This window comes from Apodemus sylvaticus, chromosome X (assembly GCF_947179515.1).
Source record: "Apodemus sylvaticus chromosome X, mApoSyl1.1, whole genome shotgun sequence".
NCBI lineage: Eukaryota > Metazoa > Chordata > Mammalia > Rodentia > Muridae > Apodemus > Apodemus sylvaticus.
The window spans coordinates 89,009,145-89,153,323 of record NC_067495.1 but is presented as its reverse complement, the minus strand read 5'-3'; positions in this window follow the sequence as shown (position 1 = coordinate 89,153,323).

Below are 144,179 nucleotides of genomic sequence, written 5' to 3'. Positions count from 1 at the left end.
CAAATATGGCTGCAGGGCTTCTCTCCTTCCAAACTCCCTGGGCAGGACACGGGCCCCAAGCCCAGCGGGCTGGCAGCCAAAACCTGCCTACATGCTCAGTTCCTGAGTGCAGGCAGACCCCAGAAATCTAAAGCTCAGGGTGGTACAGTACCTAGTGATCCTTTTCTGTCCAGGCAGGCAGCAAATATGGTTGTGGGGCTTCTCCCCTTCTGCAGCTCCCTGGGCAGGACATGGGCCCCAAGCCAGGCGGGCTGGTAGACAAACCTGCCTATTTGCTCAGTTCCTGACTGTGGGAAGACCCCTGGTGGTTTGCACCACTAGAAATCTAAAGCTCAGGGTGGTACAGTACCTAGTGATCTTTTTCTGTCCCTGGCAGGCAGCAAATATGGCTGCGGGGCTTCTCTCCTTCCAAGCTCAATCTATTTGGGAAATTTACACAAGGCACTGAGGCCACTTCTCCAAGGACTATACTCCCACCCTGGTGCTCTCCCCACCTCCCATACCTCCCACAAAGAAAAGTCACATACCAAGTTCAATTTGTGTTGCTCGTATACTCACCAGTATGGTTGAACTCCAAGTGACTACCAACTTTAAAATAACTAACTTTTCCCCATCACAGACCTCCACCCCATCCCACGAGAAGCCGTCAACTATGAAGAAGAGTAATTTAACATCTTGATCACAATTTTTAAGTATTCTTTTCAATTACTTTCTGTCTAGACTGTTTCTTTTTTACTGGGAGGGGCAGGGGGATATAGTTTTCATATAAGCTTTCAATGTCTCTCATTCTCAGATATGATTCCACAGTCATTTGGTATCACTGCAAAAGAAGCTTCCTTGCTTAGAAGAACCAGCATCTGCATGAATTTTGAATTTCCACATGGTTTTCAGTGGCATCAAGAATCATAAGCATCAACATGACTTCTGGCAGCAGCACAGAACATAGACTTTATCATGGTCTCTGTTGGCAGCGTAGACCTCAACATTGTTTCTGACACAGACAACAAACATCACCATGGCCCTAGGTCACAGCACAACCCAAGGACACCAACATGGACTCCAGTGGCAGCACAGATCACAGGCATCAACATAGTCTCAGATGGCAGCACTTACCGAGAACACCAGCATGATTCCGGGTCATAACATGGACCATGGACACTAACACATGGTGTCCAAAGGCAACATTGACTGTGGAGGTCTTTCCAGGAGGCTGAACCACCATTTTTGGCTACCTTTTTATTTCTCAGACCCAACGTGATCATGGGAGTGAATATCACATTTAGGGACAGAGCATGCATGAGTTCCAGGCTGTGGCACACTACCCTATTAGTACTTCTCAAGAATGACATGGCACTTTGTCCACCATATCTATGGTCTCTTGCATGTCACTGCTACCTCTGCATCTCTAGTTCCACAGCATCCTGTTGTTGACCAGAATTACAGTGTTCTTGTGGCAGGGCAGTGTTTCTGAGGGCAGGATCCTCAAGAGTTCTAGTCTACTGCACATCTTCAGCTCTCATCCTAAGTTGACTTGTCAGCACAGTAAATATCACTATCATGGTTGCATCCAGAAGCCAGCAGCCAGCACCAAGGCCCTTCTCTTTGCTCCTTAACCATAGTAAGCAATAAGAGATGCAACAAGCATGCTTCCATACTGCAGGCCAGGCTAAGCCTGCCAGCAGGCCAAGAACCAGCCATATTGAACAAAGACATGATGATTTGTCTCATGGAGCTGTTTCCAGACCTTTAACCAACCTGTACACTAGGGTTCACTAACTTTATTTATAGTTTTGTGATACCACTTTTTTAAAAGCATCTTTCTATAAGACCTATTCTTTTTAAGTGTTCTGGAAATACTGCAACCTACATTTACTTATTCCACAGGGACATGTCTACCCTCAAAACCTCTACGAGTCTTTCAGATGTCTTAGTCCCAAGAGTGTTGATTCCCACCACCATGTTGAATCAAGTGTAGAATGTTTTATAAGCCCTTACATCTAGTTGGAGAGCTATAGGAAGCAATGACTGCTGGAGAAGGGAAAGTCAGTTTTCATGAAGGATGAGTCCCCTGATAGGTTACCAAAGCCTAAGTAGTCAACCCTAAATCTATTTTCATACAGGTAACATTAATTGACTCACTAGGTTGGATACATGTATAAAATAATAACAATTATTGAAAAAAGAAAACAAAAATTAGAGGTGATAGACTTGAGGTGAGTTGGGTAAAGGGAGGTTAGAAAGGATACAAAATCAGTATAATCATGCCTGAAATCCTCAAAACATGGTTTATAAAAAATGTATTGCCTTAAGTCTATTGACACAGCTTTGTCTATCCTTATTGCAAATACTTTTCTCTACAGAGATAGACGGATAGTGCTTGTAAGTGAAATGTTGTATCTCGAAGCTAGGAACCTTACCATAAAATGTAGCTCAACAAATTTTTTTTAATTTATTGATATATTTATTTACATTTCAAATGATTTCCCCTTTTCTGGACCCCCACTCCCCGAAAGTCCCATCAGTCCCCTTCCCTCCCCCTGTTTTCCCACCCAACCCTTCCCACTTCCCTGTTCTGATTTTGTTCTATACTGCTTCACTGAGTCTTTCCAGAACAAGGGGCCACTCCTCCCATTCTTCATGTACCTCATTTGATGTGTGGACTATATTTTGGGTATTCCAGTTTTCTAGGTTAATATCCACTTATTAGTGAGTGCATACCATGATTCATCTTTTGAGTCTGGGTTACCTCACTTAGTATGATGTTCTCTAGCTCCATCAATTTTCCTAAGAATTTCATGAATTCATTGTTTCTAATGGCTGAATAGTACTCCATTGTGTATATATATACATACCACATTTTTTGCATCCACTCTTCTGTTGAGGAATACCTGGGTTCTTTCCAACTTCTGGCAATTATAAATAGGGCTGCTATGAACATAGTAAAACATGTATCCTTATTACATGCTGGGGAATCTTTTGGGTATATGCCCAGGAGTGGTATAGCAGGATCTTCTGGAAGTGAGGTGCCCAGTTTTCGGAGAAACCACCAGACTGATTTCCAGAGTGGTTGTACCAATTTGCAACTCCACCAGCAGTGGAGGAGTGTTCTTTCTCCACATCCTCGCCAACACCTGCTGTCTCCTGAATTTTTAATCTTAGCCATTCTGACTGGTATAAGATGAAATCTCAGGGTTGTTTTGATTTGCATTTCCCTAATGACTAATGAAGTTGAGCATTTTTTAAGATGTTTCTCCACCATCCAAAATTCTTCAGGTGAGAATTCTTTGTTTAACTCTGTACCCCATTTTTAATAGGGTTGTTTGGTTTCTGGAGTCTAACTTCTTGAGTTCTTTATATATATTGGATATTAGCCCTCTATCTGATGTAGGGTTGGTGAAGATCTTTTCCCAATTTGTTGGTTGCAGATTTGTCCTTTTGATGGTGTCCTTTGCCTTACAGAAACTTTGTAATTTTATGAGGTCCCATTTGTCAATTCTTGATCTTAGAACATATGCTATTGGTGTTCTGTTCAGAAACTTTCTCCCTGTACCGATGTCCTCAAGGGTCTTCCCCAGTTTCTTTTGTATTAGCTTCAGAGTATCTGGCTTTATGTGGAGGTCCTTGATCCATTTGGATTTGAGCTTAGTACAAGGAGACAAGGATGGATCAATTTGCATTCTTCTGTAGCTCAACAAATTCTTATATCTCGCTCGGATTTGCATTGAGTAATGTCCAGGTAAGTATAAAAAAGAATCAGAATTAGGTCATATGTCACATAAAAATGAAATGTGTCTGGTTCCTCACAAGATTTCATTTTTCAAGAAAATCATACAAAAGTATAAATGTTGGCTGAACCAAAAAAGTAATATCTATTTCCATAGTATACTTCATATTTTACATGTATATTTTACTATTTCTTTACTCTCATGTGTCTAGGACCATACCACCCTAAATGGACCTAATCTTGTCTTTACTCCCACATAGAAGTATATATCATGAAATCATAATGTTATATATTTTCAAAACAATGGTGTCATGTCAGGCAGTATAGTGGCGTAACTTTCCTTCTAAAGATAGGATAAGAAGCAGAAGCTTCCAGAAGATTGGGAAACAGTTGAAGTGGTATGTCTTGTATAAGAAAAGATGAGAGAAAAATCCCTCAAAGCTTCAAGGCAGAATGAAGAGAAACAGAACCAAATTGAACCCTAAGCCATTTGATACAGTATTAGGAATATTTACATCTATTGTGTGTTATTAAAATTTACTTATTTTTTAGTTTATGTGTGGTGTGTTTGTGTGTGTGTGTGTGTGTGTGTGTGTGTATGAAGGAGACTATTAAGCGTTCTTTGGAAAATCAGTTGTGTTGGGTGGCGTTTTGCTAAAGCAGACACATAAAGGAATGTTTGGCTGAAGTAGACACAGGTAAAAGGCTAAGGCAGACTTATGAAAGAACATTTCTCTGAAGAAGACACAGGTAAAAGGCTGTTTTGCCAAAGAAAGCTAAAGCAAGCACTTGAAAGGACATGTGATGAAGGATTCTTCACCAAGGATATATATATATATATATATATATATATATATATATATATATTGGTCTACCTTACATTGCGTAGTGAGCTCCATTTGCTGGAACTCTATAGAGAGAAATTCACCAAAAATTTATAATGGCATGCCATAGCTTCCTCAGACTCTGGACAGTTGGCAGAGTGAGGTCAGCCGAGACAGACTCAAGTAGCTTTGCTGATGCATACTCACATGTTGAGTCAATATATATGGTGAAACAAGACCCATGGTAGACAAATGATGTTTGGAGAGAGTGTAAGACTTAAATGACTATGAGGGAGGCTTGTTTCTAGAGCTAGCTGTGCAAACACTTGTTAGTCTCACCACTTTGCTGATCTTTGCTTTGCTGAGAGAGGCATAGCCAAAAACTTCTGCTGGTGTCTCTGCTTGTCTGAATTCCTCCTGATGAGTCATGTCAATTTAACTGAGGCCAATTTAACTGTCTCTGTTAGGTCATACTACTGCTGTCTATTCTTGTTTGTTAACTCTACTGAACTAGACTGCTGTTGTATCCATGAAGTTTTTGCTAGTAGATTGAACTGCTGCTGCTGACTTGTTAACTGAACTGCTGATTTTGTGACAATGCAGATGGAAGTTGCTCCAAAGAACCTTTCTAAACAGGTCCACTTTCTCTGTATCCTTTCTTTTCCACTACCTCTGGTAGGTGGTGGTCTAGAAGAGTGGTTAAAGCATTTAATAAGCATCATTAAAAATAGGCTTTGAAAAATAAAAGTCACATAGGTGTGTGTATGTATGTACGGTTGGGAACTGCTAAATATGGTGTTCATGACCTCTAGAAGAAAAGCACGTATTTGTACCTGTTGAAACATCTCTCTTGGCCTTATATATAGTATCTTTAATCTTCATTGCAAAACAAGACAGTTTAAAATAGCTCCATTTTTTATATGAACAGGCTAAGTCTTAGTGGCAGTAAATGAACTGCTCATAAACACAGAATCAGTTAGAGTATAAGCTGACATGAAAATGTAGATGAGTATAGCCTGAAATCCTGCATTCCTTCCTTTCAGTTCTTCACTATTCCTGACTCATTCTGAGCTTATGATTTTATATAAACAGGCAAAGTATTAAACTTTGATCCTAAGATGTAGAAATGGATAGAATGTAACCTAAGCAAGAAGAGCTGAAATAGTCCCTTGACACATGAAATCTGACAACAGCAAAAGCTGTATTCAATGTTGGAAGTAGAACAGAGTAGCTCCTCTCATTTGACAAGCCTGGTGACAGCAGTAACCATATTAACATCACAGAAAATCCTTGATCTCGTCATTCCACTCTTTGATTTCAAGATAACTGTACCCTGGAAATTAAATATTTTTCTCATCATTGATGTTATGTATAATGTGGATAGAAAGCATTACATTAGCTTTGAAACTCTTTTCAATAATGTTTCTTGCTATAGAAGTTAATGTTTAAGGATATCTGTCTCATTGGAGAACAATCACAATCAACCACAGAAATATTGGACAGGCCTTTTGCAACCAGTCAACTCCATCATGAAGAAAATCATACATTATTTATAAATTAAATCTGGGAGTTATTCCAGAGAACATACCAAAAAGTAGACAGGGCTTCTCAAATGGTTTAAACTCCATGTAGGTTTTTTATTTGGTTCTTCTACTACAGTAACAGTTTCTTTGCAGGCAACCTCTGTAGTGTGCTAGCTGTTGTTCCATCTTTATCTTTTCTGAGTTTGAGGAGACTTGTTTCCTTATATCGTTTGTATAATAAAATGGGTCTCTGTGGTAGGTTTCCATTCTAGTAGGTGGCACTGGGCAGCTTTGTGTGGTGAGTAAGTTTGTCAGCAATTTCATTATCAGCATTTCTTTTTTTCCCTCTGAGCTATTTCACAACCATTCTAAATTGTTTCTGGCCCAAGCTTGGCATTGAAATTGCCGGCTTAGATAGAATTCTGTCTCAAAGAAAATCCCAGTGTCAGTCTAATGAGCTGAATTGTATATATATAGTACAGTCATTTTTAGGTAGCTCCAGTCTCTATTTTTAAACTCAGCTATAACAAAAGTCTCGAGATAATTATGATATACAGGCCATTGTTGATGAGAAGACTGTTCACACATTAATTTCTTAATTATCTTTCTCAATTAAGGCCAGGAATCATGGAATGGTTGTTTTCATTCTAAGGAGAAATTGATTCCTGTCAGCAATGCTGTCCCGGAGGTATTTTTCTTTTCCAGTTGTTATTTGGCATAATTCACTCAGGTGAATGTTTTCGAAAATGTTACAGTTTATCTTCAAACTTTTTGTTTGAACATCGACTCAGGCTGTCTTCCCATAGTTAACATAGGACAGAATCAATGCTTTGTAGGCTTCCTCTGCTGCTTTGTGTGATAAACACTGTCTAACAACTCTGCAAAAATCCATTTGGATGCTACTTCCCCAATTAGACCTGTTAAATGCTCTTTGAATGACTGAATTTGCCTTTAGTTTTACACCCAGATATATTATTCAACTAATGTTTCAAAACAGAGTGAACTACAGCATCATTAACATTCATTTCTAAAAAAAAAAAAGTGCTTTCTTTTCTTTTATCAAGCCTGACTATGAGCAAATTGCAATTGTTTTCTTGAGATTCAGCTTAACTTGATTACCCTCTGAGTACTCAGCAATTTGGGGAAATTTTGTTCATTCAGTCTGAACAGTTGCAGATGACTTGTGTGTATGTAAGTAAACTATGTTATTAGTTCACGAAGTGAGAATGCCTTTGAATTGTGCACATATTTGGAAGCTCCTGAGTGAACAAATGTTGTATTCATTCAATGAGTCTTTGTTATGCACTGAATACTCTGAGGTGGCTTCTCTAAGTCTGAAAAGTGACAAGACAGCCCATACACTCAAGAAGCTTGTTAATCACCATGGTAAGCAACGTATATAAAATCTTTTTAAAAATCACATTTATGTAGGATAAAGAGCAGAAAGAATGTTCAATCACTGAGAAAACCTCCACACTTTAATTTCTGCTGTGTTCCTAACACAGGCAATTCAAATGCACTGACTGTTTTAACATAATAATCTCAACCCTATGTTATGGTATGAACAGAAAAAGCCTGATAAATAGGCTTTCTGGAAGATGGCACATGATTTACTAGGGCAGATGAAACTGCTTCACATATTTGGCAATTGCCAATCCTTCTGTAGACTTGGTCCATAAATTCTTATAGCACTGTAATTTTTAAAGAGCCAGATTAAAATCAAGGCCATGTTTAAGCTATTAAACTATCGCCACTGTGACTTTACTGTTGTTAAAATCTCTATTTCCAAAATGATAATTATACTTAAAACTGAAGTGGTGACTGTTTCAAAACTGTACCTTTGTGGGTATTATACTCTATAGATACAAGTAACATACTTGAAAGAGAGAGAAGAAAAAGGTGAGATGGAAAAAGGGTGATGTGTTACAAAGCATAGCTGTAAGTCCTCACATCAATGATAATGACAAAACAGCTCCACTTCAAAGATTTTAGAATCCACATTCCTTCCCTATGGAAAAGTTAATGCTTTTAAATTAAGGTGATCTTTCTAGATGGCATCTTGTACCCTATCTAGAGTTGTCATTTTCTCCTATTGATGATACCCTATTAATTTACCAAGTACTTCATCATTTTTGAGGTAAAAATATTGTTATGCATAATAAGATGTTATGATAGTGCAGGAGATTGGGAAGGTGCTATAAAAATTTTATTAGTATCTTCAAAAATCTGATGCAGAGAAGTAACAAATCACAGTATAGAGAGTTTGAACTCAATATACTTTAAAGAAACCATTTAAATATGAAAAGAGAGTTAGACCATGCAACACTCTTCTTTGCAGCCATGTTAATATGTCCTAGTGTCTTTGTTTGTTCAGATTTCCTTGACACATAATATTCAGTATTATGTATAACTACCTCAGAGTACTTATAAGAGAATCTAGTAAACTACTCTTCAGTTGTTGATAATTTGCCAACATATTTGCCAAACTTTAATGGGAAGTTATTACTTATACTCTAAGTAACTATGAAACTTGTAGCATTGAAATCTAATAGATTAATTTTGAAAACACATTTAATCTTATACAATCCTTGCCAATATTATTATAATATTTATTTTACTGCACTAGATATCTGCTTTTTAAACTAAGGTATGACTGTTGCATAGAAAAGGGTATTTATAAAAAGAATAACTTTAAGTCAATAAGCAGCATATTTATAAGAAACATGGATAGAGTAATGATAAAAGAAAATCTGTATGATTTAGATAAAATGAGTAGTACCCTCAGAGAAATTTCAACCATACAAATAGGTTTTAAATTATGGTAGTTAAGTACCACCCCCAGCTTATTGGATATATCATTCATTTTGTTTGCTACAATCTGAGAAGAAACAAAAAAAATCTTATTTAAATGATAGAAAAAATAATTGTAATTAAAAAATGCTGAAAAAACACAATCCTCCACTGCTGTGATTAAAAATCTATTGTTAATATTCAGAATAAAACCCCCTCCTCTTTGGATAAGGACAACTCTTCCTGTTAATCATTGGTTACTATGACAAGATACTAAACATAAACAAGCCAATAGGAGGAAATATTGATATTGCTTCAAGATTTTTGTGTTTCGGGATATGGTTACTTGACTCTTTTAGTTCTGGGCTTGTGGGACTGCACTAGAACATCATGCAGTAGCTCTGGCTGAGGAGAGTTGCTCATCTAGTGGTAGATGGTAAGCAAACAATAATAACAAGAGTTAGGTCTGTGTGTGTGTGATTCTTCCTTCTAATCAAGCTGACCACCAAGATTACTCATCGTAAGCATAAAATAAAAGGTTTCTTATATTTCTTCCCTTGTCCATAGAGATCAACTACGGAGATTTAAAAAAGACAATAGAAACCAGAAGGAACTCTTGCAGTCTTGAGTATAGCAGGCATGGCTCTAGAAGGCCTTGTCCTTCTCTCCCATTCCCTCTGCCTTGATAAAAACTGGTTAGATTACATTCCTAAGGCTACCCACCCAGATCCATTCTCTTATTTGACTACTTACTTCTCCAGAGGCTGAGTACCAAGATCCAGCTATCAAAGTATTGATCAAAAGCCCAGTTTGGCTCACCTAATTAGCATTCCTAATTCAAATAATCCTCATCTTAGCACTAAAATTTCCCCTTTCCCTTTATAAGCTGCCATTTTCCTATGGGCCAAGTCTGTCTCTTCTCTATCTGGAGGCAGTTCTTTGTCCCTCATGGGGCTAAAAATACCCCTTCCCCTTCCCCTGTCCCTGCTCCTGCTCCCTTTGCCCCTTTCCCTTGTTCCATTTCACTCCTATCTCTTCCTCTCTCTCCTATATCTGACCCTTATCCCTTGTTCTCTGGCCTCTGTGACAAATATATCTCAGTGCTGAGAAACTGGTCTTGTGGTTTCCTGAGCCTACTTCAAGATTCCCTACACAAGAAACATCTTTAGGGTAAAACAAGAGTCTTGGAATAATTTTCCCCTTCATTGTGAAAAAATGGCAAAAGCCCTAAAAGACAAATTCAGCTTGCAGTTTTTAATTACCTCAATGCTAGGAGATAATCCTAGTTTTCAGTGACCAATCAAGCTTACCTTACTTTGCCATAAGCTTATCTTATCATTGCCACAGGTGCACATATGTATTTTTAAGATGTGGAAATATGAGTGCTATAAACTTGCTTATAGTAATTGAGCCAATTTCTACCTTTCTTCTTTCATATCGTATTGCTTTTTGAAAGTATTTTCTGGTAGTGCATTATAGGCCATCCTAACTCATTACACGGTAATTGAGCAATTTGAACCAAGTAAAACTCTTTAACTGACATTTTTTTCAAACACAAAAGCTTCATTCTTTCTTTTCTGAGGATCTAAATCATTTCCTTTTATATTGAGAAGTTGCTAGAAATTTGTATTTATGAATACTGATCTTAGAATGGACTGACCAAGTTAGTTTCTTCTTAATCTGAGTATTTTAGTTTTTAAAAACAAAAACAACTGTATTTGGAAAGAGTAACAACAGAGGAGTTAATTATGATTTAAATATTAAAGCTGTTGTATTTCTGCATGATATTTTTGTTTACTGCTTCATTGCATACCTATCCAGGGAGAAAATTCAAATGGGGCTCCAAATCGTTAATGTGGATGTGTTTCCAATTTTACAAACGTAAATGACTTCAGTGTTTAGGAAAAAGATTCAGTGAACACACATAACAAATGCAGAACTCTATGGATTGAAAAATGAATTTGTTGAAGATGAAAGTAGTCTATACCTTTTCCATAGTAAGTAGTTATAGCTCAAGAAGTTTGACTGTTCTCCAGATGCTTTATTTAATATTCTTGAGGCCATTCAAATTCACTCTTATAATTTGATAACATCATAAAAATAAAATCATAAAAAATATGAATTGTGATTCCAAACTATTGATGCAGTATTTCCATTTCTATGCGTTCAAAACCGTACTTCATATGCTGTAGGAAAATACAACTAGCAAATACAAAATGATCATGTAACAGGACTCTGAGAGTAGCATGAATTGTAAAAAGAACTTACAATAAAAAAATAAATTAATGGCAAAATGCTGGAATGTAAACAAAGGGGAATCTTATAATGCCCACTTAGTCTGGCCTAAAGTTTTCCAATTGTTCTCTAGGGATAGTTTGACAAATGGCAATGTAAAACTTCTTAGATAGGTTTCTTCTTTCTAATAGTTACAGTTGCCTAAGAAAATATAATAATTTAAACATAATTGCACAATGAAGATTACTCTTAATAAAGTGTTTTGATCCAAGTTCAGTTAAGTGTTGTAGATTCTGCCTCTGCTTTGATTTTTTAAAAAAATAAAATAAAATACTGGATTGTTATGTAATGTGATAAAGGAAAGAGGAAAATTGGAAATGTATGTGATTGTAAAACTCATGGTTTAGCCAACTATTTCATGAATATTTTTTTTTTTTTTGAGACAGGGTTTCTCTGTAGCCCTGGCTGTCCTGGAACTCACTCTGTAGACCAGGCTGGCCTTGAACTCAGAAATCCGCCTGCCTCTGCCTCTCAAGTGCTGGGATTAAAGGCATGCACCACCACCGCCTGGCTATTTCATGAATATTTATTGACTTCTTCTTCAATTATGTGTGAATGGGTTTCTGTTTTTATTAATTCTACAAAATACTTGACAAGAGTAACTTAAGGAAGTATGGGTTTATGTTAGCTCAAAATCCAAGGGTACAATTCATCATAGTGAGAAAAGTGTGTCAGGAAGCAGAGTGAGATAAAGACTGATGGCCCAGGCTCTTTCTCCTTTTTATTTAGCCTTGTAGGATGGACCATGGAATAGTGTGCTCATATTTAGGATGTATATTTTTCCATCTTTGGTTGTTGTTTGATTTTCTGGCTTTATTTGTTTTGTTAAGTCAGGCCTCTCTACAGAACCCTGTGTGTCCTTGAACTTGTCAGGCTGACCTTGACATCACAGAAATCCTCCTGCCTATGGCTGGAGAATACTAGTGTTAAAGGAGTCTGTTGCTACATCCTGATCTTCCCATTTTAATTAACTCAAGTCTAGAACAATGGTTCTCAAACTTCCTAATGCTTTCTACTGTTGTGGTGGAACGCCCAGCCATAAAATTAGTGTTATGGCAACTTCATAACTATAATTTCACTATTGATATGAATAACAATCTAAATATGTATGTTTCCAATAGTCTTAGGCAACCCTTATAAAAGGGTCATTTGACCCCCACAAAATGGTCACAACCAAAAGATTGAGAACCACTGCTCTAAAACTCTTCCATACACATGCTCAAATCCTACCAAGCTGACAATATTAACCATTGTATTATTAAAAATAAAAATAGAAATTCACAAAATGACATTTTAAAGCAATACCATAATCACAACTTTTTGAAATGGAATCTGTTTCAAATTTAAATGGTGGTGCCACAATTTTGTGTTCATTTATAAAATAACACTAAATTTTTATTATAATTATTTTAGTCTTGAAATTCTCAAATATGTATACAATGCATTTTAATGATATCTTTCCCCTGTGCTCTCCCTTCACATATTATGGACTCTGCTGCAAGCACATCTCCCTCTTAACTTCTTAATGTCTTTTCTTTCTTTTCTTTGCTTTTTTAGATATTGTAGCATTTAATTGGTATATCATTAAAACACAAAACACTTTGTAAATAAAATCCAACAATATATCCATATGAGTGTAGGATGTTGCACTAAAATCAAGATGGCACAAGTATCAAGAAACTAATACTAGCCACTCACTTATTGTACAAAGCTTGTGAACCCAGAGAAAGATTTACCAAAGAAGGATACTAAGTAACAGAAATTAGAAGGCAACTATAGCTAACTGGATTTAACATTTTTGATGAACTTTTGCTTTTGGATTTTGACTTCTTCAAATTGCTTTGGACATTTGCAATAAATTATGAAAAGCAGCTTGTAACATTGTTAAGCATTGAGATACTATGGTCTTCTGTGGCTATAAAATAGGAAATGCATTTCTTTTATTTTTATTTTTATATTCTTTGTTTACATTACAAATGCTTTCCAGTTTCCCAGTTCCCCCCTCTCCATAAGTCCCATAAGCTCTCTTCCCTCCACCCATTCCCCAATTACCCCCCACCCATTTCTCTGTCCTTGTATTCCCCTACAATGCTGGCTCAAGCCTTTCCAGGACCAGGGACCTCTCCATCCTTCTTCTTGGAAATCAGTTGATATGCTAATTGTGTCTTGAGTATTCGGAGCTTCTGAGCTAATTAATATCCACTTATCAGTGACTGCATTCTATGTGTATTTTTTGTGATTGGGGTACCTCACTTAGGATGATATTTTCCAGTTCCAACACTTTACCTAAAATTTTTATGAATTCATTGTTTTTAATTGCTGAGTAGTATTCTATTGTGAAAATATACCACATTTTCTATATCCATTCCTCCACTGAGGGACATCTGAGTTGTTTCCAGCTTCTGGCTATTATAAATAAGGTTGCTATGAACATAGTGGGGCATGTGTCCTTATTGCATGCCAGAGAATCCTCTGGGTGTATGTCCAGTAGTGGTATAACAGGGTCCTTTGGAAGTGTCATAACCAGTTTTCTGAGAAACTGCTAGACTGAATTCCAGAGAGGTTGTACCAGATTGCAATCACACCAGCAGTGGAAGAGTGTTCCTCTTTCTCCACATCCTTGCCAATACCTGCTGTCTCCTGAGTTTTTAATCTTAGCCATTCTGACTGTTGTGAGGTGAAATCTCAGGGTTGTTTTGATTTGCATTTCCCTGAATGATTAATGATGTTGAACATTTCTTAAGGTGCTTCTCAGCCATTTGAAATTCCTCAGGTGAAAATTCTTTGTTTAGCTCTGTACACCACTTTTAATAGGGTTATTTGGCTCTCTGGAATCTATCCTATTGAGTATTTGTATATATTGGATATTAGCCCTCTGTTGGAGGGTTGGTGAAGATCTTTTCCCAATTTGTTGGTTGCTGTTTTGTCCTTTTGACAATGTCCTTTGACTTACAGAATCTTTATAATTTTATGAGGTCACATTTGCCAATTCTTGGTCTTAGAGCATAAGCTATTGGTGTTCTGTTCAGGAACTTTTCCCCTGTGCCCATGTCCTCAAGGGTCTTCCCCAGTTTCTTTTCTATTAGTTTTAGTGTGTCTGATTTTATCTGGAGGTCCTTGATCCACTTGGAGTTGAGCTTAGTACAAAGAGATAAGAATGGATCAATTTGTGTTCTTCAGCATTCTGACCTCTAGTTCAACCAGCACCATTTGTTGAACAGGCTCTTTTTTCCCACTGGATGGTTTTAGCTCCTTTGTCAAAGATCAAGTAACCATAGGTGTGTTGGTTAATTTCTAGGTCATCAGTCCTCTTCCATTGACCTACCTGCCCTTCACTGTACCAATACCATGCAGTTTTTAACACTATTGCTCTGTAATGCTGCTTGAGGTCCAGTGTACTGATTCCCCAAGTAGTTCTTTTACAGGATAGTTTTAGCTATCCTGGGTTTTTTGTTATTCAAGATCAATTTCAGAATTGTTCTTTCTAACTCTATAAACAACTGAGGATTTTTGAAGGGGATTGCATTGATATGTATATTGCTTTTGGCAAGGTGGCCATTTTTACTATATTAATCCTGCCAATCCATGAGCATGGAAGACTTTTCCAATTTCTGAGGTCTTCTTTAATTTCCTTCTTCAGAGACCTGAAGTTCTTGTCATACAGATCTTTCACTTGTTTGGTTAGAGTCACACCAAGATACTTTATATTGTTTGTGGCTATTGTGAAATGTGTCATTTCTTTAATTTCTTTCTCAGCCTGCTTATCCTTTGAGTATAGGAAGGCTACTGATTTCCTTGAGTTGATTTTATATCCAGCCACTTTGCTGAAGTAGTTTATCAGCTATAGGAGTTCTCTGGTGGAATTTTTGGGTCACTAAAGTATACTATCATATCATCTGCAAATAGTGATTATTTTACTTCTTCCTTTCAAATTTTATCCAATTGACCTCCATATGTTGTCTAATTGCTCTAGCTAGAACTTCAAGTACTATATTGAAAAGATATGGAGGGAGGGGTCAGCCTCGTCTAGTCCCTGATTTTATTGGAATTGCTTCAAGCTTCTCTCCATTTAGTTTGATGTTGGCTACCAGTTTGCTGTATATTGCTTTCACTATGTTTAGGTATGGGCCTTGAATTCCTGTTCTTTCTAAGACTTTTAGCATGAAAGTATGCTGAATTTTTGTCAAAAGCTTTTTCAACATCTAATGAAATGACCATGTGGTTTTTTTCTTTGAGTTTATGTAGTGGATTGCATTGATGGATTTCCATATACTGAACCATTCCTGTATCATTGGGATGAAGCCTACTTGATCATGGTGAATGATCGTTTTGATGTGTTCTTGGATTTGGTTGGAAAGAATTTTATTGAGTATTTCTGTATCGATATTCATTAGTGAAATTGGTCTGAAGTCCTCTTTCTTTTTTTATTTATTTTCTATATTCTTTGTTTACATTCTAAAAGCTTTCCCCTTTCCCAGGTCCCCCCCCCCTTATGTCCCATAAGTCCTCTTCTTTCCATCCATTCTCCTATCTTTCCCCCTCCCTTTTCTCTGTCCTGGTACTCCCCTACAAAGTTGGATCAAGCCTTTCCAGGATTAGGGCCCTCTTCTTCCTTCTTCATGGGAATCATTTGATATATTTGATATGCTAATTGTATCTTCAGTATTCAGAGCTTCAGAGCTAATTAATATCCACTTATCAATGATTGCATTCCATGTGTATTCTTTTGTGATTGCGTTACCTCGCTTAGGATTATATTTTCCATTTCCATCCATTTGCCTAATTTGGGTCCCTGGGGTCTAACTTCTTGAGATCTTTGTATATATTGGATATTAGCCCTCTATCGGATATAGGGTTGGTGAAGATCTTTTCCCAATTTGTTGGTTGCTGTTTTGTCCTTTTGATGGTGTCCTTTGCCTTACAGAAACTTTGTAATTTTATGAGATCCCATTTGTCAATTCTTGATCTTAGAGCATAAGCTATTGGTGTTCTGTTCAGGAACTTTTCCCCTCTGCCTATGTCCTCAAGGGTTTTCACCAGTTTCTTTTCTATTAGTTTCAGTATTTCTGGTTTTATGTGGAGGTCCTTGATCCACTTGGAGTTGAGCTTAGTACAAGGAGATAAGAATGGATCAATTCACATTCTCCTGCATGCTGACTTCCAATTGAACCAGCACCATTTCTTTTTTCCACTGGATGTTTTCAGCTCCTTTGTCGAAGATCAAATGACCATGGGTTTGTGGATTCATTTCTGGGTCTTCAATTATAATCCATTGGTCCACTTGCCTATCCCTGTGCCAATACCATGCAGTTTTTAACACTATTGCTTTGTAGTATTGCTTGAGGTCTGGGATACTAATTCCCCCAGAAGTTCTTTTACTGTTGAGAATCGTTTTAGCAATCCTGGTTTTTATTGTTATTCCAGATAAATTTGAGAATTGTTTTTTCTATCTCTGTGAAGAACTGAGTTGGGATATTGATGGGGATTGCATTGAATCTGTATATTGCTTTTGGCAAGATGGCCATTTTAACTATATTTTGGGAATTGCTTCAAGAACATCTAAACAGACCCATAACCCCTAAAGAAATAGAAGGGGTCATAGATAGCCTTCCAATCAAAAAAAAGCACAGAACCAGATGTTATGGGCCTGTTTAGATGATCTATTTGATCCTGATTTAATTTTGGTGTTTGGTATCTGTCTAGGAAATTGTCCATTTTCTCCAGATTCTCCAGTTGTGTTGAATATAGGCTTTTGTAGTAGGATCTGATGATTTTTTGAATTTCCTCAGTTTCTGTTGTTATATCTCCCATTTCATTTCTAATTTTGTTAATTTGGATACTGTCTCTGTGCCCTTTGGTTAGTCTGGCTAAAGGTTTTTGTATCTTGTTGATTTTCTCAGAGGAAGAACAAAAATATCAATCAACCAGATTCCCAGAGCTCCACGGGACTAGGACATCAACAAAAGTGTACATATGGCTCTAGTTACATTTGTAGCAGAGGATTTTTTGGTCAGGCATCAATGGGAGGAGAGGACCTTAGTCCTATGAAGGCTTGAATGAAGAAGACCTGGGAGGTGGGAGCAGGGTGGGTGGAAGAACACCTCATTGAAGCAGGGGTAGGGAGGATGGGATAGGGGCTTTCTGGGAGTGGGGACTAGAATAGGGGATAACATTTGAAATGTAAATTAAGAATATATCCAATAAAATTACATTAAAAACAAACCAACAACAAAAAAAAAGAAAATGGAAGAAATAATTAACTTAAGCATACTGACAAAAACAATAAAGAGTCAGGGAAGGTTTTATGAGTTTTACTACTTCTGACAAAGACCTAGTTGCTGTAAATGTGCTCTTCTAATTATTCTGTATTGTATACTTCTCCATCTCAGAAATGAGACCCCTGGTTTGTTTATGATGCCTATAATTCAGTGCAAGTATACTCAGTTATGATTCATTGGCAAAGGCTAGTATTTTTTTTTCATTTTTAGATAGCTTTTTGGGTTAAGGGTGGAAGCCACATCTGCTTCCCCATCTCCAAATCGGTACTACATCTGGCATGAACCTGTGCAGGCTATGAATGCTGCAACAGTCTTTGAGCACATTCCTATTGGGCAATATTAGGCTCAAATTTCCAATTGCAACAATGTATTCAGTCAAATATATATAACTTTCATACTCCTCTATTTGGATTTTTGCCACATTTCACTGTTTTCTTCAGTCTATTAATTGGTACATGCTTCTCTTTTGGATTCATATTCATTGTGGGAGGCAAAGACAACTTCACTGTTCCCAGAGGAAAAAGAATTTGATTAATGACATCACTCACATGGTTTATGTATAGCTACATGATGAGGAAGGTTACCTAATGTATGAAATAGAGTGTTGAGATTTATTTCGTACTTAAGAAAAGCTGAAAATGTAATGATGTTGAGTAAAGGGTTTACAAACTACTTCTCTGTCCCACTACCTGATTAGTAAAAGTCTTCTGCCTAACTGCTTATCCTCTACCATTCTTTACCTATAAATGTTTCTTAATCAGGTATAATGATGAGGAACTGATGTAACTGCCATTTGGAACTGCTGGCTTGCATTTTAAAATAGGTTAGGCAACTTCTATTTTATATTCCAACTTCCAAAGACGATTAAATTAATTATGAATAAATAAAATATTTCAGGGATTGTTATAATGTCATATAGATCTAGGATTTTGCACAAAATATTTGCAATCACTGTTACTGTTAGGCTTCTGCCAGGAGAATGGTTGGGGTTGGGACCATCTGATCAAAACCAATAACAGTTATTTCAATAAAAATTTCAAAAGCAGCTTAAAGTCACGGGAATAAGATGAAAGGTCTATATTTAAAAGTTTCCTGTCACCCACACACCTATGGCCACTTGATTCTCGACAAAGAGGCTGAAAACATCCAATGGAAAAAAGATAGCCTTTTCAACAAATGGTGCTGGTTCAACTGGAGGTCAGCATGCAGAAGAATGCAAATTGATCCATCCTTGTCTCCTCATACTAAGCTCAAATCCAAATGGATCAAGGACCTCCACATAAAGCCAGACACTCTGAAGCTAATAGAAAAGAAACTGGGGAAGACCTTTGAGGACATCGGTACAGGGGGAAAGTTCCTGAACAGAACACCAATAGCTTATGCTCTAAGATCAAGAATTGACAAATGGGACCTCATAAAATTACAAAGTTTCTGTAAAGCAAAGGACACCATCAAAAGGACAAATCGGCAACCAACAAATTGGGAAAAGATCTTCACCAACCCTACATCAGATAGAGGGCTAATATCCAATATATACAAAGAACTCAAGAAGTTAGACCCCAGAAAACCAAATAACCCTATTAAAAATGGGGTACAGAGTTAAACAAAGAATTCTCACCTGAAGAACTTCGGATGGCAGAGAAACATCTTTAAAAATGCCCAACTTCACTAGTCATCAGGGAAATGCAAATCAAAACAACCCTGAGATTTCACCTTACACCAGTCAGAATGGCTAAGATTAAAAACTCAGGAGACAGCAAATGTTGGCGAGGATGTGGAGAAAGAGGAACACTCCTCCACTGCTGGTGGGGTTGCAAATTAGTACAACCACTCTGGAAATCAATCTGGCAGTCCCTCAGAAAACTGGGCATGTCACTTCCGAAAGATCCTGCTATACCGCTCCTGGGCATATACCCAGAGGATTCCCCAGCATGTAATAAGGATACATGTCCCACTATGTTCATAGGAGCCCTATTTATAATAGCCAGAAGCTGGAAAGAACATAGGTATCCCTCAACAGAAGAATGGATGCAAAAAATGTGGTATATCTACACAATGGAGTACTATTCAGCCATTAGAAACAATGAATTCATGAAATTCTTAGGCAAATGGATGGAGTTGGAGAACATCATACTAAGTGAGGTAACCCAGTCTCAAAAGATCAATCATGGTATGCACTCACTAATAAGTGGATATTAGCTTGGAAAACTGGAATATGCAAAACATAATCCACACTTCAAATGAGGTACAAGAAGAACAGAGGAGTGGCCCCTAGTTCTGGAAAGACCCATTGTAGCAATATAAGACAAAACCAGAACAGGGAAGTGGGAAGGGATGGGTGGGAGAACAGAGGGAGGGAAGGGGGCTTATGTGACTTTCGGGGAGTGGGGAGCCAGAAAAGGGAAATCATTGGAAATGTAAATAAAAAGTATATCGAGTAAAATGTAAAAAAAAAAAAGAAAGAAAGAAAAAAAGAAAAAAAAGAAAAAAAATAAGAATCAACCCTATTTAAAACAATAAATATGACAAAATTTAATAAATAAATAAATAAATAAATAAATAAATAAATAAATAAATAAATAAATAAATAAATAAATGTTACCTATCTATATAACTAAACCAGGTGTACTTTAAATTAGAACTACTACTTTTGGGATGAAAAGCTCTCTCTCTATATATATATCTGTTAAATCCAATTGATCCAAAGCTTCAATTAGTTTCACTGTCTTCCTGTTTAGTTTCTGTTTCCTGATTGATTGTCATTGAGGACAGTGGGGTGTTGAAGTCACCCACAATTATTGTGTTAGGTGCAATGTGTGCTTTGAGCTTTAGCAAAGTTTCTTTTAGGAATGAGGGTGCCCTTGCATTTGGAGCATAGATGTTCAGAATTAAAGTTCTTCTTGGTGGATTTTTCCTTTGACCAGCAAGAAGTGTCCCTCAGTGTCTCTTTTGATAACTTTAGGTTGAAAGTCAATTTTATCTGATATTACAGTGGCTACTCCAGCTTGTTTCCTGAGACCATTTGCTTGTAAAATTTTCTTCCAGCCTTTTACTCTAAGGTTGTGTTTGTCTTTGACACTGAGGTGTGTTTCCTTTATGCAGCAAAATGTATGCAGCAAAATGTTTACATATCCAATCTGTTAATCTATGTCTTATTATTGGGGAATTGAGTCCATTGATGTTAAGAGATATTAGGGAATGGTAATTATTACTTCCTCTCATTTTTTTATGTTATTTTTTATATTTGATTGGTTATCGTCTTAGAGGTTTGATGAAAGAAGGTTACTATCTCACTTTTTCCAGGGTGAAGTTTACCACCTTGTATTGGTGTTTTCCTCCTATTATCCTTTGTAAGGCTGGGTTTGTGGATAGATATTGTGTAATTTTGGTTTTGTCATGGAATATCTTGGTTTCTCCATCTCTGGTGATTGAAAGTTTTGCTGGATATAGTAGTATTGGCTGGCATTTGTGTTCTCTTAGAGTATGCATGAGATCTGCCCAGGATCTTATGGCTTTCATAGTCTCTGGTGAGAAGTCTGGTGTGATTCTGATAAGTCTTCCTTTATATGTTACTTGGGCTTTTTCTCTTACTGCCTTTAAAATTCTTTCTTTGTTTAGTATATTTGGGGTTTTGATTATTATGTGATGGGAGGTATTTCTGTTCTGGTCCAGTCTCTTTGGAGTTCGATAGGCTTCTTGTATATTCATGGGCATCTCTCTTTTTAAGTTGGGAAAGTTTTCTTCCATAATTTTGTTGAAGACATTTGCTGGCCCTTTAATTTGTAAATCTTCACTCTCATCTATGCCTATAATCCTTACATTTGGCCTTCTCATTGTGTCCTGGATTTCTTGGATGTTTTGGGTTACAAGCTTTTTACATTTTGCATTATCTTTGACTGTTGAGTCCATGGTTTCTATGGTATCTTCAGCATCTGAGATTCTTTCTTCTATCTCTTGTATTCTGTTGTTGATATTTGCATCTATGGCCCCTGATTTCTTTCCAAGGTTTTCTATCTCCAAAGCTGTCTCCCTTTGCAATTTCTTAGTTGTTTCTACTTCTGTTTTTAGATCCTGGATGTTTTGATCAGTTCCTTCACTTGCTTGTATGTGTTTTTCTGTAATTCTTTAAGAGATTTTTGTGTTTCCTCTTTCATGATCTCTGCCTGTTGACCCAAGTTCTCCTGGATTTCTTTTAAGTGATTTTTGCATTTCCTACTTATTGGCTTCTATCTTTTGACTCATATTCTCCTGGATTTCTTCAAATATTTTTGTGTTTCCCTTGTAAGTGCTTCTAACTTTTGATCCATTTTCTTCTGTATTTCGTTAAGAGATTTATTTATGTCCTTCTTGTGATATTATAACATCATCATGACCAGTGATTTTAAATTCAAATCTTGTTTTTCTGGTGTGCTGGGGTATCCAGGACTTGCCTTTGTTGGAGAACTGGGTTTAGATGCTGCAATATATCTTGAGTTCTGTTGGTAAGGTTCCTACATTTGCCTTTTGCCATCTGGTTATCTCTGGAATTAGTTTGTCCTGTTGTCACTGGCTGGTGCTTGAACCTCCTATGAGCCTGTAAGGCTATTTCCACAACACTGGATGACTGGGTTTCCCCTGGCACAGATTGCTGATGTTCTGCCCTCCTCTTGGGTGCTGTTGGAGGCCTGCTGTGTCCTGCCCCAAGCAACATTTTACTTAGGTTGTCTCTGTGGACCGAACCTGGTGCTGTCTGTCTGCTCTGTCAGGCAGCGAAGATGGCAGTGGAGATCCTGTAGGGTCACCCCTGCCTGACTGGCACACAGACAAACCACTGCTCTGCCCAGGTCCTGGGAGTAGGCAGCAGCCAGTGGCTCGGTGGTCTGTGTCCCCAGAGGTCCTAGACTCTGGATATCTCAGTACCTGGGGTTGCCTGTCCCTTCAGCCTGGGGGCCAAGACTGCGGCTGCAGACTTCTCTGCTGGGCACAGGACCTGTGCCTGGCTGGCACAGAGATGAGCCACCACTCTGCCCAAGTCCTGGATGCAAGCAGCAGCCCACAGCTTGGTGGTCTGTGTCCCTAGAGGTCTTAGACTTGGGATATCTCCAGTATGTGGGGTTGCCTGTCCCGTACTACTGGGATCTAAGATGACAGCTGCCAACTTCTCCGGGCATAGGACCCACACCTGGCTGGCCCACAGACAAACTGCTGCTCTGCCCAGATCCTGGGCGTTGGCAGCAGCCCACACCTCGGAGGTCTGCATCCCCAGAGTTCTTAGATTTGGGATATCTCTATACCTGGGGTTGCCTGTCCTGTCCTACTGGGAACTCTGTCTTTTATTAAGGCTGTGATGTAACCTGTTTGCAGGTATGCATGGGAAGGGGATTCTGGGAAGGTATGTGGCTGCCCTGGCAACATATGTCACCTATGTGTGACATTCTTGAGTTTGCAGCCAATCTGCCAAACTGGTTCTGGAGAACAACAAACATCAGTAGGATAAAGAATTTGTCAGGGCAGAGGCAAGGTTGGTTAGCCAAGGAGATCACTTGAAGAGGGACTCATACCAACCCTGACACTTTTCTATTTTTTGTTTGTTTGTTTGTTTTGTAGTCTTTTTCTGACTAAGGCCAGGGATTGTTTTGATCACCTCTGGGTACTCAACATAGCAACAGCATTCCTCACCTAAGGCTATGCAGAATCCTTCCTGCTGGAAAAACAGCAAGTCTAGGCCTCTTCTGTTCTGTAAGACTACTTCAGCCAGAGAGGATAGGGATCCTGCAAGGCTTTGATGGACTTTTCCACCTCCTGTATATCTGCATTAATAACCATTTGTAGAGCCTTGTAATTTTTATCTTGGAGGCAAAATGCTGATACCATATAAAGTATCTTGGTGTGACTCTAACTAAACAAGTGACAGATCTGTATAATAGGAACTTCAAGTCTTTTAACAAAGAAATCCAAGAAGACCTCAGAAGATGGAAAATCTTCCATGCTTGCATATTTCCAGGATAAATATAGTAAAAATTGCCATCGTACCAAAATCAATCTACTGATTCAGTGCAATCCCCATCAAAATCCCTACTCAATCCTTCATAGAGTTAGAAACAGCAATTCTCAAATGCATCTGGAATAACAACAACAACAACAACAAAAAAACCAGGAGAGCTAAAACTATTCTCAACAGTAAAAGAACTGAGGGAATCAGTACCCCTGACCTTAAGCAGTACTACAGAGCAATAATGTTAAAAACTGCAGTGACAGGCAGGTAGATCAAAGGAATAGAATTGAAGACCCATAAAATGAAGCTACCCACCTATTGTCATTTGATCCTTGACAAAGGAGCTACAACCATCCAGTGGGAACAAAAGATAGCCTTTTCAACAAATGGTGCTGGATCAACTGGAGATCTTACAAATTTTCTAAAAAGTAAAGTTTATCATCAAGTTGTATAACATATACATGACCAATAACTACCAAGAAAGAAATAGACAATTTTTAAAAAAGGCAATAGTTGTCAGAGTTGATTAGAAATCATAGGAACCTACCTTGCTTTTCATAATTAAAGCCAAACCTAAAATGGTTCTAATTTTGGATCTTATATCACCCTGGACGACTATAAGAAGGGTTGTCAACAGAAAATGAGGTATGATAAGAGAATGTCAACTCTAAACCCTCAAAGTTGTTTATTAAGGATATGATACTACTGATTCTCAAACTGTTATTATCATTTTATACCTCTGTGATAATTTTGATTCAGCTGAAATTGGGAGACTTTCAAGCCACATGACTGGTGCTATTGCCTTGAGCCCTAACAAACTATTATACTAGGGGTAAAGATTCTTACATAGGGAGATAGACAATATTTTCCGCCATCATTTTTTAAAATATTTTTGCTTCTTGCTTCATAAAATTATTTATTAAAGTTAATAGTAATTGAGATAGTGCATTTAACATTTTGGTAGGGTTAGTTACCATTATGAGCTCATAGAATGGTAAGCATGTCTTCATCTCATCAGCATTCTTAACATCATCATCAAAGTCTTTGTGATAGAAAGACTCCCTGCTTAGACAGGGAGACAGCAGGAAGACCACTGGCTGAAAGCTCTCTTCCTGACTTTTTCACAGAGATTAGGAAGCTAACTTGGTAATATGGAACTTAAGAAGGATCAGTCTCATGGGATACTCAACCAGACAACGGACACTGATGCAGAGAAGACCTATGAGCCAGTAGTCATTGGATCTTGGCATTTACGAAATAGAGAACAACTCAAAAAAAGAAAGCATGAAGCACAAAAGAAGAAAATGTTACAGTGGCACCTTGAAGAGCAGAAGATTCCCAAGAGGCGGAGATCAAGGAATGTAAATCAAAAGGGTTTAAATAAACACCAAAGTTCAGAAACAAATGCTGAGCCTCTATTACAAGCAGAAAGGGAAACACAGGTGGCACCTGTCCATGGGGAAAGTTCTGCTAGATACCATGATGCAGCAGTAATGAACTGTTTTTCTGAAACAGACCAGTGTTTGACTGGACCTGAAGACTCTCTTATCAACACATGCCAACAATCACGAGGATCAGAGAAGTACAATTTTGAGAAACATGCAAAAGCATTTCATCTTGAAGACATCTTGATCACTCTGGAAGCCATACCTATAACTGAACCACATGGACCAGGTGAACCTGATTACATTTTACGTGAGATTTGCGAAGAAACCACTGTACCCACAGCTTCTTACAAAGTAACTGAAGTAACACCTAAGCCTGAAGTAAATTCACTTGAAACACATCAAGAAATATGTGGAGAAGAGAAATGCTCACCTGAAGCTTACCAGGAAATGTCTGGGATTGAAGTCCTTTATAATAAAAGACACCAGAATAGTGATGGACCTTCTGACTGCTTCCTAGAAGAAATTCAAGAAACTGATACATCTGAAGACCAGGACACTGGGACACACCAGCATGATAACAATTAGACTTTCAGGAAATGAGTGAGAAAGTCTAAATAGAACCAAAACTATCAGGAATTTCATTTCTTTCTCAAGGGTTTTGTCCCCCAAATAATATCTAGCGTTATGCTTTGTTTTTACAATATTCAATCATAAAATTATATTCCAACACATATGTTAATATTTTCATGTGTATTATTTTCTCAAGCTGTTATAGCAATCTCTACAATTTGCTTTGTATTGTAACTTAATTTTTTGCCATTTATGGAACATGTCAGAAAGAACTGTATTTAAGTTCCTAATGCAGACAATAATTTTAGTGGTTGTCCATGTATGTTTATATGCTATGCTGTACTTAATTATATATATATATATATATATATATATATATATATATATATGGCAGAAATGTCCAAGGTTTATTTTAAGAAGCTGCAAATAAGAGAAGAGAAAAGGTTTTGTAATTGATTTTTCCCTCTAAGAATTTACATTTATTTGATTAATTCTTCTTCTTCTTCTTCTTCTTCTTCTTCTTCTTCTTCTTCTTCTTCTTCTTCTTCTTCTTCTTCTTCTCTTATTCCTCCTCCTCCTCCTTCTCCTCCTTCTTCATCTTCTTCTTCTTCTCCTTTTTCAAAAGCAAAGTGCACTTTATCCTACAGATGTCCAACATGTTGGGATCTATCATTTACAAAGTTTAAGATATTCAGGCGAGCTCACAGGCCCAATGTAAAGCACATGTGGCCAATTCCAGGGTGGGGTAGGTTGGTTCTATATCTATGGATATTTCAGAACTATTGCTAGGGGGTGGGGGTGGGGTAGAACTGTTGCTGGGGTAGCCTGGAAACTGTTGCTGACCCAATGCCCTTGCCTTAGGCCAGGTGGCAGGGCAGTTTTTGATGGTAGGGTAGTTTCTGATTGGCTGACAGAGGTCTGGGGTTTTTCCAGTAACTGACTTGCCTGGGAAGTTCCCAGTTCTTGGGAATAGAGATCTTTGCCTCTTCTCCTGTACTGACAATTTAAAGTCAGTCATGGATTCAGCCTGTCTCAGTTTTCTCATTTCCCCCCTTGAGAAATCGGTCATCTCGAATCCTTGAGATGTTTCATTGGGCTGGTATTGTTGACTGGGGATCATAACTAAAGCATTGATTATTCAGGGACTATAAGTCAAGACCAACATTGATATGTTGGAATGGCAGTTTGTGTCTAGACAGACCACACCAGGCCAAAGCAGTTCAATGTGGCAGAGCTTTATTGGAGACAAAGAGAGGTAATAGAGAAAGACTAAGGGAAGAGGGATTGAAAATGAGGAAGGGTCTGCCTTTTTTAAAAATTTTTTCAGGCTGTCATTAGTTTTATTTTATTTATTTATTTATTTATTTATTTATTTATTTATTTATTTATTTTCTAAATTCTTTGTTTACATTCCAAATGCTTTCCTCTTTACCTGTTTACCACCCCCATATGTCCCATAAGCCCTCTTTTCTCCACCTATTCTCCAATCACCTCCCTCCTTTTTCTCTGTCCTAGTCCTCCCCTAAAATGCTGGATCAAGCCTTTCCAGGGTCAGGGCCATCATCATCTTCTTCTTCTTTTTCTTCTTCTTCTTCTTCTTCTTCTTCTTCTTCTTTTAATATTTGTATTTTATATATTCTTTGTTTACATTCCAAATGATTTCCCCTTTCCCGGATCCCCCCTCCCCATATGTCCCATAAACCTTCTTCTCTCCATCCCTTCTCCAATCACCTCCCTCCTTTTCCCTCTGTCCTTATATTCCCTTCCCATGCTAGATCAATCCTTTCCAGGATCAGGACCCTCTCCATACTTCATGGGAGTCATTTGATATGAAATTTGTGCCTTGGGTATTCAGAGCTTCTGGGCTAATTAATATCCACTTATCAGAGATTGCATTCCATGTGTATTCTTTTGTGGTTGGATTACCTCACTTAGGATGATATTTTCCAGATGAAACCATTTGCCTAAAAATTTTGTGAATTCATTGTTTCAAATTGCTGAGTAGTATTCCATTGTGTAAATATACCACATTTTCTGAATCCATTCCTCCTTTGAGGGACATCTGAGTTCTTTCCAGCTTCTGGCTATTATAAATAAGGCTGCTATGAACATTATGGAACATGTGTTTTTATTGCATGCTGGGGAATCCTTTGGGTATATGCCCAGGAGAGGTATAGTAGGGTCCTCTGGAAGTCTCATGTCCACTTTTCTGAGGAACCTCCAGATGGATTTCCACAGTGGTTGTACTATCTTACAGCCCCACCAGCAGTGGAGGAGTGTTCCTCTTTCTCCACATCCTCGCCAATACCTGCTGTCTCAGGAGTTTTTGAACTTAGTTATTCTGACTGGTGTAAGGTGAAATCTCAGGGTTCTTTTGATCTTCATTTCCCTAATGACTAATGATGTTGAGCACTTCTTAAGGTGCCTCTGGGCCATCTGAATTTCTTCAGGTGAAAATTCTTTGTTTAGATCTGTACCACATTTTTTAATAGGGTTATTTGGTTCCCTGGGGTCTAACTTCTTGAGTTCTTTGTATATATTGGATATTAGCCCTCTATCAGATGTGGGGTTGGTGAATATCCTTTCCCAATTTGATGGTTGCCGTTTTGTCTTTTAACAGTGTCCTTTGCCTTGCAGAAACTTTGTAATTTTATGAGGTCCTATTTGTCAATTCTTAATCTTAAAGCATAAGCTATTGGTGATCTGTTCAGGAACTTTTCCCCTATGCCCATGTCCTCAAAGGTCTTCCCCAGTTTCTTTTCTATTAGTTTCAGTGTGTCTGGTTTTACATGGAGGTCCTTGATCCACTTGGAGTGAAGTTTAGTACATGGAGATAAGAATGGATCAATTCGCATTCTTCTGCATGCTGACCTCCAATTGATCCAGCACCATTTGTTGAAAAGCCTATCTTTTCTGGGCGCCCAGCGGGGAGAAGTCAGTGTGCTCTGGTGAATCCAGCAGGCCCCAGAGGGAGCCTCCAGGTGTCTGCTTCGGGATCTGAACAGCCTGGGCAACAGCACCCTGTTTCCAGGCAGTGTAGGAGGTAAGCTGTGCACCAGAGGCCACCTGGGAAGGGGCAGCTTGCACTGGTGAGTCCAGCATCGACAAGACCAACTAACACCAGTGAGAACTAGATGGCAAAAGGGAAACACAGGAATGTCACTAACAAAAATCAAGGCAATATGGCAACATATGAACCCAATTCTCCTTTACCAGCATGTCCTGGATACCCCATCACACCAGAAAAACAAGATTTGGATTTAAAATCACTGGTCATGATGCTGGTACAAGAACACATGAAGGACATACTTAAAGAAATTCAGGAGAAAATGGATCAAAAGTTAGAAGCCCTTGCAAGAGAAACACAGAAATCATTGAAAGAAATCCAGGAGAATACAAAAGCCAATAATGAGGAAATGCAAAAAACACTTAAAGAAATACAGGAGAACGTTGGTCAACAGGCTGAGGTCATGAAAGAGGAAACACAAAAATCTCTTAAAGAATAACAGGAAAGTACAAACAAGCAAGTGAAGGAGCTAAGCAAAACCATCCAGGATCTAAAATCAGAAGTAGAAACAACTAAGAAAACTCAAAGGGAGACAACTTTGGAGATAGAAAGCCTTGGGAAGAAATCAGGGGACATAGATGCAAAAATCAACAACAGAATACAAGAGATAGAAGAAAGAATCTCAGATGCTGAAGATAACATAGAAACCATGGACTCAACAGTTAAAGAAAATGCAAAATGCAAAAAGCTTGTAACCCAAAATATCCAGGAAATCCAGGACAGAATGAGAAGACCAAACCTAAGGATTATAGGCATAGATGAGATTGAAGATTTACAACTTAAAGGGCCAACAAATATCTTCAATAAAATTGTGGAAGAAAACTTCCCAAACCTAAAGAGAGTGATGTCCACGAATATACAAGAAGCCCACAGAACTCCAAACAGACTGGACCAGAACAGAAATACCTCCTGTCACATGATAATCAAAACACCAAATGTACTAAACAAAGAAAGAATATTAAAGGCAGTAAGAGAAAAAGGCCAAGTAACATATAAAGGAAGACCTATCAGAATCACAGCAGACTTTTCACCTGAGACTATGAAGGCTAGAAGATCCTGGGCAGATCTCATGCAGACTCTAAGTGAACACAAATGCCAGCCAAAACTACTATATCCAGCAAAACTCCCAATCACCATAGATGGAGAAACTAAGATATTCCATGACAAAACCAAGTTTACCCAATATCTATCCACAAACCCAGCCCTACAAAGGATAATAGGAGGAAAGCACCAATACAAGGAGGGAAACTTCACCCTGGAAAAAGCAAGATAGCAACATTTCATCGAACCCAAAAGAAGTTAACCAATCAAATTTAAAAAATAACGTCAAAAATGACAGGAAGTAACAATCACTCTTCCTTAATATCTCTTAACATCAATGGATTCAATGCCTGAATAAAAAGACATAGACTAACTGACTGGATACATAAACAGGACCCTACATTTTGCTGCTTACAGGAAACACACCTCAGGGTCAAAGACAAACACTACTATAGAGTAAAAGGCTGGAAGACAATTTTACAAGCAAATGGTCTCAGGAAACAAGCTGGAGTAGCCATTTTAATATCAGATAAAATTGACTTTCAACCCAAAGTCATCAAAAGATGACTCTGAGGGACACTTCATGCTGGTCAAAGAAAAATACAACAAGAAGAACTCTCAATCCTGAACATCTATGCTCCAAATGCAAGGGCACCCTCTTTCATAAAAGAAACTTTATTAAAGCTCAAAGCACACATTGTTGAAGTCACCCACACAATAATTGTGGGTGACTTCAACAATGCACTTTCCTCAATGGACCGATCAGGAAAACAGAAACTAAACAGTGACACAGTGAAACTAATTGAAGCTTTGGACCAATTAGATTTAACAGATATGTATAGAACATTCTATCCTAAAGCAAAATAATATACCTTTTTCTCAGCTCCTCATGGTACCTTCTCCAAAATCGACCATATATTTGGTCACAAGACAGACCTCAACAAATATAAGAAGATTGAACTAATCCCAGGGCCCTCTTCTTAATTCTTCATGAGAGTCATTTGATATGCCAATTGTTTCTTGGGTATTCAGAGATTCTGGGCTAATTAATATCCACTTATTAGTGATGGCATTCCATGTGTATTCTTTTGTGATTGGGTTATGTCACTTAGGATGATATTTTCCAGTTCCAACCATTTGCCTAAAATTTTCATGAATTCATTCTTTTTTAATTGCAGAGTAGTATTTCATTGTGTAAATATATCACATTTTCTGTATCGATTCCTCCATTGAGGGACATCTAGGTTCTTTCCAGCTTCTGTGTATTATAAATAAGGCTGCTATGAGCATAGTCGAGTATGTGTCCTTATTGTATGCTGGGGAAAACTCTAGGTATATGCCCAGGAGAGGTATAGCAGGGTCCTCCGGAAATGTCATGCCCAGTTTTCTGAGGAAATGCCAGACTTTTTTCCATAGTGGTTGTACCATCTTACAATCCCACCAGCAATGGAGGAGTGTTCCTCTTTCTCCACATCCTTGCTAATACCTGCTGTCTCCTGAGTTTTTAACCTTAACCATTCTGACTGGTGTGAGGTGAATTCTCAGGGTTGTTTTGATTTGCATTTCCCTAATGACTAATGATGTTGAGCATTTCTTACGGTGCTTCTCAGCCATCCAAATTTCTTCAGGTGAAAATTCTGTTTAGATCTGTACCCCATTTTTAAAAGGTTTATTTGGTTCCCTGGGGTCTAACTTCTTGAGTTTTTTGTATATATTGGATATTAGCCCTCTAGCAGATGAAGGCTTGGTGAAGAACTTTTCCCATTTTGTTGGTTGCCATTTTCTCCTTTTGACAGTGTCCTTTGCCTTACAGAAACTTTGTAATTTTATGAGGTCCCATTTGTAAATTCTTGATCTTAGAGCATAAGCTATTTGTTGTTTTGTTCAGGAACTTTTTCCCTGTGCTCATATCCTCAAGGGTTTTCCCCAGTTTCTTTTCTATTAGTTTCAGTGTGTCTGGTTTTAAGTGGAGGTCCTTGATCCACATGGAGTTGAGCTTAGTACAAGGAGATAAGAATGGATCAATTTGCATTCTTCTGCAAGCTGACCTCCAGTTGAACCAGCACCATTTGTTGAAAAGGCTATCTTTTTTCCACTGGATGTTTTCAGCTCTTTGGTGAAGATCAAGTGACCATAGGTGTGTGGATCCATTTCTGGGTTTTCAATTCGATTCCACTGGTCTACTTGCCTGTCACTGTGCCAATACCATGCAGTTTTTAACACTATTGCTTTGTAGTATTGCTTGAGGTCTGGAATACTGATTCCCCCAGAATTTCTTTTGTTGTTGAGAATAGTTTTAGCTATCCTGGGTTTTTTGTTATTCCAGATGAATTTGAGAATTGCTTTTTCTAACCCTATAAAGAACTGAGTTGGGATTTTGATGGGTTTTGCCTTGAATCTGTATATTGCTTTTGGCAAGATGGCCATTTTAACTATATTAATCCTTCCAATCCACGAGCAATGCAGATTTTTCCATTTTCTGAGGTCTTCTATTTCCTTCTTCAGAGACCTGAAGTTCTTCTCATACAGATCTTCTATTTATTTGGTTAGAGTCACATCAAGATAGTTTATATTGTTTGTGGCTATTGTGAAGGGTGTCATTTCCCTAACTTCTTTCTCAGCCTGTTTATCCTTTTAGTATAGGAAGGCAACTGATTTGCTTGAGTTGATTTTATAACCAGCCACTTTGCTGAAGATTTTTTTTATCAGCTGTAGGAGTTCTCTGGTGGAGTTTTTTTTGGTCACTTATGTATACTATCATATCATTCTCAAATAGTGATAATTTGATTTCTTCCTTTCCAATTTTTATCCCTTTGACCTCCTTATGTTGTCTAATTGCTCTAGCTAGAACTTCCAGGACTATATTGAAAAGATTTTGAGAGAGAGATTAGCCTTGTCTAGTCCCTGATTTTAGAGGAATAGCTTCAAGTTTCTCTCCATTTAGTTTGATGTTGGCTATCGGTTTGCTGTATATTGCTTTAACTATGTTTACATATGGGCCTTGAATTCCTGTTCTTTCCAAGACTTTTAGCATGAAAGGATTCCCAATTTTTTCAAATGCCTTTTCAGCATCTAATTAAATGATCATGTGTTTTTTTTCTTTAAGTTTGTTTATGTAGTGGATTGCAATGATGGATTTCCTTATATTGAACCATCCCTACATCCCTGGGATGAAGCCTTCTTGAACATGGTGGATGATTGTTTTGATGTGTTCTTGGATTCGGTTGGCAAGAATTTTATTGAGTATTTTTGAATCAATATTCATAAGGGAAACTGGTCTGAAGTTCTCTTTCTTTGTTGGATCTTTGTGTGGTTTTGGTATCAGCATAATTGTGGTTTCATAGAAAAAGTTGGGTAGTGTTCCTTCTGTTTCTATTTTGTAGAATAGTTTGAAGAGTATTGGTGTTAGGTCTTCTTTGAAGGTCTGATAGAATTCTGCTCTGAAGCCAGCTGGTCCCATGCTTTTTTTGGTTGGGAGACGTTCTATGACCCTTTTTATTTCTTTAGGGGTTATGGGACTGTAAAATGATCTCTTTGATCTTGATTTAATTTTGGTATTTGGTATCTGTCTAGGAAACTATCCATTTCTTCCAGATTCTCCAGTTGTGTTGTGTATAGGTTTTTGTAGTAGGATCTGAAGATTTTTCAATTTCCTCAGTTTCTGTTTTTTATATCTTCCTTTTCATTTCTAATTTTGGCAATCTGTATACAGTCTCTGTGCACCTTGGTTAGTCTGGCTAAGGGTTTATCTGTCTTTTGTTGCTCCTGGTTTTGTTGATTGTTTGAATGGTTCTCTTTGTTTCCCCTGATTTGATTTCAGCCCTCAGTTTTATTATTTCCTGTCTTCTACTCCTCTTAGGTGAATTGCCTTCTTTTTGTTCAGGGCTTTCAGGTGCGCTGCTAAGCTGCTAGAGTATGCTCTTTCCAGTTTCTTTTTGGAGGCACACAGGGCTATGAGTTTTCCTCTTAGCACTTATGGGACACTTAGCATTGTGTCCCATAAATTTGGATATAGTGTGCCATAATTTTCATTAAATTCTAGAAAGTCTTTGATTTCTTTCTTTATTTCTTCCTTGACCAAGGTATCATTGAGTAGAGTATTGTTCAGCTTACATGTGAATTTGGGCTTTCTGTTGTTTTTGTTGCTATTGAAGACCACTCTTACAGCATAGTTATGTGATAGGAGGCAAGGGATTTGTTCAATCTTCTTATATTTGTTGAGGTCTGTCTTGTGACCAATTATATGGTTGATTTTGGAGAAGGCAGCATGAGGTGCTGGATGATATATATAAATAAATCCAATTGGTCCCAAGCTTCAATTAGTTTCACTGTGTCCCTGTTTAGTTTCTGTTTTCCTGATCTGTCCATTGAGGAGAGTGGAATGTTGAAGTCACCCACAATTATTGTGTTAGGTGCAATGTGTACTTTGAGCTTTAGTAAAGTCTATTTTATGAATGAGGGTACCTTTGCGTTTGGAGCATATATTTTCAGAGTTGAGAGTTCTTCTTGGTGGATTTTTCCTTTGACCAGTAAGATGCGTCCATCTGTGTCCCTTTTGATGACTTCAGGTTGAAAGTCAGTTTTATCTGATATTAGAATGTCTACTCAAGCTTGTTTCCTGAGACCATTTGCTTGTAAAATTGTTTTCCAGCCTTTTACTTGGAGGTAGTGTTTGTCTTTGACACTGAGGTGTGGTTCCTGTATACAGCAAAATGTAAGGTCCTATTTATGTTTCCAGTCTGTTAGTCTATCTCTTTTTATTGTGGAATTGATTCCATTGATGTTAAGAGATATTAAGAAGTTGTGAATTTTACTTTGTGTTATTTTTGATGTTATTTTTATGTTTGAGTGGTTATCTCCTTTTGGGCTTGATGAAAGAAGGTTACTATCTTGCTTTTTCCAAGGTGTAGTTTCCCTCCCTGCATTTGCTTTTTCCACATGCTATTCTTTGTAGGGCTGGGTTTGTGGAAAGATATTGTGTAAATTTGGTTTTATCATGGAATATCTTGGTTTCTCCATCTATGGTGATTGAGGGTTTTGCTGGGTATAGTAGTTTTGGCTGGCATTTGTGTTCTTTTAGCATCTGCATGAGATCTGCCCAGGATCTTCTAGCTTTCATGGTCTCTGGTGAGAAGACTGGTGTGATTCTGATAGGTCTTCCTTTATATGTTACCTGGCCTCTTTCTCTTACTACCTTTAATATTCTTTCTTTGTTTAGTACATTTGGTGTTTTCATTATCATGTGACAGGAGGTATTTATGTTCTGGTCCAGTCTGTTTGGAGTTCTGTAGGCTTCTTGTACGTTCATGGGCATCTCTCTCTTCAGGTTAGTCAAGTTTTCTTCCATAATTCTGTTGAAGATATTTTCTGGTCTTTTAAGTTGTAAATCTTCACTCTCTTCTATACCTATAATTCTTTAGTTTGGTCTTCTTATTGCGTCCTGGATTTCCTGGATGCTTTGGGTTACAAGCTTTCTGAATTTTCATTTTCTTTGATTGTTGGGTCAATGATTTCTATGGTATCTTTGGCATCTGAGATTCTTTCTTCTATCTCTTGTATTCTATTGTTGATATCCACGTCTATGGGCCCTTATTTCTTTGCAAGGTTTTCTATCTCCAATGTTGTCTCCCTTTGTGGTTTCTTAGTTGTTTCTATTTCTGTTTTTATTGTCTTTTCTTATATATAATAACCCAGAGTCTTATTTGTGCCTCCCATATGTACATGCACATGGAGTCATCTACTGGATCATGAGCAGACTACTAGTATAAGAGCCCCACCCCTTCATTAGCAGATGTATGTTCTTTCTTTTTCTAGACTATGTCCTTTCTTCTTTCTCTCTCTTTTTTCAGTACTGGAGGTTTTACAAATGCTAATTAAGTATTCTACCCCTCAGATACATATCAAAGTCATTTCCAATGTTTGACAAAAGAGGAAAGAAATATCTTGAATGTGGGGCATACTACCTAATGAATAGGAAAATGAGGTAAATGAAAAATCCATCTTGTTATGGGCATTTGCAAGCTGTCATTATGAAGTGAGCTGTTTTGCTTGGCCAAACCTACTCCACAATAGGAAACTAAAACCTCTGAAGCCATGAGCCAACATAAATTCTGCATGAAGATGTAAATTCCTGGTATTCTAAAAGAGTCACAAAAAGGCTCACTAATTTATTTATCAAATATCCTTTGGAGAATCCTTGTGAATTTTAAAAATAACATAAATGATATTCCTATAAGTCAGATTTGACCAAAATATTTTAAGGATGTATTTTGTTTTGCACTCAAAAAATCTAAGCTGGAATATGCAAAGCATAATCCACACTTTAAATGAGGTACAAGAAGAACAGAGGAGTGGCCCCTAGTTCTGGAAAGACCCAGTTTAGCAGTATAAGACAAAACTAGAACAGGGAAGTGGGAAGGAATGGGTGGGAGAACAGAGGGAGGGAAGGGGGCTTATGTGACTTTAGGGGAGTGGGGAACCAGAAAAGGGGAAATCATTTGAAATGTAAATAAAAAATATATCGAATAAAATTTTTTTAAAAATCTAATTATATTTATTCATTATATATATCTTTGAGTTGCATAAGGCATTTTCATGAAACTATGTATAATATATTTTTCATATTTCCCCATTACTTTATCTTCCCATTAATGTCCCTTGCTATCCTAGATAGTTTTACTTCTAGGCATATATAAATGCATGATTTTATGTATCATTCTTGCAAGCATATATCATAAGAACATATATGTTATAAACCAGTCTGTGACTGGACTATATGTATTTTGTCCACATTATATAATTTAATTCTTATTTATATCTAAAACTGATCTTCAATGCATAGAGGTGATATAAAAGTTATATGCATATATAATATTTCAATCCACTCCTCTATCATTTGTTATTTAGCTTGGTTGCATAAATTGGTCATTATGAATAATGCAACATGAAAAATTGATATGCAAGTATATATGTGAAACATTGACTTTAAATCTAACTACAAATTCTTATAGTAATCTTTCCTATAGTTGATCATAAACTATAACTGCAGGTTATCCCTCAATAATTTGAAATCCATACACATACTCAAGTTAAAGATTAATGTTTGTTTGTTTGGTTTTATTTTTTTTTTTAGACAAAGTCACTTTTTGCATAGTCCTGGCTGTCCTGGAACACACTAAGTAGACCAGGCTAGTCTTGGCCTCACAGAGATTTGCTTGTCTTTGCCTCCCAAGTGCCAGGATTAAAGGTGTGTGTTAGCACACCTAGCATAAATTTTAGTATACTTTATTTTGGTGTGGTAACTTGGTCAGTATGCTCTCCATCAATTTCATGTTTACTTAAGGTATAATACCACATGGAAAAAATTCTTCATTACAAAAACTAGTGAGGGATCACTGGGTGAAATTATTCAGTGCTGAAGGTAGGCATCAATTCACTGTTATTTTAATCTTGCAGTAAGAGTAGAGAACACAGACATACAGAGGAGAAAAAAAAATCCATTATATAAGGACTCACTACACCACTGTATTTACAAGCCAAGAGTTTTTGTGACCATCAGCAGCTGAGATGGAGGATTAGAAAAATTTAAGTCACAGACAAATGACAGAGATATTTCAAAATCCCAGGCCAAGATGACATAGAAAATAAGGCTTCAGCTACATCCATGTCAAAAGAAATGCTTGTCCTTGTTCAAACTGTACACATTTGCTCCAAGAAATGTTGAAAAGTTACCAGGATAAAACTAGCTATATATAGTATCTTAAGCATATGAGCTATAGTTTTTTTTCAAAGCAGAATATACTGATGCTACGCTATCCACTAAGTGTCATCTTACTTCATAATTTTCTTCCCTTTCCACGATTAATTTTGTCTTATCATTTTGCCCTCCCTTCATGAGTATCAGAACATTGAATTTGACTTCTAAGCAATTCAACTTTGAGATAATAAATCATTTTCAAATTAAATTATATTGAAATATAGAAGAAAAAAGGAAAATAACATTAAGGATATCTGAAAATGTCATAAGGAATCATAGTAGTAGCTATATATCCTTTGAGAAAAATCCTATACTATACACAATTCTGTGTATAATTATATACATATAGTACAGATAAAAAATTTTATCTGAGATAATTGTGCTTCTACTAACATTCAAAGTTCACCTCACAAACTTGAAACCTTAAGCATGAGAAGCTCTCTTTTGAGTTGCTGGCTGGGGTTGTCCAAGAGACTCCCCCAAATGTAGTCTATTGATATTTCCCTTGGTTGACCACCAAGGTAGAAAGTAAGTCTCCATTGCTTAAGACAATATATACTTCAAACACAGGGGCCTCTGTATTAGCACTAACCCAAATGCTCCCTCTTTGTGAATTATTTTTCGTGGTACCAGAAAGTGTTATGCAAGCTTCCAGAGAGGAAAACAAGCAAAAGTCCTATCCAGCTATGTCACTTATAAACTACAAAAATGGCCAGCATGCCACAATAACCTTAAGGGTACAGTAGTCACTCAAATACTTTAGTTTTAACCAATAGTTCTCTAATTGGCCTAAAGACCCATATCACCTAGAGAGAAACTATGCATGATACTGGAAGCCTATGCACAGATAAGTGTGATCTTTACCTCTCAAAACAAAATAAAACAAAACAAAAAACCCAAACAAACCAAAAAAAATAACATAAAACAAAAACCTTCTCTATGCAACAGTGAACAACATAGAAAACCATAACCAATCTACATGCAGCATTGTGTAGCCCACTCCCAATGAATACATCTATAAAACAACTCTCACACCTAACGCTCAGAATACAATGTGGAAGAGGGAGCATAAAGTTTTTAAGAATCAGAGGATCAGGAAGTTTCTTATGAAACTATGTTACCTAGCAATGTCAGAAGCTACACTTATAAAGTCTCATCAAAATTGTGGAGGGGAAGGGGAGAGAGGGAGATAGGGAAGGAGAGGTGTATGTGTGATGTGTGCATGGATGGGGGAATACAAGTTAAAACTCCAAAGTAGAGTTCAGAATTTAACTTTCTTTCTGGAATCAGTTCTTCTCCATATCAAACTTAGATTGTCCAGCTTGTGTTGCAAGGACTGTTACCTTCACATCCATTTTGCAGGCCCTTGAAAATTATTTTTAAAACCTTTTCTTTTGTGGTATATCATTATAAAATTCACAAGGAACTAGTGCATGTAGAATTCTTAGAATTTCAATATTTACCCATAATGCTTTTACTGAAACTCAGATCTGTTTGACTGTAAGACTTTCATTTTTACTTTGACCTATCACTTGAGAATGTTTCACATTAACTAGCAATAGATATGAGTAACAATTTTCCTGACACTACTGCCAATGTATATTTTCAAGTATATAGATGCACCTCAACTTTCATATTGAAATCTGTGCTATTCTTCACTCATAAACAATAAAACAAGAAAAGAAATGATAAAAAGAACAACTTCACAGTGAAATTGCAAAGATATCTATATCTTGCTCAGTTTAGATTATCTCCAAGCTGAACTCGTTTTCTTATTGTTCCTTTTAATTTCACTAAATTGTAGTTGTACTGATTACTTTTTGTTTTGTTTTGTTTTATATATTTTGTTTTATTTTTGTCAATTTCAGACAAATTAAATCTTCTAATTATAGGGAACCTCAAATTAGAAAATTCCTTCATCAGATTGGCCCATAGGCAAGTATTTGGGGCAATTTTCTTGATTAACTATTTATATGGAAAGAACCAGTCACCTTTCAGCAGTGCCATTCCTGGGCAGGTAGTTTTGAGTTGTATAAGAAAGCAAACTGAACAAGCCAACATAATCATGCCAGTAAGCAACATTCCTCTACACTCTTTGCTTCAGACATTGCTTCCAGGTTCCTGCTTTGAGTTTCTGCCTTGCCTTTCCCTAATGGGGGACTAATAACTGTTAGATGAAATAAAGCCTTTCTTAGTCAAGTTGGCTGTGGTCATGTTTTGTATCACAGTGGTAGAACCAACCGAGGTATTATGTGAGAGCAGAAAACCATGGCAGCTTCCCCATTGTCTACCTAGATATAAAGCTGAACTCCAGCATGACTAGCTGACCGTGTATAATAATATTTAACATTGAAAAATGCTTTTGAATAGAGAAGCTGAGAGGGAATTAGTCTTAATGCCCCTGCTCAAGAAAATTGGTGCTGTCATTTCTGCTATATTCACAGTTTACCATATTGAAAAATAATAATAATTGGAGTTCATGATTTTCTGGGAAACACGCTCCATACAGGAATATTGAGATCATGCTAATGCTACAAAAGAACAGTAAAATGTAGGTATTCTGGATTCTTCAAAACCGTAGTGTTTAGTGTTTTATTTCAAGTTTAAAGCATTTTGCAGTTACATTTCATCAATGTGAATAAAGATATTCCTAGTCAGCACAGAAAAAAACCACAAGGGATAGTACTATACTACATTGGGACAACTTATTTGCTCTAGCAAATTTCCACAATAAATAGTAGCTCAAAACTGTGAATGTTATGTCCTAGTTCCTATTATGCAGGAATGTATATATGCATTAATTATATAGAAGGGGTGTATTTGCATCAATATCTCTCAGAAGGCTACAATTATGTTAGCTCCTCAAATTCCTATTAGAAATGGTCCACTTCCAAAACTACAGAGCTGTTGAATGGGTTACTACAAGTATGTATGTTCCTTGTCATTTGGGACTTTCCAGGGGGCTTTATAAAACAGTTACTATTTTCTTTAACAAGTGAGTGAAAAGACAGCAAGAATGTGAGAATATGAAACTATACAAACTGGAGATATAATTTAGGGGGTGACATCATACCACACATTCTATATTTTCATGTTTAGAGAGGAGACTCAAGTTCTGGTTATACTCAGAAAAAGAGACTGATAAAAGAACATGAATATATTGAGGTAGAGAGCACTGCATGTCACCTGCTATACATGGCTAAAATGTCACTGACTAAAGGGGCCATATGCCCTTTCCAGAGTCATTATACTTCTATGTATGGATTTATGAATATTTTAATGGATTTCATCTCATAATTATTTAAAACATTGTTCAGCATTAGTACTTCAATACTAAGTATACTTGTTTTTAAAATGATTTGTTCTTCCAGTATAGGACATTTTAAATTGCCTCCATGAGACTTTTAAATAAGTAAGGATTGGGATTTGAAGCATTGCTGATTGCCAGATATTTTATAATACAGTAAAAGAGTGAAAATTCTTCACTTCTGTAAGGAAGTTCCTTCCTGAAGAGAGCCCTTTCTCATTTTGGAGGTACCAATAAGGTCAATCGAGTATGTGAGAAAATGAACCTAAGAAAGACTTAATTAGTAGAGAAGAGCAAATTGAAGAAATACACTATTCCCTTTTTGTTACAATTTTTAATTTTCATAGCAACAAATCATGAACATAGTCTCTGGAGGACAATTTTGTGTGCCTTTCATGAGCAAAATTTCAGCCAACTTGGCAAGTAGAATTCCCACACAGTCCTTAAAATTCACTTTGTATCATTTATTTCATACCAAACTGGAATAGGCATTCCTTTCAAATCTTTCCTCATAATATAACACCATAACTAAACATACAATTCACAGAAATGCAGGTGTTCAAATGATGTCTACTTTATAACTATAGTGACTCCTTTTAACCTATTTCACTAATCTTGTATAGCTGTTGTCTTCAATACAATTTCAAATTAATAAGCTTTTGTCAAATTGGATGAACATAATTCCATAGTTTAACTTATCTTATGTCTTAATGATTGACCTTAGTTGTCTTAGTCAGGGTTTCTATTCCTGCACAAACATCATGACCAAGAAGCAAGTTGGGGAGGGAAGGGTTTATTGAACTTACACTTCCATGTTGCAGTTCATCACTAAAGGAAGTCAGGACTGGAACTCAAGTAGCTCAGGAAGCAGGAGCTGATGCAGAGGCCATGGAGGGATGTTTCTTACTGGCTTGCTTCCCCTAGCTTGTTCAGCCTGCTCTCTTATAGAACCCAAGAGCACCAGCCCAATGGTGGTACCACCCATAAGGGGCCCTCCCCACTTGATCACTAATTGAGAAAATGCCCCACAACTGGGTCTCATGGAGGCACTCCCCCAACTTAAACTCCGTTCTCTGTGATAACTCCATCCTGTGTCAAGTTGACACATGAAACCAGCCAGTACATTAGTTTAACTGGATGTCTCACAGTATGTTATGTTTTGCTTTATGGTCAAAATCATCTCTACATTCACATATTAGCATCCAAGCCTAAAATTTTGTGGTTTGTTTGTTTGTTTGTTTGCTTGCTTGTTTCAGGGAAGGTGTTTTTGATACTGATTGAACATACTTTAATATTTTCTCTGACATGTTTTATGCTCTATGCTAGTTTGGTGAATGTTTATGAGCTTATCTGATCAGTGCACATAATACTTAAAGATTTGCTAAGAAAAATTATGTTGGCTGACAATGTTGTGACAAATATGAATGCCAGTGCTAGAAAGGATGAAAACATTTACCTGTGAAGTGACAAACATTGATAAATAGGAAAATCAGTCCTGATGATGAAATCTATGAAGGAGAAGGAATATGTCCAGGAAAAATAAAGGGCAGTAAATGCACCTGTGCCACAAAGCTAAAGGCTCATGATGCCAAATCACTAATAAGCAAGGCACTGGGAAAAATCGCTGGCTGCATAAGAATTGACCAAGATTGATGAGAAAATTCACCAAGTGATTAAGATAAAAATGCCATTCTATTAGAATTACCACATTGCTAAGAAATAGAAAGAAATGGTAGGGAAATGTCATATTAAGCCAAAAAATCCCTTAAAGTAATTCCAAATGTGCAAAATAAGGAATATTGGAAAGAATTGATTAGAAACAGGATGAAATAGATGGAAATAAGCTATGATCAATAAAATCTAAACTTAAGCTCCTAAAACAATATTTAATAAGAACCTTAGCACTTAGAGCATTAAAGAACAAATGACTCTGGTAAAGATATGTGAAGCTGAGATGCACACAGCTACATTGCATTTCTCTTTATGTAGTTTGTGAGAGATTAAAGCTAATTTTTTTTTTAGTGATTCCTGCTTAGGAACATGAAATCCTCAAACAAGGGCAATTATCTTTATGCCATAGCCGGCAGCAACACAATTATAATGATTAAATGCAGGTAAAGTACAAGACTTGAGTAAAGTAACAATGGGTTCAAAGAAAAAAATTGTTAGTGAAAGATCTGCCCTTTGAAATAATTTCAGGATGTTGGGAAAATGCTCAACACAACACAGTGTGAAAACTTAAAATTAAATTCTAAATGTCACAAATAATAGATGAATAAAAGCAGCAGGTTGAATATTATAAAAATTCCAGCAAGTATTGCAGTTTATCGTGTCTTGTTCATTAGTTAGTGCTATTCATTGGCTCAGTAACCCCTGTGACCAATTGACCACTTCTATTCTCCATTCTTATAAATGTGTGACTGTACTTGGCCTACTTTTCTACAATTAACTTTCTTCTTCAACATCATCTTACATCTTATCCTATGCAAGGACATGGAAATCTTCCTCATTCTTTTATTAGGCAATATGTAATTATCTGTAGCACAGATATAGAGTATTGTTTTAACTATGGCCACAATCACAGATTTTTAACATGTTTGAACTTTTCTCTCTTTACTATAAGCAATGATAAAACAGCTCATAGTAAATCTGTTCAAACAGATGCTTCTCTGGGACATAACGAGACTGCTGGAATGAAGAGTGTGATTGCCTTAGTTAGAGTTATTATTGCTGGGTTAAACACAAGGACAGAAAGCAACTTAGGAAGAACCTGGCTTATTTAGCTTACACTTGCTGATCACAGCTCATTATGAATTGAAGTCAGGGCAGGACTCTGCAGTCAAGAACTGTAGTAGAGACCATCGAGGAATTCTGCTTACTGGTTTGCTCTCCAAGACTTGCTCAGTTTGCTTTATTATACAACCCAGAACCAACTTCTCAGATGTGGCAAATACCCTGTAGGCTGGGTCCTCCCACATCAATCAGAAATAAAGAAAATATTCTCCAGACTTGCCTACAAGTAAACAAGATAAATGCATTTTTTTCAATTGAGGTCCCTTCTTCTCAGATGACCTAAGCTTCTGTCAACCTGATATACTGGCTGGTTTTATGTGTCAAGTTGACACAAGCTAGAGTTATCACAGAGAAAGGAGCTTCAGTTGAGGGAATGTATCCATGAGATCCAGGTATAAGGCATTTTCTAAATTAGTGAACAAGGAGGGAGGGCCCATTCTGGGTGGTGCCATCCCTGGGCAAATAGTCCTGGGTTCTATAAGAAAGCAAGCTGAGCAAGCCAGTGGAAGCAAGCCAGTAAGTAACATCCCTCCATGGCCTCTTTATCAGTTTCTACTTCTTGACCTGCTTGAGTTCCAGTTCTGACTTCCTGTGATGGTGATGAACTGCAATATGAAAGTATAATCTGAATAAATCCTTTCCTCCCTAACATGCCTCATCTTTATGATGTTTGTGCCGGAATAGAAACCCTGACTAAGACACATGACAAAACACTAACAATCCAGCTTGACCACCCAATGATGCTATTGACAGGAGGCAAGGTCAGTTCTCCCATTCTCATGCCTTAGGTCCTGGCTTGCCTGGACCCAACACCTCCAGAGCCACCTCCACTTTGCTGTACAGCCAAGTCATGGTGCCCACTTTCCCATGCCCTACATCTGGGAAAGAAGTAGACCAGATCTCTCACTCTCACACCCTCGGGACTGGCTAATTGGTGACTTTGATATCAGGACCAGATATATATGTTGCCCAGGTGAGAAGCCAGGACCATGCTCTTAAGTGTTGTGGTCAGAGAAAGGTTAAGGGCAGCTCACAGGCTCTCATGACCCCACAGACAGCACTCCCAACTGCTGTAGGTGGCATTGCAGGGAAAGCGTATCACTCTCACATCCATGCTACCTTATATCAGACATGCGAAAGGGCCAGCTTTTTCTTTCTTTTGTCCTTAGTGCTGGTTCACCCATACCCCTCCATCATGGTAATCTCTACTGTACTATCAATATGAGGTTCAGAGCCTGTTCTCAGGAGTGCTACAGCCAGAGAATGGCAGAATAAACTCTCCTGTTCTCATGACCTCTAGGGACTAATGCTGAAAAGGTTACCCTACAGTGTGGATAAGCAAGAATCTGTGAACTGACCAGCTGAGCTACCATGCAGGCTCAGAGTCACAGGCTTTGAGTTCATTCACCTCAAAATCATTATCATGTGAACAGTTGGGGCACATGAAAGGGCAAGTCTTTCTGATCCAAAACTACAGGATCTCCATGACACAGGTCAACAACAGGATAATTGGAAGGAGTCCCTGTGAAGAGCCAGTATTGATGGTGTCACAGAAGCCAGAAACCTTGAACCCCACCATTGACTCATTGAACATTCACTATTGAAGATGCATTGACAGCAGGATATATTGCAAGAAACACTGACCCGCCACTACAGCCTCATCAAGGAGAGATTTTTGATGCTTCATTTTGCTTTGCTTATTTTGTTTTTGTTTGTATGTTTGTTTGGTTTTTTTTTTATTATTTTGTGGAGGGACATTGAAAGGGTGGATCATAGGTATGAAAAGACTAGGAGATTAATTGGATTGGAGTGCATGATGTAAAAAAGTCAATAAAAAGTTTAGAAATCCCTAACAATTTATTCATATAGAAACAGATAGGTTAGTCAGTGGAATTGAATGGAAGACCCAGAAATAAATCCATTTACCTACAGACACTTGATTTTTGACAAAGAAGCTGAAACCATGCAATGGAAAAAAAAAAGCATCTTCAACAAATGGTGCTGGTCTAACTGGATGTCTGCATGTAGACAAATACAAATAGTTCCATATTTAGTACCCTACACAAAATTTAAGTCCAAGTGAATTAAACACCTCAACATAAAACTAGTAAACGAAATCTAGTAGAAGAGAGTTTGGGGATTAGCCTTGAACACATTGGAACAGGGGACAACTGTCTGAACATAACAACAATAGCTCAGGTGCTAAGGTCAACAATTAACAAATGAGACAGAAAAGCTTTTGTAAATCAAAGGAAAATGCAAGTAGGACAACAAAACAGCCTATAGATTGGGAAAACACCATTACCAACTCCACATCTAATAGAGAGCTAATATCCAAAATAAAGAACTCAAGAAATTAAAAAAAAAAAAAAACCAAATAACTCAGTTTAAAATGGGGTACAGATCTAAACAGATAATTCTCAACAGAGGAATTTCTAATTCCTGAGAAACACTTAAGATATAAGGGAAATGCAAATCAAAATGATTCTGAGTATGCTCTCTCCAGTTTCTTTTTGGAGGCACTCAGGGCTATGAGTTTTCTTCTTAGCACAGCTTTCATTGTATCCCATAAATTTGGGTATGTTGTGCCTTCATTTTCATTAAATTCTAAAAAGTCTTTGATTTCTTTATTTCTTCCTTGACAAAGGTATCATTGAGTAGAGAATTGTTCAGCTTCCATAATTAAAAACAATGAATTCATGAAATTCTCAGGCAAATAGTTGGAACTGAAAAATATCATCCTAAGTGAGGTAACACATTCACAAATGAACACATGCAGTGACTGATAAGTGGTTATTAGCCCAGAAGCTCTGAATACCTAAGACACAACTCACATGTCAAATCATTCCCAAGAAGAAGGAAGGAGAGGGCCCTGGTCCTGGAAAGGCTTGATGAAGCATTGTAGGGGAGTACCAGGACAGAGAAGTGGGAGGGGTTGATTGGGGAATGGGCAGAGGGAAGAGAGCTTATGGGACTTATGGGGAGGAGAGAACAGGGAAAGGGGAAATCCTTTAGAATTTAAACAAAGAATATAGAGAATAAAAGAAAAATGATTCTGAGATTCCACTTTACACCCATCAGAATGCCTAAGATCAAAAGCTCAAGGGACAGCACATACTGGTGAAGATGAGGAGTAAAGGCAACACTCCTGCATTTCTGGTGGGAGTACAAACTTATACAACCACGCTGGAAAACATTTTGGTGGTTTCTCAGAAAATTGGTAATATTTCAACCTCAAGACTCAGATATACCACTCCTGAATGTGTACCCAAAAGATTCACCATCATACCACAAGGACACTTGCTCAACTATGTTGATTGCAGCTTTATTCATAATAGCCAGAAGCTGGGAACAACACAGATGTCCCTCAACCAAAAAATGGATAAAGAAAATGTGTTTCTTCTACACAATGGAATACTACTCAGCTATTAAAAAACAAGTACATCATAAAATTTTCAGGCAAATGGATTGAACTACAAAATATTCTGAGTGAGTTAGCCTAGACCTAAAAGGAATTGAGTTATATGCACTCACAAGTGGATCTTAGGCATAAAATACAAGAAACTCATGCTACAATCCATAGACCCCAAGGAGGTAAGTAGCAAGGAGTGCCCAAGGAAGGATGCTCAAATCGTACTCAGAAGGGACAATAAAATAGTCATTGGAGGTAGATTAAGGGAGGGAAGAGAGTGTGGAAAAATGGGGAGGGGGATGGAGCAGGGGTATGAGGTATGAGGTGTTTGGAGTAGGGGAGAATCAGCTGTTGAGTGTGGGGGGCGGCATCCCCAAGACATCCTGTAGATCTGGGCGGGGGGGGGGGTCTCCAGAGTCTATGAGAGTAACTCTAACTTAGACTCCTCTCATTGATGAATATGGAGCCTAAAGTAGACATCTCCTATATATAGCAAGGCAGGGCTACCATTGTAGGGATAAAATCATGCACCCATCCACACAACCTTGGACCCAAAATTTGATCTGACGATAAGATGTGAAAGAGTAAAGATGGAACATAATTTGAGGGGATGGCCAACCAATGACATCCCCAACTTGAGATCCATCCTATGGGAGAGAGACAACACCTGACAATATGTTACTATGACTTAAGATGGGCCCCTAGCATAGTTATCTTCTGTGAGTCTCTACTCTGCAGCTGACTGAAACAGATTCATAGACCCACAGCCAAACAATAGATGGATATTTTGGGGAGTCTCCTGGAAGATCTCGGGGAAGGATTGAGGGAATCAGTGGATATAGAGACTCCATAAGAAGACCTACAGAGTCACCTAATCTACACCCTTGGTGGCTCCCAGAGAATGAAAGACCATTGATCAAAGAGCATAATGTGCTAGACCTATGACCTCCCTCCTACACACACACATATGTAGCATATGTGCAGCTTGATCTTCATGCCAGTCCCTTAACAACTGTAGCAGAAACTGTCTGTGGATCCTGTTCCCCTAACTGGACTGAATTGTCAGGCTTTAGTGGGAGAGCTATTTAGTCCTACAGTATCTTGATATGCCAGAGTGGATTGGGACCTTGGAAGGGGGACTCCCCCTTCTAAGAAAAGAAGGAGTAGTTAAATATAGCTCTGTTAACTTTAAATTTTCTGAATGTTAATGAGAAAGGAACAATAATACCGTGGAGACACTGAGTTATAGAAAAATATGTGGAATTAAATCAACCGGTGTTTATGTCAGAATATAAGCCAGTGGATTTTTTTTTGCATTGGGGAGACATATTTGTTTATATTGCCACAGGAAATGCAAAGAGTTGAGGAAATATCTTCTTAAAACCATTACCACTAACCCAAAAAGATCAAAGCAGAGAGCCTGACCAGCCACTTCCTTTTCCTACCAGCCAGAAAAGCCTGGACAAGAAATATTTACCATCCAACCATTTACAGACCAATGAGCAGAACTTTGGTCTTCTGAAATACATAGCCATACTTAATGCAGAGCAACAACAGGCCTATGAGCAGAGACTTTAAGACAGACTATGTTAAATACCACAGACTACATTCCCAAGTTGGGGATACAAGCCAAAAATCCACAGAACTGGGTGTAGAGATTAAAATAATTCAGTGAGAAGCTCTGGAGCATAGGATACAAGAAAAGAAGATAGTCTAAGAACATAAGAGCTTCAAGGGAAAGTACCTAAGTTACAGGAAAGAGAAATATCACTGTTAGGTTCTTATCCAAGTCGTGGATGTGCTCCTGAGATATCAATGAAAAGATCACATCAGACATCAGAAAACCATGCAAAAGACATTGGAAAGATTGGAGAAATAGCTTCAGAACTTAATACTTACCTAAAATGGAGGGAAATATATTATTATTTATTTTAAGTGTCTTGGTCTTTCAAGGATCCAATGCCCTTTAGTGTCTATATTGTTTTAGAAATCTGGGGACAGCTGGGGATATAAAAAGTCAGTATAGGCTGAGAACACTGCAGTAGAACTCAGGAGTAGAACTGAGGAGGTTCCAGGAGGCAAAAAATAGTGTCAGAGGGTCAGGAATTTGAACAGAGGTGTGGAGCAATGGGGGATGGAGGACTGGAAGTAGCCACCAGCAAGTTCCAGATGCCATAAAAGCAAGAGGCTCCCAGGACCCAACAGGAATGAGATTAGCTGAAATATCCAACAAAGGGGACATAGAATCTGTAGAGACCATATCCAGAGGTTAGGCAAAGCCCCCAGTTGGGGAATGGGACCACCCACTCATCTCTAACTTTTTAATCCAGAATGGCTCCTGTCTAAAGGAAATACGGGGACAAAGTGTGGAGTAGAGACAGAAAGTAAGGCCATCCAGAGACTGTCCCACCTGGGGATCCATCCCATATACAAGTATCGAACCCAGAAAATATTTCAGATGCAAAGAAGTGCTTGCTGACAGAAGGCGGATATAACTGTCTCCTGAGAGACTCTGCCAGAGTCTGACAAATACAGAGGTGGATTCTGACAGCCAACCGTTGGACTGAGCACTTGGACCCCAGGGAAGGAGTTAGAGAAAGGACTGAAGGAGCTGAAGGGGTTTGCAACCCCATAGGAAGAACAACAATACCAAGTAACCAGAACCCCAGAGCTCCCATGGAGGAAACCAACAACCAAAGAGTACACATGGAGGGACTCATGGCTCCAGTTGCATATGTAGCAGATGATGGCATTGTCTGGCATCAATAGGAGGAGAGGCCCTTGATCCTGTGAAGGTTCAATGTCCCAGTGTAGGGGAATTCTAGGGCGGTAAGGTAGGATTGGGTAGGTGGGCGGGGATCACCTTTGTGGAAGCAGGGGATGAGGCATGGGATAGGGAGGTTGCAGAGGGGAAACCAGGAAATAGGATAACATTTGAAATGTAAATACATAAAATATCAAATAAAAAAAATAGGGTCAGAGAATAGAAGAAAAAAGACAGTTGTTGACAGTTGAGATGGGAGAATCTGACCTGAGAATGGAAAGATATTGTGGCGATACAGTTAGGAGAAGAACCCAGGAAGAAGCCACAAATAAAGTAGTAAAAACAGTAAAAGTAAAACAAAAGCTACAGGTGGTGAAAAAATCCAAAAACAAACAAACAAACAAACAAACAAAAAAGACCAACCTTAACTATCATGATGACTATTACAAGTTTGGGTAGATACTACAAAGTATGCCCCTCAAAAAGACTGTTCCAATTTATAATAGCAACATGAATGTTAGTATTTGTTTTGTTCAAATCCATAGCCATGCTAGAACCCTGGGATGCTCTTTTGTATTGCCCGTTCCTTGCTCTTCATTTTCCTACCTGACAAGAAAAGTAAGTCATAAATGAGTCAATTTGTATGTCTATAAGTATTCATGCAAGAAAGGGTCTATTGATATGCTTATTTTCAATGTCTTTCTGTGTGAATCTGTTCATTCCATTGGGATATTAATTCCTCTATGGTATTTTTTTTCTTGTCCTCACATACCACATTTCTTTTATCTTCTCCACTCTATACTTCACATCTTTGTCCAATATATAGGCATTTTTCCCAGTCAGTATCATCTTTTAGAATCTAAATGTTTAAAATTGACATAGTCCCATTAATATATTGCCTATGACAATACGACATAAAGTACTGTCTATACTGAACTATGAAATAAAAAATTATTTAATTTAAATGTTGAAAATAGCAATGAGATTTTTAAAAAAGCAGGGAAAGCAGAAAATCAAGAAAAGGAAAACAAGAAGAAAGAATTACATGAAAAACAATTTCTCAGTAATGTGAGATGGAGAATAAAATAATGTACATTTAAAGAAAATACAAAAATAAGAATAAAACAAAAACATCGATAAGATGGCAGAAGCAATAAAATGGAGATTTGCAGCTTGAAGAAGAAATGATTACAAAAATGGATTAGTCAGTAATGAAAATTTCATAAACAAACTTAGATATATGCATGGATGGAAGTAATACCTCAAAAATGTGTATAAAATAGGAATAAAGCTAGACCAGGAAGTGGTGGCACATGAGTTTAATCTTAGCATTTGGGAGGCAGAGGCAGGCAGATTTCTGAGTTCGAAGCCAGCCTTGTCTACAGAGTGAGTTCCAGGATAGCCAAGGCTATACAGAGAAATCCTGTCTCAAAAACAATAAAACAAAACATAACAAAACAAAAAGTATAAAGCTAACAGTGCAATATAAACAACATGAAGTTCTAGAGAAGATTTTGGGGTATCAAACATTAATTATATGAATAGAGAAAAATGCTTAATTTGTTGGCCCTTCTCTATGGTGGTATATGTTGATATTAAGGCTTTATTGGACAGGTACTTATGCCAGCCAAAGCTTTTTCTGTCATTTTAGCATCTTCCCTCCTTGAGTACCATCAACATTTGTGGACCACACAGTGATGTATATAGGGCTAGTGTTTTTGTTTTTGTTTTGTCTTTATTTTATTTTGTTTTGTTTTGTTTTAACTTCCTGAGACTTCCCAGTCAATAGGCTCTGGTACGGCTTTTCTTCTAGTTGTGGGTTTCTCCAGGTTACTTTGAAATTTGTAGAAACAAACATAACATAATCTATACAGGTCCTGAATCTGTCTTGAAATTTCAAGTCTTACTGACTATTACTAATGAACTATGGGCATCAAGTATCTGGTCATAGCTTTAGTATTTTCCAGCTGCGTGATTGACCAGCAAACAGCGCTAGAAGTAGATCCACCCTATGAGAACCTCAGGCTCCTAAGCTACTAAACGCCTGTATACATTCACTTGATGAAATGTAGTCTCCCAACAACTGATCATGTCACTTTTCCCTGTGTACCTCACTGTCTAGGATATTACCTCCTGCAACTTGTACTTTTGGTCGTCACGGTATCTAATCCTTTGCTCTCCACAACTGCCTTCCATGGATATCTATTGCCCTGAGTATGCAGCAGATCAAATTCAGCCTTCCATTTTTATTATTATTCCCCATTTTCTGCATGTGACAGTTAATTTTCAACCAATAGGTTCTTTCCCAGAATGTCAGTCATCTTCTGCCCTCTGACTCATGCAGAATTATAATATGGTATTCTTGTTCATTTGGTGGCCCACTTTAGAGAGGAATCACTGTGTCATCAACACCTACAGTTGTTTAGTCTTTAGAGACTCTTGTAGTGTTGGGGGTTTATCCTGAAGGTCATATTACCACGGAGAAGGCTTCTTTTGCTGCATCATCACTTTGTTACTTTGTAGTCTTCAGCACCCATAATTTCTGAAGCATCTCCTCTCTCACTCTTTGGAACAGACTTTACTTTTTAGCGTAACCTATGGAACCAGTTTTGTGTGTGTGTGTGTGTGTGTGTGTGTGTGTGTGTGTCAGCCAGTTTAAATGGAAGACCTTTACATTTTCTTATGTGTTGCATGCTCTCTCTCCTTTTCTTTCTTTCTTTCTCTCTCTCTGTCTCTCTCTCTGTCTCTCTGTCTCTCCCTGTCTCTCTCTCTCTCTCTCTCTCTCTCTCTCTCTCTCTCTCTCTCTCTCTCTTTCTTGCTCCCTGCTCTCTGTCTCCTTGTCTCCCTGTCTCTCTAATGTTCTACATATGGATTTCTTTGATGTTATGTCATCCTTACAGATTTATGTAGTATGATTTATACACGTTTAATGCACAGCCTAATTTTATTCACCATCTTGTACATTTTAACAAATATCCTATAACAGATATTAAAATTATTTTTTATTTTGCTATGATGAAAGATATATTTCTCTGGATGTGGTACAGAACAGAGAAACATTTATCAGAAAACTGCTTACACTTACAGTAAAAAGAGAACCTGTGGTTTTCAGGCCCAAAAACTAACATTTTGTCCACTCTAAACTGAAACCTGTAGAGAAGTAATCAGAGAAAGTGTAGCTTTTTAGTATGAAGAGGTTAACATAATTATATACCTTATTTTAAGGGCCTAAAAGATTTACAAATGGTCAAAATGAGCCTAACAATTAGAAATTGAAATCATGAACAATTGGTTGTCAAGATTTCTGGTCTTGGTTATTTTTTAAATGTTCTAGTTTGCTTTCTGTTGCAATGAAAAACACTGTCCAAAACCAACTTTGGAATTTGCTTAATCTTAAATTGTATTTGTCTACCATAGAGTGAACATATTGCAGGATCTCAAGGCAGGAACCTGGATGTAGGAATTAAGCAAAGACAATGTGGGAATGTTTCCTATTGATCTACTTTCCCTAGCTTGCTTGGCCTCCTCTTGTATGGACTGGATAACCTGTCTGGGGGTGAAATTGACCACAGTGGAATGGGCCCTCCAACATCAAACATTAATAAGGAAAATACATCTACAGTTTTGTCTACAGGCCAAACGTCTCTAAACACTATCAACTGGAATTTCTCTTTTCCCAGGTAACTCTAGTTTGGGTCAAATTTACAAAGAATAACTAACTAGTACACACTTTCTGATTTTTACTTCTATATATGGGGAAAGTGAGAGAAGCCATAGAATAAAGCTATAACATTAACTTGAAAATATCTGTAGCACTATGGTTGTGAATATAGGACAGAGGGACTGTTATGTATTATTGATAGAGGTGTGATTTAGTCCAGCCATGTTGGAAATCATTCTTAAAAATATAGAATACCAATCATAGTACTGGGGGAGTCAGCAGGCTGTGGCGGCAGCAGCAACAGCAACAGAGGCTGGTCCAGAGGAAGGGCCATCAGCAGGGGAACCAAGGTGACAGCATCCAGGCAGGCCCTGCGCCCACGATCACTGACCATTGCTGGCCAGCCGGGCTGCAAGCAGCGGTGGATTTACTGTGCCTTTCACCTCACAGAAGCCACTTCAGAACTCTGCCTCCTGCCAGTCAGTTACCAGAGACTTGCCTCCATCTTGGTGCTTGGACTCCAGAGAGATCAGACAGACTGAGGTACACAAACATAACCCGAGGCCACTATCACAGGGGTTTAAGACTGACGGGCATTAGCCTGCGCCCAGGCCCAGGGCTGTTTGTGGGGGGGGGGGCATCAGTGTGCCAACCCGGCCAGGAGGTTGTTTGCCCCACCCAGTGCCCACCACCATTTTGCCTACTGGAAGCCAGAGAGGTCTAGCAGGCAAAGCCGGCTAACAGGCATAGCCCGAGGCTAACATAGCGGGGCGTCTAGGCCCTGACAGGCCCTGGACTGCCCTCTAGACCTGAGCTGCTTGGTGGGCCAACCCGGCCAGGAGATTGTTAACCCAGCAGACTCTCCCAGCACTTTCAGGGAGCTCGTGCATGCCTGCCATCCTGGCCACATGACAGACCCAATTAACACTCATAGCCCGAGGGGAGCTTTGCTAGGACCTTGGCCTGCCAGGCTGTCTCCTACCCCCCCCCCACTCCCCCCCACCCCCCCCAACTAAGCTGGCTGGTGAGTCACTCAACTCTTCCGATAGCTACCTCCGGCCTTTGTTCTGTGAACAATAGGCTCCGCACCTCGGCTATTGACACCGCCCCCAAGCGGGTGTTTACCTGAGTCACCAGCCGACCCACTGAGACACCATCCCCAAGCCGGTGTGGTGTTTACCTGAGTCGCTGGCCCGAAGGCAGACGACCCGCTGAGACCTGGAGCCAGAGAATTCACAAGACCGCCTCTGAAGCCACAGACTTGTGGGGGGTTGGTCGATCCCCCAAAAGACTATTTAACCTGTCTTAAAATTATTAAAACCAGTCTTGACCGGAATTTCCCGCCTTGACTCAAATCTCTTTTCGCCTCCTCTGTCCCTGTAACCCCAAAATTCTCTCAACAGGTAACCCGGTTTACATGTGGCTGCTGGCAGCTACACCAGGCTTTCACCTAGACTCAGGGCCTGAGCAGCTAGGCTAGCCTTGTGTGCACCAACACGGTTGGGAGTTCGGCTGCCCAGCAGAGTGATCAGCATGCGGAAAAGGTCCCCACAGCATACACCCTTCAGCACTCCCTGAAGGAGCAAATGGGCACCATCTGGTTCACAGACACAATCTGGGGCAAAGCACACTAGGGCTTCGAGAGCACCCAAAAGGAAGACAGCAGATCAGCAATCTGTAACAGGGGAAACCCTGCTATCCAGTGTTGCAGAAATAGCCCTAGAGTCTCTCAGGAGGCTCAAACAACAGCCAGAGACAAGAACAACTAACTCCAGAGAACAAGATGGCAGAGGGCAAACGCAGGAACGCTACTAACAGAAATCTAGGCAATATGGCAGTGTCTGAACCAAACTCTCCAACATCAGCAAGTCCTGGTTATGCCAACACACCAGAGAAACAAGATTTGGATTTAAAATCACTGGTCATGATGCTGCTAGAAGAACACAAAAAGGACATAAATGAATCTCTTAAAGAAATACAGGGGAACATGAATAAACTAGAAACCCTTATAATGGAAACACAAAAATCACTTAAAGAAATGTAGGAGAAAAGGCTCAAGACATAGAAGCCAATTAAGATGAAATGCAAAAAAAAAAAAATAAATAAATAAAGAAAGAAATGCAGGAGAACTTGAGTCAACAGGCAGAAGTCATGAAAGAGAAAAGAAGAAGAGAGAAAGAGAGAGAAGAAAGAAGAAAAAGAGGAGAGAGAAGAAGAAGAGAGAGAAAGAAGAAAAAGAAGAAAATAGAGAAGAGAGAAAAAGTGAGAGCAGAAGAGAGAGAAAGAAGAAAAAGAAGAAAAAAGAAGAGAGAAGAAGAGAGAAAAAGAACAGAGAAAAAAGAAAAAGAAGAGACAAAAGGAGAAGAGAAAAAGAAGAAAAGGAGAGAAAAGGAGAAAAAAGGAGAAAAGGAGAGAAAAGAAGAGAGAAAAGGGAGAGAAAATAATAATAAGAAGAAGAAGAGAGAAAAGTAGAAGAGGAGGAGGAGGAGGATGGGGAAGAGGAGGAGAAAGAGGAGGAAGATGAGGAGGAGGAGGAGAAAAAGAAGAGAGAAAAGAAGAGAGAAGAAAGAAAAAGAGAGAAAAGAAGAGGAGAGAAAAAGAACAAGAAGAGAGAATAGAAGAGAGAAAAAGAAGAATTAGAAGAGAGAAGAAAGAAGAGAGAAAAAGATGAATTACAAGAATTAGAAAAAGAAAAGAGAGAAGGGAGAAGAAGAAGAAGAGAGAAGAGAGAAAGAAGAAAAAGAAGAAAAAGAAATGAAGAAGAGAGAAAAAGAAGAGAGAAAAGAACAGAAGAAGAAAGAAAATAGGAAGAGGAGAGAAAAGGAGAAGAGAAAAAGAAGAAAAAGAAGAAAGAAGAGAGAAAAGATGAAGAGAGAAAAGGAGGTGAGAAAAAAAGAGAAAAGAAGAGAAAAAAGAAGAGAGAAAAGAAGAAAAAGAAGAGAGAAATGAAGAGAGAAAAAGAAGAGAGAGAAAAGAAGAAGAGAGAGAAGAGAGAAAAGAAGAAAAAGAAGAAGAAGAGGTGGATGAGGATGAGGACAAGGAAGAGGAGGAGGGGGAAGGGGAGGAAAAGAAGAAGGAAAAGAAGAAGAGAGAAAAGAAGAGAGAACAAGAAGAAAAAGAGAAAAAAGAAGAATAAGAGAAAAAGAACAAGAAGAGAGAAAAGAAAAGAGAGAAAAGGAGAATTAGAAGAAGAGAGAAGAGAAGAAAGAAGATGAATTACAAGGATTAGAAGAACAGAAGAGAGAAAAGAAAAGAGAAGAAGAAGAGAAGAAGAAGAAGAAGAAGAAGAAGAAGAAGAAGAAGAAGAAGAAGAAGAAGAAGAAGAAGAAGAAGAAGAAGAAGAAGAAGAAGAAGAAGAAGAAGAATTAACAAAATAAATGTAAGCTCTTAGAGGGAAAAATCAATTACAAAGCCTTTTCTCTTATTTGCATCTTCTCAAAATAAACCTTGGACATTTCTGCCATATATACATATACATAATTAAGTACAGCATAGCATATACACATGCATGGACAACCACTAAAATTAATGTCTGCATTAGGAACTTAAATAGTTCTTTCTGACATGTTCCATAAATGGCAAAAAATTAAGTTACAATACAAAGCAAATTGTAGAGATTGCTATAACAGCTTGAGAAAATAATACACATGAAAATATTAAGATATGTGTTGGAATATAATTTTATGATTGAATATTGTAAAAACAAAGCATAATGCTAGATATTATTTGGGGGACAAAACCCTTAGAAAGAAATGAAATTCCTGATAGTTTTGGTTCTATTTAGACTTTCTCACTCATTTCCTGAAAGTCTAATTGTTATCATGCTGGTGTGTCCCAGTGTCCTGGTCTTCAGATGTATCAGTTTCTTGAATTTCTTCTAGGAAGCAGTCAGAAGGTTCATCACTATTCTGGTGACTTTTATTATAAAGGTCTTCAATCCCAGGCATCTCCTGGTAAGCTTCAGGTGAGCAATTCTCATCTCCACATATTTCTTGATGTGTTTCAAGTGAATTTACTTCAGGCTTAGGTGTTACTTCAGTTACTTTGTAAGAAGCTGTGGGTACAGTGGTTTCTTCGCAAATCTCACGTAAAATGTAATCAGGTTCACCTGGTCCGTGTGGTTCAGTTATAGGTATGGCTTCCAGAGTGATCAAGATGTCTTCAAGATGAAATGCTTTTGCATGTTTCTCAAAATTGTACTTCTCTGATCCTCGTGATTGTTGGCATGTGTTGAGAAGAGAGTCTTCAGGTCCAGTCAAACACTGGTCTGTTTCAGAAAAACAGTTCACTACTGCTGCATCATGGTATCTAGCAGAACTTTCCCCATGGAAAGGTGCCACCTGTGTTTCCCTTTCTGCTTGTAATAGAGGCTCAGCATTTGTTTCTGAACTTTGGTGTTTATTTAAACCCTTTTGATTCACATTCATTGATCTCCGCCTCTTGGGAATCTTCTGCTCTTCAACTTGCCACTGTAACATTTTCTTCTTTTGTGCTTCATGCTTTCTTTTTTTGAGTTGTTCTCTATTTCGTAAATGCCAAGAGCCAATGACAACTGGCTCATAGGTCTTCTCTGAATCAGTGTCAGTTGTCTGGTAGAGTATCCCATGCGATTGATCCTTCTTAAGATCCATCTTGCCACATTAGCTTCCTGTTCTTGGTCAATAAGTCAAGAAGGGAGCTTTCAGTCAGTCAGTGGTCTTCCTGCTGTCTCCCTGTCCAAGCAGGGAGACTTTCTATCATAAAGCCTTTGGTGATGATGTTAAGTATGCTGATGAGATGATGACATGCTTACCATTCTATGAGCTCATAATGGTAACTAGCCCTACCAAAATGTGAAATGTACTATCTCAATTACTTTTAACTTTAATAAATACTTTTATGAAGCAAGAAGCAAAAATATTTTAAAAAATGATGGCGGAAAATATTGTCTATCTCCCTATCTAAGAATCTTAGACTATGAGTTTTCCTTTTAGCACTGCTTTCATTGTGTCCCATAGATTTGGTTATGTTTTGTCTTCATTTGCATTAAATTCTAAAAAGTCTTCGATTTTTTTCTTTATTTCTTCTTTGACCAAGATATAATTGAGTAGAGTATTGTTCAGTTTCCATGTGTATGTGGGATTCCTGTTGTTTTTGCTGCTATTGAAGGCCACTCTTACTGCATAATTATCTGATAGGAGGCAAGGGATTAGTTCAATCTTCTTATATTTGTTGAGGTCTGTCTTATGACCAAGCATATGACCAGTTTTGGAGAAGGTACTATGAGGTGCTGAGAAAAAGTTATATTGTCTTGCTTTAGGATGAAATGTTCTCTATATATGTATCTGTTAAATCTAATTTGTCAGGTAGAACCCAGAGAACCAAATAACCCCAATAAAAAGTGTGGTGCGGAGCTAAACAAAAATTTTCACATGAAGAACTTCAGAGGGCTGAGAAACACCTTAAGAAATGTGCAACATCATTAATCATTAAGGAAAAGCAAATTAAAACAACCCTGAGATTTCACCTCATACCAGTCAGAATGGCTAAGGTCAAAAACTCAGGAGACAGCAGGTGTTGGCGAGGATGTGGAGAAAGAGGAACACTCCTCCACTGCTGGTGGGATTGCAAGATGGTGCAACCATTTTGGAAATCAGTCTGGCGGTTCCTCAGAAAACTGGGCATGACAGTTCCTGAGGACCCTGTTATACCACTCCTTGGCATATACCCAGAGTGTTCTTCAGCATGCAATAAGGACACATGCTCCACTATGTTCATAGCAGCCCTATTTGTAGTAGCCAGAAGCTCGAAAGAACCCAGGTGTCCTTCAACGGAGGAATGGATACAAAAAGTGTGGTATATTTACACAACGGAGTACTATTTAGCCATTAGAAACAATGAATTCATGAAATTCTTAGACAAATGGATGGAGCTGGAGAACATCATACTAAGTGAGGTAACCCAGTCTCCAAAGATCAATCATGGTATGCACTCACTGATAAGTGGATATTAGCCTAGAAACTTTGAATACCCAGGACATAATCCACAAATTAAATGATGTCCAAAAAGAATGGAGTAGTGGCCCCTGGTTCTGGAAAGACACAGTGCAAGAGTATAGGCAATTTCCAGAACAGGGAAGCCAGAAGGGGTGGATGGAGGAACAGGGGGATGTAAGAGGGCTTATGGGACTTGTGGGGAGTAGGGACCCAGAAAATGGGAAATCATTTGAAATGCAAATAAAAATATATCAATAAAAAAATCTAATTTTCCAAAGCTTCAATTAGTTTCACTGTGTCCCTGTTAAGTTTTTCTTTTCCTGATCAGAGGGGAGTGTCAAAGTCACCCACAAATATTTTGTTAGGTACAATGTGTGCTTTGAGCTTTAGTAAAGTTTCTTTTATGAATGAGGGTGCCTTTGCCTTTGGAGCATAGATTGAGAGTTCTTCTTGGTGTATTTTTCCTTTGACCAGCAAGAAGCGTCCCTCAATATGTCCCTTTTGATGACTTTAGATTGAAAGTCAATTTTATCTGATATTAGATTGGCTACTCTGGCTTGTTTCCTGAGATCATTTGCTTGTATAATTGTTTTCCAGCCTTTTACTTGGAGGTAGTTTTTGTCTTTGACACTGAGGTGTGTTTCCTGTATACAGCAAAACATAGGGTCCTGTTTACATATCCAGTCTGTTACTCTATGTCTTTTTATTGGGGAATTGAATCCACTGATGTTAAGAGATATTAGGGAATAGTGATTATTACTTCCTGTCATTTTTGATGCTTTTTTTTTATATTTGATTGATTATTTTCTTTTGGGTTTAATGAAAGAAAGTTACTATCTTTCTTTTTTCAGGGTGAAGTTTCCCTCCTTGTATTGGTGTTTTCCTCCTATTATCTTCTGTAGGGCTGGGTTTGTGGAAATATATTGTGTAATCTTGGTTTTGTCATGGAATATCTTGGTTTCTCCACCTATGGTGATTGAGAGTTTTGCTGGGTATGGTAGTTTTGTCTGGCATTTGTGGTCTTTTAGAGTCTGCATGAGATCTGCCCAGGATCTTCTACCTTTCATAGTCTCAGGTGAGAAGTCTGCTGTGATTCTGATATGTCTTCCTTTATATGTTACTTGCCCTTTTTCTCTTACTGCCCTAAGTATTCTCTCTTTGTTTAGTACATTTGGTGTTTTGATTATTATGTGACAGGTATTTCTGTTCTGGTCCAGTCTGTTTGGAGTTATGTAGGCTTCTTGTATATTCAAGGGCATCTCTCTCTTTAGGTTAGGGAAGTTTTCTTCCATAATTTTGTTGAAGATATTTGCTGGCTTTTTAAGTTGTAAATCTTCACTCTCATCTATGCCAATAATCCTTAGGTTTGGCCTTCTCATTGTTTCCTGGATTTCCTGGGTGTTTTTGGGTTACAAGCCTTTTACATTTTGCATTATCTTTGCTTGTTGAGTCCATGGTTTCTATGGTATCTTTAACATCTGAGATTCTTTCTTCTCTCTGTTGTATTCTGTTGTAGATATTTGCATATATGGCCCCTGATTTCTTCCCAAGATTTTCTATCTCCAAAGTTGTCTCCCTTTGTGCTTTCTTAGTTGTTTCTACTTCTGTTTTTAGATCCTGGAAGTTTTTTCTCAGTTCCTTCACTTGCTTGTTTGTGTTTCCCTGTAATTCTTTGAGACATTTTTGTGTTTCCTCTTTCATGACTTCTGCCTGTTGATCAAAGTTCTCCTGTATTTCTTGCATTTCCTCTTTATTGGCTTCTATCTTTTGGCTCATAGTCTCCTGGATTTCTTTAAATGATTTTTGTGTTTCCCTTGTAAGGGCTTCTAACTGTTGATGCATTTTCTCCTGTATTTCTTTAAGAGGTTTATTTATGCCCTTCTTCTGTTCCCCTAACAGCATCATGACCAGTGATTTTAAGTCCAAAATTTGTTTTTCTGGTGTGTTGGGGTATCCTGAACTTGCTGTTGTTGGAGAACTGGGTTCAGATGCTGCCATATGTCTTGATTTCTGTTGGTAAGGTTCCTACATTTGCCTTTTGCCATCTGGTTATCTCTGGTGTTAGTTTGTCCTTTTGTCACTGGCTGGTGCTTGAACCTCCTGTGAGCCTGTAAGGCTATTTCAGCACCACTGGATGATTGAGTTTCCCCTGGCACAGATTGCTCATGTGTTGCCCTCCTCTTGGGTGCTGTTGGAGCCTCTTGGGTGCTGTTGGAGTCCTGGTGTTTCCTGCTGCAAGCAATGTTATACTTGGGTTGTATCTTTGGACGGAACCTGGTGCTGCCTGTCTGCTCTGTCAGGGAGCAAAGATGACAGGGGAGAATCCGCAGGGCACAGGACCCATGCCTGGCTGGTACACAGATGAAACACCACTCTGCCCAGGTCCTGGGCACAGGCAGCAGCCCGCAGCCCAGTGGTCTGTGTCCATAGAAGACTTAGACTTGGGATATCTCAGTACCTTGGGTCGTCTGGCCTGTCCTACTGGAAGTTAATATAGCAGTTGCTGACTTCTCTGCAGGGCACAGGACCCATGCCTGGCTGGCACACAGACACAGCACTGCTCTACCCAGGTGTTGGACACTGGCGGCATCCTGCTCCACGGTGGTCTGCATCCCCAGAGGTCCTAGAATTGGGATCCAGTGTACTAATTCTTATCTCTATCGTATCGGTTTGAAGTTCACCTTGTTTGTTATTAGTATAACTTTCTACTTCCTACACTTTTCATTTTTACTGCTATCTTTTTACTTTTAACATTAGATGCTTTCTTTAAAGTGAAAACATTATATGTTGATGTCATATAGACAAAGCTTCAATTACCTTTTTTACCCAATTTATAACTGTATGACTTTCAAATGTAAAGTTTGTATATTACTCATGTGATTCAATTTATTTTGTGATTATTTTGTCTGTATCTCTCATCTATGACTCAGTGTATTTTCTTTAACAGAAATAGATACCTTGAAATTATTTTCTTCATCCATTGTCTTATTAGTTATATTTTTCCATGTTAAATTATAGTGATTGTCCTAGCAATTAAACCTCTCTCTTCTATTCATTATTCAAATAATGATCATCAGTGCTCACTATGTTTCAGTAGCTAGTGTGTTTGGTACAAAAGTGATATTTGATAAATATTCGTGCTAATCCTCGCTCTACATCCATTCCTTTCAGTTCTAGTTTCCTCTTTTCAAAATCAAATATCAAAACTGAGGCTTCTTTACATGACATCCTATTTTTAAAAAGAATGAGCCATATCCCTAAATTCACAGCCTTTTAAATATATAATATTCATCAAGTCACTTGGATGAGGCCTTATTATATCATTTTTTGAATAGACATCAACTGTCTATTCAAATAGACATCTGGGGCATAAAAGATGGCCAATAAATATCTGGTTTATTTGTATTCAGCATATTATTCAATGTTCTTTTTAGTAACAGAACATATATAATGAACTGTCACCCACCTGAAGAAGTGGACTCTAATGCAAATGAAGGGATGGAATAGCTAGTAAGGTAAGAGAAAACAGGCAAAGAGTAAAAGCAAATATCTCACATAAGTATGCCCTCTATATTGAGGTTTTAGTTAATTACAGATGTGGTTAAATTGAAAAGCAAGAATAATCATCACATTTAGGTTCAATGATGTGAGCCAATGTAAATATGTCTCTTTATTTTGCTGTTACTATTATAATAATTATGAAGCTAACAGTTGAAATCTTTCAGTTATGACACTCTTTAAAGATACAAACATATCTTCATTTAATTCCTCTTTAATCCCATCCTTCTATTTCTTTATTTGACCTAGAAACATTTTATTTTCAATTATTGAACACATGGAACATGACAGTTTTCTCTGTATGTATTCTAAAATTATTGCAAACATTAAAGTCAAATATACACTTTGCATTTAAGGTTTATGAATCTGGGAGAGTTAATAGTGCTTCTGATCTTTGATGAGTTACTTCAATGGTATTCAATTTTCAATTAGTCTTCTACAGAAATGGTAACTATATACTAGGTTACTTTATATGTTTATTTAAGAAAAATTCAACACATATATTTTTAATCTATAGTAGGTTAATTTGTCATGCTAATATAGAAAAGACAGAATGCCTGGGCTGGGAAGCCCAATTACATTAATATTTTTAAAGCACATGTTTGCATTACATTGCCAGTATGTAATTGGTCAAGTTCAGGGCCAATGTTACCAAGAGATAAAATTCAGACCATTATTAATACAATTAAAATTTGACACTGCATTAAATATGTGAAAAAAGGTGTGACAGAGAAAATATCCCTCAAGAAATGTAGGTTGAAGATGGACCTGCAAATAAATAAATGATGTCACATTTCATCTGTGATGGAAAAATCATAATTGATAAAATGCCCCCATCAGAGTAGTATGTAGGCAATTTTGTGAGGCATTTTCTTGATTAATAATTGATGCAGGAGAACACAGTTCTGATAAATGGGAACCCTCATCAGATGGCCCTAGGTTGTATAAAAAAGCAGACTGAATAAGATGTGATAAGCAAGCTAGTAGTAAACAAGGCATTGTCATTATCTTTGTTTCATTTTCAGGCTCCAGATGCTCCTCATGTGTTCCTGCCCTTTTTATGATGGACCATGATAAGGACATGTAAGTCAAACCCTTTCCTTCTCAGTTTTTGATCATTCTTCTTTATGATAGCACTAGATAAAAAAAAAATAACCCAACAAACAAAAATCAACCTATATTCAGGTCAGTTCCTGAGAAAATAGTGTGGTAGATTCCGAGGAAAAAAGAAAAGCTTTCATGAAGAAAATCTTCACAGAAATCATACATGATGGGTTGGAAATTTAATTCAATGGTAGAACACTTTTTTTTTTGGTATGCTTTAAGGTCTTGGATTTGCTCCATAATAACTCAAAAGATAGAGAAAAAAAACATATGAATAAGAACCTCAAAAGGAGTAGGTGTTAGGAAAACAGCAATTTTATTTTGACTATCTCAGTTTCACTCATTAAATCAGTTGTTAACCATAAAGCATTTACTAAAGAGAATGAGAAAAAAGCCTTCCATAACAATGGAATATACTGTCAATGTGCATGTTTTACAAATTTCAAAGAAAAACACTGACATATATTTGTCTTTAAAAATTAAATGAATTATTTTTATATTTATTTTATAGGGGCATGTTCAGTCATCTCACACTAATTCTTTTATTCTAGTTTATAAAATGGTTTTTTTAGATACTACTATAATTCTGGGATCCAGCAATATAATTATAATATTTCCTCTTGCTATTTTTGTCCAAGCATCAAATGCAAGAAGTGCTAAAAATGTCAAGTGTATTGATGTGAAATAAAAATAAAGAACTAATTTTGTCTAGATCTTAAGGACAGTTTTTCAATTGAAGGGATTCAGATCTCATTACTTAAAATAATTGCTTGAGATACTAACATTATGGAATTGTTGATGATACTCAGCATGCACTACTAAATATAGTTCATTGGGAAGATCATCACTGTTTGGGGAAAACAGATTAGGCCAAGATTTATAAATACATGAATCGCCAACGATGCCCTTATTAATCTTTCAACTAATTTCATGTCTCTTCTTGCTAACAGTAAATAATGACTATTATTTATATAAACAATAACTGTAATAGTCCCAAGAAGTTAAGAAGCAGTACTCTGGTTGCTATGACTAGAAATAGAAAGTAAGTATTGTGCCATCCTATAGTAGGCACATCCGATATTGGGGAAGTCCTTTAGTGGAATGCTTTCCATATCAACAAAAAGAAATACAAATTCTAGAATAAAGTGGGATATGATAAAAAATGCATGTTTGCCAAGGCTAGAAGATATGCATACAATATATCTTCCTATTTTTTTTTATAAATAAGAGTCAATAAACTCAAGCAAAGTAAGGATAATTTAAGCCTGTTACAGGAAACTGAACCAACTAAGCATGGCTTATTTAAGTCAGGGACCATGAGCAGAATCTAGTACTGTCAATTTCTTAAACCAGTAAAAATTATAACTATTCTAAATATTTATCCTTATATCCAGATATGCATACCTTCCACTCCTTATCAAAGAAATTACTACGGGGTCAGAAATATGTAGAGAAATGATAATGTGTAGGAATCCTTGAAAGCATGAGTTATTATAAACCTTCTCACCAAAACTTTAAGCATAAAAGGATGCTGAATTTTGTCAAATGCTTTTTCAGCATCTAATGAATTAATGACCATGTGTTTTTTTTTTTTCTTTGAGTTTGTTTATGTAGTGGATTTCATTGGTGGATATCCATATATTGAATCATCCCTGCATCCCTGGGATGAAGCCTACTTGATCATGGTGGATGATCGTTTTGATATGTTCTTGTGTTCAGTGGGCAAGAATTTTATTGAGTATTTTTGTAGCAATGTTCATAAAAGAAATTGGCCTGAAGTTCTCCTTCTTTGTAGGATCTTTGTGTGGTTTGGGGATCAGCGTAATTGTGGCTTCATAGAATGAGTTGGGTAGTGTTCCTTCTGTTTCTATTTTGTGGAATAATTTGAAGAGTATTGGTGTTAGGCCTTCTTTGAAGGTCTGATAGAATTCTGCACTAAAACCATCTGGTCCTGTGCTTTTTTTGGTTGGGAGACTTTCTATGACTGATTTTTATTTCTTTAGGGGTTATGGGACTGTTTAGATGATCTGTTTGATCCTGATTTAATTTTGATATTTGGTATCAGTCTAAGAAATTGTCCATTTCCTCCAGATTTTCCACATAGATGTATTGCATATAGGCTTTTGTAGTAGGATCTGATGATTTTTTGAATTTCCTCCATTTCTGTTGTTATATCCCCCTTTTCATTTCTAATTTTTTAATTTGGATACGGTCTCTGGGCCCTTTGGTTAGTCTGGCTAAGTGTTTATCTTTTTGATTTAAAAAAAAAAAAATCAGCTCCTGGTTTTGTTGATTCTTTGTATGGTTCTCTTTGTTTCTACTTGATTGATTTCAGCCCTGAGTTTGATGATTTCCTGCCTTCTATTCATCCTGGGTGAATTAGCTTCTTTTAGTTCAGGGCTTTCAGGTGTACTATTAAGCTTCTAGTGTATGCTTTCTACAGGTTCTTTTTGGAGGCACTCAGGGCTATGAGTTTTCTTCTTAGCACTGCTTTCATTGTGTCCCATAGATTTGGGTATGTTGTGTCTTCATTTTCATTAAATTCTAAAACGTCCTCGATTTTTTTCTCTTTTTTTATTCGATATATTTTTTAATTACATTTCAAATGATTTCCCCTTTTCAGCCCCCCCCACTCCCCAAAAGTCACATAAGCCCCCTTCCCTCCCCCTGTTCTCCCATCCACCCCTTCCCATTTACCTGTCCTGGTTTTGCCCTATACTGCTACACTGAGTCTTTGCAGAACCAGCGGCCATACCTCCATTCTTCTTGTACCTCATTTGATGTGAAGATTATGTTTTGGGTATTCCAATTTTCTAGGCTAATATCCACTTATTAGTGAGTGCATACGATGATTGATCTTTTGAGATTGGGTTACCTCACTTAGAATGATGTTCTCCAACTCCATACATTTGTCTAAGAATTTCATGAATTCATTGTTTCTAATGGCTGAATAGTACTCCCTTGTGTGTATGTATGTATATATATAAATCACGTTTTTTGCACCCATTCTTCCATTGAGGGATACCTGGGTTCTTTCCAGCTTCTGGCTATTATACAATAGGGCTGCTATGAACATAGTGGAGCACGTATTCTTATTACATGCTGGGGAATCCTCTGGGTATAGCAGAGTGGTATAGCAGGATCCTCTGGAAGTGTCATGCCCAGTTTTCTGAGGAACCACCAGAATGATTTCCAGAGTGGTTGTACCAGTTTGCATCTCCACCAGCAGTGGAGGACTGTTCCTCTTTCTTCACATCCTAACCAACACCTGCCTTCTCCTGAATTTTTAATCTTAGCCATTCTGACTGGTATAAGGTGAAATCTCAGTGTTGTTTTGATTTGCATTTCCCTAATGACTACTGAAGTTGAGCATTTTTAAGATGCTTCTCAGCCATCTGAATTTCTTCAGGTGAAAATTCTATGTTTAGCTCTGTACCCCATTTTTTAATAGGGTTATTTGGTTTTCTGGGGTCTAACTTCTTCAGTTCTTTGTATATATTGGATATTAGTCCTCTATCTGATGTAGGGTTGGTGAAGATCTTTTTCCACTTTGTTGGTTGCCAATTTGTCCTTTTGATGGTGTCCTTTGCCTTACAGAAACTTTGTAATTTAATGAGGTCCCATTTGTCAATTCTTAATCTTAGAGCATAAGCTATTGGTGTTCTATTCAGGAGCTTTCCCCCTGTACCGATGTCCTCAAGGGTCTTCCCCTCTTTGTTTTCTATTAGCTTCAGTGTGTTTGGCTTTATGTGGAGATCCTTGATCCATTTGGAGTTGAGCTTAGTACAAGGAGATGAGGATGGATCAATTCGCATTCTTCTGCATGCTGACCTCCAGTTGAACCAGCACCATTTGTTGAAAAGGCTATCTTTTATCCATTGGATATTTTCAGCTCCTTTGTCGAGGATCAAGTGCCATAGGTGTGTGGGTACATTTCTGGATCTTCAATCCTGTTCCATTGATCCACCTACCTGTCACTGTACCAATACCATGCAGTTTTTAATACTTTTGCTCTGTAGTATTGCTTGAGGTCAGGGATACGGATTCACCTAGAATTTCTTTTGTTGTTGAGAATAGTTTTAGCTATCCTGGGGTCTTTTTTGTTATTCCAGATGAATTTGAGAATTGCTCTTTCTAACTCTGTGAAGAATTGAGTTGGGATTTTGATAGGTATTGTGTTGAATCTGTATATTGCTTTTAGCAAAATGGCCATTTTAACTATATTAATCCTGCCGATCCATGAGCATGGGAGATTTTCCATTTTTTTAGGTCTTCTTCCATATCCTTATTCAGAGTCTTGACGTTCTCATCATAGAGATCTTTCATATGTTTGGTAAGAGTCACCCCAAGGTACTTTATACTGTTTGTGGCTATTGTGAAGGGAGTCATTTCCCTAATTTCTTTCTGAGCCTGCTTATCCTTTGAGTATAGGAAGGCTACTGATTTGTGTGAGTTGATTTTATGACCTGCCACTTTGCTGAAGCTGATTATCAGCTGTAGGAGTTCTCTAGTGGAGTTTTTGGGTCAGTTAGGTAGACTATCATATCATCTAGACTATCATATCATCTGCAAATAATGATAGTTTTAATTCCTTCCTTTCCAATTTGTATCACTTTGACCTCCTTATGTTGTCTAATTGCCCGATCTAGTACCTCATGTACAATATTGAAATGGTAAGGAGAAAGGGGCAGCACTGTCTAGTCCCTGATTTTAGTGGGATTGCTTCAAGTTTCTCTCCATTTAGTTTGATGCTGGCTACCGGTTTGCTGTATATTGCTTTTACTATGTTTAGGTATGGGCCTTGAATTCCTGTTCTTTCCAAGACTTTAAGCATGAAAGGATGCTGAATTTTGTCAAATGCTTTTTCAGCATCCAATGAAATGACCATGTGGTTTTTTTCTTTGAGTTTGTTCATGTAGTGGATTGCATTGATTGATTTCCATATATTGAACCAACCCTGCATACCTGGGATAAAGCCTACTTGATCATGGTGGATGGTCGTTTTGATTTGTTCTTGGATTCGGTTGGCAAGAATTTTATTGAGTATTTTTGCATCGATGTTCATATGTGAAATTGGACTGAAGTTCTCTTTCTTTGTTGGATCTTTGTGTGGTTTTGGTATCAGCATAATTGTGGCTTCATAGAAGGAATTGGGTAGTGTTCCTTCTGTTTCTATTTTGTGGAATAGTTTGAAGAGTATTGGTGTTAGGTCTTCTTTGAAGGTCTGATAGAATTCTGCACTGAATCCATCTGGTCCTGTGCCTTTTTTTGGTTGGAAAACTTTCTATGACCCCTTCTATTTCTTTAGGGGTTATGGGACTGTTTAGATGATCTATTTGGTCCTGATTTAATTTTGGTATTTGGTATCTGTCAAGGATATTGTCCATTTCCTCCAGATTCTCCAGTTGTGTTGAGTATAGTCTTTTGTATTAGGATCTGATGATTTTTTGAATTTCCTCAGGTTCTGTTGTTATATCTCCCTTTTTATTTGTAAATCTGGATACTGTCTCTGTGCCCTTTGGTCAGTCTGGCTAAGGGTTTATTTATCTTGTTGATTTTCTCAAAGAAACAGCTCTTGGATTCTTGATTCTTTCTATGGTTCTCTTTGTTTCCACTTGATTGATTTCGGCCCTGAGTTTGATGATTTCCTGTCTTCTTCTCCTCCTGGGTGAAGTAGCGCCTTTTTGTTCCAGGGCTTTCAGGTGTCTCATTAAGCTGCTAGTGTATGCCCTCTCCCATTTCTTTTTGGAGGTATTCAGGGCTATTAGTTTTCCTCTTAGCACTGCTTTCATTGTGTCCCAAAGATTTGGATATGTTGTGCCTTCATTTTCATTAAATTCTAAAAAGTCTCTGATTTCTTTCTTATTTCTTCCTTGACCAAGGTATCATTGAGGAGAGTATTGCTTAGCCTCCATGTGTATGTGGGCTTTCTGTTGTTTTTGTTGCTATTGAAGAGCACTCTTATTCCATAGTGATCTGATAGGAGGCATGGGAAGCCAGACACTCTGAAGCTAATAGAAAAGAAACTGGGGAAGACCCTTGAGGACATCGGCACAGGGAGAAAGTTTCTTAACAGAACACCAATAGCGTATGCTCTAAGATCAAGAATTGACAAATGGGACCTCATAAAATTACAAAGTTTCTGTAAGGCAAAGGACACCATCAAGAGGACAAATTGGCAACCAACAAATTGGGAAAAATCTTCACCAATCCTACCTCAGATAGAGGGCTAATATCCAATATATATAAAGAACTCAAGAAGTTAGACTCCAGAAAACCAAACAACCCTATTAAAAAATGGGGTACAGAGTTAAACAAAGAATTCTCACCTGAAGAACTTCGGATGGCGGAGAAGCATCTTAAAAAATGCTCAACTTCACTAGTCATTAGGGAAATGCAAATCAAAACAACCCTGAGATTTCATCTTACACCAGTCAGAATGGCTAAGATTAAAAATTCAGGAGACAGCAGGTGTTGGAGAGGGTGTGGAGAAAGAGGAACACTCCTCCACTGCTGGTGGAGTTGCAAATTGGTACAACCACTCTGGAAATTAGTCTGGCGGTTCCTCCGAAAACTGGTCACGTCTCTTCCAGAAGATTCTGCTGTTTTGATCTTCTTATATTTGTTGAGGTCTGTCTTGCGACCAATTATATGGTTGATTTTGGAGAAAGGAGCTGAAACCATCCAGTGGAAAAAAGATAGTCTTTTCAACCAATGTTGCTGTCTAAACTGGAGGTCAGCATGCAGAAGAATGTGAATTGATCCATTCTTATCTCCTTGTACTAAGCTCAACTCCAAGTGGATCAAGGACCTCTACTTAAAACCAGACACACTGAAACCAATAGAAAAGAAACTGGGAAAGACCCTTGAGGACATGGGCACAGGGGAAAATTTCCTGAACAGAACACCAATAGATTATGTTCTAAGATCAAGAATTGACAAATGGAACCTCATAAGATTGCAAAGTTTCTGTAAGGCAAAGGACACTGTCAAGCAGACAAAATGGCAACCAACAAATTGGAAAAGTATCTTCACCAACCCTACATCCAACAGAGTGCTAATATCCAATATATACAAAGAGCTCAAGAAGTTAGACTCCAGAGAGCTAAATAACCCTATTAAAAATGGGGTACAGAGCTAAACAAAGAATTTTCACCTGAGGAATTTTGAATGGATGAAAAGTACCTTAAAAAATGTTCAGCATCACTAGTCATTAGGGAAATGCAAATCAAAACAACCCTGATATTTCACCTTATACCAGTGAGAATGGCTAAGATTAAAACTCAGGAGAGAGCAAGTGTTGGCCAGAATGTGGAGAAAGAGGAACACTCCTCCACTGCTGGAGGGAATGCAAGTTTGTACAACCACTCTGGAAATCAGTCTGGCAGTTCCTCAGAAAACTGGGCATAACACTTCCGGAGGACCCTGCTATACCACTCCTGGACATATACCCAGAAGACTCCCCACCATGTAATAAGGATACATGTTCCACTATGTTCATAGCAGCCCTGTTTATAATAGCCAGAAGCTGGAAAGAACCCAGATGTCCCTCAATGGAGGAATGGATACAGAAAATGTGCTATATTTACACAATGGAATACTACCCAGCTACTAAAAACAATGAATTCATGAAATTTTTACGCAAATGGTTGGATCTGGAAAATATCATCCTAAGTGAGGAAACTCAATCACAAAAGAACACACATGGAATGCAGTCACTGATAAATGGATTTTAGCTCAGAATCTCTGCGTACCTAAGACACAATTAATATTTCAAATGACTCACAAGAAGAAGGAAGGAGAGTTCCCTGGTCCTGGAAAGGCTTGATCCAGCATTGTAGGGGAGTACCAGGACAGAGAAGTAGGAGGGGGTAGATCAGAGAATGGGCAGAGGGAAGAGGGCTTATGGGACTTTTGGTGAGTGGGGGACCGTGAAAGGGTAAATCATTTGGAGTGTAAACAAAGAATATAGAAAATAAAAAATTAAAAAAAATTTCTTCCCTTAACTTGTTTCCCCCACCCTTGCAAGTGATTTTACTTTTATTTCTTTCATTTGATGCCAATCATGATATCTTCATTGATTTCTGAGGTGGGAGCAGAAGGAATATAGTGTTCATAATGAATGGGTTATGGCCTGTTTGGATTGACTAGATGAGGTTCAGACCCACTGGAGCAGATGGAGGATCAGGAAGTGCACAGCCACTAGATAAGTATTGTTTCCCAGAACTGTTATACAATATAGTCAGTGGCTTCTAACATATGTAGCTCACTGAAGCCATCACCTTCTAGGTAGTCAGTTGTTGGCAATCAGCCTTTTCCACCACAAGTTTGGCCCTGTCTGCTTCATACAAAATCACCTAACTTGTGGCTTCCCAAGCTTTGTGAACTTCCCAAATGTCAGATATACTTGAGATACATCATCAAAGATGAGCTTACAGATTTCACTCTGTGACATCATTGGATATCTATCTAGAGATCAGGTCTTACTGTCTTACTGGATGATCAGTTCTACAGCATCCAAGTGAACCACCACCAACTTGAGTACCTCTGTGGTGACAGATGACAGTATCTATTTGCTCTCCATAGTACTCATAGATACTGCTTTGGATCCCAGGACACTGGCTGACAACAAGCTGGAACAGAATTTACAAACTAATGTTGATGTTCTAGTATATTAGTCAAAAGTGCCAATAGAAGATTGGTATCTGTATCCAAGGGATTAAAATTATAAAGCCACATTCAACCTCAGTGTTCTGTACAGCATGGGAATTGGTCAAGGATGACAGCTCTGTATAGAATCCCCAGGGCAGATTATATTGGGAAGAATTAATTTGCTTTTCCTCTTGAGATTGATAAGGCTAAACAGATTTTTCCAATAGTCTTAAATGACTTTCATGCTGTGTTTGATTCTGTTGGACACCAACATGCCTGCTTTTGCTCTGATCACTACATAGATATATGTTTTAAACTTAAGTATCTATAAACTGCCTAACACAAAGCAGTAGGATTTTTCCTCTGTGGAATAAATTTGCTCTAGAAAGAATACATTTAAAATATATAGAATATGTTTCTCACAGTATTTGTAAATTGAGATATAATATGATATGAGTTTGAAGTGTTTTCAACACCTATGTCTACTTTTCCTCAATTCTTATGATGATATTTTTTTGCAGCTTCAGTTAAGTCTTTAAAACGTCATGACCAAAACAACTTAGCAATTATAGAGACTATTTCATTTTATATAACCATGTCATAGTCCACTATCAAAGGGAAGTCAGGGCAGGAATTCAAGGCAGGAACCTGGAGGCAGGAGGTTTTGGAGAGTCATACCAAAAGGCTGCTTGCTGGTTTGCTCCCTATAGCTTTCTAATCCTGCTTTCTCAAAGCATCCAGGACCACCATCCCAAGGCTTGCACAATCCACAATGATCTGGACCTTCCAACATCAATCATGAATCAAGATAATGCGCAACAGATTTGTCCACAGGTAAATCATATGAGAGTCCTTCTTTCCACATAAATCTAGCTTGTGTCAAGATGAAAGGAAGAAGTCCAGGATAGGGAATACACAAATGATCCCAGAATTCTAGTTGTGAAAACCAGAACTAAGAAAACAAACACCAGAAAATGATAGTAATTAATGCCAAAACTTCAATAATGACTCTGAATATTAATAGCATCAATTCTCTCAATAAAAAGATAGATCAATGGGTTGGGTAATAAAAGAGAATCCTACTTTTAGCTGTTTCCAGGAACCACTTCATCAAAAAATAGACACATTGCACAAAAGGATGAAACAATGTGTTACAATCACTTGGAACTAGAAAATCATCATGTACGACATTCTAATAAGCAAAAAAAAAAAAAAAATAGACTTAAAGCGAAAAGTTAACAAATGTTATATAAAGAGTCAGTTCCCACCCATCATGAGAATAATAACTGAATAAGATATTACAATCCTAAATATAAACACAGGTCTAGCCAATTTCATACGACAGATGTTACTAGATATAAAACCACAAATTAGTTTTAACATTGTGATAGTAGGTGACCTCAGAACCTCATTTGCACAAGTACATAGGTCATCTGGACACTAAGAGAGATAGATAGTTAGATAGATAGATAGATAGATAGATAGATAGATAGATAGATAGACAAATAAATGAAACACTGAAGGTTAATAAATAGTCCACTCAAAGACTAATGAAAATATATTATTCTTTTTTTTTGAAAAACACTGTAATCTGCATAAACACACACAAAATAAAGTACAAAAGTTGCATTTAAAATAAAAAGTATATCCAGGCACATGTATGATGCGTACACACACAGCAGCTATGTGCAATTCCTGATGTGGTATGTGAAAATATATTATTCTAAGAAGAGGCAAATTTCTTCAAAACCAATAACATATTAGGAAACAAAGTAAGCCACACAAATATAAAAAAATTGAAATAGCATCTAATAGACTACAATGGAATAAAATTAGGGGTCAACAACAAACATTAACCTCAAAAATTACACAAACTCAAAGAGCATAAACAGTACACTATTGAATGCTGAATGCTTCAACTGAAGAAATTAAATTGGAAATGAAAATTTGGGCAAATGACAAAACATAAAAACTCACCAAAAAATCTATTAAAGGATACGTTGGTAACATTTCATGTCTACATTAAAAAAAAAAAAAATCAGTTAGAACTCAAAAAAAAAAAGTCAATGGTGCACCTTAAGGCCTTTGAAAAGACCAAATCCCAAATCAGTATTCAAGATTGAAACAGAAACTAATGAAAAAAATACAAAGTGTCAATGGAAACAGACTTGGTCATTTGAGAAATTAAACATAATTGACAAACACTAGGTGTTATCATTCTGTGTGAGGTAATTCAGACCCAAAAGGGCACACATGTTATATACTCACTAATAAGAGGATATTAGCCATAGAACTCAAAAAGGTCAACAAACTGAAGTGCCCAAGTGAGGATGCCTCAGTCCCACTTGGGAGGGAGAAGAAATCAATCACAAATGGGGAGAGAAGGAGGGACTTGGGAGGGAAAGTGGAAGGGGTGTGTGAATTGGGGGAGAATGAGGGAGAGTGGGGAATCTGATCTGGTATTGGGTGAAGGAAAAAGACTGAAGCCTTGAGGGCCAGCAGAAAGAAGGGAAACAGGCAATCTCAGGAGATAGAAGGTTGGGGGGACCCTCCAGAATGAACCATAGACCTTGGAGGTAATAGACTCAAAGGCATGGACCTTAGATAAAATGCCTGACAGTAGGGAGAGGGAACTTATAGAGCCCACCTCCAACAGGAAAGCAGGGCATCAAATGAGGGAGAAAGGGACCATCCCATAGTCACAACTCTGATCCATAATTATTCCTCTCTGAAAGAATTAAAGGGATGGAAATGGAGAGGAGCCTGAGGAAAAGAAGGCCCAGTGATGGGCCCAAAGTGGGATCCAGATCAAGGGGAGGTCCCAAGGCCTGACAATATTACTGAGGCCATGGAGCACTCACAAAAAGGGACCGAGCATGACCGAACTCCGGAAGACCCAACAAGCAGCTGAAAGTGTCAGATGCAGATATTTTCACCCAGCAAATGGACAGAAACAGCTGATCCCTGTTTTTGAACCAGGGAAGGCTGAAAGAAGCTGAGGAGAAGGGAGACCCTGTAGGAGGACAAGCAGTCTCAATTAATCTAGACCCATGAGATCCGTCAAACACTGGACCACCAAACAGGCAGCATACACCAGCTGGCGTGAGGCCCCCACCACACATACAGTAGAGGACTGCCAGTTCTGTGTTCATTCAGAGATGACTCACCTAACCTTCAAGAGTCTCGAGGCCCCAGGGAGTTTAGAGGTCAGGTGGGGTGGTCGGTGGGGACATTCACAGGGAGACAGTGTGGGGAGGAGCTATGGGATATGGAATAGTCAGTGGGTGGAGGGGAAGATAAAATATGGGGTGTAAAAAATAAATACATTTTTAAAAAATTAAAAAATAATCCAAAGAAAGAGGAGACACAAATTAGTAAATTTTGGTATGAAAATAAAGCTTACAACATAATAGTTAAATGCAAAAAAAAATATTGATCACATTAAGTTACAAATATCTTTAAAAATCTCAGATGATTGAGGTTTTCCAGGGGGAGAAACCAGGAAAGGACATAACATTTGAAATGTAAACATAGAAAATATCCAATAAAAAGTGTAGAAACCCAACTAAAAAGAAAGTCAACATTTGTCAGACCTACCAAAATTAAATCAAGTTGAACTATATAATTTCAACATATAAATATAACTAATAATGAAATTGAAGCAGTAATAATCCAGATAGATCCTTTGGTAAATCTACTGTACCATTAATGAAGTAAAACCATTACTACTAAGTTATTTAATAAAATAGAAAAAGAAAGAAAGAATGGTTCCAAAACATTTAATGAAGTTAGTATTACTCTTATATCAAAACCAAATAAAGATACCAGTAAAGAAAAACACAGACCAACTTCTCTTATTAGTACCTACACAAAAATTTTCAACAGAGTATCTGAAAACTCAATTTCAGGTCACAAAACAATCAAGCTGGCCTCATCCCAGAGGAGCAAGGATAGTATATAAATTAATACATATAATCCACCACATAAAAGTTTACAATGATTGAAGTCACATAATCATCTTAATAGAAAAAATACTTGCCAAATTCTAACATCCTTGTATAACAAAGTTATAGATAAGCTAGACATGGAGACAGCATTCCTCAACATAATAAATGGTATGTATGACAAAATTTTAGCTTATATGAAACTAAACAGAAATATAAACATTTCTACTAAGAATTGTCATAAGACAGAGTTACCTACCTTCTTCATCCTTAATTACCATAGTGCTTGAAGTCTTGGTTAGAGCTAAGACAATGAAGGAGAAAAAGAGGATATAAATATTAAAGAAGAGATCAAAGTGTTTCTATATGCAGATTATATGATTTTAAACATAGGAGTTCCTAAATATTCCACCAGAAATCTTTTATATCTGATTTATCCAATCAGCAATTTGGCAGGATTCAAAATGACCAGATAAAAATCAATAGCTTTCAAATACAGCAATGACCAACCAAAATGCTAAAAAAAAGAAACTGTAGGAAACAAACCCATTCACAATAATAACCAAAACAGGAGGCAGAGGAGGAACAGGAAGAGGAGAAGGAGGAGGAGGAGGAGGAGGAGAAGAGGAGGAGAAGGAGGAGGAAGAGGAGGAGAAGGAGGAGGAGGAGAAGGAGGAGGAGACTGAGGAGGAGGAGAAAAATATGTGGCAGTATACCTAACCAAGAAAGCTTTGAAAATTCAAGACACTGAAGAACAATACGGAGGATGACAATAGGTGAAAAGAAAAGATACTCCCTCTACGCATATAGATTGAGTCAAAATAAAATGCTGACTGTAGTCTCATAGTACCAAAGATTCTGAGTAAAGGTGACATTTGAGAATTCAACCCTACAAAACCATCATCAAACCAAACTAAACCAAATCAAACCAAGCAAAACCAAACCAAACCAAACCAAACCAAACAAAATAAAACAAAACAAAACAAAAAACCCAAACAACAAAAAATATGTTTACCATCCCAGCTAAGGCTCAAAAAACATTGCTTTCAGGAAAGGGACCAAAGAGTCTGTAAAAGTCAGAATATAGCGAGAAGGGCTGTGAAATCTCATCTTCTAGAAGTGTCATAGCCAAAAGTCACAATATGTAGCAATTGTGGTTACTTGCACTGAGCCTACACAAGAGTGGCCCCAAAATTAACCAGTTGTGAATGGTAGAGGATCTCATGAGACCCTCTGAGTCCTGTTAGACTATTTATTAGTGATAGATTCTGGAAGAGCAGAGTCACTGTTTTCAGTTCTCTACCAACTCATGAGCCCACCAGAATATAATGGTTCATCCCAACCTGTGACTACAGACAGTCCTAAACTAACTTCAGTGGGTCACAAACAATAGAAAAACATGAGAGGAGGAGAATGTACATGGACGCAGAGGTATTGACATATGTTCTCAGGAAGTAAGAGTGCTTTTTATCTGAGTACTAAGAATGCATGTTGTACATGTATAAAATTATTAAATAATATATTTAATTCATAAAGTTATAGCAGAATATGTATTAAAACATCTCAATAAATCTTTCAATGACCATAACCCAGAACTTGAAAGGCTTGGTCAGGAGGATCATAACTTAAAGGTTATACTGGATCATGGTGCAATTTTAAGTCTACCTCCAGTCACGAAAGGAAACTGTCTCAAATCAAACCAAAGGTTAATTTGGCATAAAGCATTGTAAATTCTTGCCATGTAAATTGGCATGTAAAAGGCCTCATGTGGTTAACTAAGGGTGTACAAATGTGTGCTTCACAGATTGTCATCTGTAAGATAAAATGAATATGAGGCAGCCTAGCATGTCTTCAGGCTCTAAGACAATGGTCTCACCATTCCTAATGCTTTGGTCTTTTAACACATTTCTTAATGTTATTATGACCCCAAACCATAAAATTATTTTTGCTACTTCATAACTCTAATTTTGCTACTGTTCTGAATCATAATGTAAATGTCTGATGTGCAAGACATCTAAGTGCAACCTCCAAAGGGAATGAAATCCATAGGTTGAAAAGTACTGCTTTACAATATCCTCACCATAGTACAGTTGAAAAATAGCTAAATCATTGAATTTGTTGTTAAAAAATGTGTCTGGTAAATAGGTGTATGTGTGTGTGTGTGTCTATGTGTTTGTACACATAGACACACACACACACACAGAGAGAGAGAGAGAGAGAGAGAGAGAGAGAGAGAGTTCTTAATTTGAGGGAAAAAGATTCTAGAAATCAGATCTAGGAATGCTTTTTCTCTATAGTGCTGTAGCAACTTACAACTCTATCAAATGAAGGATCAAATAATCAAGAGTTATGAAACTTATTCAAGTCTGTAGTCTCATTACTTTTAATGAAATCTCCCCTTCAATCTTTCCTTTGCTGTTTTCTACATTTGTAGATAAGCACAGTCCCTTTCTTATCAAAGATATTCTGAAGAAAGCAAGCACAGCAAAAGGGCAGTTGATTCATTTTACACTGTATCCAATTTGTGCATAAAGTTCTTTGAAGACTATGCCTACCTGCCTTGCATGTGGAAAGTATCAGTTTGGGGAACAGAAATAGTGAAAAAACCCACAGTGTTAGGCAAACTGATTTAACAAGGTTTTTGTAGATGCTTTTTAGTGGGGCAAGTGTTCCCTGTGTAGATTTCCAGGATCTTGGTACCAAATTAAACCAGGAAAAGAGATGTCAATAATCCCTTTGAGATTGAAAGAGGAAATGAAACATCAACATTAATGAAATCCCCATTGCTAGGAAGTCAGAATGTATTTTGCAAAACTTTCTGAGCCTTGAAGTTGTGTAGAATTTTAGGGCAAAGGAATCACAAAAGTTACACTAAGAATACTCAGTGATGCAACTGACATAATTCACAAACTCAATGAGCTTGATCTCATAGCTTGCACTCAAGACAATAAGACAGCAATATAAAATGCTATTAAGCAATTACCCTAAGCCCACATGTGGAGTTGAAGTTAATTTTTACAGTATTTTCTTAATCATGACCCCAAGACCATGACTGCCAAATTGTGCGATTTCAAAAGTGAGAAATGGTATTGAATTGTGTCTTCAATAATTTGCAACCCCCAAAGTAAATATACATGTCTCAATGTGGCCAGATAAAATTATGCAGTGTGACATTGTTATCCATGAATATTTAAACATTTAAGCTCATGATCTCTTTAGCATCAAAACCTTGCCTATCTATAGATTGCTCGTAATGTTTCTTCTATATCAGTTTTCCTGGAATCCAATAAAGAAATAGCATCAGGCATCTGATCCCTTTTAAAGAGCAACAATAATGTAAGAAATAAATAGAAAAATTACTTGAAATAGATCATATATGGTTCATTTTTACTGTTTTCACTGTTAGAATATGTTCTACCATGCATAATAGAAGTGACATTGAGCCAACTTCAACTTTACCCATTAAATGTCTTTGCAAAAAAAAGATGAAGGGATTTAATAAGTAATATGGATCAAGAGACTGCATCCATTTATTATCACACCCCTGCATGTTTTACTGCATTATTAAAATGAGTCAAATTGTGACAGAATGGTGAATATGGCAAGGACCATATGAAAATGGTCTTGGTATATACATAACTGAAAAGAAAATAAATTGAGTTCCTGACATCCACAGTGCTACAAGCCATGAAGGAAAATATGAGAGCTATCTTGGAAACATTCTACTTTTAACTCTGTAGAGAATAAGAAAACTAGTGTCTCTGTAATTCATTTTGACATTTTAGCAATTGAAAAAGCACAATAATCTATATAGTAAAGACTGAAATTAGAATTTTATAACCTTTTATCCATTATGTAGGTTCTGCTCTAACAATCTGACTTCAGGTGTTGGAAGGAGAAACTGTGGTCTCATTATAAGTGATGAGTAACATCACACCAACATTTACCTACCCTGCATAGGACAACCCAAGTACTGTTTCAAGAGACACATAAAGGTGGAATCTGAGCTCTCTTGTTTTCCAAATGTTAATTCTTTCTATCTCCAAGTTCTTATTCTTAAATAAGCTCCTTAATTTTCTAATGCAAAATCAAGTATCAACATTATTGTACTAGATGATGGAAGAGATATGTGGTTGGCACTTGGCACATTTGCTATGTCATAGTGTTCATAGTAACATACAAACTCTGGGAGACAAAGTAATGATATCTTTCTCGTGATCCCTACAAATGTCATTTTGACTTATCATAAAGGAAGTGGAAGCCCATTCCCATAAAAAAAGATGTATCCTGTTAAAAAAAAAGTCCTACAATATTTGTTCTTATATACTAGGTGGCTTTGAAAACACATATTTTGATGAAATAAGAATATATTAGAGATATTTCTGTAATAAGATAATGTGTGGGATCTCAAGATATTAAGAAAGGCCACCTAGAGAAGGTAGATTTTTAATTTGGGACAAACAAAAGGAAGCCTTAGATCATAGCTCCAAACATAACTGGATTGTTGCACTAAGTTTATGTTTAGTTTTGAGAAATGAAAACATAGACCAAGAAGTTTCTTTTTTTTGGTTTTTGGATCTGTTTTTTTGAGACAGGGTTTCTCTGTACAGCCCTGGCTGCCCTGGAACTCACTCTGTAGACCAGGCTGGCCTTGACATCAGAAATCTGCCTGCCTCTGCCTCCCAGGGTGCTGGGATTACAGGTGTGTGCCACCACTACCCGGTTGACCAAGAAGTTTCTGATAGCTCTCCAAAAACATCAATGTACTTTGGTCTTATCAGTAAGTCCTTCAAGTTGAATGATATTTTTTATAGCATGGGAATCAATTCATATCTGCTTTACTATCTACAAAGCTCATCATCCAAAGCAAAGATATTAAGTTAGCCTATGTTTTATGGAGGGAACACTATGAAGGGAGACCTTGCCTTATTCTGTTGGCTTTTATTGTGTTCTCCTCTTCTTCCTCCCTTTCTGTAACTTTCTATGGAAAGTACATACTTAGAACCACTGAGTGTCAGATCTCTTTGCATCTTTAAGATGTTTATTTTTATCTCTACTCATCTTCTATCTTGTCTTTAAATTTCAAAATTCTGCAAGATAAGAATGAATAAAATAAGTGTTTTTGGCCCCATACAAGGAATAAGATAAGTTTTTTGTTTTTATTTGATTATACAAGTCTGCACCTAACAAAGTTTTACTATTTAATTTGAAAGATATTTGATTTTTGGGGGAGGGTGTTCAGTATACCAGATAGTATGCCCATGTTCTTACTCAAAAGGGTGTGTTTGTGGCTCACTTTGTACACAATTATTGGGGAAAATGAACTGTATACAAGTATTGGAAGAATATTCAGCCTTATGTTTTCCACAGTTCATTGAGTAGAGGCAGGTATACAACATTGCCCCAAAATGCCCCAGACCAAATGAAAGCAAGATCAAATTATATTTCTTTATAGAGCATGTGACCAGTTTTAAACACAGGAATACATGATAAAACCCATTTGTAAAGACTAACATAGAAGGTTCTAAGCCTGTACTACTGAAGATTTTTTTCCTTATAATATGGAATTAATTAACAAATTTTCAGACTGCCTCTGAGAATTATATGAAGGAAATACAGAAGAGTTAAGTTAAAAGACTAAGTTAAATAAATTATTGAATGTCTGAATGGGATTTCTAAATTCCAATCTGTTTTAATTTCCAGCAATGGAAAATCAATCTCATCCCCTTATTGAAATAAAACATATGACAAGACCTTTTATTTTGAAGTCTTATGAACATAAAATATCTTAGAAGGTAATTTTCATTTAAGGATATATCAGTGGGGACTGAGTAGACGGCTCAATGGGTAATGTTCCTTCCATAGAAGCATGAGGACCTGTGTTCAGATAATGTAATCACATATCAAGCTAGATTCAATAGTGCAAGCATTTGTAGTCCCAACATATTCTATGGGAAGAAGGAAAGTGCAAAAGACAGACTATCTCAAGGCTCATGGGCTTGGATTATGCAATGGAAAACAAGAGACTATAACTCTAACAAGGTGAACATCAAGGACCAACATCAGAGTTGTCCTCTAATTCTACACATGATTATACTGTGGTATATGCCTTCACTAACATATAAAGAAACATAAAATATTTAAAATATATACCTGTATCAATATGTAGCATTGGCATGGTTATATAATACTCCAGTAATGTTTACTAAGCAGCAAACATATTTCAAGGCTAAGATAAAAAGTTTAATTATTAGACATAGTACTGAGTTGTGTGATCAGAAATTTATTTAAGGATTCTAAAATATTAGTAAAATCTAGTATTCCGTGCATAATAGAATTTGTAAGATGTTAAGGATAGCTTCAACAATGTATTCCTTTTAAAAAAAAATGAAATCTTTAGACAAAGGATACAGTCACATTAGAAAAGAATTTTGCAGGTCTTTAAAATGTTAAACATAGAATTACCATAGAATCAGGCAATTTCTCTCTCCTTGTTATGTACCCAAGAGAGTAGAACATATATGCTCACATGAAAACTCCCACATGAATATTCACAGAAGCATTTAATTAGATTAATCCCAATTTGGAAACAGGTCCTATTTTGTGTTCTTTGAAAAAGAGATAAGTGAAAATGTCATTTATCTAAACAATGAAGTGTCATTTTATAATACAAAATAATATAAAACTGATAAATTTTAAAAATGGAATTTTTGACAGTATTATGCTAAGTAAAAAACGTACATATAACAATATACCCAAATCTATGGGACACAATGAAAGCAGTGCTAAGAGGAAAACTCATAGCCCTGAGTGCCTCAAAAAGAAAATGGAGAGAGCATACATCACCAGCTTAATGACACACCTGAAAGCCCTGGAAAAAAAAGAAGCTATTTCACCCAGGAGGAGTAGAAGACAGGAAATCATCAAACTCAGGGCCGAAAACAATCAAGTAGAAACAAAGATAACCATACAAAGAATCAACAAAACCAGGAGCTGGTTCTTTGAGAAAATCAACAAGATAGATAAACCCTTAGCCAGACTGACCAAAGGGCACAGAGAAAGTATCCAAATTAACAAACTTAGAAATGAAAAGGGAGATATAACAACAGAAACTGAGGAAATCCAAAAAATCATTAGATCCTCCTACAAGAGCCTGTACTCAACACAACTGGAGAATCTGGAGGAAATGAACAATTTCCTTGACAGATACCAAATACCAAAATTAAATCAGGACCAAATAGATCATCTAAACAGTCCCATAATGCCTAAAGAAATAGAAGGAGTCATAGAAAGACTTCCAACCAAAAAAAGCACAGGACCAGATGGTTTCAGTGCAGAATTCTATCAGACTTTCAAAGAAGAGTTAACACCAATACTCTTCAAACTATTCCACAAAATAGAAACAGAAGGAACACTACCCAATTCCTTCTACAAAGCCACAATTACGCTGATACCAAAACCACACAAAGATCCAACAAAGAAAGAGAACTTCAGAACAATTTCCCTTATGAACATCGATGCAAAAATACTCAATAAAATTCTTGCCAACCAAATCCAAGAACACATCAAAATGATCATCCACCATGATCAAGTAGGCTTTATCCTGGGAATGCAGGGTTGGTTCCATATACGGAAATCCATCAATGCAATCCACTACATAAACAAACTCAAAGAAAAAAAACACATGGTCATTTCATTGGATGCTGAAAAAGCATTTGACAAAATTCAGCATCCTTTCATGCTTAAAGTCTTGGAAAGAACAGGAATTCAAGGCCCATACCTAAACATAGTAAAAGCAATATACAGCAAACCGGTAGCCAGCATCAAACTAAATGGAGAGAAACTTGAAGCAATCCCACTAAAATCAGAAACTAGACAGGGCTGCCCCCTTTCTCCTTATCTTTTCAATATTGTACTTGAGGTACTAGCTCGGGCAATTCGACAACATAAGGAGGTCAAATGGATACAAATTGGAAAGGAAGAAGTCAAACTATCATTATTTGCAGATGACATGATAGTCTATCTAAGTGACCCAAAAAAACTCCACTAGAGAACTCCTACAGCTGATAAAAAACTTCAGCAAAGTGGCAGGTTATAAAATCAACTCAAGCAAATCAGTGGCCTTCCTATACTCAAAGGATAAGCAGGCTGAGAAAGAAATTAGGGAAATGACCCCCTTCACAATAGCCACAAACAGTATAAAGTATGTTGGGGTGACTCTTACCAAACACGTGAAAGATATGTATGACAAGAACTTCAAGACTCTGAAGAAGGAAATGGAAGAAGACCTTAAAAAATGGGAAAACCTCCCATGCTCATGGATCGGTAGAATCAATATAGTTAAAATGGCCATTTTGCCAAAAGCAATATACAGATTCAATGCAATACCCATCAAAATCCCAACTCAATTCTTCACAGAGTTAGAAAGAGCAATTATCAAATTCATCTGGAACAACAAAAAACCCAGGATAGCTAAAACTATTCTCAGCAACAAAAGAAATTCTGGGGGAATCAGTATCCCTGACCTCAAGCAATACTACAGAGCAATAGTGTTAAAAACTGCATGGTATTGGTACAGTGACAGGCAGGCAGATCAATGGAACAGGATTGAAGATCCAGAAATGAACCCACACACCCATGGCCACTTGATCCTCGACAAAGAGGCTGAAAACATCCAATGGAAAAAAGATAGCCTTTTCAACAAATGGTGCTGGTTCAACTGGAGGTCAGCATGCAGAAGAATGCGAATTGATCCATCCTTTTCTCCTTGTACTAAGCTCAAATCCAAATGGATCAAGGACCTCCACATAAAGCCAGACACTCTGAAGCTAATAGAAAAGAAACTGGGGAAGACCCTTGAGGACATCGGTACAGGGAGAAAGTTTCTGAACAGAACACCAATAGCGTATGCTCTAAGAGCAAGAATTGACAAATGGGACCTCATAAGGTTACAGAGTTTCTGTAAGGCAAAGGACACCATCAAGAGGACAAATCGGCAACCAACAAATTGGGAAAAGATCTTCACCAATCCTACATCAGATAGAGGGCTAATATCCAATATATACAAAGAACTCAAGAAGTTAGACTCCAGAAAACCAAACAGCCCTATTGAAATATGGAGTACAGAGTTAAAGAATTCTCACCTGATGAACTTTGGATGGCAGAGAAGCATCTTAAAAAAATGCTCAACTTCATTAGTCATTAGGGAAATGCAAATCAAAACAACCCTGAGATTTCATCTTACACCAGTCAGAATGGCTAAGATTAAAAATTCAGGAGACAGCAGGTGTTGGAGAGGGTGTGGAGAAAGAGGAACACTCCTCCACTGCTGGTGGGGTTGCAAATTGGTACAACCACCCTGGAAATCAGTCTGGCGGTTCCTCCGAAAACTGGGCACCTCACTTCCAGAAGATCCTGCTATACCACTCCTGGGCATATACCCAGAAGATTCCCCACCATGTAATAAGGAAACATGTTCTACTATGTTCATAGCAGCCCTATTTATAATTGCCAGATGCTGGAAAGAACCCAGGTATCCCTCAACAGAAGAGTGGATGCAAAAAATGTGGTATATCTACACAATGGAGTACTATTCAGCCATTAGAAACAATGAATTCATGAAATTCTTAGGCAAATGGATGGAGCTAGAGAACATCATACTAAGTGAGGTAACCCAGACTCAAAAGGTGAATCATGGTATGCACTCACTAATAAGTGGATATTAACCTAGAAAACTGGAATACCCAAAACATAATCTACACATCAAATGAGGTACAAGAAGAAAGGAAGAGTGGCCCCTTGTTCTGGAAAGACTCAGTGAAGCAGTATTCGGCAAAACCAGAACGGGGAAGTGGGAAGGGGTGGGTGGGAGGACAGGGGGAGAGACGGGGGCTTGCAGGACTTTCGGGGATTGGGGGACTAGAAAAGGGGAAATCATTTGAAATGTAAATAAAAAATATATCGATTAAAAAAAAGAAATACTGAAAAAAAACATACATATAAAAACATCTAATAGATGCCATCCTTTAATGAATGTACAAAATGAGTAGTTTTTTGTTTGTTATTGTTTTTGTTTCTGTTCTCAGAATGAAGGTAGCTTCAGAGTTGTTAGGCCTGTGAATATTATTGCTACTGAATAAGAATGGCAGAAATTTTCGGAAGTTAGTTTTGACAGCATCATTACTATATCCACAATATTTAAAAAAGGAATTCTATAGCCTAAATTAATACATTTCATGACTTGTGAACAATAGCTTTAAATTTAATTTTAAGAAACTAAAGTGAAATCATTCATTTTTTACATAAATATTAACAATAGCCATAAACTGATAATGTATTTTACAGTTATCTATCATCTGTCTAGTATGCATGTGCACACACATCATGTGTGCTTGTGTGCATGCATGTATCGACATATGTGTGTGTGCAAGTGTGTTTGTATTTCTGCATGTATGTGTGAATGTATATGTGTTTGTGCATATATGTGTGCATGTGTGTGCATTTGTGTGTGGATACAAACACACACACACACACACACACACACACACACACACATATATATATATCATGGCACCTCCAGGTAAGAGGACAACTTACTGGAGTGGCTCTTCCATCATGTGGGTCTGCACCACATTACGCACTCTTTTAGGGATAATATTGCATAACTAAATATAGCAAGGTCTCCTTTGAATATAGTTAAATAAAACTTGTATGCTATCTAGACTTATTTTCTCACTTCAATATGTCACATTCATTTTAAGTATGATATAATTATGATAAACAAGGTATGAATGGAATGTAGCATAGGTGGAAGAGAGGGAAGAGAGATTAAAAACCATTAAGGAAGTTTTAAAAAACATGAATGGAGATAGAAGGATAGTGCAGTGGATAAGGGCACTGGCTGCTGTTTTAGAGAATCCAGATTCCATTCCTAACTCCCTCATAGCTAAGAACTGTCTTTATTTCCATTTCCAAGAGATCCAATGCTCTCTTTTGGCCACTATAATCACTTTAAATCCATACCCAATAAATCTATAAGGAAATATTTTATTTTATATTTACTTAAATATACTTATTGTAATATGAGGTGTGTATCTTTACACACACACATACAGAGAGAGAGAGAGAGAGAGAGAGAGAGTTATACCAACTGGAGTGATAATGCAACTCTCTCACCCCAGATCTGTAGACTATATAACAACAACAAAATCCCAGCAGCAGGCAGGGGATACCTTCCTTTCAGTTCCTGCTTAAGAAAGTCTAAGACTTTTACAATAAGAGGCTATTTCTGATGTCCTTGGTTTCTTCCCAGAACTTCAAGTAAGAGTCTAATGATGTCACGGGATTTGAAGGAGTTGAGCCAAAACTGAGCTAGAAGACTTTATCATGACAACTAGCTCTCTTACTATCCAAAGGTGCTGTGCAATATGCCTAGAGACAAAAACTATCAATAATCCGCTTTGAAACATAACAATGACCAACTTGGCAAAAAAATCCTGAATGGTGCAATAGTGCCTCTTATATATTAGTGGTAATACACATCTTTTAACTGTATTCAGTGCTTGCTCAATAGGAGGAGACTTTTGCCAAGTAATGCAAACCTAAACAACTATCAGCTGGTAAAATTATGGACCCTAAAGAAGAATACATTGCTGCCATGTTCTTAAACCAATATAATTTCTATGACATTCTAAAAGCATATCCTTGTTCCCACAGATAAAGTTCTCATGTTCATCACAGAAGTTTCTTTTTATAGCACATGATAACTATTTCAGAAATCCACAACTGGTTATCACAGAGAAAAAAAATAACATAGGTTGCCCAAATCCAACTGATACATTCACAACACAGCCTTTGACCTGAAACATTATGGAAGATGTGATAAAACTGTATGAGCCTGAGAACTAAGACATTGGCTTCTAGATAGTGTCTTCTAAATATGACAGGGATATCTCAACAATATGATCGCCTAAACAAGCCCTGCATAAAAAAACAACAGCAACAGACATGCCAATGTGGAAATCTCACAAAATGTCACCTCTAGATAAAGAGTTACTGTAGGTGATTAACAGCAACTGAGAGAGGCTAATAAGTTTTTTTTCCATTAATGAGTCCAAGAATCCCAAGTGGTCAGCCCTTATTTCACATACAAATGAACAAATCTTTCATTAAAGTACAAACATGAATAAAAGTACTGCAGATCACAATGTTACAGAGAGGATAAGGACATTTATAGTGTATCTCAAAACTACGAAAATCATATTAAAATTCATTGTGTACATGTGTGTGTGTGTGTGTGTGTGTGTGTGTGTAAAGATAATAAAGAAGGGGTCAAAAACATGAGAGGGGGGTCACAGGAGGAGGCAGATAGTAGAAAACAAGGCTGGAAATTATTACATAAACATTGTGTGTTCAATGGCTCCTTCCATTCTTGTCTCCTTGACATGAACAGAAGCATTTCTTTTATCTGGGCCTCAAGGGAAAGAATGAGTTGCCAAAATCCTCACAAAGCTCCTATTTTGCTTCCATCCTGATAACATCTCATACACATTTTAAGATTACCATTATGGCCTGGGTTTCAAAAATCTGAGTGTCTGACAACATAAAACTGACTGTGGCCTGAGAATATCCATGTATTTCCTCCTTGAAAAGAAGTTGCACTGTTACTATTATCATCAAAATGCTTTCAAATAAATTAAGTACAAACATGGATAAAAGTACTGCAGACCACAATGTTGCAAAGGAGATAAGGACATTTATAGTGTATCTTAAAACCACAAAATTCATATTAAAACTCATATTAAAAAGCTATCTGGAAAAGAAAGTGATCAAGTACTAGCAGGTCTGTTTTCTTTAATTGAATTTTCTTTAACAGAATTTTTGGCAACAGAGATGTTATTATACTGCATTGTAATGGGATTCTTTGATCACAACTGTGTGTGTGTGTCTGTGTCTGTATATGTGTGTGCGCATGTTTGTATGTTTGTGATTGTACAGTTTTTATTATTATAACACTGCTAATTATTCAGGTTCCTTATGTTTTCTCTTCAGTGGTTAGTTTACAGCTTCAATTTATTTGAGTTTAACCAACACTATGAATTCTGATCAATCCTTAAAGACAAGAAGAAAGGGCATATTGCCAAAAAGAAGCAAGATGTTCTAAAGAAAATATTTTCCTTTCATTGTAGCAATTTATATTAGGCAGCACAAGAAGAGACATTGCTAGAAGCCTGTGTTCACTCTCTAACTATGCTCACCTTTCTTCAGGCCAATGCATTGTTAGTTATTTTGTGCAGTCATAGAGTACTTGAAAAGTATATACCCCAGCTTTATTCTCTGAAGTTACCATTATTATGGTCTGCGTTATTAATGTGGATTAAAATGTTGAACTCTTAATTTATGATGTCACTGTAATGGTATTAGCAATTGGCACCTTCATGAGGTAATTATGTCAAGTCAGGGGATGGGAGACCTCAGGTATGCAAATATTGCATTTTGAAGAAAATCTCCAAGTGCTCTCTACCCACTTTTCACTGATCCGAAGAGACAGCTCTCTATGGATCAGAAAGGGGACTCAAAGGTCTTAGGCACTGATTCATTTTGATATTCTGTTCTTAGACTTTTTAACCAATGAAATTATAATACAAAAGCATTGTTGTTTAAACATCATTTATGGCACTGTGCTATTGTGACCTAGATTGTCTAAAATACTAATTCCCAGAAAGGTTCACTTATATATGTAATAGGTTATTATTACATGTACTGGTTTTGTGTGTCAACATGAAACAAGCTAGCATTATCACAGAGAAAGGAACTTCAGTTGAGAAATGCCTCCATGAGATCCAGCTGTAAGGCATTTTCTCAATTAGTGATCAAGGGGGAGGGACAATAGTGAGTGGTACCATCCCTGGGCTGGTAGTCTTAGGTTCTGTAAGAAAGAAAGCTGAGCAAGTGAGAGAAAGCAAGCCAGTAAGGAACATCCCTCCATGGCCTCTGCATCAGCTCCTGCTTCCTGACCTGCTTGAGTTCCAGTCCTGACTTCCTTTAGTGATGAACTGCAATGTGGAAGTGTAAGCTGAATAAACCCTTTCCTCCCCAACTTGCTTCTTGGTCATGATGTTTGTTCTGGAATAGAAACCCTGACTAAGACACTACACAAAGAGAATCACAGTAACTTCATTGTACTTATGTGGATTAAATGAGGTTATTAATTCTTTTAGAATTTCATGCAGTATATTCTGGTCATATCTAACCCCCCCCAATTTTTTCAACACCCACCCCATTCTGCTCTCATCAAACTTTCTGTCTAATTTTTAAAAACTCATCATTTTCACCCAAATATTCTTGGATGTTCAGTCTTCTACCATGATCCTGATTACTTTTACAAATATATTCTTCCAAACTAAATGAGCATCCAAGTGAATAAAAATCATACTGTGTACAACTTTTTACTAATATTGTTTCCATGATGCTTTTAACTACAGCTTTATCCATCCAGTTTCTTTAAGTAAGTATCATATCTCATAACATATTTCAAAGAGAATTGGCACATTTCAGTCAAATTACTATTGCATAAAATTAAAATGTTTTTTATATGTGTCTAGTTTACAACCTTTGAGTAGTTACATGTGTATATTATAAAACATTTATGTATAATAGTGGACAGACATGATAAATAAAAGATGATAGAATATTAATTTGAAATCTATTTTTGTCTGCTAGACATTATAATTTGAAAGAAATGTATTGGTTTATAGTATATTTAGAACAGTTGCACCCCTTTAAATAGATAGCATTCTACAATCTAAATATTTTAGAAACCTTCTGAATCAGCTAAAAGCAAATAATTTGAGGTCAAGTTTTTATTAATGTTCCTAATATTTGATGAGTCTTGAATTTTTATCTTTTTTTAAACACACTGTTAATTATTTAAAGACATTTTATAGATCTCTGAAACACATACTTTGAGAAAGTATTTGTTTGATTTTTGCAACAAATAAGTAAACTCACCATAAAACACCATCATAGCATCAGATTCAATAACACCAAATAGAATGTATTCTGACAAGATTAATTGTTGATGGACTATAGACTTGTTTTCAAGTGTACCATGTTGAACTGGAAAAGTGGTTAATACAAAGTCAATCTTTACTCTTAAAATAAATTAATGCATATTTATAGCTTGCAAAAGTATAAACACACAAGGAATTCAAATTATTTTTCCTCATGTTAAAACTTAAGACTTTATATATAATAAAATATGTAAAAAGAAAGCATACACATGTACACGTATATATTAAATTTTAATATGTATTTCTTCAAATATTAGTGAACTTAGATCATTAAAGTTTCCCTTCAAAAAGTTATGGTTTTAAATATTTTATTTCTGTTTTGTTATTGTTGAATTCTCATTGATGTGAAGTAATTATCTCTATTTTGGGAATATCAATATTTTGTTTGCACATATCCTTTTCCACATCAGAAAATGAGAGAAACAAGTACAGAGAAACTTCTGTCTATTCTCAAAAATGAGACCCTCTAACTTCTGCTCTCATTTTGTTGTGCATATTTGTACTCATGTATTAACAATGCTTATGTATTTCAGCAATACATTATATTTTTAATATTTTAATACATTTTACAAATGGTAAAGACATATTCTACTTTGTTCCACATTATAGATTTGTTGTCAGTGTTCAGAAAGATTCTGCTATGGCATTAAGTTCCACTTCAGGGTAGCATTTTACTGAGCTAATGTGCATTACATCAACCATTCTGTTTTTGTTCTACTTTACTATGTACTATTTTATGGTGTTCTAGGAAGATTATTGTATCAGACTCTTTCTGTTACATAATCCAAAAATGTTGTTTTTCTCCAAGACAGAGTCTACAGTGTAGCCCACCCTGACCTTAAATGCGAGATGGTATTTCTTCTTCATCCTGAGAGATAGGTATAAAGGCATGGTGACACATATGTGCAAGAATTTCTTTACAGTATACACAATGAGTGCGTCTGCTTGGCCATACAATGTGCAGAACTTCAAATTCATTGTCTGGCAAGTTATTTTCCCAGATAATTTGGGTCTGTGTTCTCAATACACTACACCTCTTGGGACACCTGGTTTAATTAGACTTATATTCTTGAACTATACTGAATAGAAAATAGAATATATTTTTCTAGGCTTTATTATGTATTTCTCTAAATACTAGTAAAGTAGGACCATTAAAATTCCTCTTCTGTGAATTATGTATTTGTACATTTTTCCTGTCCTATTATTGTTGAATCCTCATTATTTTGAAACAATTATTTCCATATTGAAGTTATTAATTTCTTGTGAAATATATGTTTTAAAAATATTCCCTTTAGTCCTTACTTTTTAATATAATATTGTTTTTTATTCAAGTGAAATTTTATTGGCCAATCGGCTTCATTTATTTCATTTTATCAACATATCGCTTAATAGTATAATGAATTGCTTCTTGTGTCTTTTATAAGAAGTGTGTTGTTTTCAATGTATTGTATATATGTAGATAAATATGATATATATATATTTCTATACATTTGAAGTTTTAAAATTTTAGTATTTATATATAAATATGGCAGAGGAAGATTCCTTTTGTGCATAGTTTTATGTAGAAGTTTATTATAAAATTTTATAAGGGTACTTGCTTAACAAAATTTATGGTATCTTGATTTTTAACCAGGGAAGGTCTTTGACTTACTTTCTTTTTAAGGGTATTTGCCCACCCATTGTACTTCCCCGTTAAATAATTAATTTTCTGTTTCTATTTCATTAGCCTGAGAGATGCCCAGAGAGTGAACAAAATATATGCTCTGAGTGTATTTTGAGAAGATATTAACATTTGAATTGACAGACTGAATAAACAATGTTGCCTTTACCAGAGAAGAAGGGATCATTTCATTCATTTCCACCTCAACAAGAACAAAAGAGAAGAACCAATTTGCTTCCTTTTGAACTGGGCTATCCAACACTTCCTTCCTTCACACAGCAGTGCTCCTGGATCTTGATTTTTAGACTGCAATTAGTTGATATACTTTCTCATGTCTCAGGACTTTTAGTCACATCAAATACATGCCCTTGTTCTCTAGTCCAAATTAAACAGTTGTAAAACCTTTTGATTTCTTTAATGTTGATTTTCTTCTCTGAAAATCCTGATAACATACCATATAAGTTTTATAAATAAGATGTTATTTTAAATTATATGTGTGACTTTACAGGATGAATTACTTTCATGACAATATTGATCTTCAATACCATGGACATTAAAATTTCTTTCTACCTATGTAGACTTTTCTAAATGCCTTCAGTTCTATTTTTAACAAATATTTTAATAATTTTTTCATTGAATTTATTTCTACTTACATACTATATTTTATGAATTATTTTTGAATATTATAATTATGTGTTGTTATAATTAGGAATAGGACTGATTTCAGAAGATTGAGCTAATAGTCACAGCACTTTCAAAAGCATTTTCTTAATTCTAGTTTAATTATATATTAATTTGTATTTTATGTGTAATCTTCTTGACTGCAGAAAATGAAACTTTCATTTCTTTTTAAATATTGAGTCTTGCACACTTGAAAGCAACATTCATTATGATGTTAATGAAAAAACATACATGAAAGACTTCTGGCATTGTTTTGTTTGTGTTTGTATATCAGTATGTATGTTCACAAGTACATTGTATGACTATGTGAATGCTGGCATTCATATGTGTGTGTGTGTGTGTGTGTGTGTGTGTGTGAGAGAGAGAGAGAGAGAGAGAGAGAGAGAGAGAGAGAGAGAGAGAGAGAGAGTATATGTGTGTGTGTAATTGCCTTCTTAGGCCAGATAAGAGATTTTATACTCTCTAATTTCATAATGTTTACCTTGTACCCGTTATCATTGTAATTGCTTATAGGCCAAAGTCCTCCCATGCAAAAGTACTCAATAAATAAGTCTTTCTTTGATTACATGTATAAAATTTCATGTGCATCACATTACCAAAAATCTTAATTTTTATGAATTATTTTTTTCAGAATCCATATGTATATAACAAAGAACTATGACCATATACAGTTCCTATTTCTCCCTTCCATACACCAACATTTCTACCCGGCAATTTCATGTCCTCTTTTTTGGACAGCAATAAATGAACTTATTAAGTTATTTTTAATTGCAAAATATAACTAGCCTACAATAATTTATCTCAAAGTAGAATTTTCATACAAATTGCATGTCTAATGGCTCTACCCCTTCCCCTACTCCTTCATCCCCTCTGCTTCCAATTCTCTCTGTACTCTTGCCTTCAGTATTTTCCTTTTCAGTTGAAATTTATTGTCTTCCCAACACCCCCCCCCCCTGCATCTTCATTTTCCCCTGGCTTTGAAGCTTCTTTCCTGGCCTTCATGTATTCCTCCCACCTAGTTATTTATAAACAAAATTTAGAAGTTAGGAACCTTATATAACTGAAAAGATGTAGAATTTGGGTTTCTGAGCCTGGGTTAATTCCCTTAAAAATGTTTTCCAGTTTAAGCCTTTCCCTGAAGATTTTATAATTTTATTTTTTTCTACAAGTAAATAAAATTCCATATGTACATATGTACCACATTGCTATTATCAATTCTTGGACAAGGGCAGCGGCGGCGGTGGCGACAGCAGTGCAGCAGTGGCTGGTCCAGCTGAAGGGCCATCAGCAGTGGAACCAAGGCGACACAGGGTCCAGTTAGGCCTTGCGCCCACGACCACTGACCTTCGCTGACCAGCCGGGCGGCAAGCAGCTGCGGTTGTGAGGCACCTTTCACTGCAGGGAAGCCACTTCAGAACGCGGCCTCCCGCCAGTCAGGAGAGACTCACCTCCATCTTGATTTCGGACTCCAGAGATCGGACAGACTGAAGTACACAAACATAATCCGAGGCCAACACCGCAGGGGTCTGAGCCCGATGGGCGTTGGCCTGCATCCAGGCCCTGGGCTGTTCGGGTGGCCTTCGGGGTGCCAACCCAGCTAGGAGGTTTTTTGCCCTGGCCGGCTCACACGCCGCCATTTTGCCTATAGGACCCAGAGTGCTCAGGAGGGCAGAGAAGGCTAACAAGCGTAGCCTGAGGCTAACAAAACGGGGGTCTAGGCCCCAAAAGGCACAGGACTGACCCCAAGAACTGGGCGGCTTGGTGGGCCACCTGTGTGTCAACCCGCCCAGGAGGTTGTTAGCACAGCAGACTCTCCCGGTGCTTTCGGGGAGCGTGGACGTGCATGCCGGCCATCCAGGTCACCTGGCGGACCCAATTAACAGTCATAGCCCTAGGGGAACTTTGCTTGGACCTTGGCCTCCCAGGCTTTTGCCTGGACTCAGGGCGTGGGCGACCAGGCTAGCCTTGTGTGCGCCAGCCCAGTTGGGGAATCAGCTGCCCAGCAGAGTGAGCAAAACACAGGGGAGGTCACAGCAGCATACACCTTCGGCACTCCCTGGGGGTGCACACAGGCTCAATCTGGTCCACAGACACAATCTGGGGCAAGGCCTCAGGCGGAAGCCCTCAGCTCAACTCTCTCTGCTTCAGATCAGCCTGGGCAGCCACACCACATCTCCAGGTCCCCCAAGAGGCTAGCGGGGGCTTCCTGGCGGCCAGCTGGGAGAAATCGGTGTGCTCCAGTAAATCCTGCGGGCCCCAGCAGGAGCCTTCAGGTGCCTGCTTAGGGATCTGAACAGCCTGGACAGAAGCACCCTGTCTAAAGGCAGTGCAGGGTGTAAGCTGTGCACCAGAGGCCAACGGGGAAGGGGCAGCTTGCACTGGTGAGTCCAGCACTGACAAGACCAAGTAACAACAGTGAGAACTAGATAGCAAAAGGCAAACACAGGAATGTCACTAACAGAAATCAAGGCAATATGGCAACATCTGAACCCAATTCTCCTCTACCAGCATGTCCTGGATACCCCATCACACCAGTAAAACAAGATTTGGATTTAAAATCACTGGTCATGATGCTGGTACAGGAACACAAGAAGGACATACTTAAAGAAATTCAGAAGAAAATGGATCAAAAGTTAGAAGCCCTTGCAAGGGAAACACAAAAATCATTGAAAGAAATCCAAGAAAATATAAAAGCCAACAAGGAGGAAACGCAAAAATCACTTAAGGAAATACAAGAGAACTTTGGTCAACAGGCTGAGGTCATGAAAGAGGAAACACAAAAATTTCTTAAAGAATTACAGGAAAGCACAAACAAGGAAGTGAAGGAGCTAAGCAAAACCATCAAGGATCTAAAATCAGAAGTAGAAACAACTAAGAAAACTCAAAGGGAGACAACTTTGGAGATAGAAAGCCTTGGGAAGAAATCAGGGGACAGAGATGCAAATATCAACAACAGAATACAAGAAATAGAAGAAAGAATCTCAGATGCTGAAGATTCCATAGAACCATGGACTCAACAGTTAAAGAAAATGCAAAATGCAAAAAGCTTGTAACCCAAAATATCCAGGAAATCCAGGACACAATGAGAAGACCAAACCTAAGGATTATAGGCATAGATGAGAGTGAAGATTTACAAATTAAAGGGCCAGCAAATATCTTCAATAAAATTATGGAAGAAAACTTCCCTGACCTAAAGAGAGAGATGCCCATGAATATACAAGAAGCCTACAGGACTCCAAACAGACTGGACCAGAACAGAAATACTTCCCGTCACATAATAATCAAAACACCAAATGTTCTAAACAAAGAAAGAATATTAAAGGCAGTAAGAGAAAAAGGCGAAGTAACATATAAAGGAAAACCTATCAGAATCACAGCAGACTTTTCACCTGAGACTATGAAGGCTAGAAGGTCCTGGGCAGATCTCATGCAGACTCTAAGAGAACACAAATGCCAACCAAAACTACTATATCCAGCAAAACTCTCAATCACCATAGATGGAGAAACTAAGATATTTCACGACAAAACCAAGTTTACCCAATACCTATCCACAAACCCAGCCTTATAAAGGATAATAGGAGGACAACGCCAATACAAGGAGGGAAACTTCACCCTGGAAAAAGCAAGATAGTAACCGTTCATCAAACCCAAAAGAAGTTAAACAATCAAATTTAAAAAATAACGTCAAAAATGATAGGAAGTAACAATCACTATTCCTTAATATCTCTTAACATCAATGGACTTAATGCCCCAATAAAAAGACACAGACTAACTGACTGGATACGTAAACAGGACCCTACATTTTGCTGCTTACAGGAAACACACCTCAGGGTCAAAGACAAACACTACCTTAGAGTAAAAGGCTGGAAGACAATTTTACAAGCAAATGGTCACAGGAAACAAGCTGGAGTAGCCATTTTAATATCAGATAAAATTGACTTTCAACCCAAAGTCATCAAAAGAGACTCTGAGGGACACTTCTTGCTGGTCAAAGGAAAAATACAACAAGAACAACTCTCAATCCTGAACATCTATGCACCAAATGCAAGGGCACCCTCTTTCATAAAAGAAACTTTATTAAAACTCAAAGCACATATTGCACCTAACACAATAATTGTGGGTTACTTCAACACTGCACTTTCCTCAATGGACCGATCAGGAAAACAGAAACTAAACAAGGACACAATGAAACTAATTGAAGCTTTGGACCAATTAGATTTAACAGATATATATAGAACATTCTATCCTAAAACAAAAGAATATACCTTTTTTTTTAGCACCTCATGGTACCTTCTCCAAAATCGACCATATAATTGGTCACAAGACAGACCTCAACAAATATAAGAAGATCGAACTAATCCCATGCCTCCTATCTGATCACTATGGAGTAAAAGTGGTCTTCAATAGCAACAGAAACAACAGAAAACCCACATACACGTGGAAAGTGAACAATACTCTACTCAATGATACCTTGGTCAAGGAAGAAATAAAGAAAGAAATTAAAAACTTTTTAGAACACAATGAAAATGAAAACACAACATACCCAAATCTATGGGACACAATGAAAGCAGTGCTAAGAGGAAAACTCATAGCCCGGAGTGCCTCCAAAAAGAAAACAGAGAGAGCATACATTACCAGCTTAATGACACACCTGAAAGCCCTAGAACAAAAAGAAGCTATTTCACCCAGGAGAAGTAGAAGGCAGGAAATCATCAAACTAAGGGCCGAAATCAATCAAGTAGAAACAAAGAGAACCATACAAAAAATCAACAAAACCAGGAACTGGTTCTTTGAGAAAATCAACAAGATAGATAAACCCTTAGCCAGACTGACCAAAGGGCACAGAGAAAGTATCCAAATTAACAAACTTAGAAATGAAAAGGGAGATATAACAACGGAAACTGAGGAAATCCAAAAAATCATCAGATCCTACTACAAGAGCCTGTACTGAACACAACTGGAGAATCTAGAGGAAATGGACAATTTCCTTGACAGATACCAAATACCAGAATTGAATCAGGACCAACTAGACCATCTAAACAGTCCCATAAAGCCTAAAGAAATAGAAGGAGTCATAGAAAGTCTTCCAACCAAAAAAAGCACAGGACCAGATGGTTTCAGTGCAGAATTCTACCAGACCTTCAAAGAAGAGTTAACACCAATACTCTTCAAACTATTCCACAAAATAGAAACAAAAGGAACACTACCCAATTCCTTCTACGAAGCCACAATTACGCTGATACCAAAGCCACACAAAGATCCAACAAAGAAAGAGAACTTCAGACCAATTTCCCTTATGAACATCGATGCAAAAATACTCAATAAAATTCTTGCCAACCGAATCCAAGAACACATGAAAACGATCATCCACCATGGTCAAGTAGGCTTTATCCCGGGAATGCAGGGTTGGTTCAATATACGGAAATCCATCAATACAATCCACTACATAAACAAACTCAAAGAACAAAATCACATGGTCATTTCATTGGATGCTGAAAAAGCATTTGACAAAATTCAGCATCCTTTCATGCTTAAAGTCTTGGAGAGAACAGGAATTCAAGGCCCATACCTAAACATAGTAAAAGCAATATACAGCAAACCGGTAGCCAGCATCAAACTAAATGGATAGAAACTTGAAGCAATCCCACTGAAACCAGGGACCAGACAAGGCTTTTCTCCTTATCTTTTCAATATTGTACTTGAGGTACTAGCTCGGGCAATTCGACAACATAAGGAGGTCAAAGGGATACAAATTGGAAAGGAAGAAGTCAAACTATCATTATTTGCAGACGACATGATAGTCTACCTAAGTGACCCAAAAAACTCCACTAGAGAGCTCCTACAGCTGATAAATAACTTCAGCAAAGTGGCAGGTTATAAAATCAACTCAAGCAAATCAGTGGCCTTCCTATACTCAAAGGATAAGCAGGCTGAGAAAGAAATTAGGGAAATGACCCCCTTCACAATAGCCACAAACAGTATAAAGTATCTTGGGGTGACTCTTACCAAACATGTGAAAGATCTGTATGACAAAAACTTCAAGACTCTGAAGAAGGAAATGGAAGAAGACCTCAAAAAATGGGAAAACCTCCCATGATCATGGATCGGTAGAATCAATATAGTTAAAATGGCCATTTTGCCAAAAGCAATATACAGATTCAATGCCATACCCATCAAAATCCCAACTCAATTCTTCACAGAGTTAGAAAGAGCTATTATCAAATTCATCTGGAACAACAAAAAAACCCAGGATAGCTAAAACTATTCTCAGCAACAAAAGAAAATCTGGGGGAATCAGTATCCCTGACCTCAAGCAATACTACAGAGCAATAGTGTTAAAAACTGCATGGTATTGGTACAGTGACAGGCAGGAGGATCAATGGAACAGGATTGAAGATCCAGAAATGAACCCACACTCCTATGGCCACTTGATTCTTGACAAAGAGGCTGAAAACATCCAATGGAAAAAAGATAGCCTTTTCAACAAATGGTGCTGGTTCAACTGGAGGTCAGCATGCAGAAGAATGCGAATTGATCCATCCCTGTCTCCTTGTACTAAGCTCAAATCCAAATTGATCAAGGACCTCCACATAAAGCCAGACACTCTGAAGCTAATAGAAAAGAAACTGGGGAAGACCCTTGAGGACATCGGTACAGGGAGAAAGTTTCTGAACAGAACACCAATAGCATATGCTCTAAGAGCAAGAATTGACAAATGGGACCTCATAAGGTTACAGAGTTTCTGTAAGGCAAAGGACACCATCAAGAGGACAGATCGGCAACCAACAAATTGGGAAAAGATCTTCACCAATCCTTCATCAGATAGAGGGCTAATATCCAATATATATAAAGAACTCAAGAAGTTAGACTCCAGAAAACCGAACAACCCTATTAAAAAATGGGGTACAGAGTTAAACAAAGAATTCTCACCTGAAGAACTTCGGATGGCAGAGAAGCATCTTAAAAAATGCTCAACTTCATTAGTCATTAGGGAAATGCAAATCAAAACAACCCTAAGATTTCATCTTACACCAGTCAGAATGGCTAAGTTTAAAAATTCAGGAGACAGCAGGTGTTGGAGAGGGTGTGGAGAAAGAGGAACACTCCTCCACTGCTGGTGGGGTTGCAAATTGGTACAACCACTCTGGAAATCAGTCTGGCGGTTCCTCCGAAAACTGGGCACCTCACTTCCAGAAGATCCTGCTATACCACTCCTGGGAATATATCCAGAGGATTCCCCACCATGTAATAAGGATACATGCTCTACTATGTTCATAGCAGCCCTATTTATAATTGCCAGATGCTGGAAAGAACCAAGGTATCCCTCAACAGAAGAGTGGATGCAAAAAATGTGGTATATCTACACAATGGAGTACTATTCAGCCATTAGAAACAATGAATTCATGAAATTCTTAGGCAAATGGATGGAGCTAGAGAACATCATACTAAGTGAGGTAACCCAGACTCAAAAGGTGAATCATGGTATGCACTCACTAATAAGTGGTTATTAACCTAGAAAACTGGAATACCCAAAACATAATCCACACATCAAATGAGATACAAGAAGAAAGGAGGAGTGGCCCCTGGTTCTGGAAAGACTCAGTGAAACAGTATTCGGCAAAACCAGAACGGGGAAGTGGGAAGGGGTGGGAGGGAGGACAGGGGAAGAGAAGGGGGCTTACGGGACTTTTGGGGAGTGGGGGGGGCTAGAAAAAGGGGAAATCATTTGAAATGTAAATAAATTATATCAAATAAAAAAATTAAAAAAAAATCAATTCTTCTTTTGATGTACAGGCTGATTCTGTTTCCTGACTATTATGAAGAAAGCAGTGATAGCCAAATATGCCAGTATAACTATGGTTAATAAAGTACAGATAATCCACCTTTGCTTTTTTAATTAAAATATTTTCTTTTATTTATATTCCAAAAGTTGTCCCCCTTCTTGTTCCTGCACCCCAAGTTCTTCTTTGTATTCCCCAGGCCCCCACCCTCAACTCTGATCTGGACCTCCTTAGCTTTTTGAAACAGGAACTTTTCAGACTATCTCTCTGACTATGTACATTAGCAGACCAGAAAGACTAGAGTTTCCCCTAGCCTAGCAGAGATATGAAGTGCCAGGTTGGGGGGATACACAGGTGGCCCCCACATGCTCAGAAGGAAAGGGGTATGGGGATGAGAGAAGGGTTGTAGGAGGGGATGACAAGAAAGGGGGCAGTAAGTGAGCGGGATATAACATGAATAAGTAAAAATTTAAAATTAAAAAGAAAAGCCTTTTTAAAATCTCTACTTGCCTTATGTGGAGATATATGTGCCTATCACCACACCTTGCATTTTAAAATGCAAGGTGCAACAAGCACTTTCTCCACCGAGTCATATTTCATACTTGCACTGTGTTATTAAGCATGTTATTTACCAGTTTTATATAGTTTGTGTGAGAATAAGTCAATATTTTCTTCTTTTTAATTTACTCATTGAACATTATGAATAATGTTAAATTATTTTCTACATATAAAACTGTAATAATTTTTCTTCATTAATGTTTCATGTAGATATTTCTAGTGTTAATTGACGAGATAAACTCGTTTTTTTCATGTGTAAGAGTTGTTAATATTTTTCTTATCTTTAACTTCCTTTCATTTTTTTTCTCTCTCATCTCCATCTCTGTCTTCCCCAACTGCCACTATTCTTTATTGGTTGCATAAATGACCACTCAAACACATCTGTAATTTTTTAGAGGCAAGCTGCTCAGGCTCATCCTGAACTCAAAAAGTTTCTGTCCTAGACCTCTGAGTATTGTGATTACAGATGTTCTCTAACACATCAGCTTGTATCAAATTTTTAAAGGGAGATTAACCAAATTTTCCCTCAAATTCTTTTTCCAGGGACTTAGTGCCAGATGTGTACATGTCTTAAAAATTATTGGAGTAGAACCTATTCTTGATCTATATGAAAAGTTTTCAAAATTTTAATTTCCTGTCCTTCCAATTTGTGAAAGTCAGTACCCATGTACCTGTGTGACAGAAAGAGTTACAACTGTTTATTTTATCCTTTTAATGCTTATATATCCAGTCAGTAGTTTCGTATTGATTATAGTTTTAAGTTTTTGTTTTTTATTATTTTATTGAATATTTTATTTATTTACATTTCAAATGTTATTCCCTTTCCCGGTTTCCCCTCCAGAAACCCCCCATCCCCTCCCTCTCCCCCTGCTTCTATGAAAGTCCTCCTCCACCCATTCACCCACTCACATCTTCCTGCCCTGGCATTCACCTACACTGGGGCATCAAACACCTGCAGACCCTAGGACCCCTCTTCCCATTGATGTCCAACAAAGCCATCCTCTGCTGCATATGCTGTTGGAGCCATGGGCCACACTATGGATACCCTTTTGTTGGTGGATTAGTCCTTGGAAGCTGGGAGGAGGGTTGGTTGATATTGTTCCTACTACGGGGCTGCAAATGCCATCAGCTCCTTCAGTCCCTTCTCTAACTTGTCCATTGGGGACCCAGTGCTCAGTCCAATGGTTGGCTGCAAGCATCTGCCTCTATTTGTCCGGCTAAGTTTTATTTTCAGAAGAAACTATTTGATCTTATTTCTTGAAACTTTTTTATATAAAATCATTCAAAATTGTAGTTATTTGTTTTTTGGATTTTGGTTTTTTCAAGATAGGGTTTCTCTGTATAGCCCTGGCTGTCCTGGAACTCACTCTGTAGACCAGGCTGGCCTCGAACTCAGAAATCTGCCTGCCTCTGCCTCCCAGAGTGCTAAGATTACAGGCGTGTGCCACCACCGCCTGGCTCAAAATTGTAGTTATTATGCTTTACCCTCTACTACCACGCTAATTAAATTTTTTTATTCCTCATAATGTTTTTTACACTAAAACTATTTTTGTTAAGTTTAAATGAAGTCTATTCACGATTTTCAGAAATCCTTCATTCTTGTTTCCTTGATATTCTTCATTGCAACAAGTATTTTAACTTACAGTACATCTGTTCTATTATTAATGCCTAACTCTGAGATCCTTGACTTTCTTGTGTTCATTTTATTCTTCAGATTCATCATCTCACCTCAATTAATGTCAGCATTACAGAAGATAACATTTTCTGCCTTCTATTTTCCTTGTGTCTCACACATTTTATAAGTAGGATCTTACTTCTGCATGTTGTTTTTATTTAGAATTATGACTCTGATTTATTAATGATACATTTGATTATAAGTTATACCTTTGAGCTATTTTTGGTCACATACTTTTGTCATTTAAAGGTAACATTGTTAAAGTTGTAAACTGTATAAATATTGTCACAAACTTCCTAAAAAATTATTTGTGAATTATTTCAGGGTCTATTCTCATAAACAGCCTATCCATCCTTTGAAAATTATGTTTTACAGTCTGCAGAATCCTAGGAAAATACATAAAATCATGCTTCTTATATATGATGCCTAAGTTTTTCACACATTTTCATGCCAAAAATGCATTTATAATTTCTTGCAGTCATTTGGAATTTGTATTCATAATTAATTATTTAATATGGACTGAATAATATCATTACTTGTACTTGAGTTTGGAGCTATAGTATGTTCTTCATAAGATGTACTTTAGTTTTAAGGAAAAAAATCTGCATCCCTAAAAACAACTTTTTTAAAAAAAAATTGGATATTTTCTTTATTTGCATTTCAAATGTTATCCCTTTTCCTGGTCTCCTCTCTGAAAACACCCTATCCCATCCCCCTGCCCTCTGTGTCTATGATGGTGCTCCTTGGCCCCAAAACACTTTTTAAAATTCATTTTTACTAAATTAAAAAGACATTAAGATTTTGTAGACATACATTTTTATTTCCTCTTTGCTTTTGTAAAGACTTTTTGATTTGAAAATTTTATGCCATATGTGTTATCAATAATAAGTTTAGTTAATGTTTTCTTTTAGATTTAACTATATTTAGATTGTTTTCTGTGATGATGTTATTTTGTTTTATATTTTCCATATTTTACTGTGCTTCTCTACTTATTTTAAATTAAGTGATTGAAATGACCATTAAAAATATAATTGTGCATGCTTCAATATTGAAGAAAAGACAATGGGGAAACAGCAGACTAAAACAAGGCCAAATAAAGCATCTTTCAGACGTAATTTGTAACTTCTCATTCTAGGTATCTTTAAGCATTTTCCTGGACAAATTTTCATTGACATTTCTGGTGATATCCAATTTTCAAATAGTATAAATGTGACAATGACAACTTACTAGCAATTAAACATGAATACGTTAATATTTTTTAATTTTTCAATTATTTGGAGTAGTTATGGATATGAATATACAGGCTAATATCGGGTATTTTTTCTTTTTTTTATTTGATATATTTTTTATTTACATTTCAAATAATTTCTCTTTTCCTATCTCCCCACTCCCTGAAAGTCCCATAAGTCCCCTTCTCTTCCCCAGTTCCCCCATCCACCCCTTCCCACTTCCCTGTTGTGGTATTGCCTTACACTGCTGCACTGAGCCTTTCCAGAACCAGGGGCCACTCCTCCATTCTTTTTGGACATCATTTGATATGTGAATTATGTCTTGGGTATTCAAAGTTTCTAGGCTAATACCCACTTATCAGTGAGTGCATACCATAATTGATCTTTTGAGACTGTGTTACCTCACTTAAGTATGATGTTCTCCAGCTCCATCCATTTGTCTAATAATTTCATTAATTCATTGTTTCTAATGGCTGAATAGTAGTACTCCATTGTGCAAACATACCACATGTTTGTATCCATTCCTCCACTGAGGGATATCTGGGTTCTTTCTAGCTTCTGGCTATTATAAATAAGACTGCTATGAACATAGTGGAACATGTATCCTTATTACATGCTAGGGAATGCTCTGGGTATATGCCCAGGAGTGGTATAGCAGGGTCCTCTGGAGGTGATGTGCCCAGGTTTCTGAGGAACCAACAGACTGATTTCCAAAGTGGTTGCACCATCTTGCATTCCCACCAGCAGTGAAAGAATGTTCCTCTTTCTCCACATCCTGGCCAACACCTGCTGTCTCCTGAGTTTTTGATCCTAGCCATTCTGACTGGTGTGAGGTGAAATCTCAGGGTTGTTTTGATTTGCATTTCCCTAATGACTAATGATTTTGAGCATTTTTAAGGTGCTTCTCAGCCATCTGAAGTTCTTCAGGTGAAAATTCTTTGTTAGGCTCAATATCCCATTTTTAATAGGGTTATTTGGTTTTCTGGAGTCTAACTTCTTGAGTTCTTTGTATATATTGGATATTAGCCCTCTGTCAGATGTAGGGCTGGTGAAGGTCTTTTCTCAATTTGTTGGTTGCTGATTTGTCCTTTTGATAGTGTCCTTTGCCTTACAGAAACTTTGTAATTTTATGAGGTCACTTTTGCCAATTTTTGATCTTAGAGCATAAGCTATTGGTGTTCTGTTCAGGTACTTTCCCCCTGGAGCAATGTCCTCAGGGGTCTCCCCCAGGTTCTTTTCTATTAGTTTCAGTGTGTCTGGCTTTATGTGGAGGTCATTGATCCACTTGGAGTTGAGCTTAGTACAAGGATATAAGGATGGATCAATTTGCATTCTTCTGCATGCTGACCTCTAGTTCAAACAGCACCTTTTGTTGAAAAGGCTATCTTTTTTCCACTGGATGTTTTCAGCTCCTTTGTCGAAGAAAAAGTGGCCATAGGTGTGTGGGTTCATTTCTGGATCTTCAATCCTGTTCCGTTGATCCACCTGCTTGTCACTGTACCAGTACCATGCAGTTTTTAACACTACTGCTCTGTAATGTTTCTTGAGGTCTGGGATACTGATTCCCCAAGTTCTTTTGCTGTTGAGAATAGTTTTAGCTATCTTGGGTTTTTTGTTATTCCAGATGAATTTGAGAATTGCTCTTTCTAACTCTATGAAGAACTGAGTTGGGATTTTGATGGGTATTGCATTGAACCTGTATATTGCTTTTGGCAAGATGGCCAAGATGGGTCCACAGGTAGTACTATGTCGAATTTTCTGAGGAACCATCAAACTGATTTCCAGAATGGTTTTACCAGCTTGCAATCCCACCAACAATAGAGAAGTGTTCTTCTTTCCTGACATTCTCTCTAGCATCTGTTGTCTCCTGAGTTTTTCATCTTAGCCATTCTGACTGGTGTAAGGTGGAATCTCAGTGTTGTTTTGAATTTGCATTTCCCTGATATCTAAGGAAGCTGAACATTTCCTTAGGTGCTTTAAAGCCATTTCAGTTTCCTAGGATGAAAATTCCATGTTTAGCTCTGTACCCCATTTTTAATAGGGTTATTTGATTCTCTGGAGACTAACTTCTTGAGTTTTTTGTATACGTTGGATATTAGCCCTCTATCGGATGTAGGGTTGGTAAAGATCTTTTCCCAATTTGTTGATTGCTGTTTTGTCCTATAGACTATGTCCTTTGCCTTACAGAAGCTTTGCAGTTTTATGAGGTCCCATTTGTTGATTCTTGTTCTTAGAGCATATGCCATTTGGGTTCTGTTTGGAAACTTTTTCCCTGTCCCCATGTATTCAAGCTTTGTCCCCACTTTCTCCTCTATAAGATCCAGTGTGTCTGATTTTATGTGTAGATCTTTGATCCACTTGGAATTGAGCTTTGTACAAGGAGATAAGAATTGGTCTATTTGCATTATTTTTCTGCATGCAGACCTCCAGTTGATCCAGCACCACTTGATAAAAATGCTGTCTTTTTTCCACTGGATGTTTTTAGCTCCTTTGTGAAATATCAAGTGACTGTACATGTGTGGGTTATTTTCTGGGTCTTCAATTCTATTCCATTGATCTTCCTGCCTGCCTGCATACCAATACCAAACAGTTTTTATCACTATTGCTCTGTAGTAGAGCTTGTGGTCAGGGATGGTGATTGCCCTAGAATATCTTTTGTTGTGAAGAATAGTTTTTGCTATTCTGGGTTTTCTGTTATACCAGATGAATTTGAGAATTGTTCTTTCTAGATCTATGAGGAATTAATTGATTTTGAATTTTGATGGTGATTGCATTGAATCTGTAGATTGCTTTCGGCAAGATGGCCATTTTTACTATATTGATCCTGCCAATCCATGAACATGGGAGATCTTTCCATCTTCTGAGACTTTCTTCGATTTGTTTCTTCAGAGGCTTAAAGTTCTTGTCATATAGACCCTTCATTTGCTTCATCAGGGTCACACCTAGGTATGAAATATTATTTGGGACTACTGTGAAGGGTGTCATTTCCCTAATTTCTTTCTCATCTTGTTTATCCTTTGAGTAGAGGAAGGCTACTGATTTGCTTGAGTTAATTTTATATCCAGCCACTTTGCTGAAGTTGTTTATCAGCTTTAGCAGTTCTTTGGTGGAAGTCTTGGGGTCGCTTAAGTATACTATCATATCATATGCAAATAGTGACAGTTTGACTTCCTCCTTTCCAATTTGTATTCCATTGACCTCTTTGCTCCCTGATTGCTCTGGCTAGGACTTCAAGTACTATAATGAATAGATAGGGAGAGGGTGGGCAGCCTTGTCTGGTCCCCAATTTTAGTAGGATTGCCCCAAGTTTCTCTCCATTTAGTATGATGTTGGCTACCAGTTTGCAGTATATTGCTTTCACTATATTTAGGTATGGGTCTTTGATACCTGATCTCTCCAAGATTTTTATCACGAAGGGATGCTGGATTTTGTCAAAAGCCTTTTCAGCATGTAATGAATTGACAATGTGGTTTTTTTTCCTTTAGTTTTTTATATAGTGAATTACATTGACAGATTTCCATATATTGAACCATCCCTGCATCCCTGGCATGAAACCTACCTGATTGTGGTGAATTATAGTCTGATGCATTCTAGGATTCAGTTGGCCAGAATTGTGTTCAGTATTTTTGAAACAATGTTCATGAGTGAGATTGGTCTGAAGTTCTCCTTTCTTGTTTGGTCTTGGTTTGGTTTAGGTATAAGCATGATTGTGGCTTCATAGAATGAGTTGAGTAGTGTTCCTTGAATTTCTATTTAGTGGAAAAGTTTGAAGAGTATCGGTATTAACTCTTCTTTGAAGATCTGATAGAATTCCCTACTAAACCCATCTGGTCCTGGGCTTTTTTTTGAAGGGAGACTATTAATGGCTGTTTCTATTTCCTCAGGGCTTATGGGTCTATTTAGATGGTTTATCTGATCCTGTTCTAACATTGGCACATGGTATGTATCTTGAAAGTTATCCATTTCATTCAGGTTTTCAAACTTTGTTGAGTATAAACTCTTGTAGTAGGATCTGATGATTTTTTGTATTTCCACAGTTTCTATGGTTATGTCTCCCTTTTCATTTCTGATTTTATTAATTTGGATACTGTCTCTGTGTCCCTTGGTTAGTCTGGCTAAGGGATTATCTATCTTGCTGATTTTTTCAAAGAACCAGCTCCTTGTTTTGTTAATTCTTTGTATAGCTCTTTTTGTTTCTGCTTGGTTGATTTCAGCTCTAAGTTTGATTATTTTCTGCAGTCTACTCCTCTTGGGGGTATTTGCTTCCTTTTGTTCTAGAGCTTTCAGTGCACTGTCAAGCTGTTAATGTAAGCTCTCTCCATTCTATTTTTGGAGGCACACATAGCTATGAGTTTTCCTGTTAGCACTGTTTTCATTGTGTCCCATAAATTTTGGTATGATGTGTCTTCAGTTTCATTGAATTCTAAAAAAAATCTTTAATTTCTTTCTTTATTTCTTCCTTGGCCAAGCTATCCTTGAGAAGAGCATTGTTCAAAGTCCATGTGTATGTGTGTTTTCCAAGCAATTCCCAGTCTTAATCACCTGTTTATTGTGTGATCTATAATAATGATGAACTTGGCAGGACTACTGAACAGATGCAGCAATGGCATGAATGTTACAGACATAGTCCTCTATATTCTGCTTGGATTTAAAGCCTAGCTTTACCATAAGTAGCAGAAATATTGAGGCCAAGGTCTTACAAAACAGGTAGGTCATAGGACATATGGGAGAATATTATACTATTATTGTGCTAAATGCATATGGTATGACACTGACTCACAGTGATGTATTGTTATTGGTATCTCTAAAATCTCATCAGTAAATACTTTTGTTTTTCTTTGTTTCTTTCTTGGTTTTCTAACAAAGACACAAAATTGGTGTACTGAAAAAAAGATTGTGTCACACTCTCCCCCAATTGTGACATCAACACTACACCTTCATGTTCTTCTTGTTTTTTCAACTACTATGAATTTGATTGTGCCACCCACTGTAATCATCAGGCATCTCCAGCTTTTAAAATCTTTCTGCATCCTCTTCTGAATTATACATGTTCAAGCCAGACAAAAGTAAGACATGAAAAGAGGACATGAATATGAGGTCCTGTTTCTAGCTACCAACCTACTGACATTTGATTCATACTAGTTTGATGAATGTGGTGGTTTGAATGCAGATGAACCCCAAATGTGCATATGTTTGAATGCTTGGTCCCCATCTTTAGGAGTTCTTTCGGAAAGATTAGAATGGGTGGCCTTGTTGAAGCAGGGTATTATTGGGGGCCAGCTTTTTGATTTCTAAAAGCTCACCCAATGCCTGGTTAAATCTATCTCTCTCTCTCTCTTCCCCTCCTTCCCTTCCTTCTTCTCAGTCCCTCCCCCCCTCTCTCTCTGCCTTGTGCATATAGATTAGGTTGTAAACACTCAGCTACTGCTTCAAATCTAGCCCTCACTACATATTGTCATTCTCTCCCCCATGCTAGTCATGGACTTACCCACTGAAACTGTAAACCCCAATAAACTTGTTCTTTTATAAGTTACCTTGGTTGTTATCACAAAAATACAAAAATAAGAGGCCAGGCGGTGATGGCGCACGCCTGTAATCCCAGCACTTGGGAGGCAGAGGCAGGCGGATTTCTGAGTTTGAGGCCGGGTCTACAGAGTGAGTTCCAGGACAGCCAGGGCTACACAGAGAAACCCTATCTCGGAAAAAAAAAAGCATAAAAAAATACAAAAATAAGACATTAAATATACGCTAGTATAAGACCAAACATTCAAGATCATATGTATAGTACAAACTGCACTTGAAGAATTTTTAAAAACAAAAAGAACATAAAGTTATGTGTAGGAAAAGATAGAGTTGTAAGGTGCCTAAATATGATTAAAATACATTGTATGAAATTATCAAACACGTAAGAGAAATTATTTTTGCTATTTTACTTGATTAGACAAAGGGAATAAGAAAGTCTATATAAGCCCACTCCTAAACTCATTGATGAGCTACAAGTTATCAATGGCTTTTGAAAGAAGGAGAATTCACTAATTCTCTAATTCCCTCTAGGGAATAACTGCTATTATTCTACATTGTACATTCTAGGATGTACAATCCCAAGTGTTTATCCCTGGACATATATAAGTGAAATCAATGCTAAATGTATTCAGTAGGTGATATCTGTATCCATAACTGTATACATATATACAATTGTACATATGTGTGTATTTTACATATATATATATATATATATATATATATATATATATATATATATATATATATATTGAAGTATGGTTCAAGAATTGAGTTGTGTGAGAACCTGGAGTGCTTGCGAGAATACTTCAAGAAAACAAGACAAGAATCTTGTATCCTCAGTTTCTTCAGAAACATAAAGTTGTTCTTGGTATATGTTTTCATACTCCTCTCAGGTATAGTAGAGAGGAGAGAATTTATTTCAGATTTTTCATTACAACATGATATTGTTGCTTGTTTATATACCTCTATAGAAAAATGTGCTTTGTCATTTGTGGCTTGCTGCTACCTGCATCTTGTCCACCACGTGTGACTTGCCCTTGTGACTGTACATTTTACTCATGTGGCTCTTCTTAACCCTCAGAGTATAAATTGTCTAATGCTCTGAATAAAGTTGGCTATTATTTGAGACTTTACATGCCTCCTTTATTGGCTCCATTCTTCCATGTCCAAAAGCCTTTAGAGAAGTAAACTATATATGTACATGTATGTCTCTGTATATGTATATGTATATATATATATATATACACATGCACATATATATACATATAGATATATACACATGTTTGTCATATAACTATAATAATTAAGAATATGAATTGTGGATGGGAAAAGATTTTGCAAAAAGAGAAGGAATGCTATAGATACAGTACTATGTTTGAAGTTCTAAAGAGAAATAAAATTGTGAAAGAAGATACTCTAAACAAACAAAATAAAAAATAATAAAAATTAACTATGAATATCAGGAAAATTGAGGGTTTTAAATCAGTTTTCATAATATCAAATAAAATGGTTTGTTGAATGGGAAATGTGATAAATATTAAAAAGCAGAAAATGTTTGATCCATTTCTAAAATATCTTTCTTCATGATTTCCAACAAATAAAATGGCTTTAAAACTGAGAAATGTAAATCAACAATTACATACACAACATACACAAATACATACATACACACAGAGTTCAATCTTTTTGGAAAAAAAAATATGCAGCTGACTGAAAGTAAGCCTACCCTATATTGAAGCATTAATCATACATAAGGTATTAGTCTAAAACTAATTTATAATAACTGTTATTATAAATCAAGATGAATTTGAACAAGCAAGCATTCGTCGAAAGACACTCAGATGATTCATTATTTAGGCAAAATATAGATGACAGATTCTTAAGAGCTAGTAAGACATAGACTGCCATCTAATATCAGATACACTTAGGAAACCAGCAAGCTTGTGAGATAAAGAAAAAAGGATTTTTGTATACAGATCCAGACAATATAACTGAGGAACTTCTAGACAGAAGGAACCCTTGTTGATAAGATCTAACCTCTTTGACTTGCTACATAACATCCTCAGAGAAATGCCACTTGCTTACCTCTGCATTCTCATTCGATACTATATCTCTGTATTCAAATGTTGGCATTAAGAAGCCAAAATCATTAGATCTCTCAACAATGACATACTTCCTGCTCCTCCCTTTAAGATGCAGTTCAAATCAAATCTCTGATATTTACTTTCCATGCTGCTCCTTATTTTCTGACCAGATAAAATATCATTTTTCTTATAGCATCTGCCTGATAAGGAAACAGATTTTGGTACAATGAAGACATTAAAGTAATGAAGTATCAATTACTGGTGAACTAGTGACTTGCTACTACTGGAAATATTCATGGAAACTCAGGCTTAATGATAGATTGAATCAGATGCCCTCCATTGTACTCAGAACCTCTGAAGACTATGCAAATGTGAGCTTGATAATTATTATTGAACATAATAAATATGTCCAATGTTTAATGGTGCAATGCCTTTATCACAAAGAGGCATTAATATTAAATTATTAGTTTTTAGTAAAGAATTATTTTTAAGGTCTCATCAATATTTAGATCCATGGGACTGTAATTTTCTGACCCTTTTATGTCTTCCATGTAATTCTTTTGTTTAATAAGTAAGATAGGAGAACGGAGGAGTGGCCTGGTTCTGGAAAGACTCAGTGTAGCAGTATAGGGCAAAACTGGAACAGGGAAGTGGGAAGGGGTGGATGGGAGAACAGGGTGAGGGAAGAGGGCTTATGGGACTTTCAGGGAGTGGAGGGCCAGAAAAGGGGAAATCATTTGAAATGTAAATAAAAAACATATCGAATAAAGAAAAAGAAATGAAGAAAAATTATTATGTAATTACAAATAGAAAATTAAGTAAATTAATATAGGCATCTTGTACAAAAGAACCATTTGAATAAAATGGAGCTGTGTTTCCCCTAAAAAACAAAATAAGGAAGATGGCTTTGGTATAAAGATAATGTTTTTAATCAAAATCCAATCTTAAAAAACAAAGTTATTTTTTGTCTCTTATTTGTCTGTTTTTAACTCTTTGCTGTATCATCAATTCATTAACTTTTATAACCTTAATCAAAAATCTTTCAAGAATATGAATTGCATCATAATTATAGCATTTATTTAAAGGTCAGTAGAAAATTACAACAAGAATTTGAGTAGAATACTGTCTAGTTTCTCATATTAATTTTCTAAATCTATTCTACAAAGAAACATTATAAGTGGAAAGATGATCACAGATAGGTTAATTTTAAATTTGTGAAATACAGTTGAATCTACTTAATGTTATATGTATTTTATATTTTGGTTTTAATGAAGTTATAGTAAAACTACAAATAAATTTTTTCAAACTACCAAAATTTTCCTGAAATATGTCATCAGAAGTAAGTCCATAGTAACAGAATACCGAAAACTTTAAGAAAAGAAAAAAATACAGACAAAGCAAGTTATGAAACTGTGTCTAAAACAAAATAGTACAAAAGCAACCAACACAATGTGATAAATAAAGAAATATAATAAAAATAAAATAACAAAGAATTATCAATGGAATTATTCATTATAAATTCTACATGAATAATTTATTACCCTTTGGAAGTTAAAAATGAAGTAGTCATCATGCTACATTATACTTTATGTCACATCAACTATCTGATTATTGTTGTAAATTTGGATGCAACTGAAGGGAAGTATTATTTTTAAGATCTATTGTAATTATAGTTTTAATTATATTTAACATTTCATAGTTCATAATTTTAACTTTAACTTGTATAACTGTAATACCAGTCCTCCAATGATTATAATTTTAGTAGTTTACAGATTATTTTGTGAACAGGTCCTCATGTCACACTGGGACAAATGACAGTAAGAAGCTATTGTTGCCTATTGCTTTGAATAAAGGAAGGAGTAAAGGTAGGGCTATACCAAGGGGCAGAATAAACAGCAAATTAGACTTGTATGACAAGTGATGGTGTTGTAACCTGCAAGTCTTTTTACTTGACCTACTGGGATGATGAGGAAATGAGGAAAGGCCAGGCATCTAGACAAACATTCAGAAAAACTGGAATCTTCTGGACCATATGCTATGATGAAAAGCATCTTCAGCCCAGGAAATGCTGCATGTTTAGAATAAACCACTTACTGAGGAGTCAGTTTGCTTTACTTAGCAGAATAAAAAGGAATCAGGTTAGGTAACCTAGGTAGGGCATCTCTGTAGTGGTTTGAAAGCAACTGTAATTGATAAAGAGGTTACTTCCATTAAAGAGGACTCTGTCACTATATACCTGCAGAATATGAGTTGTTTTGGCAAGATACTACACACCACAGGCTATAATACATAAAAATGCACAGAGAAAGACTGAACTGAGAATGGTGAGGAAAAGGAAACCTGATTATAAGCAATTACAAAGAAAAGTGATTTTGCAACCAAGGCATATGGAAATAAAACAAGCACACACACACACACACACACACACACACACACAAGCCCAAGCTACATCTCAAAGTGATAGCTGAAGTCACAATATTGTCCATGTGCTACTGGATTTACAGGCATGAAATATGCAAGAATGAGGGGTCATGGTATCCTGTTCCTCAGTTTCAGGAAGCCCTAAGCTTATTTTCATTCAGTAAGGCCTAAGCTTAGCCCTAAAATAAGAAATGCACAGTAAGTTGGAATGACTCTAAGAAGGCCCTGAGAAGCCGTTGCTTGCAGTCATGAAACTGAAGCCAAACTTGCAGTGAAGACTACCAGAGGCTGATGGTGCTAGACTGATGGGATATCCAACAAAACAAAACAAAACAAAACAACCACAACAACAGTAACAACAACAAGAAAATTACTGCAAGCATAGAGTGGACTAAGTCAAGAGAGAAGCTTTGTGTATTACAGGCAACAAAGCTGGAAAGGTCCACCTAAATCCTTTGGGTCCTAGATAATTTCATTATGAACCCAAAAAGCCCACATGGAGTTAGAATTTGGTGTTTTCTTTGCTAGGTTTTGGACTTTCATTGACCATATAGTTCTTAGCTGTGCGCCCATTACTTCCTTTAAGAATAGGAATATACCTAAGAATTTCATGAATTCATTGTTTCTAATGGCTGAATAGTACTCCATTGTGTAGATATACCACATTTTTTGCATCCACTCTTCTGTTGAGGGATACCTGGGTTCTTTCAAGCATCTGGAAATTATAAATAGGGCTGCTATGAACATAGTAGAGCATGTATCCTTATTACATGGTAGGGAATCCTCTGGGTATATGCCCAGGAGTGGTATAGCAGGATCTTCTGGAAGTGAGGTGTTTCAGGATGGAGCTAGAGAACATCATACTAAGTGAGGTAACCCAGACTCAAAAGGTGAATCATGGTATGCACTCACTAATAAGTGGATATTAACCTAGAAAACTGGATTACCCAAAACATAATCCATATATCAAATGAGGTACAAGAAGAAAGGAAGAGTGGCCCCCTGTTCTGGAAAGACTCAGTGAAGCAGTATTCGGCAAAACCAGAACGGGGAAATGGGAAGGGGTGGGTGGGAGGACAGGGGAAGAGAAGGGGGCTTATGGGACTTTCGGGGAGTGGGGGGCTAGAAAAGGGGAAATCATTTGAAATGTAAATAAAAAATTATATCGAAAAAAAAGAATAGGAATATATATTCTGTACAATTCTATGTTAGAAGTAGGTAATTCTCTTATTGTATTCTAAGTTATGGTTTTATTACTGTGAAGAGATACAATGACAGCAGTGAATTTTATAAAGGAATAAATATAAATATGACTAGCTTAAAGTTTCAGAGGTTTAGAGCAGTATTATCATGGCAAGAAATATGAAGGAATGCAGGTAGACTTGGTAGTAGAGGAGCTGAACGTTTTACAACTTGATCTACAAGCAGGAGAAGGAAACCGCTACACTAGGCTTAGCTTGAAATTCTGAGACCTCAACAGTGACACACTTGTTCCAACTAGGTCATACCTACTTCAACAAGGCCGCATCTCCTATAGTGAGACTCTCTATGGCCAAGAATTCAAACACATGAATCGATGTACAATCTAAAAAATAAACAACAAATAGTTTTCAAGGCTGTAGAGGAACTTTAATCCAGTAACATGGCTGCTCTGGCAAGAAATCACATCCAAAGAACTTTTTGGCCTGTATTATTCAGCTGGAATGACACATCTTCCATTCCTCTGGCTTGAACACACACCCTTATTATACACCTTTCATTCTGAACAAAATAGGTAAAAATAGTTTATAGAAGAAAACAGCCATATTTAAAAGTGATATCTAATTGTGGGGCAGACAAAGTGATGAATGAAGAGAACGATTGGACAGAATGAGTTAGAGATAAGATATACCCAACTCTAAGGAAAAGAGCACAGGCAAGACAGGCTACTTAACTGGATCACAGTGTGTGTCAGCTGGGTGGAGGTTCAGGGAGTACAGCTCAGCTGAGTTTAGGCAATGTAATACATTCATTTGAATTCAGTGCAGTGGAATTCAGTTGAGTACAATGGAGTTTGGTTTAATTCCTGTAGTTCTATTCAGTTTATGCAGTTTATGAAGTTCAGATCTAGTATGGTAGGGTAGAATGGCATGGTTCTTGTCCTTGTAACAGGGCCTGCAGGCATGGGCCTCCATAACTGTCAATGGATACTTTGGACATAAAGATTGTTTGTGTAATAATATACATATTCTCATGTACCTTTGAAGAATGTCCTCCCTGTTAACTTTAATGACTTCATGATAATCAAAGACAGCATGAGTTCAGAAGGTGAGGTAGGGATTGCTAATGTCTCAGCAAAATGGTAAACATTGGGACCTTCTGGATAGCCCTCAAGGCTGTCGAAGAGAACTCTAAAAACATGAGTTCAAAAATATATAATTTCTCAACTATGCAGAAATATAAGGATATGATATGAATTATATAAGGGGATTCACAGACCTAAAGAAACAGGCAGCTCCACTATGAGCCAGCTTGTTAAAAAGATGCAAAGAGAAGCAGATATAAATGCAGTTATATTCTTGAGTTCATGCTCAGTCTGGGATGGAGTAAATTTAGGTCCAGGTGTATGTAGTTAGAATGATGGTTCCAGGGTGGGGTCCCACCCAGCTATATTAATGTCTGTGCTTGTAATTACTGTCTCTTCCTAAGAGTCAAGAACATGAAATGCTGATTTGTGGGATAGTCAAGAGTTAACCTGGAATAAATAACTGAATTGATATGTAAATTAAAAAATGGGCTTTCAGTCTACATGAGATAAGCTAGGAGAGAGTTACAGCAGTTCTTTTTTTTTTTTTTTTTTTAATTTTCTCTAATGAGAGCTGAGCTGTCTGGAGAGAAAACCCATCTCTTCAGGATTTTTTTTCTAACAAGATTTCTGATTTTAGTATGAAAATTCATAGGTAGCGAACATAGTTCTTTTAGACTTTTTGATATTTCTTTTAGAATTTTTTAATTGAACATTTTATTTATTTATATTTCATATGTAATCTCCTTCTGCAAACCCCTTATCCCATCCCCCTTACCCTGCTTCTATGAGGGCGCTTCCCCATTCTCTTACCCATTCCAGTATTACAGCCCTAGTATCCCTCTACACTGGGGGCATCAAGCCTTTACAGAACCAAGAGTTTCTCCTCCCATAGATGCAAGTTAAGGCTCCTTCAGCTCCTTCAGTTCTTCTCCTAATTCCTCCATTGGGTTCCTTGTGCTCAGTCTGATGATTGGCTGTGAGCATCCATATCTATATTGGTCAGGATTTGGCAGAGCCCCTTAGGAGACAGCTGTACCAGGTTCCTGTCAGCCAGCACTTCTTAACATTAGCAATAGTGTCTGGGTTTGGTGTTTGATACATATACACATACACATACACATACACATATATATATACATATACATATTTACATATATACATATATATACATATATACATATGTACATATGTACATATATATGTATATATATATGTGTGTGTGTGCATGTGCATGCTCATGTGTATATATATGTATATGTATATATATATATATATATATATATATATATATATACCAGGAGAGGGCTGTCTTCAGACACATCAAAAGAGAACCACAGATCTCATTACAGATGACTGTGAGCCACCATATGGTTCCTGGGAATTGAACTCAGGATCTCTAGAAGAGCAGTCAGTGCGCTTAACTGCTGAGCTAATTTCTGATGTTGGCCAGAAATCCCATGAATTACTTAGAGAGTGAAACCTGCTCTTTTATAATGTCTTCAAGCAGCTATGCAGACAAGGCTGTCTGAAGAGTAAACTTTCTCTTTTAGAATGTTTTCTGGGTTTCATATTTTGATTGTAAAACCCAAGAATTTTAGAATCTTTCTAACAGGATACCTGACTTAGTTGGTAGATTCAAAAAAAAATTTTTTTTTTTTACAGTAGCTTTACTGAAGTATCCAGAGAGCTTTTAGAAATCTTACTAGCACAGAGAACTGTCTCAACCAGAGAGAGCTGTCTCAAGCAAAAAGCTAGGTTTCTCAACCAGAAATGATTTTTAAAATAGCATGAAAAAGCTGTCTAGAGCAGAGCAGAAAACACACACACACACACACAGAGAGAGAGAGAGAGAGAGAGAGAGAGAGAGAGAGAGAGAGAGGGGGGGGGTGGGGGGAGGGAGAAGGGGAGAGGAAGAGGGAACAATCTGAAAAGCACTCTCAAGCATACTACAGAGCCACAACCTATCTACAAAGCAATCCCTGGAGATAAGCAGAACATAGGCCTGCAGCTTTGACCCACAATTTGACTTCCAGTTGTTTGTTTTTGCAGCTTCTAGACACCTGTTCTCTCTGAACACCTCTCCAAGCTGAGGGTGGTCTTGGCAAGTTTCTGGATTTCAGAGGCAGTTTTTCCAAGCAAAGGAATTCAGCGAGAAGCCAACATAAGCCATTGTGAATCAGTCAGCTTGGAGATTAGTTTTGAGTCTGAATAGCTTAGTTGACCCAGACACCCAGAATTCCGAAAGAAGAAGAAAAGGTGAATTTATTTAGCAGTAAGCAGATAAGATGAAAATTACATCTGCTGAATAAAAGTTACTTTAACACAATGTCATTGTTATGCTGGATTTTTTAAAATGGAAATTTAAAGTAATTATATTTTTCTTTATGCATAAGAAATATCTTACCAGGAATCCAGCAGGCCCCTGCTGGAGCCTTCAGGTGTCTGCTTTGGTATCTGAACAGCCTGGGCCACAGCTCTAGGTCTCCCGGAAGTGCGGGAGACCTGCTGGTATGCACCCAGAGGCAGTCTGGGAGCACACAGCTTGCTCCAGTGGCACAGAGCTTAGGTTCCAGTCCTGAGGCCTCTGGCTGGAGCCCTCAGATCTCTCTGCTTCCAGATCCAGATCAGTTTGGGCAGCTTCCGGGAGGCCAGTGGGAGAAGTCAGTGTGCCCTGGTGAACCCAGCTGGCCCTAGCAGGAGCCTTCCAATGTCTGCTTCAGGATCTGAACAGCTTGGGCAACAGCACCCTATCTCCAGGCAGTGCAGGAGGTAAGCTGTGCACCAGAGGCCACCTGGGAAGAGGCAGCTTGCGCTGGTGAGTCCAGCATTGACAAGACCAACTAACACCAGTGAGAACTAGATGGCAAAAGGCAAACGCAGGAACGTCACTAACAGAAATCAAGGCAATATGGCAATATCTGAACCCAATTCTCCTTTACCAGCATGTCCTGGATAACCCATCACACCAGTAAAACAAGATTTGGATTTAAAATCACTGGTCATGATGCTGGTACACGAACACATGAAGGACATACTTAAAGAAATTCAAGAGAAAATGGATCAAAAGTTAGAAGCCCTTGCAAGGGAAACACAAAAATCATTGAAAGAAATTCAGGAGAATACAAAAGCCAATAAGGAGGAAACTCAAAAAACACTTAAAGAAATGAAGGAGAACTTTGGTCAACAGGCCGAGGTCATGAAAGAGGAAACACAAAAATCTCTTAAAGAAATACAGGAAAGCACAAACAAGCAAGTGAAGGAGCTAATCAAAACCATCCAGGATCTAAAATCAGAAGTAGAAACTACTAAAAAAACTCAAAGGGAGACAACTTTGGAGATAGAAAGCCTTGGGAAGAAATCAGAGGACATAGATGCAAATATCAACAACAGAATACAAGAGATAGAAGAAAGAATCTCAGATGCTGAAGATACCATAGAAACCATGGACTCAACAGTTAAAGAAAATGCAAAAAGCAAAAAGCTTGTAACCCAAAATATCCAGGAAATCCAGGACACAATGAGAAGACCAAACCTAAGGATTATAGGCATAAATGAGAGTGAAGATTTACAACTTAAAGGGCCAGCAAATATCTTCAATAAAATTGTGGAAGAAAACTTCCCTAACCTAAAGAGAGAGATACCCATGAATATACAGGAAGCCTACAGAACTCCAAACAGACTGGACCAGAACAGAAATACTTCCCGTCACATAATAATCAAAACACCAAATGTACTAAACAAAGAAAGAATATTAAAGGCAGTAAGAGAAAAAGGCCAAGTAACATATAAAGGAAGACCTATCAGAATCACAGCAGACTTTTCACCTGAGACTATGAAGGCTAGAAGATCCTGGGCAGATCTCATGCAGACACTAAGAGAACAGAAATGCCAGCCAAAACTACTATATCCAGCAAAACTCTCAATCACCGTAGATGGAGAAACTAAGATATTCCATGACAAAACCAAGTTTACCCAATATCTATCTACAAACCCAGCCCTACAAAGGATAATAGGAGGAAAACACCAATACAAGGAGGGAAACTTCTCCCTGGAAAAAGCAAGATAGTAACCTTTCATCAAACCCAAAAGAAGTTAACCAATCAAATTTAAAAAATAACGTCAAAAATGACAGGAAGTAACAATCAGTATTCCTCGATATGTCTTAACATTAATGGACTCAATGTCCCAATAAAAAGACATAGACTAACTGACTGGATACGTAAACAGGACCCTACATTTTGCTGCATACAGGAAATATACCTCAGGGTCAAAGAAAAACACTACCTCAGAGTAAAAGGCTGGAAGACAATTTTACAAGCAAATGGTCTCAGGAAACAAGATGGAGTAGCCATTTTAATATCAGATAAAATTGACTTTCAACCCAAAGTCTTCAAAACAGACTCTGAGGGACACTTCTTGCTGGTCAAAGGAAAACTACAAGAAAAACTCTCAATCCTGAACATATATGCTCCAAATGCAAGGGCACCCTCATTCATAAAAGATACTTTATTAAAGCTCAAAGCACACATTGCACCTAACACAATAATTGTGGGTGACTTGAACACAGCACTTTTCATCCCAGGTATGCAGGGAAATCCATTGATAAGGAAATCCATCAATGCTATCCACTACATAAACAAACTCAAAGAAAAAAAACATATTATTATCTCATTAGATGCAGAAAAAACATTTGACAAAATTCAGCATCCTTTCATGCTAAAAGTATTGGAAAGAACAGGAATTCAAGGCCCATACCTAAACATCGTTAAAGCAATATACAACAAACCTGTAGCCAACATCAAACTAAATGGACAGAAACTTGAAGCAATCCTACTAAAATCAGGGACTAGACAAGGCTGTCCTCTCTCTCCATATCTTTTCAATATAGTACTTGAAGTTCTATCTAGAGCAATTAGAAAACATAAGGAGGTCAAGGGGATACAAATTAGAAAGGAAGAAGTCAAATTATCACTATTTGCAGATGACATGATATTCTAATTAAGTGACCTGAAAACCTCCACCAGAGAACTCCTACAGCTGATAAACAACTTCAGCAGAGTGGCTGGTTATAAATCAACTCAAGCAAATCAGTTGCCTTCCTATACTCAAAGGATAAGCAGGCTGAGAAAGAAGTTAGGGAAATGACACCCTTCAAAATAGCTACAAACAATATAAAGTATCTTTGTGTGACTCTAACCAAACAAGTGAAAGATCTATATGACAAGAACTTCAGGTCTTTGAAGAAGGAAATCGAGGAAGACCTCAGAAAATGGAAAAACCTGCCATGCTCGTGGATTGGCAGGATTAATATAGTAAAAATGGCCATCTTGCCAAAAGCAAGCTACAGATTCAATGCAATCCCGATCAAAATCCCAACTCAGTTCTTCACGGAGTTAGAAAAAGCAGTTCTCAAATTCATCTGGAATAACAAAAAACCCAGGATAGCTAAAACTATTCTCAACAACAAAAGAAATTCTGGGGGAATCAGTATCCCTGACTTCAAGCAATATTACAGAGCAGTAGTGTTAAAAACTGCATGGTATTGGCACAGTGACAGACAAGAGAACCAATGGAATAGAAATGAAGATCCAGAAATGAATCCACACACCTATGGTCACTTGATCTTCGACAAAGGAGACAAAAACTCCCAGTGGAAAAAAGATAGCCTTTTCAACAAATGGTGCTGGTTCAATTGGAGGTCAGCATGCAGAAGAATGCGAATTGATCCATTCTTATCTCCATGTACTAAACTTCACTCCAAGTGGATCAAGGACCTCCATGTAAAACCAGACACACTGAAACTAATAGAAAAGAAACTGTGGAAGACCCTTGAGGACATGGGTACAGGGGAAAAGTTCCTGAACAGATCACCAATAGCTTATGCTTTAAGATCAAGAATTGACAAATGGGACCTCATAAAATTGCAAAGTTTCTGTAAGGCAAAGGACACTGTTAAAAGGACAAAATGGCAACCATCAAATTGGGAAAGGATATTCACCAACCCCACATCTGATAGAGGGCTAATATCCAATATATACAAAGAACTCAAGAAGTTAGACCCCAGGGAACCAAATAACCCTATTAAAAATGGGGTACAGATCTTAAAGAATTTTCACCTGAAGAAATTCGGATGGCCCAGAGGCACCTTAAGAAGTGCTCAACATCATTAGTCATTAGGGAAATGCAGATCAAACAACCCTGAGATTTCACCTTACACCAGTCAGAATGGCTAAGGTCAAAAACTCAGGAGACAGCAGGTGTTGGTGAGGATGTGGAGAAAGAGGAACACTCCTCCATTGCGGGTGGGGCTGAAAGATGGTACAACCACTATGGAAATCAGTCTGGTGGTTCCTCAGAAAACTGGACATGATACTTCCCGAGGACCCTGCTATACCTCTCCTGGGCATATACCCAAAGGATTCCCCGGCATGCAATAAAGACACATGCTCCATTATGTTCATAGCAACCTTATTTATAATAGCCAGAAGCTGTAAAGAAATACAGAAAATGTGGTATATTTACACAATGGAATACTACTCAGCAATTAGACACAATGAATTCACAAAATTTTTAGGCAAATGGTTTGATCTGGAAAATATCATCCTAAGCGAGGTAACCCAATCACAAAAGAATACACATGGAATGCAATCTCTGATAAGTGGATATTAATTAGCCCAGAAGCCCTGAATACCCAAGGCACAAATTGCATAACAAATGACTCCCATGAAGAAGGATGGAGAGGTTCCTGATGTTGGAAAGGATTGATCTAGCATTGGAAGGGAATAAAAGGACAGAGGAAAAGGAGGGAGGTGATTGGAGAATGGGTGGAGAGAAGAAGGTTTATGGGACATATGTGGAGGGGGGATCTGGGAAAGGGGAAATCATTGGAATGTAAACAAAGAATATAGAAAATAAAAATATTTTAAAAAAGTAAAAAAAAAACAAAAGAAATATCTTACCATAATTTTAGAAATTATCTGATTCTTTGTGTTTTACAAGGACTTGACATTGTCTCTAAATATGTCTCTCTGAAACTACCAGTATCTCTTTCTACATATATTTATATCAATAAATAGTAATATATATGTTCACTTGACCATCTCAATGCATATAAACAAGCCCAAATATGTTCTACTCTGACCTTACTTCTAAGAAAGAAGATAGATCAATAGCTCTTATCAATTTCAAGTTATTAAATCATAATATCACCAAACAAAAACATATTTAAATGTCATTAAAATTGGGCTGGAGAGATGGCTCAGCCGTTAAGAGCACTGACTACTCTTCCAAAGGTCCTGAGTTCAAATCCCAGCAACCACATCGTGGCTCACAACTATCCGTAATAAGATCTGACACCCTCTTATGGTGTGTCTGAAGACGGCTACAGTGTGCTTATGTATAACAATAAATAAATCATTGAGCCAGAGCAATCAGGGCTGGAGCGAGCAGAGGTCCTAAATTCAATTCAGAGCAACCACATGATGGCTCACAACCATCTATACAGCTACAGTGTACTCATATACATTAAATAAATAAATAAATAAATCTTTTAAAATGTCATTAAAATTATGAAATTGGTATAGTATAAGCATGCATACACAGATGTATACAATCATATTATTTATTTCCCTAGAAATATTGTTTTAGGGTTATTTTATCCAAGGACTTGTGAATTCAACCAGCTTAAAATACAGAAAATATGTCCATTTCTTGGAGATATTTTTTATTATGTTTTGCCTTAAATTAATTAAAAAATTATTATAGACCCTGATTGTAGATTGCTAATATATATGTGTGTGTATGTGTGTGTGTGTGTGTGTGTGTGTGTATGTGTGTGTATTAGCAAATAAGCTATTTCCAGAAGTCTTTAGTTTTTTTCTTGAACCTTTAAAGTTGTTTGGTTGTTTTTAAGAACAACAAGAAAAATTTGCGAATGTCTAATTGATCTGATCATACTCATACACATACATACACACACACACACACACACACACAGAGAGAGAGAGAGAGAGAGAGAGAGAGAGAGAGAGAGAGAGAGAGAGAGAGAGAGAAAGGAAAATTTTCTTCATAGTGCTTCACATTTTCTTTTCTATATTGTTATGTAATAAGCTAAAGGTAGTTTTCCTTCACATTGTTTAAATGGTGTAATTTTTTTTTCTAAAGAAAGAATATACACATTTCGTGGCTCAAGTTTTCAGCACAAACCACCGTGAGAGTTAGAGACTCTGGAAAGATACAGCTTGGAGGTTTGTGTATTTTTTCTTCTTTCAACTCCACTATGTTTTAACTGGATGACCTTCAGAGAGTTATTTCACCCCTTGTCCTTCACTGTAGGAGATAACAATGTTTATTTCAGAAAGGCTTTGGGACTCTTAAAACATAAATATTTTAACTTTTCACTATAGGGTTTAAAACCTACAACACAATTAATGTCGATTCTACAATAGTCACTTTACATTCGACTGAATAATAACCTGGATCATTTGTTTGGCAGATGTTATTTGGAAATGATTATACTTTTGGATTTAAAGTCTATCATGTACGACTTACAAGCTTCATGTATATCCTCATAGGTTGTGTGATTATTAGATATTTAACCTTACAGTTCACTATAGCAGAAAAATTATTTAACACTTTACCAAGTGCCCATATCTGGATTAAGTACTTGGGAGTAAAAAATGAATAAAACTAGGTGCTTTTACTTGAAGAGCCTTTTAGGATTTAAAAGTGAAGGCATTCATGTTATCTCTTTATACTGCAAAAAAACTAGAAAAGGTAAAAAGTGATGATTATCACTCAAATTATGTTTACATTTTGACAAATGGCATCTAAGATTGTTCTTTATTTGTTTGAGTGTAAGAAAATAAAAACAATCTCCATGTTTTCCTTTCCATTTCTCTACCATATGTACAGACAATGAATACCAGGGAAACAAGGCACCCACCAACATTCTAATATAAAGTTCCTCGGTATTTCTTGTATGTTTTTATTGCTTTTTCATGTGTCTTGACATTTTCATGTGAGGAAAATATAGTCCCACAGTCAAGTTGTTCTCACTCAGCTCTACAAAACAGAAAGTCATTCACTAAACATTAAAAAATATAAAGTACTAGAAGACCAGCCACTGCTGATATTCATTTGAGTATTTTTTATTTGACTAAAATTGTATGCAATCACGAATTTAAGGAATATGATATTGTTATTTTGCCAAAATATGGAGTATGTAGTTGAAGTAACAATCGATGCTCTTAGGAGAATAAATCCTCTAAGGAATGAAATGTTTATTGAAGTGTATGTTAGCAGGTAAGACCATAAAGGTATTTCTTTGTAGCCATGTTTTGGTACAAGAAATCCAAGACCTTAGAGGATAATATGAATTGAAGGAGCCTTTGGGGTATTGTTCTAAACAACAGTTTCATGCTATGAACATGAAATTGTTCCAGGTTTTTTTTTTTTTCTGAGACAGGACAATGTATAGTGTCCTTGATGCTTTAGTTTTAAATATCTCTTGTGACCAAAGCATCCCAGGACACATTGGGGGGCTAAGAATGCAAGCAAAATTTTTAATTTCTTTATGTCTCTGTTTCTTTCTTTTCCAATTTGTCTAATGATAGTAAGAATATCTATATCATAAGATTATAAAACATTTGTTATATATGTAAATATGTATGTTATGTAGCTTAAATATAAGCTTAATTTAAAGGAAATGTTGGCTAATTGGTTTCATAAGCAGTGTTTCCTTCCTTCTTATGGGTTAAATGAAAATTCTACCTGGATTTATGAACACTTAAAGGTAGTTTTGAATATCAAATAATTAGGAGTTCATTGATGATTGCGATTGAAGCAAAGAAAATATTCTAAAATATTCTAAGAAAGTGTGAAGAAAACAAATATCTAGGGACATGGGCAGCATCCATATGTTTCGAAAATCTGGTGTGAAGACATTTCAGACAGCAAAGGGCAGTGAGTTTCTATACATTCTAGAAATTGCTTCCCTGTCCTGGTATTTCCCTATACTGCTACACTGAGCTTTTCTAGGATCAGGGGCCTCTCCCTCCTTCTTCATCGGCATCATTTGATATGTGAATAGTTTCTTGTATATTCTGAGCTTCTGTGCTAATATCCACTTATCAGTGAGTGCATACCATGTGTGTTCTTTTGTGATTGGGTCACCTCACTCAGGATGACATTCTCCAGTTCCACCCACTTGCCTAAGAATTTCAAATAAAAAAAAAAAAGAAAAGAAAAAAAATGCTCTGAAATGATAGCTTTTCCATCCTTTTTATTTTTTAATAATAGTACTATTATATAACATTAAGAAAGTTATATCAGAACATGCAGTTGTTCCTCGTTTAAATATTATAGCTAGATACTGCTTTAAAAAACTCCATAAAAATGTTTGTGTAGTTATATTAGCATGAATGGATTTCCTTAGTTTTTGCGAACCTATATAAAGGCTGCTATTTTTAAAAATGCAGTACAAGAAAGCCAATATAGGGCCGGGCGGTGGTGGCACATGCCTGTAATCCCACCACTTGGAAAGCAGAGGCAGGCAGATTTCTGAGTTCAAGGCTAGCCTGGTCTACAGAGTGAGTTCCAGGACAGCCAGGATTATACAGAGAAACCCTGTCTTGAAACAACCAAATCAAAAAAAAAAAAAAAAAAAAAAAAAAAAAAAAAAAAAAAGAAAGCTAAATATTAGAAGATTTGTATCATATGCATGGTTGTATATTTCCATTTTGTTAAAGCTGGAACATTCAGTTAGTTTTGGATCATTTTCCAATTTGTTCTGTTCTCCACAATTTGTAATTATTCTCAATTTATTAATGATTCATTCCAAAATACTTACATGAATTTGATGTGTTCATATGTTTTGTCCATCATTTACATCTTGAACCTATTTCTGAGTGATATTTCCTGATCACACTATTGTGTATTTCAATATAAGTATTCAAAACCACCTTTTTATTTCAAAACATAAAGCAGTTTTTTAAATCTCTGCATCAAAATATTGCCAGATAAATCATTAAAGAGCTATGATTGGTCCGCATTCTCTTTTAAAATAGAAACAACTTTGTCCTTCAAATTATGTTTTTTTAATGAAATCCAGTGAGATTCAGTAAGAAGGTGCCTGTGATAATTGTCAGTTTAACAAAATCTGGAATGTCCTAGAAGAGAGACCTCTGGGCATGCCTGTAAGGGATGACCTTGATTGCCTTAATTGAGGTGGGAAATTCCTACAAATTGTGGGTGATATCATTCTCTATGCAAGGGTACAAAGAAGCAAGCTGAATAGCAACATGCATTCATCCTTGTGTTTCCGGATTATGAATGCAATATGATTGCTTTAAGTTCCTGTCTTGACTTATATGTCATGGTGTGCTGTACTTTGAAATGTAAGCTAAGAATGAAGCATTTCTCCTCTAAAGATGCTTTGCTCAGAGTATTTTTTAATTTATTTTAATTTATTTACATCTCAAGTGTTATTCCCTTACCTGGTTTGTAGATCTCCCTGAAATCCCTATCCCATCCTCCCTCCCCCTGCTTCTATGAGGGTATTTGCATATGCAACAGGAGACAGGTGTACTCCTTAGTTGATGGCTTATTCCCTGGAGCTCTCAGTGTTTGGTTGATTGATAGTATGGTTCTTCCTATTTGGCATCTTTAGTACTTTCTCTAACTCCTCCATTGGGGACCCAGCATTAAGTGAAATGGTTGTCTGTGAGTGTCCAACTCTGTACTTGTAAGGCTCTGGCAGGGCTTCTCAAGAGACAGCTGTATCAGACACCTGTTGGCAGGCACTTGTTGGTATCCATGATAGTGCCTGGGTTTGGTGACAGTATCTCAAATGAATCTCCAGGAGGGACAGTCTCTGGATGGCTTTTCTTTCAATCTCAGCTCTGAAGTTTGTCTCCATATTTGTTTCCATGAATATTTTGTTCTCCTTTCTAAGAAGGACCAAAGCACCCACACTTTTGTCTCCCTTCTTCTTGAGCTTCATGTGGTCTATCTTGGGTATTTCGAGCTTTTGGGCTAATATCCACTTAACAGTGAGTGCATACCATCTGTGTTCTTTTGTGATTGTGTTACCTCACACAGGATGATATTGTCTAGCTCCATCCATTTGCCTAAGAATTTCATGAATTCATTTTTAATAGCTGAGTAGTTCGCCATTGTGTAAATGTACCAAATTTTCTGTATTACTTCCTGTAAAAGAACTCTGGAAGTTCTTTTATTGTTGAGAATGTTTTGTGCTATCCTAGGTTTTTTGTTATTCCAAATGAATTTGAGAATTGCCCTTTCTAACTCTGTGAAGAATTGAGTTGGAATTTTGATGGTGATTGCACTGAATTTAAAAATTGCTTTTGGTAAGATAGCCATTCTTACTATATTAATCCTACTAATCCATGAGAATGGGAGATCTTTCCATCTTCTGAGGTATTAGGTTTCTTTCTTCAGAGACTTGTAGTTCTTGTCATACAGATCTATTACTTGTTTGGTTAGGGTTACACGAAGATACTTTATATTGTTTGTGCCTATTGTGAAGGGTGTCTTTTCCCTAATTTCTTTCTTGTCTGTTTATCATTTGAGTATAGGAAGACTGTTGATTTGTTTGAGTTAATTTTATATGTGACCATTTTGCTGAAGTTGTTAATCAGCTGTAGGAATTCTCTGGTGTTCAGAGTATTTTGTGAAAGCAACAGAAACAGAAACTTAAGTAGGACCCCCACTATCATTACAGTTTTCTACAGTTTGAAACTCATTCTCACCTCGTTTGCAAGAAGACAGGCTATGATAGTGTGAGGTTACAGAGAAAAACTGTTACCTCTGCTTTGGTTTTCTTGAACAAAATGTGCACTAAGTATACTGAAAAATTAAAACTCTGCCTTTTACATACATTTAGACAGAAATATCTGACATTCATTACACTCCCACCTAAAAAAGCAAGTAATCATGATAAAAATATCTCCTCAATTCTGTGTTTTGGTTGGTACCATTTCCAATACTCACTTCCGGCACATTTGCATTTATATGTGCTGGAAATGAGGAAGTATAGCACATTTCCTTTCCCAGGGGAGCCTTGCTCTGAGCATATTTGAGCAGTGACCTGCTTAAGCTGGCAGAGAGTGTTAGTATTTTTTGTAGAACCTTTAAAATAGAAATCCAGAGTGAAAGGACAACACCCGAGAATTAGACCTTTTTACTCTACAGCAAATGAAAAATATGAGGAAGTGTGTTTTCTTTCATAGAGAAAGGTTTTACAATTTTGCCCTTTATCAGATCTTCTTAATAGGCAAACTTTATCTGTGAAATTACTTTTTTCAGTAAAATTTGTTCTATGCAAATTGAGAATCTTGAATCCTAGAATTCTACCTGGCAGCTGCCAGATTTAAAGACTGTGAACATCTCAAGTCAAGTATAAAATCTCTCTCTTCATATATGGGGATTGTCATGAGTTCTTGAGTGACTAAAGTAGTAACTATAGGAGCAGTTTGAGTACATTTGTAAATTTAATTATTATACATGGTTCCAGGAAGAAATTTTTAAATAGTATTTAGATTATTTTAAATAAAAGGAAGCAAAAAGGATTGTGGGCAGGATAAGGAAGAATTGTTCTTAATTGTGATGTGCCTTTTAATTGTTTGATCTCTTAAATTTAACTTTAAATTGTTTGAACAATGTAAATACACAATAGTGTAGCAGATCAATAATAGTGATCTCATCACAAATTTTTTTAACAGCCCACACGTTCTGTTTCAAGGCATTCCATTGCTGAATGTATTCTATTCCAATAGCCTTTTGTTCTTTCTTCTGAAGACACTACAGTGTCCTTTGGCATTCTCAAAGACTTCTTAGTTAGCTAATATTTTTCCTTCAAATGTCTCAATTGAAAGGATGCTTCTTCTAATAAGCCCCCATTATGTTTCTATGGCTTTCTATGATTTTCATATCACTGTTTAATTCTCTAATATAGCGTATATCACATCATAATTTAATTAATTTGTAAAATTGTTCAATGACAAAATAAATGATATATAAACTACAAAAATAATACCATCCTATTTATTCATTCATTCATCCATTCACTTTACATACTGATCAATGCCATCTCTGTTCCTCCCAGTCCCACACTTAGAAATTCCTACCCCCATTTCCCTCTCCCCTTCCCATTAGAGAAGGAAAGCCCTCCTGAGTAACACTGTGCCCTGCGATATCCAGTTAGAGCAGGATTAATCATATCTTCTTCTACTTAGGCCCAACCAGCAGTCCAGTTAGGAAAAGAGGATCGATCCAGTTGTTAGGGGACCCACATGAAGATTCAGCTGCACATCTGCTACGAATGCATAGGGTGCCTTGGACCAGCCCCTGCATGTTCTTCATTTGGTGGTTCAGTCTCTGTAAATAGCCATGGTCTCAGGTTAATTGATTCTGTATGCCTTCTTGTGGTGTTCTTGACCCCACCAGCTTGCTCAATTCTATCCACCATTCTTCCACACAATACCTTGAGCTCCTCCTGATGCTTGACATTTATTTATATATGCTATGAAGAAGGGAATATTCTAAGCAATTTTCATACCCATAAATCCATTTCACAGCTGAGTCAACAGAGGCCAACAGATATTTAAATATCTTTTCTGAAGCTATATTGTCAGTGAAAAGAGAAACAGAAATTAAACCTGACTTGAGTGCTAGTCTTTGCCATTTCATTATACTACCTCTTTTTGTCATATTTCTGGCCTTCATTTGTGTTTATAAAGACTTAATTGGTGCTAGTAAATTGTAGGTTCACAATAACACATGACTTACTGGATCTATTAAGAAACTCACCCACTACTATGCATGTGCTATGACACTACTTCCAAGTACCAAGAATAAAACTGGCTCCTGATTGTAACCTTCCTGAAATAAAAATGAATTCAGTGAATTATTAGAATCTAACAGTAGCAGATGTATCTACCCACTTGAATCTATAAAAGAATACTATTTACTAGAAACAGTTTTTTTCAACTTAATCAAAAAATTCAGAAAGTAGAAACAAATATACAGAAAGCCTGGAATTTTAGACAGAGGAAGTCTAGATTATATTTCTTAGCATTGTTAAGAACTATAGGAGACTAGAAGACCAACTAAGAGTGTTCCAGATTATTTTTTTTTGAAGTTTGAAGAGGTGAATTACCATGACTTAGATGTATCAAAAGGCACAAAGGAATATGTAAATTCCAAACTACCTCTTTTCTACTAGTTTTCAATTTCATCTGACAAGTCTGTTTTTAGGAAGATATAAATTAGTGGCTACTACCACATAGTCATATTGGTACATATGCACACACATGTAACTTTGTTTAAAATGTATGTACTATGCATGCAAAGACAAATTCACAGAATATATCAAAGTTAAATATTGAACTTGACATTTTTGGTAGCCTTAAAAAACTGGTTGGCCCATAAATACTGATTATGCTAGTTTTGCATGAGTAATTTTCAGTTCTAATAATAGGTGGTATAGTACGGAATCTTGTGCAGAGCCTGATAGTGCCCCAGAGAGACTAGATTATCTAGTAGAATATGTCATGGAATGGCATCTAAAGGAAAGATCAGGAGATCCCTGGAGTTTTCTTCACTCAAAAATTGCCTTTAAAAAGCTATCAGTAAGGATGATATGTAAACATTACTTAATATATGATCTCACAATGTATTTCTCCAAAATCATTACACAGTCTAGCGAAAAATACAGAAATTATCAGACAGTTAATTTACAAAGTACATTACAGTCTTTTGACCTTAGGAAAATAAATTATGATGAAAAAAATGATATCCAAGGATTTCACAAAAGTGTTCCTAATTACTCTTAAACCTCCGACAGAGGTAGCTATGGGAAGAGTCTTAACTGGCCTGGACGCCCAAGAACTCTTAGATACTAAATGAGTCCCCTGACACATATACAGCAGAGACCTGGTCTGGCCTCAGTGAGAGAAGATGCACCTAACTCTCAAGGGTCTTGAGTCCCCAGGGAGTGAGGAAGTTTGTTGAGTAAGGGGTAGGAAGGTGGGGACATCCTCTTGGAGATGGGGGAAAGAGGTATGGGACTGGGAGCAGTCAGGAGGGGTGGGAGTGGGCAGTGATGATGAAGACTGGACTGTAAAAACAAATTAAAAAATTTTTAAAAAGAAAGAATAGAAGTAAATTCTTAAGAAATTATTGTTTAAAGATTCATAATTATGTTTTCCTGTTTTTGTTAACTATTCTAATTCAACAATATTATCATGTTTCCAAATTGCTCTTAGAAAATCAATACAAATGAGTCATGATGCTGAATCATAAACCAAAACATAAAGCTGTTTGTTTTATTCTCATCCTTATTTGTAGAGAGCATTATTGGGGTGCCATGCTACCTGGTAGGAACTTGACATTGACCAAGGTGAAGTTCCTCTCCCAGTCTTTGAGCAGGAACTCCTGTGTTAGCCATAATCCCCTCCACCTATTGTGGAGTGCTCAAACCAAGATGAAGCCTATTGTTCTTCAAGGACTTGCAGTTTCCTGAGAAACACTAGCCACCTGCTGGAGCAACTAAACTGGTTCTGTGGAGATGTTTCCAGCATTTGGGGGAAGGGTTTACCTCTGCCTAGATATTTGGAGTCCTCTATTAAACCTTGAGATCTTGAGCAGCAGTGTTGTCTTGGTCTTGCTCTTTTTTTGCTGCCTTCCCATACATCCCTGGCTTCCCTTCCAGGTAACCTGTTCAATGTAACTGAGGACAATTACTCTTATTCATATAAACACACATACATTCAGCTATCAAGGTTTATAAAGGTGGTACAGGGAGGTAGCCTAACCACCCAGGAGTGCAGGTAGGCCTGCCTGCACAGGTGGAACCACCCCTGCTGCTCAGAGGATCATGCCCAGAACCCTCTGGTGGAAGCCCTCTGGCTTGTCTCTCTGGCTTGGGCCCATCCTCTGACACAGCACACCACACCCAAGTGGCACAGAGAAGTAGCTAACAATTCAGTAGTGCAGAAAGGCCAGACAGCACAGGTAGGATGACCCCTGCTGCTCAGAGGAAACAGCTTAAAACACTGAGGATACAAGAGCCTAGGAGCAGCCTGGGACAGGAATCTTCCTATTTCTGCCTGCACCCAGAGTTGATAAGGGCCACAAAGCTACTTACCTAAATATAACCACAAGAGAGCTGGTCTTGAAGGAGTACCTACATATCTGTACACACAGAGAGAACAGATCTCCTAGGAGCACAGACGCAGAAGCTTGCAGGATAGATCAGCCACAGTCAGAGACTACAATACCAGCTAACACAAGAGATAACCAGATGGCAAAAGGCAAACACAAGAACATTACCAAGAGAAACCAAGGCAACATTGCACCATCTGAACCAAGTTCTCCCACAACAGCAAGTCCTGGATACCCTAGCATACCAAAAAACAAAATCTGGATTTAAAATCACATCTCTTTGTCCAGGATCAAGTGGCCATAGGTGTGTGGGTTCATTTCTGGATCTTCAATCCTGTTCCATTGATCCTCCTGCCTGTCACTGTACCAATACCATGGAGTTTTTAACACTATTGCTCTGTAGTATTGCTTGAGGTCAGGGATACTGATTCCCCCAGATTTCCTTTTGTTGCTGAGAATAGTTTTAGCTATCCTGGGCCTTTTGTTGTTCCAGATGAATTTGATAATTGCTCTTTCTAACTCTGTGAAGAATTGAGTTGGGATTTTGATGGGTATTGCATTGAATCTGTATAGTGCTTTAGGCAAAATGGCCATTTTAACTATATTGATTCTACCGATCCATGAGCATGGGAGGTTTTCCCATTTTTTGAGGTCTTCTTCCATTTCCTTCTTCAGAGTCTTGAAGTTTTGTCATACAGATCTTTCACAGGTTTGGTAAGAGTCACCCCAAGATACTTTATACTGTTTGTGGCTATTGTGAAGGGGGTCATTTCCCTAATTTCTTTCTCAGCCTGCTTATCCTTTGAGTACAGGAAGGCCACTGATTTGCTTGAGTTGATTTTATAACCTGCCACTTTGCTGAAGTTGTTTATCAGCTGTAGGAGCTCTCTAGTGGAGTTCTTTGGGTCACTTAGGTAGACGATCATGTCGTCTGCAAATAATGATAGTTTGACTTCTTCCTTTCCAATTTGTATCCCTTTGACCTGCACCTATGGCCACTTGATCCTCGACAAAGAGGCTGAAAACATCCAATGGAAAAAAGATAGCCTTTTCAACAAATGGTGCTGGTTCAACTGGAGGTCAGCATGCAGAAGAATGCAAATTGATCCATCCTTGTCTCCTTGTACTAAGCTCAAATCCAAATGGATCAAGGACCTCCACATAAAGCCAGACACTCTGAAGCTAATAGAAAAGAAACTGGGGAAGACCCTTGAGGACATCGGTACAGGGAGAAAGTTTCTGAACAGAACACCAATAGAGTATGCTCTAAGAGCAAGAATTGACAAATGGGACCTCATAAGGTTACAGAGTTTCTGTAAGGCAAAGGACACCATCAAGAGGACAGATCGGCAACCAACAAATTGGGAAAAGATCTTCACCAATCCTACATCAGATAGAGGGCTAATATCCAATATATATAAAGAACTCAAGAAGTTAGACTCCAGAAAACCGAACAACCCTATTAAAAAATGGGGTACAGAGTTAAACAAAGAATTCTCACCTGAAGAACTTCGGATGGCAGAGAAGCATCTTAAAAAATGCTCAACTTCATTAGTCATTAGAGAAATGCAAATCAAAACAACCCTAAGATTTCATCTTACACCAGTCAGAATGGCTAACATTAAAAATTCAGGAGACAGCAGGTGTTGGAGAGGATGTGGAGAAAGAGGAACTCTCCTCCACTGCTGGTGGGGTTGCAAATTGGTACAACCACTCTGGAAACCAGTCTGGCGGTTCCTCCGAAAACTGGGCACCTCACTTCCAGAAAATCCTGCTATACCACTCCTGGGCATATATCCAGAGGATTCCCCACCATGTAATAAGGATACATGCTCTACTATGTTCATAACAGCCCTATTTATAATTGCAGGATGCTGGAAAGAACCCAGGTATCCCTCAACAGAAGAGTGGATGCAAAAAATGTGGTATATCTACACAATGGAGTACTATTCAGCCATTAGAAACAATGAATTCATGAAATTCTTAGGCAAATGGATGGAGTTAGAGAACATCATACTAAGTGAGGTAACCCAGACTCAAAAGGTGAATCATGGTATGCACTCACTAATAAGTGGTTATTAACCTCGAAAACTGGAATACCCAAAACATAATCCACACATCAAATGAGATACAAGAAGAAAGGAGGAGTGGCCCCTGGTTCTGGAAAGACTCAGTGAAACAGTATTCGGCAAAACCAGAACGGGGAAGTGGGAAGGGGTGGGAGGGAGGACAGGGGAAGAGAAGGGGGCTTACGGGACTTTCAGGGAGTGGGGGGGGCTAGAAAAGGGGAAATCATTTGAAATGTAAATAAATTATATCAAATAAAAAAAATACTAAAAAAAAAAAAAATCACATCTCATGATGCTGACAGAGGATTCCAAGAAGGATATAAATGGCTCCCTTAAAGAAGTACAGGAGGACATGAGTCAACAGGTAGAAACCCTTAAAATGGAAACACAAAAATTGCTTTAAGACATACAGGAGAGGGCAGTGGTGGCACACACCTTTAATCCCAGCACTTGGGAGGCAGAGGCAGGCGGATTTCTGAGTTTGAGGCCAGCCTGGTCTACAGAGTGAGTTTCAGGGCAGCCAGGGGTACACAGGAAAACCCTGTCTCGATAAACCAAAAAAAAAAAAAAAAAAAAGAAAAGAAAAGAAAATAAATTAATAAATAAATACAGGAGAACATGGGCCAACAGGTAGAAGCCCATAAAGAGGAAATGCAAAAATCACATAAATTCAGGAGAACATGGGACAAAAGGCAGAAGCCCTTAAAGAGGAAACACAAAAATCCCTTAAAGAATTACAGGAAAACACAAACAAACAAGTGAAGGAACTGAACAAAAACATGCAGGATCTAAAAATGGAAGTAGAAATCACAAAGGGAGAAGACTCTGGAGGTAGAAAACCTTGGAAAGAAATCAAGAGTAATAAATGCAAACATCAACAACAGAATACAAGAGATAGAAGAAAGAATCTCAAGTGCTGAGGATACCATAGAAAGCATTGATTCAACAGTCAAAGAAAATGCAAATGCAAAAAAATGTAACCCAAAACATCCAGGAAATCTAGGATACAATGAGAAGACCAAACCTAAGGATTATAGGCATAGAAGAGAGTAAAGATTTTCAACTTAAAGGGCCAGCAAATATCTTCAACAAAATTAAGGAAGAAAACTTCCCTAACCTAAAAAGAATGCCCATGAACATACAAGAAGCCTACAGAACTCCAAACAGACTGGACCAGAACAAAAATACTTCCCATCACATAATAACCAAAACACCAAATGTACTAAACAAAGAAAGAATATTAAAGGCAGTAAGAGAAAAAAGGCCAAGTAACATATAAAGGAAGACATATCAGAATTACACTATACTTCTCACCAGAGACCATGAAAGCTAGAAGATCCTGGGCAGATTTCATACAGACTCTAAGGGAACTCAAATGCCCGTCCAGACAACTGTACCCTGTAAAGCTCTCAATCACCATAGATGGAGAAACCAAGATATTCCACAATCAAGCCAAATTTACACAATATCTTTCCACAAATACAGCCCTACAAAGGATAATAGATGGAAAATGCCAATGTAAGGAGGGCAACTACACCCTAGAAAGAGCAAGATAGTAACCATCTTTCAACAAACCCAAAAGAAGATAAGCACTCAAACATAAAAATAACATCAAAAGTTACAGGCAGATATAAGATCAAACTAATCCCATGCCATCTATCAGATCACTATGGAGTAAGGGTGGTCTTCAATAGCAGAAAAAGCAACAGAAAGCCCACATACACATGGAAGCTGAACAATGTTCTACTCAATGATACCTTGGTCAAGGAAGAAATAAGGGAAGAAATCACAGACTTTTTAGAATTTAATGAAAATGAAGGTACAACATACCCAAATCTATGGGACACAATGGAAGTAGTGCTAAGAGGAAAACTCATAGCTCTGAGTGCCTCCAAAATGAAGCTGAAGAAAGCATATACTAGCAGCTTAACAACACACCTAAAAGCTCTAGAACAGAAAGAAGCTAATACACCCAAGAGGAGAAGAAGGCAGGAAATCATCAAACTCAGGGCTGAAATCAACCAAACCAGAAGCTGGTTCTTTGAGAAACAAAGAGAACCATACAAAGAATCAACAAAACCAGGAGCTGGTTCTTTGAGAAAATCAACAAGATAGATAGATAAACCCTTAGCCATACTAACCAGAGTGCACAGAGAAATTATCCAAATTAATAAAATCAGAAATGAAAAGGCAGAAATAACAAGAGCAGAGGAAATTTAATATATATATATATATATATATATATATATATATATATATATATATATATCAGATCCTACTACAAAAATCTATACTATACTCAACACAACTGAAAAATCTGGATGAAACTGTCAATTTCCAAGACAGATACCAAATACAAAAGTTATATCAGGATCAGATAGTCCATCTAAACAATCCAATAACCTCTAAAGAAATAGAAGCATTTATTGAAATTCTCCCAAGCAAAATAAGCACAGGACAAGATGGTTTTAGTGCAGAATTCTATCAGACCTTCAAAGAAAACCTAACACTTCAAACTATTCCACAAAATAGAAACAGAAAGAATACTACCCAACTCATTCTATGAATCCACAATTACTCTGATAGTAAAACCACACAAAGATCCAACAAAGAAAGAGAACTTCAGAACAATTTCCCTTATGACTATCGATTCAAAAATACTCAATAAAATTCTTGCCAACCAAATCCAAGAATACATCAAAACGATCATTCACCATGATCAAGTAGGCTTCATCCCAGGGATGCAGGGATGGTTCAGTATATGGAAATCCATAAATGTAAATCTACTACATAAACAAACTCAAAGAAAAGAACCACATGGTCATTTCATTAGATGCTGAAAAAGCACTTAACAAAATTCAGCAACCTTTCATGTTAAATGTCTTGGAAAGATCAGGAATGCAATGCCCATACCTAAACATAGCAAAAGCAATATACAGAAAACCAGAAATCCACATCAAACTAAATGGGGAGAAATTTAAAGCAATCTGACTAAAATCAGGGACTAGACAAGGCTGACCCCTCTCTCCATATCTATTCAATATAGAGTTTGTGGTTTTAACTATAGCAATTAGACAACATAAGGAGGTCAAAGGGATACAAATTGGAAAGGAAGAAGTCAAAGTATCACTATTTGCAGATTATATTATAATATACTTAAGCGACCCAAAAACCTCCACCAGAGAAGTCCTACAGATGATAAGCATCTTAAGCAATGTGGCCAGATATCTAATTAACTCAAACAAATCATTAGCCTTCCTATATTATCCTTTATTAAAGGATAAAGAGGCTGAGAAAGAAATTAGGGAAATGATACCCTTCACAATAGTCACAAACAATATAAAGTATCTTGGTGTGACTCTAATCAAACAAGTGTAAGATCTGTATGACAAGAACTTCAAGTCTCTGAAGAAAGAAATCGAAGAAGACCTCAGAAGATGGAAAGATCTCCCATGCTTGTGGATTGGCAGGGTTAATATAGTAAAAATGGTCATCTTGCCAAAAGCCATCTATAGATTCAATGTAACCCCCTTCAAAATTCCAACTCAATTTTTTATAGAGTTAGAAAGAGCAATTCTCAAATTCTTCTGGAATAACAAAAAACCCAGGATAGCTAAAACTATGCTCAACACTAAAAGCACTTCTGGGGGAATCAGTATCCCAGACCTCAAGCACTATGACATAGCAATAGTGTTAAGAACTGCATGGTATTGGTACAGTGACAGGCAGGTAGATCAGTGGAATAGATTTGAAGACCAGGAAATGAACTCATACACCTATGGTCACTTGATCTTTGACAAAGGAACTAAAACCATCCAGTGGAAAAAAGATAGCCTTTTTAACAAATGATGCTGGTTCAATTGGCAGCTAGCATGCAGAAGAATGCGAATTGGTTCATTCTTATCTCCGTGAACTAAGCTCAAGTCCAAGTGGATCAAGGACCTCCACATAAAACCAGACACACTGAAACTAATAGAAAAGAAACTGGAGAAGACCCCTGAGAACATGGGCACAGAGAAAAATTTCCTGAACTGAATACCAATAGCTTATGCTCTGAGATCAAGAACTGACAAATCTGAGACCATAAAATTACAAAGATTCTGTAAGGCAATGGGCACTGTCAGTAGGACAAAATGGCAACCAACAGATGGCTTATGGAATCTTTACCAGCTCTATATCTGACAGAGGACTAATATCCAATTTATACAGAGAACTCAAAAAGTTATTCACTAGAGAACCAAATAACCCTATTGAAAATGGAGTACTGAGGTAAACAAAGAATTTTCACCTGAGGAATAACAAATGGCTGATAAGCACCTAAAGAAATGTTCAACATCCTTAGTCATCAGGGTAATGAAAATCAAAACAACCCTGAGATTTCATCTCACATCAGTAGGAGACAGCAAGTGCTGGCGAAAATGTGGAGAAAGAGGAACACTCCTGAACAACCAGTCTGGAAATCAGTTTGGAGGTTCCTCAGAAAACTGGGCGTAATACTACTGGAGGACCCCGTTACACCACTCCTGGGCATATACCCAGAGGATTCCCCAGCACGTTATAAGGACACATGCTCCACTATGTTCATAACAGCCCTATTTATAATAACCATAGGCTGGAAAGAAAACAGATGTCCCTCAGCAGAGAAATGGATACAGAAAATGTGCTATATTTACATAATGGAATACTACTAAGCTATTAAAAACAATGAATTAATGAAATTCTTAGGAAAATTGGTGGAGCTGAAAAATATCATCCTGAGTGAGATAACCCATTTACAAAAGAACACACATGGTGTTCACTCACTGATAAGTGGATGTTAACCCAAAAGCTTGGAATACCCAAGACACATTTCACATGTCAAATGATGCCCAAGATGAGGAAGAACAAAGTATGGATACTCTGGTCCTTAGAAGGGAACAAAATGCTCACAGAAGGAGAAGCAGAGACAAAGTGTGGAGCAGCATCTGAGGGAAAGACCATCCAGTGTCTACCCCACCTAGGAATTCATCCAAGATACAGTTACAAAACCCAGATACTTATTATTGATGACCACAGTGCCTGCTGAGTGGAGCTAGACATAGCTGTCACCTGGGAGGCTCTGCTAGTGCATGACAAATACAGAAGGGGACACTCTCAGCCAGCCATTGAACTGAGCACATGGTCCCCAATGTAGGAGCTAGACAAAGGACCCAAGGAGCTGAAGGGGGTTGCAACACCATTGGGAGGAACAACATGAGCCACCCAGTACACCAAGAGCTCACAGGGTCAAAACCATCAACCAAAGAGTACACATGGAGTTACCCATGGCTCCAGACACATATGCAGCAGAGGATGTCCTTGTTAGACATCAAAGCAAGGAGAGGTTCTTGGTCCTGAAAAGGCTCAATACCACAGTGTAGGGGAATACCAGGACAGGGAAGAGGGAGATAGTTGAATGGGGAATAGGGGGGTGGGAGATGGCTTATGGAATTTCGGGTGGGGGACCAGGAAAGTGGACAACATTTGAAATGTAAACAATATATCTAACAAAAAAAGGTTTATAAAATGGTACAATTACTGTCAAGCAGTAAAGAGCAGATTGCAGATGTATCAAGAGGAAGACATGTATGCATATGTGTCATCAGTGATTCATAAAGGAAGTTGTTTCAAATATGTCCACAAAGTATTTTATTGTTCTCATATCCCAATCCAGTCTTCAGTGATATCTGAAAAACTAGATCAGTAAGAAAAAAGAAAAAAAAAAAAGAAAGAAAAACACAATGTTACTCAAGAGACTACATATAGACAATTCTCACTGTTTTCCTTTAATTATTTTATTAAGTTTAAATAATTAGTGTTCATTTCTTTTTTATACATTAATAAAAACTATGTCAGATACTCAGTGTGGATTTAGTTACTTAAGATTTGTTTAAAACAGATGAAACAAAGCATCTTATTCATTATTGCTTAATTCTATCTTTCTCATGTACTTTGAAAATTTAAGCTTGTTAATATAAGATAAAATGGAAAAATTCATAATTTTCTTCTGCAATGTTATGATTCTCTTGAGTAAAGTATATTTGACTTAACTCGGGTTTTACATATTACATAATGTTCATATATGTACATGATATATATTTTAATTTGATACCACTAATGATAAATATTAACATCAATAACACCTACAATGAAACCCATAAAGGAAATTTTGATTTTTCATTCCTTCAAAAATTTAATGTTTAATGGAGAACTAGCATAAACCCTGACCATTTTAACCCCATCTCTTGCAGACTAGAATTTCATATCAGTGTTACAAGTGATGTTAGCCCATCAGGTTAAGTAATAATATGTCAGTGAACAGTGAACAAAATGTCCAAACAACCCATATGATGTTAACAAGAGAACAGAATAAACTGCCATTGAAAGACTTCTAAGATATTCTGCTGTACTTCTTTATAACAATTCAATATTATTTGTTTGATAGGATACTTTCAACTGTGTTACAAATAGATATAATGTATAAGGCAATGTGTTCTAATTCATAGAAGAAAAATAGTAGTAATTTTACTTGAATACAGATAATTCAGAGATCTACTGGGTAAAATACATCAAAGAAGCAGATGATATTTTATTTTGCAACATGACATTTAGACATTTTATTGGTGAGTTATAGATGTATAAATGTGGGAAGAAGGTTTAATTCAGAAAAGGATGACTATTTTGCTTATCCTTTATGGATAAGCAAACTAGCAGGTCAAATGAAACACAGCAGCATTAGAAAGCGTTGGGCTTGCAAAGTTTTGTGCTAATTAGTACATTTCTGACTAAAGAAATGATAAATCCATAAATTCATTAGATACTGTCTCCTTATAGGCCACATAAAACATAGAGAAATTTTCTGTGTTATACAGGCAAATATTATATTAGTTAAGTTTTAGAAAATCAGAGATGTAACAAAATTATTATGTTAATTTTAATTAAATGATAATTAAAACATAAAATGCAATGATAATGAAAACATAAAAATTAAATGAAAGAGGTTCTTATAAGCCAGGTTTGATCACATTCATCCATAATGTGCTATTTGAGCTCTAAACAGTGAAACTATATTAAATTTGCCTTATACTCTGCCATAAACATCAAGTCTCAGGTGATAATTTTTCTCATATATAAATGATATTTACTTGGTGACATTTAATTTTAATGCATTACTTAATTTCTTATAGTAAATAGCAAGTGGATATTAAAAATCAGACAGTAAACCAAAGGCAACAATAGAAACCAGTCGATTGGAAGTAGCACTTAAATTACTGAATTAAAGGACTAAACTGAGGGCTAGCCTCACTATGTCTACCAGATTAGCTTTTCTTTATCTTTGAGATGTTCATATTGACCATATGAACACACACACACATACACACACACACACATATATATACCATCATTGATTTTGCTTTGCTCTTCAAAGTAATACATATTGTAGCTAAATAACTTTAAGCACACTCAGTGTGAATTGATTTGATTGTGTCAACCAGATTGTCTTAAAATAAAGTTGGGTTATAAATATTAATGTAGGT